The 144179-nt window shown below is 45.9% G+C and overlaps 1 protein-coding gene across 1 annotated transcript; it reads right to left on the reverse strand.

Moving 5' to 3' along the window:
- Positions 1 to 125592: 125592 nt before the first annotated feature.
- On the reverse strand, positions 125593 to 126581 carry LOC147970440 (uncharacterized). Its single transcript, XM_087523437.1, has 2 exons — positions 125975 to 126581; positions 125593 to 125639 (listed from the first exon to the last, which is right to left on the reverse strand). Exons 1-2 carry the CDS (start codon positions 126579 to 126581, stop codon positions 125593 to 125595), a joined length of 654 nt encoding a protein of 217 aa, XP_087379563.1.
- Positions 126582 to 144179: the final 17598 nt, after the last annotated feature.

Here is a 144179-nt window from a genome sequence, read left to right on the forward strand (position 1 = left end):
TGTATTATGTTTCCGGTTAATACAATTCTAGCATGAATAATAAACATTGATCATGATATAAGGAAATAAATAATAACGTTATCATTGCCTCTAGGGCATATTTCCTTCAGTCTCCCACTTGCACTAGAGTCAATAATCTAGTTCACATCACCATGTGATTTAATACCAATAGTTCACATCACCATGTGATTAACACCCATAGTTCACATCGACATGTGACCAACACCCAAAGGGTTTACTAGAGTCAATAATCTAGTTCACATCGCTATGTGATTACCACCCAAAGAGTACTAAGGTGTGATCATGGTTTGCTTGTGAGAGAAGTTTAGTCAACGGGTCTGCCATATTCAGATCCATACGTATTTTGCAAATTTCTATGTCAACAATGCTCTGCGCGGAGCTACTCTAGCTAATTGCTCCCACTTTCAATATGTATCCAGATTGAGACTTAGAGTCATCTAGATTAGTGTCAAAACTTGCATCAACGTAACCCTTTACGATGAACCTTTTGTCACCTCCATAATCGAGAAACATATCCTTATTCCACTAAGGATAATTTTGACCAATGTCCAGTGATCTACTCCTAGATCACTATTGTACTCCCTTGCCAAACTCAGGGCAGGGTATACAATAGGCCTGGTACACAGCATGGCATACTTTATAGAACCTATGGCTGAGGCATAGGTAATGACTTTCATTCTCCCTCTATCTTCTGCCGTGGTCGGGCTTTGAGTCTTACTCAAATTTCACACCTTGTAACATAGGCAAGAACTCTTTCTTTGACTGTTCCATTTTGAACTACTTCAAAAACTTGTCAAGGTATGTACTCATTGAAAACTTATCAAGCGTCTTGATCTATCTCTATAGATCTTGATGCTCAAAATGTAAGCAGCTTCACCGAGGTCTTTCTTTGAAAAACTCCTTTCAAACACTCCTTTATGCTTTGCAGAATAATTCTACATTATTTCCGATCAACAAAATGTCATACACATATACTTATCAAAAATGCTATAGTGCTCCCACTCACTTTCTTGTAAATACAGGCTTCACCGCAAGTCTGTATAAAACTATATGCTTTGATTAACTTATCAAAGCGTATATTCCAACTCCGAGATGCTTGCACCAGTCCATAGATGGATCGCTGGAGCTTGCATATTTTGTTAGTACCTTTAGGATTCACAAAACCTTCTGGTTGCATCATATACAACTCTTCTTTAATAAATCCATTAAGGAATGCAGTTTTGTTTATCCATTTGCCAGATTTCATAAAATGCGGCAATTGCTAACATGATTCGGACAGACTTAAGCATAGATACGAGTGAGAAACTCTCATCGTAGTCAACACCTTGAACTTGTCAAAAACCTTTTGCGACAATTCTAGCTTTGTAGATAGTAACACTACTATCAGCGTCCGTCTTCCTCTTGAAGATCTATTTAATCTCAATGACTTGCTGATCATTGGGAAGTGAATCAAAGTCCATACTTTGTTCTCATACATGGATCTCATCTCAGATTTCATGGCCTTAAACCATTTCGCGGAATCTGGGCTCATCATCGCTTCCTCATAGTTCGCAAGTTCGTCATGGTCTAGTAACATGACTTCCAGAACAGGATTACCATACCACTCTGGTGCAGATCTCACTCTGGTTTACCTACGAGGTTCGGTAGTAACTTGATCTGAAGTTACATGATCATCATCATTAGCTTCATCACTAATTGGTGTAGTAGTCACAGGAACAGATTTCTGTGATGAACTACTTTCCAATAAGGGAGCAGGTACAGTTACCTTATCAAGTTCTACTTTTCTCCCACTCACTTATTTCGAGAGAAACTCCTTCTCTAGAAATAATAACTTTATCAATGCCTCTAGGGCATATTTCCTTCACCCAGCTGTCAGCCTCTCCACGTACAGTCCACTTCCGATGGATGTTGTTCATTGACCATGTGGACCAGGCCGCGCCGAGAGCACTAGGGCGGTGGACGACAGCGAGGCCTAGGAAGCGAACCACACGGAGCCAGGGAAGACTCGGCAGTTGTTTCCCACACGGAGGAGTACGAGGGTTTACTGGTTCGTCTGCCATCCCCGGAGACTAACAACAGGTGTGGGTGAGTAGAGGGATGGCTAGGCCAACGATGGGAGTATGTTGGGGTGGTGGGCCTGCATGGCAGTATAGCCGGTCGCGGGAGGAGGAAGCAGGCAGTCCCGCCGGCGCTTGTTTGAGCGGCTGGAGCAGGAAGAGCAGATATTGAAGAAGCACGACAGCCGTTGGATGGACATCCAACAGTCACTGCTCTCGTGTGCATTATTTCTAATAATGTACAGCCCATTTGCTAATTCTTAAGAATTTTTTGGAGCCCATCTTCTTTTTGTTAGCATTACACCCCATATTGTGGCCACGGTTAAAAAGTATACGAAATTTTGCATATTTCGGTGCGGTCAACTGTTTTTAATCCTGAAATATCGATTCACATTCAAACTATTTTGAGAAGTAATTTATATAAATATAAAATCCAAATAATTGTCCATGCGTAAAAATCAATGGAATTTAAAATCTTGTAATGAAAAAAAATTGAAACTAATTCTTAGTTTGATGTGTTTTAAAAATGTACAGCCCATTTCTGGGCAAACAGAATGAAACTCTCCTCGTCTTGAAAGATTTGCAGCCCGTCAGGGCTGATAAAGCAAGTAGGCCTTGCTTGGGTATTTCTTTTAAAAAATAGAACTGGGCTAGCCATTTTTAGCAAGAAAAAACACAACTGGGCTCATGATGTGGTAAACATAAATAAAACCCTGGCTAGACGGGCCATAGCCCCCGCACAACCCCGTTGTTACCCTGATCCATCGCTAAAGCTAGTATAAATAACAATTGCTTGTTCCTCAAAAAAAATAAACTGTGCGACCTGCTGGGTCCCTGGTGTCAGCCGCTCGTAGTGTAATTCCCTCGTTTATTGACTATGTTGACAATGGCGTGTGCCCCAGATGTCCAACCAATAGGAGGAACCATATTTTTGGGCTTGTAATATAGAGGCACTTGCTTGCGTACTGCCATGATGCTGGTGGGTTCCTACTGTCATCCTCTCCACGTACAATCATCTCCTTGTTCCTCTCGGTTGTTGACGACGTTGACAACGCAAGAGGGCGGCACACCGCGCACGGCAAGCGAACCAAGGCCGCAAGGCGGAGGACGATGGCGAGGCCTCAGACGGAATGAACAGGAGCTGTGGAAGATGTGCAGGTCCAGTCGTAGGCGGAGGGGGTACGAGGGTTGACTGGTTCGGGTGCGGGTGTGTGTTGGGGCTGACATCGCCGGAGAACAACAGGACATCTAGGGGAATAGAGGGAGGGACTGGCCAACATTGGAGGGTACGTACGGTAGGGCGGCGGAGGTGCGGCCAGCCATGGGAGGCGGGAGCAGGTGGAGCCGACGGGGTGGTTTGGTTTGGGTGGCTGGAGGAAGAAGAAGACAAGAGATAGAAGATACATGACGGATGTTGGATGTCAATCCAACGGCTGGTAGGCAGAATCGTTTGTTGACTAGCTAGTAAGTCGACACCACCTTGGATAGGCTATTTCCTCGCGGGTCCCAAATGTCAGAATCCAAATCTGTCATGGTCATGCAGCCTTTCCTATGAAAATTTACAGCCCATTTGATGTGCTAGTTCGAAATAAGTTTTTGGGTGCTGGTGGGGGCTAATCACTTGGCTTCTGTAATGCACAGTGAGCTCAAGCAGCCGGCGAGAGTGATGTTATTTCCCTTGGTTGGGATTTGTTATTTGTTACAATATTTCACTCTAAATTAAACGACTGGCAAGCCATTTGCCTTGCTTCAAAGAAAATATGACAGTCACAGCCGAGTTGAAAAGGGAAAGAACATCTAACTCCAGTTTACAAACTGTACAAAAGCACGAGGGTTAATTGTTCATCAGGTTTACAAAAAAACCAGGTTGAAAAGGGCAACAACATCTAACTCCAGCACTGTTTTCGGCAGTCACAGTCAAATGGATCGGTCAGGTCCATAGAATGAACATCCTGGGTCGTAAAATTTACTGGATTATGACCACAATATGTTGTAAATAGAAGCCTGGCACGTTCAGAAGCTCTTTTGCCCACCTGAAACTCTTTTTTTTGCTCTTCCACATACCCATCCATCAAAACCATGCTGCTGATAAACTTAAGCCTGATGGACAAAAGTAACCTCGCATTCAGCAGGAAGAATGTGACAAATCTAGTGTTTGCACAGTTGGCTACATATCGTTCTATCATTATTGTCTTCAATCGAATCTCATGAGAAGTGAGAAAATCCCGATGCTTAAAAATCCACCGATTGGTTATAACTTTCTTACCCCGTCCTGTTGCCTAAATAGACATGAAGATTGAAAACAGTTAAGGTCTAAAAAAAGAGTGTCGAAAGAGCAACAACTGAACGGTTAATTCTAGTACACTATATGCGGGCTTCCAATGTGCGTGAAATTATCACCTTTATATACAACTTCTCCAGACATGGAAAGCATTGCAACAAGCCAATAATCTTGTTCAGATCAAAACTATTCATTTGGATATATAAGATCTTGACAGAATCCAGCACCATTGATAGGCCATCCATGGAGAAACTCTTCATTGAGCATAGAACATAATATTAGTACAAAATGTGTACTCCAAGATGACATATAACTTATGCGGAGAAATTTAAAATGCATCTTATGGTTACAAGTGTAGATGATAATATAAAGTACCCGAAGAACTGTGGAATCAAACACCATATTGAAATGAGCACAGAGATCATGTATTACACCCAAGGTCTCCAATTTAGGCGCAGAGAGGACGGTTATTTCCAACGGTGAATAACTAGAATCAAGGATCTGCCTTTGAAGTGAAGGGGCATCTTGGATGATGAGCTTTCTTCCGTCAAAATAAATTCCAATTCTTACAAGGTTAGGCGACTTTATTTGGAGAGGACCGATTCTAACTGTGAAAACAAGCACCAAGCACTCCAGGGCAGGGCAACTGGAGTGGATGATGTTGTGCAATGAGGCCTCCGATATACGAACCCGCACAAGTGAAAGTTTCTTGAGAAATGGGAGTCGAAGGTTTAGTACCAGATTGTCTGGTAGGTCGCACAACACAAAGGTGGCGGTGTGGAGAGAGGAGGAAAACCGCGAGATGGACATCGGTGCTGAGGGCACAGGTAGATGGTGTTCGGTATCTGGTAGGTGATTTCCAGGGGAATAGTAGAACTCAAGAAGCTGTAGTTCTGTGAATTCAGAGGATTTTAGCCAGGCATCCACCGTGCAGGGCATGGTATGCTTGCTCAGGTAGCATGACGGGATGCAGAGGCTTTGAACGGAGCCCTGGTGGGAGGAGATGATGGCTCTGGGGATTTCAAAATCATTGAAGAGAGATAGCTGAAGGCGGTCGATATTAAGGGGCACGACGCGCCATAGAGGGCGCCACCGAATTGAGAGGACTTGGGTGCGGCAGCAATCCTTGGTGGGGAGAAGCGAGATGATCTCCCCAAGGACGACGTCTGAGAGATCGTTGATGCGGTCCACCCGAGATTCTACGGGTTCCTGGGATCCGGTGGGGTGGGGTCGCCGCTTCTCCCCGCGCTGCCGGGTGCGAGATCTACAACAGGCGTCGCCGCTGGCGAGAGCCTCATCTTCTTGGTGCTGGGGTCAGCCGACTCCATTTTCCTCGAGGGCGTCGCGTCGTGCTCACGGATTTGAGCAAAGTAACGAATGACGAGCTTAGTTGTAGTGCGAGTGAAGAAAAAGGGGAGCTGGCGTTTTTCTGTAGTAGCGAGGAAGAAGGGGAGCTGGGGTTTTCTGTAGGAGTGAGGTGAGGAATTTGGGGGTACGACTGGAGCGAGCTGACGTGAGGTGGGTGCGAGTGAGGAGGAAGAAGAACACCCAGTTTTTTTGGGGGGGGTGTGCTGGGTGTGGGTAGCGCCTCTCATTCAGTAAATATATGGACATTCGAATTGATTTTACTATTTACTAGGGTGGATGGGCTGTTTTGTCTTGGGCCCAGAGAAACAATTACTACTAGTACAGTGGAGACAGTCTACAGCTACCCAGAAAAACAATTACTACTAGTACAGTGGATACAATACCACTTCTGGCTCCTCCTAGGTCATCGAAACGTCTCCCTCTATGGAATGTCGTTATACTTTCGTTCACCGGCATGCGGGCCATGCAGCGCACGGGCCCAAATGCCATCCACCAAATTAGAAGGCAGTATGCAGGCGGAGAGTCACCCCGGTCGTAGCGCGGCAGTAACGAGCCATCGTATCACAAAACCCCACCTCCCCGCAGTCTAAGTTTGATGGACGAAGCAACCATCATTTCACTCTTCGTTGAATCCCCTTCCCCCTCACCATCTTCAAGAAAGGCAACACTCACATCTTCCACTGTTCTTCTCCCCCAACGAAGGGAAGGTAAGCGGATCCATGATGTTGGTATATTTTCATTCAGAGAAAAAAAGAACTTTTGCAAAGCAGTAACCGATCATCACTCTTTTTTTGTTTCATTGTCATTGCGATTGTGTTTTCCTTTCAGTGGTCTCCTAGTATTCATCAGTTTCATGATGGACCAAGGAGAACCAGGCAAAGATCTGCGATATTGGAGCAGACGCGGGAGGTTGATCCCCACGAGATAGAGAGCTCCAAGAAGATGGAGCCAGCCACCGAGCCGACCCTAGATACGCTCACGGCCACTACTGAGATGGTCAACGCCCCGTTTGAGGTTACAGCCCCCGTGGAACTGTGGGAGCAGTTTTCCCCCTTCGAGGATGTGTGTCCGCCCCCCCCCCCCAGCTGAGCTGCCCAAGGTGATTTTCTTCTTTCCCAATCTCGATTGTGGTTTTTCATCTAAGTACGTGGTGATGAATAATGCAAATTTTTATTAGCTTCAATGTCATGCTATACATAGTGGTTTAAATAACTTGTGTTTCTTATAATGGAAAGTAATTCAGAATTTGTTTCTGTTTCAATTAGAGCCCTGATGCAGACAAGGATTGTGTGGTTGTACATGTCACTCGCTATGAGGGGGATGACCTGAATATACGCACTGGGAAAACAGAGTTTTTAGGCTATTGGATCCTGGAAGCCATTTGCGCTTATACCAATGAAGAGTTGTATTTTAGCCTCACTGTTATCAGGCGTGTTGTCCAGGGTGTACTGAAGCACAAGAATTTCAAAGCTACTCCTTCGTTTGTGAGGCATACTATTCTTGTCAAGCTTACGCAGGAAGATGATGTGGCATGCCTCCACAAACAAGTTTATCAGTGGCAAGGCCACAAGGTTGTCTTCATGAAGGTTCACAGGATTGAGCTACTGCCGGACATCCTCGATGATGTTCATGGCAAGGTCCATCTTGTGTCCAGCCAAAATTAGATCAAGGCATGAAATAGTTGCCCCAGCTAGTGTTTAATAGTAGTTTGGATTGTGTCTAATTATCCAAACCTTGCCCGTTATCGAGCCCTCTAGGGCTAATACTCTGTTTGAATCCGTCTATGGGAACTGCTGCTACTTTTGTGTGCCCCTGAATCATGTGAGAACCATCGTAATTGTTGCCGAAACAGATGCATCCTCACTAGTTTTTTCATGAATATGGCATGGTAGGACATAAGTTATTATGGTTTAGCACACGAGCAGTGTGTGTTTTGATGAAATAGAGTACTTGTTCGAGAACTGTGCGCCGACGTATACATAAATACTTGTAAACACTGTTGATGCTACCCCACTTGTAAGCAGTTGTGCAAAACACGACGCATTGGCTCAGTTCACTTCAACACTAGGCTATCGACCAACTAACAATCAACAATCTGTTGTCTGACATATAGGAAACTATGTATCTTGTTACAGTGGTTCATGCAGTTAACTGAGGCCACAATGTAAATTCCAAACGTTCACACGCTAGTCCAGCGTTCATGTGGAACACTCACATTAAACTCGGCTTCATAAAAAACTTGAAAAGCATAAGTTAAGCAATTTTATACATCTTAATGATTCATAGAACATAACAAACATATACTAATTCACAGCAAAAGACAAAGTTGTGAGAAGGTTTACAAATCAGGAAAAAAACAAGCAAGGCTTCTCTGAGCAAAGGGCCTCCCGGCAGGCTTAAATTTCCTGGAGTTCACTCTGGTTTTTTCTTGTTGCCACCATCCAGGGTTAGGTTCTCTCATTCCAAAATAACCAATTATAATTGTGTTCTCAGCTAGAATGTTGAACTGAACCATGTAGTGTATTGACCAGCTAAAAGTCTTGTGCATTCCACTAAATTTAAGGACCGCTATTTGCAGAAATAAGCAGACCACAATGCCTCTTGTCCGTGCACCTGTCCAAAACCACCATGCAGCCGTGCCAGCTAGTCCTCGGTCCATGGATGAACTAGTAGAAAGTGCATTCCGGACAAGGATGCAGTTGTTTTCGCTCGTCCCTACACTGCAATCAGGAAGTAAAACGTACGAATCAACTTCCTTTATATTGCGTTGGTCATTCTACCTAGTAACTACCAATGTAGGAATACCTGGAAGACGGGTGGTTAGACGACGACAATGAGGGATAGCCATCTCATTTTGCGCAGTTCTACTAAAAGTGAGGTGTGTGCTTTTGATTACGCGGATAGAAACAATACGGAGACAGACATCCCAAAACGATATGGTGACAGACATCCATGTTTGCGCAAATATGAAATACGGTTATTTAAACAGTGACAGATATTTTGCAGTGGTGTATGATTAACAACATCATCTATTGTGTTATAATTGGCACTAGATTGATAGTATGAAAGTGTCCTTAAGTAAGTAGCATCACATCACATCAACACTGCCACTATATTAACATGCAGAACAACATCATTAGTATTACTATCATGAGATTAGCACATGGTCAGTAAATGTGCAATCAAATTTGTGCAATTCCACTGGGATGAAGCAATGTTAGCGGTGTGAGATTTAAGTGTAACTGCAAAAACACAATTCATGGGAAATAAAGCAAGATGGAAGCACTTCATAAAATGGTGGTGGCATTGCTTCAATTTATCGACGTCACTAGACCATTACTTATAGTGACATTAGGTGGCATTGCTTAATGCTTCATGTGATTTTACATTAACGGTAGCGATATGGGCATAGGGACAGCAGGGGCATAAAGTGGTGAGGCAGAAGTGGTTGCCGAGAGCGGCAAACACTCAGGCAGCATGTCTGCATTTGTCCCATTTTTTATCTCCTCGGCGACATTTTCCTATGTGAGCACAGGAAATCTAGACCTGTTCATTCTCATTTGCGTTGTCCCCCAACACCCGTCACTTTCTTTCCTTTTTCAACTAAGAGATAGGTCCACTTCCCCATCCACCGTGCTTTCTTCGTATTTTGAACCAAGAGACCGGTTGGGTAGCCAGTATCTACTACTTTCCCCTGTTTCCTCTTAGAACCAAGTCCTAGATTCATGCTACAACTTCCCACTTTCTTCCCTGTTTGAACCAACTCTTAGAGTCGACTGTATGAACTAGCTTTACCTATAGTAATAGTAAAAGTCTAGGTGGCTTTGGAACAGCGGAAAGAAGTAGAAAAAGATCCACACGAAGCCAAGTGTGGAGCTGGGGCAGTAGAGCAAGGTAGGTTTCGAAGGAATATATACCTAAGGGTCATTGGCATGTGGCAAAGACGGTGTCGGGAGGCCGCATCTTGGCCACAATACCACAGGGAGGAAGAAGGGGTCGGAGGCCCTCCCGAGCCGGCAGTCTCTCGGAGAGAACGACACGGCCGCCGATCGGGACGGGCGGGCAACCGTTGGTCTCCTCCCTCGCCGCCGACGACAGCATGAACAATGCACCTACACCCCTGCCCCGGTCGACATTGTCCGGTCGGATTTGTGACTAGCCATGAGCTGAGAGAGTGTGGCCACCTATTTCTTGCTTAGATCTGGAGAGCATGAGAGAGTGAACGATAGGAACCCTAGTAAAGCAAGCGCTAAGGCTCCAGCTTATATATATATGTATATATATATATAGTGGAGTGATTTTGTTGTACCAGCTTCAAAAAATGCGCTCCTACATGTACCCGCGAGTGGGTGTGAGAGAACTAGTGCGTGCGTGCACTGCTTCTCTTCATGAGAGTACAATATACTATGCCCAAAGAATGTTCGCCACAAGAGTAATAATATAAGTGTGTGATGTGTGAGCTAAAATAAAATGTGTGCGACGTCTTTTGTTTTTTAGAAGTTCTGAGGGTAGGGTGTGAAGAGCACATATGTGTGTGACATCTACCTGCAGATAGACGGTGGGTGCGAGAGGACTCGGGAGAGTCGTGACTCGTGAGGGTGCGTGTGCGTGAGAGAGGGGGCACGTATCAATGCAATGCATGTGTCCATAAATCATTATCCGACAAACGTTCGCCACAAGCCTTTTCCTGACGAACGCCGTACGAACCGTTAGATCGGCATCTGACAGTGTTAGTTTTGCCATGTCATTTAACAGAACAGCCACTCCTCCTACACACAAATCTTCCACCTGAGTGTTAGAAACTGCCGTATGCTCCCTCCGTTCCAAAATGCAGTGCACATAGCTTTATTGAAAATTCGAACCTCACAAACTTTTACTGAGTTTTTGTGTACCAAATTGCACATGTAGAATACCCTGTATATATCATTTCATTCATCTTTGAGAGGTAACTAGAAAGACGGGGGAGGAGTCTACAAAGAAAGACCATCATATCACCTGTAGCAATTTCAACCATCCTTTGGTGTGGAGGGATATCATAGGAACTCTATATGATATGATTTTTATAGGATTTTTTCCTTTAGAGCCAATTGGTTCATAGGAATAGATTCATATACTCCACATTTCAAAGGAAATAAACATGATATCATTTCTATAGCTTTAGAGCCACTTGGTTCATATGAATGGATTCCTATACTCCCATAATTTCAAAGGAAAATAAACATTAGCGTATATTCAAGTAGAAAATTTCCTATGATATGAACCAAATTACATCTCTTTTCTAATCCCTCCTCATAGGAATTGAGATACATGTCATCTCTAGATTCGATAGAAAAGTTCCTATGATGTGAACCAAATGACATCTCTTTTCCAATCCCTACTCATAGGAATTGAGATACTCCATGTCATATCTTTCCCTACAACTTCCATGTATACATCTTCTATTCATAAATAGCTAGTACAACCCACTAGTAGCTTTTTTTCCAAGACATGCAACTATGGCACAAGAACTATAGTGTGCGAATAACTTTGAAAGATGGTCGCTAGATGAAGCTAATCCGACAATGCAGAGATGGAAAATCTGAGCACTACTGGCCTTTGGATAGCATCAACATTCCACCAGATCTACCACATGTACAATTTAGAAGACTCCATGGTTGAACTTAAGCATAATGCACAAACCTCAAAACACAAGCACTTCTCCTTTGTTCTAGAATATTCCGTATCATAATTGAATTTTTTTCTAAATGAATTGCCATTATTTGTTTTTTACTTTATTCTTTACAATGCACAACCCCATGAATCTTAACATTTTTATAAAACTAATTGATTTTGAATGAGATGAACTATAAGAACTAAACGAACATCTACATCATGCATATATGACTCAAAGCTTTACATGCTATAGTGTGTATTTATTCATAATTTGGTTTTGAAATCTCATGCATTCAATGCATGTGTACCTAACTAGTTTTGAGTAGAGTAGCAAATTTCACGCGGCCCTGGGTATATCAAAATGCAGGGCCCATGCATCATTGCCTTTCGGTCGAACCTACGTCCACAATTTTTTGTACGTACTATATCTCCACTGGTCCCCGAACCCAAAATGTTGCCTCATTCCCCTAAAACCAAGCGGCCCACACATATTTAAGGCGACGACTCGAACTCAATCCCTCTCCCGTTTACTACGACATGGCCTCGCATGCCGTAGTAGTACTCCTACAAACCCTATCACCGCACGCATCATCGGTTTTCTTCAAGAGGACGAGGGAGAAGCCAATTTGTAGTGGAGGCGCTTTCAAAAAATGATTTGTAGTGGAGACCCCTACCCTAGGGTGCCCTAGGTAGCTACCGCATGCATCATTGGTTTTCTCTTTTCTTTATGCTCTTGCGCCCTAGAGTGAAATGATGGTTGCTTCGTCCGTCCAGCTTAATGCGGGAAAGGTGGGGCTTTGTGATTTGACCCCTCATCGCTCATTTTCTACTACTGTGGCGCTACGACCGGGGTGCCTCCTATTCCGACCGCTGCTCCAAACTGTAATTTGGTGCGTCGCACGTGGAACAAGACGGTGGATGAGCCACATGTCGGCCAAAGGGGTCCTGTTAAGTGTGTCGCCATTTCGTGTGCGGACTGACCCTGCTTGAGTTGCTACGCCAACACGACAGGTGCAGCCTACCACTTGGTTTTGCTCCTTGGTGAATCCCGACTATATTGATCTAAAAAGATACGTACTAAACTACCCTCTCCGTCTCATTTTTTAGGCGTCTTGGTTTATAGGGCATCCACGTAGTTCTAGGTCATCCATTTGACTAACTAAATATGAGTTACTATGTCACAAAAAGTATATTATTGGATTATTAAGCGGGTGTAGTTTCTAAACATATACTGTTCATCACATATATAGCCAGTTAAATTCTCAACCTAGAACGATGTGCATGCCATGTAAACCGATACGGAGGAAGTATAGTAGTAAAAATGAGGTGATTTTACCGAGCGATCGGCGGGGGAGCATGGCCTGTCATGCGGTCCCACGTGTCATGATGTACTAAGGCGATGCGCATGTCCCTCTTGAGGCAGAAGCAATACTACGTGGTTTGAGATGATGGCGAACCGAAGTGTGAAATAATGGTTGCTTCATCCGTCTGGGAAGGTGCGACATTGTGATTTGACGTCTCATTGCTCATCACTACTACTACTGAGGCGGTACGACTCGGGTGCGTCCCCTGCTGTTCTGCATTGTTATTTGGTGCTTGACACATCGAATCGGTTGCTATATGTCCCACATGTCAGCGACAGGAAGTATAGAATTCATGAAAGCGAGTGTCGACGAAGGAGTACAAGACACGGCTTGGGTTTTTGCTGCTTCACGCGATCCACCGATACAAACCCGAACTAAAAAAAGGTGAGGGTGGGCATTTTCCCGCACGGCAGGCAGGGGAGTTTGGCATAGTCTTCGAGGCAAGGAGGCAGGAAAGGAAACAAGCAAATAAAGGTTGAGCGACTTAGTTTTGGGAAAATCTGATTTTACAGAGTACATACCCACTAGGGTTTATAGGGCTCATCTAAAAAACATTCGTTTTTCCGTTTTATAAGTCTTAATTCTACTACTAGTAGTAGTACCATCACATGTTGGATTTCGAGGTGCGTTAGATCACCCGATGCAAGCAGTGTCAAGAGAAAACTCACCAATGCATGTAGAAGTTCATGGAAATTTAGTGTTCATTCATGCATTCGTTCTACTTAATGCCTCGGTAAACATAACTTCTTGAGAAAAACGAGCGTAATAATTACTTGTGCAAACTAGGAGTATGAAATTAATTCGACCACTCACCATCTACCGTGGTTGGAGTGATTTTGAAATTGAGCCATAAACTGGAAAGGAGGGAGTAGTAACTTTTGTCTCGATTACTATTTATGGCCTTGTATAGATGCAAAATGTATTTTTTATAGTGGCCTTGTATAAGTAAATGGAGGGAGTACTAAAGGACATATATATTCCAAACAATATGATAATCTCTCTAACCAAGGTAGTAGGGACGAGGAGTAAACGGAGGGAGTAGTAAAATTTTCTCCTCGTCCTGCGAGCCACTGCGCGCGTGGGCGAGGGAGCGGTCGTAAGGCGTACAATACTACTACTAGTAAGCAAGCTTCACCTCATCCTGCGAGCCACCGCGCCCGTGGGCGGGGGACACGGCGTACTAAGAAAGCTTCTCCTCGTTCTGCAAGTTGACGGGACACATCAAAAGTACTCCAGTGTATAGAGCCTTGCCTCTAAGGTAGGCCCCATATGGTTTGCCTCTTTTTTAACATAACGCGACAAGTCGCAATTTGTTTGTTCACCCATGGTAGACAATCCTCCCTCCATCTAGTGCACAACCAGTACACGTGTCAAATTACCACGTGGGCTGCCTTTTCGTACAGAAATGAGCTCCACTGTGTACCCGCGCGAGTGTGGTTGGGAAAGAGACGGGAGTACGTGCGTCGTGCATGCACCTCTTCTCTTCGTGCACGTCCCCCACCTATGTGGGTGTGTGTGAGAGATACAAACCTAGACAAATGGCTTGTGCAGAATAACTACTCTTCGTAAGCCATTGTAAGAGTGGACAAAATGGTGAAGGAGGAGATAGGGGAGCGGCGGAGGTGTGCGATTCTTGGCCAGCGTTTGGCCTCATTTAAATAAGAGATTAAATAGACGGCGGACGGGAGGAGCTTGGCCAGTGTTGCGTTTAATGCCGGACGTGTGTCCAGAGTGGGCTTCTCGGCTTCCACACGGGCGGGTTTCATGGAGGTGTTTGAATGCGGCAAGGAGGCGTGTTCAACCGGGCGTGCAGCGAGTGGCGCCCTCGACTCTGACGTAGGACACCGCGTCGTTCTTCCACTGACGTGTGGGCTCTTTGGGTACATGGCCTGCATGTCAGTGACCCAACGCAGGCAGCGCACAGCAGAGGAACCTTTGGTGGGCCAGGGCGGTCAGAAGCGGGCATTTCATAAACCGATGATTGTTCATTGAGTGTGACGTCATCCTTTTCATGTATATAAGCCTACTATGTTGATAGCCCGTTCGATACGTTGTGATTCATAAAGACCGCTGCAAACATCAATGTTCTGCTTATCACAGATAAGATTGATTAATACCCGTAACAATCCATATGTCCTTAAAAAAGGGTGCATGCACGTATAGGTTGAGTGTGTGTCTTGCGTCATGTGATGTGTGCATGTAGGCGTGTGAGTGTTGCGTGCATGGAAGGGTACGTTTCAGTGTTACATGCATGTGTGCGTACGTGCGTGTGTTCATGAGTGCATGTGTACGTGTCAGTGTTGCATGCCTGCATGCATGCGTGTGTTCGTTATCTGTATGTGTCAGTGTTGCACGCCTACATGCGTGCGTGCATGTGTACCTGTGGGGTGAGGCTACACGTCAGTCGACTGACTTTTTCATCTCTCTTCATTAGATTTTCCAGCCATTGGATACGAAATCAAGGGCCTGTAGTTTATCATCAAACTCCACCCCCCCTGAGCCGCCAGCCACCACCGGCCGAACCGCCGGCCCCCGCCGCCCGCGGCCGGCCCCCGCCGCCACGCCGCCCCGAAACCACTCCCCACCGCCGGTCCGCCGCCGCACTGGCCATCCCTCTAGGCCCCCCGTGCCGAGCTTTTTCTCCGGCGATCCCCACCCCACCGCCCAATCAACGCGCCTCCCCCACCGCCAACGACTGCCAACCAGAGGTATCACCACTTCGAGTACCCACCGACCACTAATTTATTACCATTTTTGTCCTTCATATACGCGTTGACGGGTGGGCCCTATGGTAATGTGTGTTGCTGAATGTGGACCGTTTGACTGGTCAATTGATCGTGTCATCAACAAATTACGAAGCTGTATGGTGAGCCAGTGACCGTATGATCACCCTAAAATGTATTTTATTAACACAATACAAACTCAAACTACCATTTCTTTCTTTCATATACGGGCTGACAGGTGGGCCCCACGGTTACACGCTCCGATGGCGCAACACTAGTTGCGCCACGTGGAACGTTTGACTGGTCAATTGATTGTGTCATCAACAAAATACAGAGTTGTACAGGTGAGCCAGTGACCGTATAATCATGACATGTATTTTTTAACATGGTATAGACGCAAGGGCTCATATATACGCGCAAGCACTCACCGCTATAAGTGCGCACACACATACCCTACCCTTATGAGCACCTTCGAGAGAGTGAGCCAGCATATGATCTTGAGATTTTATGAAGTCACCATAGGTGCCTCATAGTCGAGTGGAACATCTCCTCCCACTGAACGCACATCGCCGGAAAATACTGAAATTAACCTAGGATAAATGCGAGCACCGGGACTTTAACCCTGGTGGGCTCGAGAAACCACTGTCCTCCTAACCATCCAACCACATGTTGGTTAGCACGACAAAATGTATGTGGTGACCGTGATGAGCTTATTCTGAAGTCCAGTGACCATATCGTGCTTTAGCTTCAAATACAATGACCGTAACTGTTGTCAACCAAATACGGAGCATGCATCAAATGCAAAGTCCGTCAGTGTCATCAAGAAAATACGGAGACGTATCATGAGCTAGATACCGTATGATCACCACGAGAATGTATACGGTGACCGTAATGAGCATATTCTGAAGTCCAGTGACCATATAGTGCTTTAGCTTGAAATACAGTGATCGTCACGCGTGAATGTGTCGTGGGCATGCATACTTTTAGAGGGCCGATAGATAGTTTGTGTGCGTACATGAAAGTGGTGTAGAAAGAGGGGGTGTCCGGTGGAGACAAGGAGAGATATGCCCTTCATTTCTCTTTCCCGTGACTAATATTTTAGGAGAATATATAAACATTCACGATACAGAACAAATATTTTTGGATGCACCATGCAATTAACTTTCATGTATAACATTGTACTATTGTATATGCTTATTTTCTTAGTGGCCGATTGCGTGTGTGGTGTGGTGGGCACATCATTTCTAGTTGTGGTGGGTCAACATGAGGACTCATGGGTCGGTTCCATCCTGCGCCACATAGGTTGGACCGAGACGCGTTATACAAAGACCCATGTGGAGGACTCGGCGTACAACATGAAGCTAGCTACCAGAGTCGCGGAGGACTTTGTCCCCACTAGTGATAAGCCAACTATATATGATTTGTAACCCTAGGCCCCCAATATGTTATAGAAGCTTGGGGGCTAGTTCATCGATAGTATACACACGCACAATGCCTTGTATTCACGTGTACTTTGTACACACCCCTATCACTAATATAGAGTACCAAGAGTAGGCTTTTTCCTCAACTACAAGGGTTCGAACTAGGGTAAAACTTTGCCTCGTATTACCATCCAGCCTAACAGTCAGGGATATCCTACCGAATGATATGATGGAATCATATCTGCCAACTACTAAGACTATCCACAATGGGTAGTAATATAGACTAGTAACATGCCCATGTTACTAGTCTATGTTACTACCTCTATAGTGGGAAGTAACATATGTGTGGTAACATAGAGCACTTCATTTATTAGATTATAGACACATCTTGCCTTGATATGTGTGATGTTACTCATACTAGTAGTAACTAACTATGTTACCACTTTCATCTCTTTCTTCATTTATTACATGCCACATCATCTATTTAACCTAGATATGTGTGATGATACTACCAATGTTACTCCCACTATGGGTAGTCTAAGAGAGAGGTGTGTCTGGGGGGGCAATGTGTGCGAGAGAGGCCTAAAGGTAATTGCGTGCGGGAGACACGTAGGCACATATATGTGCGTATAGAGGGCTAGTAGAGACCATGCGTGTGTATATATGCATGTGAGAGAAATAGTGTTTTCCAACTGAGATTAGTGAAAAGAGTGGTACATAGTAGTCAGAAAGAGAGAGATACAGAGAGAGCATGTGCGTGAGACTCCCCGACACCCCGAGAGAGATTGTGAGCATGTGTGAAAGAGAAATGCCGATGCATATAAAGTGTGTGCACTTATGCAGTAGATAGAGAGATATATAGCACGTTTGTGACAACGGGCCGAGGCATAGTGCATCTACGTGCGGTTCTACGCATTAAATTAAAATATAAATGACACTATTATTTTTGGATGAGATCATGAATTTTGCAAATTGCGTATGGACGAAAATTGGTCTATCAGACACCCATACTCTATTGAATTCTAGCATGTGCATGTATTTATTTCATATTATCGATCCATAGAGTGAGAGCGGTTTGAAATACAGGCAATGGATGCTTTTGCAATTCATATATAAACATTAATTAGTGCACTCCATGTTGTTAGTGTGAAGCACTTTATAAATTTGTCACTTGCATGGATACATTCCAAATTGCTAGCTACAAAATAGAATACATGTTGAATTCAACATAAAGGGGGTTTCGAAGATTCAAATTCATAGGAAGTGCATTCATCTATTTGAACCCGAGACAATGGCATTTTTAAATCAGATGTAAAAGGGGGCATCAATCTTTGTTGTGCGTTTGAACATGCTATATATATATTCATACGCATGTCTAACTTTTTTTTGCAACCAAGGAGATTATATCTGGAACCATGCATGAACCGAGGTAAGTTGCATATTTTTTTAATATATACTCATGTACAATGTATATTCAAATGTACCCCCTCCATTCCAAAATAATCGTAGCTTTAGGATTTTCAAGAGTAAAGATTTGTGAAGTTTGACAAATCCTGATAGTTCAATTCAAGAGAAACAAAAATGTTAATGCTTCTGCTCCCAAATATTGAACGAAGTGCCAAATAGGCCTCGGGTCACCCGAAACCGCGCGAGACTAATGTTTGATGGTAGGAAATTATTGTCCTGACTCTGTCCCGTGTAGCCTATCGGCCCGATGTCCAAATGTCTAAACCGGGGTAGGTTCATAACTTCACCAAGACGCCAGTCTCAACCGCCTCCGAGAAGCATTCATACGCCGTGGGCACCTAAACACCCATGCGCTCGGCCGAAATCTATCCCGCCCACATTTGGGACACCTGAGATTACTTTCCTACCCCCAACCCGCAATATGTCCGAAATTTTAGATGGGGGCAAAGTTTGTAACTTTCCCCAAATTTCAAACAAGCGTGTCGCAAACAGAAACATTGTTCCCCCTTAGTTCCCCGCCTCCCTCTGTTTCCCCATTCATACTCCGTGGGCGCCAAAACGCCCTCTCCACCAGCCGCGAAACCCCAACCTCCTCCATCCTCCACCCCATAGCGCCCAATCCACCACCGCCCTCCTCCATCACGGCGGAGCCGGTACCCCGACGTCGTCGTCCAACGCAACCGCAACCGCAACACCCTCAAGGACTTAGCAGCTGAAGCCGAGGTAGAGCTGCCTCCACGACGCCGACGCTGATGTGCGCCGTACCAGAACCACTCCGACCACGTCGTCATGCGCCTCACTGCTGCCGCTCCACTATCACAACCGTCCACCGCACCGGAGCTGTTCCCGCTACGCCGTCATTCGCCGCCTCGGATTTGGTTCCCCGCCGCCGACAGACGGCCACCACACCACACTCAACAACTTGGCCATGGGTTCGTCCAAGGCTCCACCGTCCTCCACAACTTCTCGTTTCCAGCGAACCACAAGAAGATCATTGGAAAAACAGAAGGAGGACACAACACTGCCAGCAGAAAGAGGTACTCCTCTTCCCTTATTCGTGCAAACCTTACGTCTCTACTCACACCGTATTCATCCCACGAAAGAAACTAGTTGAGCGCTTCTTACTGCATCTTCTTTGTGATACTAAATGCACAAGGTTTCCTTCCTTTACTATTTCACCGTTGCTAGAGGTCAGTAGCCCGCCTAGATTTCAATTTAGGGTCAGTCGAACCGCAATTAAAAGAACCAGCACCCGCTTAGGCGCGTGGAGCACCTAGTCCGCTTGTTCGTCGGGGAAGCGGTGCATCGGTGTCTATCATAGGGATGTGGGCGCAGGAGCTGCTTGTGCCTGATCTGGAGGTTGGCGGGGCTTGAATGGATGGCCGGGGGGCGGTGCCAAGCATGGCGGTTTGGTGAGGTCGAGGGGAGGGCGCGGGTAGGGGACTGGGGCGGTGGTCGCTGGTGTTTCAAGGAAGATCGTCAACACTGACTGGCTAGAGGTAGACGAAGGCGATCTGCCCGTTCTTTGTACATCGGACGGTGCAGAAAAAATGGACTAGCCTATTTGATTTCAGTCGACTATTATTTTCATAGAATCTTGTAGTAATTTAGTGTGCCATGCATGTTGTAGAGCTATCATATGTATCCCGTCATTTATTTCTCACCGACCTGCTATGTGCTACCTTTACACTGTACTAATTGTGCACACACTTCACCCACACTCACACTATTGTTTTTTTATACATGGGTATTTCAGACTCTGACGCGGTGTTGATGAATGCAAAAAAGAAAAGACAGAAGTCGCTCCAGTGTAATTCGAAGATAAGCACTAAGCGTTTCAGTGCTCTAAAGGGTGCAATGTCAGTAGTTGGAGACAGTAAGCGTAGCTCTGCAGTTGATGATCTCAATTGCCACACAGAACCATCCCAGGTGCTCTCTTTAACTTCGCGCTGTCAAATGTGGTTGCATGTTGCATATGGTGTCTAGCTTGTATTGCTTCCAATTTGGTTAAATTGCATCTGCTTACTTTACACATTATACCTTTGATAATGACATGCCTTCCTGTTTTTGATACATACTACATATGTCTATTAACTATGTTCGTACATCAAACTAATGCTCTTTTGTATCCCCCATCAATCACTTATGATGAGACAGTCACCCCCCTGGGTTACTATGAGATGCCATACTCGTTTAAAGAGTGTAGTGTCATCCTCCCCACATGATTCTCAAGAAACAACAAGGCTAAATGAAGATAGTCAATGTAGCTCTCTAGTTGATGACCGCAATTCCCCCACACCACCATCACAGGTGCTTGCTCTAACTTCACAGTGTGATATGTGGTTGCATGTTGCATACGTTGTCTAGCTTGTAATGCTTCTAATTAGGGTAAATTGCATCTGCTTAGTTTACACATTATACCTGTGAATATGACATGCCTTCCTATTTTTGGTACACACTACATCTATGTGTTAACCTTGTTCTTACATGAAACTACCTCTCTTTTATATCCTTAATCAATCACTTACGATGAGTCACCTTTATTTGTTGCATATTGCATATTATTTCTAGCATGTTGCCATGTATTGCTTCTAATTTGGTCAAATACATTTGTTAGGGCACCCTTTTAATTTGGCAGAGTGATATTGGTTTCATCTTTCATATGGTTTCTAGCTTTCATTGATTCTAACAAGTTCAAGCACCTTGTGCTTAGTTTACACTTTATACATCATACATGTCAATATGTCACGCCGTCCTATTTTTCATACATATTCCATCCTCCTATCATGCGGCTGCCTTACATGAAAGTAGCAGTGTTCGTCAGTATCATGCATCAATGAGTTCTGAAGAGCAAATTTTATTCCTTTTTCTTGTGGGTTTGACTTGACAAGGCAAAATCAAGAAAGAGGAAGGAAAAGAGTAAGAAAGGCGATGATGGTGGTCCTCTGCAACAACGTAAACGGAGCATATGTACCGATTCTCCTTGTACTGATAGTGCATTACAAGGTCCAGGTCTTTGCTCCCCTACTCCACCATCCAAGGTGCTTGCTCTAACTTGGCAGTGTGATATCTGGTTGCATGTTTCATATGGTGTCTTGCTTGTATTGCTCCTAATTAGTGTAAACTGCATCTGCTTAGCTTACACATGATACGTGTGAATATGACACGCTTTCCTGTTTTTGGTACATACTATATCTGTCTATCACACCATGTTCTTACATGAAACTACTCTTCTTGTGTATCCTGCATCGGTCACTTATGATGGGACACCTTTAAGTTGGCAGTGTGATATTGGTTTGCGTCTTGAATATGATTTCTAGCATGTATTGCTTCTAGTTTGATGAACGCCACCTATGACGGGACAGTTTTAACTTGGCAGAGTGATATTGATTGCACCTTTCATATGGTGTCTAGTTTGCAGTGCTTCTAAATTGTTGAAGTGTCTTCTGCTTAGTTACCACATCATAGGTGTGAATATGTCAAGCCGTCCATTTTTTCGTACATATTCCATCCTCGTATCATGGCTTTGCCTTTCATCAGAGTAGTGTTCATCAGTATCATGCATGAATGAGTTCTGAAGAGCGAATTATATTCCTTTTTCTTGTCGGTTTGACCTCACAATGCAAAATCAATAAAGCTGAAGGAAATTGGCAAGGCATTGTATGATGGTGGTCCTTCCGAGCAACTGAAATGGAGGTTCTCTACAGATTATACTCCGCCATCCTCCCAACAAGATTCAGAAGACAACGCAAGGCTAGACAGTCAACGTAGCTGTGTAGATGATGAGCACATCTCCCCTACTCCACCATCATAGGTGCTTGCTCTAACTTCGCACTATTATATGTGGTTGCATGTTGCGTATGATGTCTAGCTTGTACAGTATTGCTTCTAACTCTGTTGAATTACATCTGCTTACTTTACACATAATGCCTGTGAATATGACATATGTTCCTGTTTCTAGAACATACTATATTTGATCACACGATGTTCTTACATCAGACTACTGTTCTTGCATATCCCGCATCAGTCACTTATGATAAGGCACCTTTAAGTCGCCACTGTGATATTGGTTGTGTCTTGCATATGATTTCTAGCATGTACTGCTTCTAATTTGTTGAAATGCCATACAGTTTGAACTTGGAAGTGTGATATTGGTTGCATCTTTCATATGGTGTCTAGCTTGCAGTGCTCTAATTTTATTCCTTTTTCTTATCGGTTTGACTTCACAATGCAAAATCATTATAGCTGAAGGAAATTAGTCCGGCAGTGGATGATGGTGGTCCTTCGGAGCAACTCAAACAGGGGGTCTCTACAGATTCTACTCTGCCATCCTCCCAACAAGATTCGCAAGACAACACAAGGCTGGACAGTCAATGTAGCTGTGTAGATGATGAGCACATCTCCCCTACTCCATCATCATAGGTGCTTGCTCTAACTTGGCACTATTATACGTGGTTGCATGTTGCGTATGATGTCTAGCTTGTATTGCTTCTAACTTTGTTGAATTGCATTTGCTTACTTTACACATAATGCTTGTGAATATGACACATGTTCCTGTTTCTAGAACATACGTGTACATTATGAGCACATCTCCCCTACTCCACCATCACAGGTGCTTGCTCTAACTTGGAACTGTTATATGTGGTTGCGTTTTCCGTATGATCTCCTTTGTATTGCTTCTGATTATGTTGAATTGCATCTGCGTAGCTTACAACTTATACGTGCAACGATTACTTACCCATAAGACACATTTAACTTGGGACTATGATGTAGGTTGCATCTTGCATTGTCTTCTAGCTTGCACTGCTTCTAGTTTCTCGAAATGGCACTTACGACGAGACACTTTTTACCTGATGGAGTGATATTGGTTGCATGTTCATATGGTGCCTAGCTTTCATTTCTTCTAATTTTGTTGAAATGCCTTCCGCTTACTGTTTTTTCATACATATTCCATCCTCCTATCATACGTGTGAATATGAAATGCTGTCTTTTTTTGTATATATTCCATCCTCCTATCATGCGCTTGACTTACATCAAAGTAGTGTTCGTCTATATCATGCATCAACCAGTTATGCAGAGCTAATTTTATTCATCTTCTTGTGGTTTTGACTTCATAAGGCAATATCATAAAATAGGAAGGAAAAGAGTAAGTTAGGGGATGTTGGTGGTCCTCCGCACAGACGCAAACAGAGACTCTCTAGATTTTCCACTTCTACTGCTAATGAAGTTGAAGTCCCAAGTCTACATGATGAGTTCATCTCCCGTACAACACCATCGCAGGTGCTTGCTCTAAGTTGACAGTGTGATAATTGGTTTCATGTTGCATATGTTGTCTAGCCTGTATTTCTTCTATTTTGATTAAATTTCACCTGCTGAGTTTATACGTTATACATGTGCATATGACATGGCGTTTTGTGTCTAGAATACATTGCATCTATCTATCATACCATGTTCTTACATCAAAGTACTGTTGTTGTGTATCCCGCATCAGTCACTCATGATTGGACACTTTTAACATGGCAGTTTGATAGTGGTTGCATCTTGCATTGATTTCTACGTTGTACTGCTTCTAATTTTTCAAATTTCCACCTATGAAAAGACACTTTTAACTTGGTAAAGTAATATTGGTTGCATCTTTCATATGGTGTCTAGCTTGCATTACTTCTATTTTCTTGAAATCCTTCTGCTGAGTTTACACATCGTAGTTGTGAATATGTCATGTCGTCCTGTTTTTCTTACATATTCCATCCTCATACGGTTGTCTTACATCAAAGTATTGCTTGTCTGTATCATGCATCAATGAGTTCTGAAGAGCAATTTTATTCTTTTGTGTTGTGGGTACGGCTTCACATGGCAAAGTCAAAAAAGAGCAAGGAAAATAATATATTAGGGAGTGGTGTTACTCGTGGGGAGAAACGGAAAAGGATCTGCCGTCCAGATTCTGCTAGTACTTATAGTGCAGTAGAAGGTCCACATCCACCGACTAAATCTACAAACACAGTATCACCTGCTCCACCAGCTACAGCATCCGCTTCAACTGTACCAGCATCTCAACGAGTTACTTGTTCGTTTTCTCCGGAACTGGCTAGTTCCCAAGCTGCCTTCACACCTAACACTACTTCCGAAGCACTGCTGATACAATAGGACTTGGCAAGATCAGATGAACCTCATGAGCATCAACACCAAGATGGTACCTGACCGAGTCAAGTTGCAATTGCATGCTCCTTTATATGTACTCTCACAGTTTGATCTACACTAACACTTTCCATATTCGTTGTTGAACTAGCACCACGGCGCAAGCGGAAACAGACATCAGGGATAATGCTTGACAGATTAACAAAATCTAAAGGAGGAAGAATGGAGATCCATTTTGAGGCAGGTTTAAAAAGGCCACGTGATTCTACAGAGTCAGCCAAGTTAGTATCAGAGGCAGCCATTGCCGTTAGGTGTCATGCACATATCCTCCCAACGTGGATCTAGTACAGGAATGAGAAAGACAATACCCAGTTTAACACCTTCCTTGACCATTTATCCGTAAGTAATGTTATTCATCGCAATTAGTAATATTGTCTTGCTCTGTCCCATACTTTCTAGCTTCCTCCTAATAAGACTCGCATTCTTTTTTCAACAGATGAGGTTCAAGTTGGATCCGAAAGATGATGCAACTAAACAAGCATGCACTCATGTTTTTCAGTCTGCTCTGCGACAGTATCGGTACCACCTTAGAAAATCTCACTTTGAAGGCAAGGCTAACAATGAAATCGCCCAAACATCTCCAGTGGAATATATTACAGATGAAGACTGGACAGCCCTCGTTAAACACTAGTTTGATCCAAAGTATCAGGTAGGCTATATGTATTTGATCAGACCACATATTGAACTTGTATTTATGTATGTGCCTTACAAGTGTATCTTCTTCTAGGCTAACTGTTTGGACAACAAAACCAACCATTCTAAACTGAAATTCCAATAGACAACAGGAGCTCGTAGCTATATTGCACACTGCGAGGCTCTTGTAAATAGCTGCTACTTCCTTCTTTTTTCTGTGCCATATTATCGTATCTATATTGACTTGTTCCAAATACAGAGGAAAGCCTGTGCGGACCAAAAAGAACCTGAACTGAATGCAGTGCAAATCTTCAAGGATTGCCACACCAGCAAGATGAAGGGCATGAGCACACCAGTTCAAGCCGCTGTTGTAAGTCCTTACTCCTCCTGCCTTTGAACTGATTGGTACTGTGATGTGTTCATTTAACTACTTGGTTTGCAGCCAATGTCGGTTACTCTGTTCACTTTTATACACAGTTGTCTTAACATATCATTTCACCTTACATGGTTTAAAAGAGATGAAGGATATTCTTTTGGTCTTGATCTGTAATCTAGTTGTTATGTTCACGTGCGCACACAATGATGAAATAGTATGTTTGTTTTATATCTGTTTGCCCATGATATGAATGATGTCATACTATGTTCATCCTACTTTAAGCCATGTCTCTTTATCCTTATATGTCAACGAATGTGAGGAATAGACAATACAATAGGCATGGTACATGGACATATGTTCCGAAAGTGATTTCATTATGTAGTTGGCACTACAATACATGCTAATGTATTACAGTAGTTCACCAAAATAAATTATGTATAAATGTGTAACCTACTTTGTTTGTTTTTGTCTCATTAGTAACTTATCTAGTAAACTAATCTACAAGTACAAACTTTCAGGAAGCTATGGAACAAATGATTGAACAGCCACAACCACCTGAAGGTGACTGCTACGTCTCGAGCTAGCGTTGGTTTTCCCCGAAGAGGAGGGGGTGATGCAGCACAGTAGCGTAAGTATTTCCCTCAGTTTTTGAGAACCAAGGTATCAATCCAGTAGGAGGTCACGCGCAAGTCCCTCGTACCTGCACAAAACGGTAGCAACTCGCAACCAACGCTTAGGGGTTGTCAATCCCTTCACGGTCACTTACGAGAGTGAGATCTGATAGAGATAATATTTTTGGTATTTTTGGTATAAAGATGCAAAGTAAAAAGTAAAAGCAAAAATAAAGTAATGGAGATTGATATGATGAGAATAGACCCGGGGGCCATAGGTTTCACTAGTGGCTTCTCTCAAGAGCATAGATATTCTACGGTGGGTGAACAAATTACTGTTGAGCAATTGATAGAATTGAGCATAGTTATGAGGTTATCTAGGTATGATCATGTATATAGGCATCACGTCCGTGACAAGTAGACCGACTCCTGCCTGCATCTACTACTATTACTCCACTCATCGACCGCTATCCACCATGCATCTAGAGTATTAAGTTAAAAACAGAGTAACGCCTTAAGCAAGATGACATGATGTAGAGGAATAAATTCATGCAATATGATAAATACCCCATCTTGTTATCCTCGATGGCAACAATACAATACGTGCCTTGCAACTCTTTCTGCCACTGAGTAAGGACACCGCAAGATTGAACCCAAAGCTAAGCACTTCTCCCATTGCAAGAACTACCAATCTAGTTGGCCAAACCAAACGGATAATTCGAAGAGACTTGCAAAGATAACTCAATCATACATAAAAGAATTCAGAGAAGATTCAAATATTATTCATAGATAAGTTGGATCATAAACCCACAATTCATCGGTCTCAACAAACACACCGCAAAAAGAAGATTACATCGAATAGATCTCCACGAGAGAGGGGGAGAACATTGTATTGAGATCCAAAAAGAGAGAAGAAGCCATCTAGCTACTAGCTATGGACCCGAAGGTCTAAAGTAAACTACTCACACTTCATCGGAAGGGCTATGGTGTTGATGTAGAAGCCCTCCGTGATGGATGCCCTCTCCGGCGGAGCTCCGGAACAGGCCCCAAGATGGGATCTCGTGGATACAGGAAGTTGCGGTGGTGGAATTAGGTTTTTGGCTCCGTCTTTGGTCTAATGGGGGTACGTAGGTATATATAGGAGGAAGGAGCATGTCGGTGGAGCTCCGAGGGGCCCACGAGGCAGGGGCGCGCCCAGGGGGTGCCCTCCACCCTCGTGACCTCCCCGGAAACTTCTTGGAGTAGGGTCCAAGTCTCCTGGATCACGTTCGGTGCGAAGATCACGTTCCCGAAGGTTTCATTCCGTTTGGACTCCGTTTGATATTCTGTTTCCTCGAAATACTGAAATAGGCAAAAAACAGCAATTCTGGGCTGGGCCTCCGGTTAATAGGTTAGTCCCAAAAATAATATAAAAGTGGAAAATAAAGCCCAATATAGTCCAAAACAGTAGATGAAGTAGCATGGAGCAATCAAAAATTATAGATACGTTGGAGATGTATCAGGCATCCCCAATCTTAATTCCTGCTCGTCCTCGAGTCGGTAAATGATAAAAAGAGAATTTTTGATGCGGAGTGATACTTTGGCATAATTTCAATGTAAATCTTCTTAATCATGGTATGAATATTCAGATATGAAAGGTTCAAGACAAAAGTTCATATTGACATAAAAATGATAATACTTCAAGCATACTAATTAAACAATTATGTCATCTCAAAATAACATTGCCAAAGGAAGTTCATCCCTACAAAATCATATAGTTAGCTTATGCTTCATTTTCGTCACACAAAGATGTTCCCAACTTCTATACCCCCGATGACAAGCCAAGCAATTGTTTCATACTCAAATAATCTCAAACTTTTTCAACCTTCACGCAATACATGAGCGCGAGCCATGGACATAGCACTATGGGTGGTATAGAATATGATGATGGGGATTGTGTGGAGAAGACAAAAAAGGAGAAAGTCTCACATCAACGAGGCTAATCAATGAGCTATGGAGATGCCCATCAATTGATGTTAATGCAAGGAGTAGGGATTGCCATGCAACGGATGCACTAGAGCTAAGAATGCTCAACAAAAGAAAACTAGTGGGTGTGCATCCAACTTGCTTGCTCATGAAGACCTAGGGCATTTTGAGGAAGCCCATCGTTGGAATATACAAGCCAAGTTCTATAATGAAAAATTCCCACTAGTATGAACAAGACAACTTATGAGACTCACTATATGAAATCATGGTGCTACTTTGAAGCACAATATATGAGACTCACTACATGAAGAACAAGGTGCTACTTTGAAGCACAAGTGTGGAAAAAGAGATAGTAGCATTGCCCTTTTTATTTTCTATCTTTTTTTGGGCCTTTCTTTTTTTCTTTTTGGCCTTTCTCTTTTTTTATTGGGCAATGCTCTAATAATGATGATCATCACACTTCTATTGATTACAACATAATGATTACAACTCGATACTCGAACAAGATATGACTCTATATGAATGCCTCCGGTGGTGTACCGGGATGGTGCAATGAATCAAGAGTGACATGTATGAAAAATAATGCATGGTGGCTTTGCCAGAAATACGATGTCAACTACAAGATCATGCAATGGCAATATGACAAAAGTAAAGCATGTCATGATGATGATGGAAGTTGCATGGCAATATATCTCGGAATGGCTATGGAAATGCCATGATAGGTAGGTATGGTGGCTGTTTTGAGGAAGATATAGGGAGGTTTATGTGTGAAAGAGCGTATCATATCACGGGGTTTGGATGCACCGGCGAAGTTTGCACCAACTCTCAATGTGAGAAAGGGCAATGCACGGTACCGAAGAGGCTAGCAAATGGCAGAAAGGTAAAAGTGCGTATAATCCATGGACTCAACATTAGTCAAAAGAACTCATATACTTATTGCATTAGAAGTCATCAAAAATCAAGTACTACGCGCATGCTCCTAGGGGGATAGATTGGTAGGAAAAGACCATCGCTCGTCCCCGACCGCCACTCATAAGGATGCACAAGCCAGGTACACTTCATGCTTCAAATTTGTTACACAACTTTAACCATACGTGCATGCTACGGGACTTGCTAACTTCAACACAAGTATTTCTCAAATTCACAACTACTCAACTAGCACGACTATGATATTATCACCTCCATATCTCAAAACAATTATCAAGCATCAAACTTATCTTAGTATTCAACCCACTAAGAAGAAAGTTTCACATATCTTGAATACCAAGTATATTAACATTAAGAAAATTACCATGCTATTAACGACTCTCAAAATAATCTAAGTGAAGCATGAGAGATCAAGTTTCTTTAAAACAAACCACCACCGTGCTCTAAAAGATCTTAGTGAAGCACTAGAGCAAAAATTATCACACTCAAAAAGATATAAGTGAAGCACATATAGTAAACTATCAAGCTCAAAAGATATAAGTGAAGCACATAGAGTATTCTAACAAATTTCAATTCATACATGGCTCTCTAAAAAGGTGTGTACAGCAAGGATTATTGTGGTAGACTAACAAGCAAAGACACAAATAATACAAGACGCTCCAAGCAAAACACATATCATGTGGTGAATAAAAATATAGCTCCAAGTAAATTACCGATGGAAGTGGACGAAAGAGGGGATGCCTTCCGGGGCATCCCCAAGCTTTGACTTTTTGGTGTCCTTAGATTATCTTGGGGGTGCCATGGGAATCCCCAAGCTTAGGCTCTTGCCACTCCTTGTTCCATAATCCATCAAAAGAATTCACCCAAAACTTGAAAACTTCACAACACAAAACTCAATAGAAATCTCGTGAGCTCCGTTAGAGAAAGAAAACAAAAAGACTACTTTAAGGTACTGTAGTGAAATTGTTATTTATTTGTATTGGTGTTAAACCTACTGTATTCCAACTTCTCTATGGTTTATAGACTATTTTACTAGCCATAGATTCATCAAAATAAGCAAACAACACACGCAAAACAGAATCTGTCAAAAACAGAACAGTCTGTAGTAATCTGTTACTAACGCAAACTTCTGGAACCAAAAAATTCTACAAAAATTAGAAGACCTGGGAAATTTGTTTATTGATCAGAAGCAATTGGAATCACTATTTTATCACGTTCTGGTGATTTTTGAAAATTCGGGCACTGAGCGCAAAGATTCTGGAAATTACAGCAAGATCAAATAACTATCTTCCAAGAAGATCTAATAGGTTTAACTTGGCACAAACACTAATTAAAAGGTAAAACCACATCTAAACAGAATCTAGATGGATTATTTATTCCTAAACAGAACCAAAAACAAAAAACAAAAAATAAAATTGGGTTGCCTCCCAACAAGCGCTATCGTTTAACGCTCCTAGCTAGGCATAAAAGCAAGGATAGATCTAGGTATTGCCATCTTTGGTAGGCAATCCATAAGTGGCTCTCATGATAGATTCATATGGTAATTTTATTTTATTTCTAGGAAAGTTTTCCATGCCCTTCTTTAAGGGAAATTGGAATTTAATATTCCCTTCCTTCATATCAATAATTGCACCAATCGTTCTAAGGAAAGGTCTACCAAGAATAATAGGACATGCAGGATTGCAATCTATATCAAGAACGATAAAATCTATGGGCACATAATTCCTATTTGCAACAATAAGAACATCATTAATTCTTCCCATAGGCTTTTTAATAGTGGAATCCACAAGATGCAAGTTTAGAGAGCAATCATCAAAGTCACGGAAATCTAGCAAATCACACAAAGCTTTGGGGATAATAGAGACACCAGCACCCAAATCACACAAAGCATGAAACTCATAATTTTTAATTTTAATATTAATTGTAGGTTCCCACTTATCATGGAGTTTTCTAGGGATAGAAACTTTCAACTCTAGCTTTTCTTCATAAGATTGCATTAAGGCGTCAACAATGTGTTCGGTAAAGGCCTTATTTCGACTATAAGCATGAGGAGAATTTAACACGGATTGCAACAAGGAAATACACTCAATTAAAGAGCAATTTTCATAGTTAAATTCCTTGATATCCAAAATAGTGGGTTTAGCAATATCTAGATTTTTATTTCTTTCAATCCCTTTTTATCAATTTCATCATCAGGATCTAAAAACTCAGAATTCTTAGAACGCCTTCTAGGCAAGGGAAGATCATAATCAAATTCATCAAGATTCATATTGCAAAACAAAGATTTAATAGGGGACACATCAATAACTTTCAGATCTTCATCTTGATTCTCATAGTTATTCGGTTTAGCGGCCATCTTATTGACTAAGGTGGCTTGCATATCCGAAATTTCAGCGGTCATTTTTTCAAGATGAGCAATTTGGGCTCTTACACCATCAAATTCTTTGGACATATCATCGAGCTCTTTATTCATATAACTCATAAAACTCTTTTGTTCCTTAAGCTCATTTCTAAAGAAATTATTATGCTCAAATTGTAAGACCATAAACTTCCTGACATCGTTTTCGATATCTTCTAGCCTTTTAAGGTGAAGATAACCAAAATTAGGTAAGGCCATCGTGACGAACAAGCAAGCAAAATAACACACGAGCAAACAAAAGCCAAAGGGAAAAAGAGGAGGAGATTGGGAAAGAGAGGGCGAATAAAACGGCAAGGGTGAAGTGGGGGAGAGGAAAACGAGAGGCAAATGGCAAATAATGTAATGCGAGAGATAGAGATTGTGATGGGTACTTGGTATGTTGACTTTTGCGTAGGCTTCCCCGGCAACGGCGCCAGAAATGGCTCGTTGACGAGAGAGTAAATCTTGACTTGACTTGGTGTAGGCCTCCCCGGCAACAGCGCCAGAAATGGCTCATTGACGGGAGAGTAAATCTTGACTTGACTTGGCGTAGGCCTCCCCGGCAATGGCGCCAGAAATCCTTCTTGCTACGTCTCGAGCTAGCGTTGGTTTTCCCCGAAGAGGAGGGGGTGATGCAGCACAGTAGCGTAAGTATTTCCCTCAGTTTTTGAGAACCAAGGTATCAATCCAGTAGGAGGTCACGCGCAAGTCCCTCGTACCTGCACAAAACGGTAGCAACTCACAACCAACGCTTAGGGGTTGTCAATCCCTTCACGGTCACTTACGAGAGTGAGATCTGATAGAGATAATATTTTTGGTATTTTTGGTATAAAGATGCAAAGTAAAAAGTAAAAGCAAAAATAAAGTAATGGAGATTGATATGATGAGAATAGACCCGGGGGCCATAGGTTTCACTAGTGGCTTCTCTCAAGAGCATAGATATTCTACGGTGGGTGAACAAATTACTGTTGAGCAATTGATAGAATTGAGCATAGTTATGAGGTTATCTAGGTATGATCATGTATATAGGCATCACGTTCGTGACAAGTAGACCGACTCCTGCCTGCATCTACTACTATTACTCCACTCATCGACCACTATCCACCATGCATCTAGAGTATTAAGTTAAAAACAGAGTAACGCCTTAAGCAAGATGACATGATGTAGAGGAATAAATTCATGCAATATGATAAATACCCCATCTTTTTATCCTCGATGGCAACAATACAATACGTGCCTTGCAACTCTTTTGTCACTGAGTAAGGACACCGCAAGATTGAACCCAAAGCTAAGCACTTCTCCCATTGCAAGAACTACCAATCTAGTTGGCCAAACCAAACGGATAATTCGAAGAGACTTGCAAAGATAACTCAATCATACATAAAAGAATTCAGAGAAGATTCAAATATTATTCATAGATAAGTTGGATCATAAACCCACAATTCATCGGTCTCAACAAACACACCGCAAAAAGAAGATTACGTCGAATAGATCTCCACGAGAGAGGGGGAGAACATTGTATTGAGATCCAAAAAGAGAGAAGAAGCCATCTAGCTACTAGCTATGGACCCGAAGGTCTGAAGTAAACTACTCACACTTCATCGGAAGGGCTATGGTGTTGATGTAGAAGCCCTCCGTGATGGATGCCCTCTCCGGCGGAGCTCCGGAACAGGCCCCAAGATGGGATCTCGTGGAGACAGGAAGTTGCAGCGGTGGAATTAGGTTTTTGGCTCCGTCTTTGGTCTAATGGGGGTACGTAGGTATATATAGGAGGAAGGAGCACGTCGGTGGAGCTCCGAGGGGCCCACGAGGCAAGGGGGCGCGCCCAGGGGGGCGCCCTCCACCCTCGTGACCTCCCCGGAAACTTCTTGGAGTAGGGTCCAAGTCTCCTGGATCACGTTCGGTGCGAAGATCACGTTCCCGAAGGTTTCATTCCGTTTGGACTCCGTTTGATATTCTGTTTCCTCGAAATACTGAAATAGGCAAAAAACAACAATTCTGGGCTGGGCCTCCGATTAATAGGTTAGTCCCAAAAATAATATAAAAGTGGAAAATAAAGCCCAATATAGTCCAAAACAGTAGATAATGTAGCATGGAGCAATCAAAAATTATAGATACGTTGGAGACGTATCAGTGACGAGGCTACCACAGGCACAATGTCACCTCTTGCTGCAGTGCGTCAATATCTCTCCACTAACAGTGCGAAAAGCACCTTCCTGCGTAATTTTGGGTTGGTTGTCAAGGTAACATCATCCAAATCCCCTACTGAACAAAATCTTCCTGCAAGACAGAGTAATATATTTGTGCTCCAGACACAAGTCCAATCCCTAATGGACGTCGTTTTGGAAACAAGAATAGTGGTTGACAAATGTCGTCAAGATATGAATGGTTTTGAAACCAGACTATCAGACATTCGCTTCGTTGTTCAAGGGCAATGGTGGAAAAAAGGTGAAGATCATGCTGCTCCATCAGATTCTACAGCCTAAAACATTAGCACTCAGGTCAAATGATATATGCTTCTATACATCTGATGGTGCTTTTATCTGCAAGGACTGTAAACTTTATGCCAACAGGCCTTTTGTTGTATGGTTGGAATTTATTTTTGTTGTGATACAGCATTTATGATGCTGCCAAAGGCTGCAGTAATTACGACGCTATTTTTGTATAGTGTAGGTTTATCTTAGTAATGTATTCGGCCGAAAGCTTCATTTTTTGAAAGCTTCATAGGATCCCAACATGCCAACATTCGTTGGGCCCATTCCAATTGGGCTAAAAGTGATTATGGGCCGAAATTTGCATGTAGCCCACTAAAAATATCTGGACCTAAATCAGCATAAGCTTTCATATTTTTCTGGTAGGCATGTGCCCATAGTGGGCCTTTAACAGGCCTAAACATAATTTGGGCCCTCAGTAACAATAGGCCGTTTATAGGTGTAAATATCTCGAGCCCATAAAAAACATGGGCCTTTAATAGACCGAAAGTGAGATTGGGCCCTGATTGCGCCAAATAACCCACTGGTCTGAGTAGGCCGAAATGGTGACCCATTTACAATGCGGATCTTTCACAGGCCGAAATTCGGACGGGCCGTAAATGCGCCGACCTAATACACGGGCCTTTAACAGGCCGGAAGTTCGGTCGGGCTAGATTATCATCATTTTTATATGGGCCGTTAATGGGCCCGATGTGACATTGGGCCACATATGGACCCGATAGCTTAACGAAAACACTTCTATGACGCGTGATTTATCATCATGGAAGTGGAGACTTCCGTGATGATAATTTCGGTAATGTCATGGAACACTTCTACGACAGCACAGGTATGACTATCTTCATTCTGTCATAAATTTGTCATGGATGTATATGCATGACAGAAAACATGACCTACTGTGACAAACACGTATCATCATGGAAGTGTATTTTTTTGTAGTGTTGTCTAAGTGATACATGATCCAAATCAACTAACCCATGTCCGATCATCACGTGAGATGGGGTAGTCATCAATGGTGAACATCTCCATGTTGATCATATCTACTATATGACTCATGTTTGACCTTTCGGTCTCGTGTGTTCCAAGACCATGTCTGTACATGCTAGGCTTGTCAAGTTTAACCCAAGTATTCTTCATGTGTAAAACTGGTTTACACCCGTTGTATGCGAATGTAGAGTCTATCACACCCGATCATCATGAGGTGCTTCAAAATGACAAACTTTTGCAACGGTGCATATTTAGGGAGAACAAATTTTCTTGAAATTAAGTGAAGGGATCATCTTATAATGCTACCATCGTTCTAAGCAAAATAAGATGCATAAAAAGATAAACATCACATGCAATCAATATGTGACATGATATGGCCATTATCATCTCGTGCCTTTAATCTCCATCTCCAAAGCACCGGCATGATCTTCATCGTCACCGGCATAACACCATGATCTCCATCATCATGTCCTCATATGGTCATCTCGCCAACTATTGCTAATGCATAGTGATAAAGTAAATCAATTACATGACAAATAATAAATTAAATACAACCCTATGGCTCCTGTCTGTTGCCGTACTCATCGACATGCAAGTCGTGAACCTATTACAAAACATGATCATCTCATACATCAACATATATCTCATCATGTTTTGGCCATACCACATCACAAGATGCCCTACAAAAATAAGTTAGACATCCTCTACTTTGTTGTTGCAAATTTTACGTGGCTGCTATGGTCAACCATCAAGAATTGATCTTACCTACATAAAGCCACAACGGTGATAATCAAGTCGGCTTTTAACCTTTTACAAGGACCGCCTTCGTCAAATTAGATTCAACTAAAGTAGGAGAGACAGACACCCGCTAGGCACCTTATGCAAAACAAGTTGCATGTCTATCTGTGGAACCAGTCTCTTGTGCGTGGACAAGTAAGGTTGGTTCGGACCGCTTCATCCCACAATACCACTGAATCCCAATAAGACAATAGAGGTAGGCAATTTGAGCATCAACGCCCACAACTCTTTGTGTTCTACTCATGCATATACATCTACGCATAGACCTAACTCTGATACCACTGATGGGGAATGAAGCATGAAAATAAAAAAATCCTACAAACACCCAAGATCTATCTAGGAGAAGCATAGCAACGAGAGGGGAGAGTGTGTCTACATACCCTCATAGACCGAAAATGGAAGTATATAACACGGCTGATGTAGTCATACTCTTCGCGATCCAATCACGTTCCAACTGATCTAGTGCCGAATGGACAGCACCTCCGAGTTTAGTACACATGCGGCTTGATGATGTCTCATCCTCCTTGATCCAGCGAGAGAACATGGAGAAGTATATGGGATCACAACCAGCACGACAGCGTGGTGGTGAAGGAAATATGCCCTAGAGGCAATAATAAAGTTGTTATTTATATTTCCTTATATCATGATAAATGTTTATTATTCATGCTAGAATTGTATTAACCAGAAACTTAGTACATGTCTGAATACATAGACAAAATAGGGTGTCCCTAGTATGCCTCTACTTGAATAGCTCGTTAATCAAAGATGGTTAAGTTTCTTGACCATACACATGTGTTGTCATTTGATGAATGGGATCACATCATTAGAGAATGATGTGATGGACAAGACCCATCCATTAGCTTAGCATAATGATCGTTTAGTTGTATTGCTATTGCTTTCGTCATCACTTATACATATTCCTCTGACTATGAGATTATGCAACTCTCGAATACCATAGGAACACCTTGTGTGCTATCAAACATCACGACGTAACTTTGTGATTATAAATATGCTCTACAGGTGTCTCTGAAGGTAATTGTTGAGTTGGCATAGATCAATTAGGATTTGTCACTCCGTGTATTGGAGAGGTATCTTTGGGCCCTCTCGATAATGCACGTCACTATAAGCCTTGTAAGCAATGCGACTAATGAGTTAGTTGCGGGATGATGCACTACGGAACGGTAAAGAGACTTGCTAGTAACGAGATTGAACTATGTATGATGATACCGATGATCGAATCTTGGGCAAGTAACATACCGATGATAAAGGGAATAACGTATGTTGTTATGCGGTTTGACCGATAAAGATCTACGTAGAATATGTAGGAGCCAATATGAGAATCTAGGTTCCGCTATTGGTTATTGACCAGAGATGTGCTTGGGTCATGTCTACATAGTTCTCGAACCCATAGGGTCCGTATGCTTAACGTTCGATGACGATTTGTATTATGAGTTATGTTGGTGACCGAAGTTTGTTCGGAGTCCCATATGAGATAATGGACATGACAAGGAGTCTCGAAATGGTCGAGAGGTAAAGATTCATATATTGGAAGGTTGTATTCGAACATCGGAATGGTTCCGAGTGATTTGGGGATTTTTCTGGAGTGTCGTGGGGTTACTGGAACCCCTCGGGGGAATATTGGGCCTACATGGGCCATAGGGGAGAGGGGAGGCAGTCCACAAGGGGTGGTTGCGCCCCCTCCCTATAGGGAGTCCGAATTGGAATAGGGTGGGGGCGCTCCCCCCTTTCGTTCTCCTCTTCCTCTCCCTTCCCTCTTTCCCGTCTCGGAAAAAGGAAAGGGAGTCCAACTAGGATTGGGAGTCCTAGTTGGACTCCCCCCTTTGGCGCACCCCCTAAGCTAGCCGCCTCCTCCCCTCCTCCTTTATATACAGGGGTGTGGGGCACCCCAAAGACACAACAGTTGTTTCTTAGCCGTGTGTGGTGCCCCCCTCCATAGTTTACCACCTTGGTCATATTGTCGTAGTGCTTAGGCAAAGCCCATGTGTTGATCACATCACCGACACCATCGCCACGCCGTCGTGCTGACGGAACTCTCCCTCGACCCTCTACTGGATCAAGAGCTCGAGGGACGTCATCGTGCTGAACGTGTGCTGAACACGCGGGTCCCATATGTTCGGTACTTGGACCAGTTGGATCGTGAAGACGTTCGACTACATCAATCGTGTTAACCTAATGCTTCCGCTTTCGGTCTACGAGGGTACGTGGACACACTCTCCCCTCTCGTTGCTATGCATCTCCTAGATAGATCTTGTGTGATCGTAGGAAATTTTTTGAATTACTACGTTCCCCAATGGTCGCATCCGAGCCAGGTCTACATGTAGATGATATATGCACGAGTAGAACACAAAGAGTTGTGGGCGATAATAGTCATACTTCTTACCACCAACGTCTTACTTTGATCCGGCGGTATTGTTTGATGAAGCGGCCTGGACCGACATTACATGACCGCGTTCATGAGACTGGTTCTATCGACGTGCTTCGCACACAGGTGGCTAGCGGGTGTCTGTTTCTCCAACTTTACTTGAATCGAGTTTGACTACGGCCGGTCCTTGTTGGAGGTTAAAACAACACACTTGACAAAAAACCATTGTGGTATTGATGTGTAGGTAAGAACAGTTCTTGCTAGAAGCCCGTAGCAGCAACGTAAAACATGCAACAACAAAGTAGAGGACGTCTAACTTGTTTTTGCAGGGCATGTTGTGATGTGATATGGTCAAGACATGGTGAGATATAAATTGTTTTATGAGATGATCATGTTTTGTAGAAGTTATTAGCAACTGGCAGGGGCCTTATGGTAGTTGCTTTATTGTATGAAATGCAATCGCCATGTAATTGCTTTACTTTATCACTAAGTGGTAGCAATAGTCGTAGAATCAATAGTTGGCGAGACGACAACGGTGCTACGATGGAGATCAAGGTGTCAAGCCGGTGATGATGGAGATCATGATGGTGCTTTGGAGATGGAGATCAAAGGCACAAGATGATGATGGCCATATCATGTCACATATTTTGATTGCATGTGATGATTATCCTTTATGCATCTTATTTTGCTTAGTTCGGTGGTAGCATTATAAGATGATCCCTCACTAAATTTCAAGGTATAAGTGTTCTCCTTGAGTATGCATCATTGCTACAGTTCGTCGTGCCGAGACACCATGTGAAGATCGGGTGTGATAAGCTCTACGTTCACATAGAGTGGGTGCAAGCTAGTTTTGCACGTGCAGAATACTTGGGTTAAACTTGACGAGCCTAGAATATGCAGATATGGCCTCGGAACACTGATACCGAAAGGTCGAACATGAATCATATAGAAGATATGATCAACATAGTAATTTTCACCATTGGAAACTACTCCATCTCACGTGATGATCGGACATGGTTTAGTTGATATGGATCATGTGATCATTTAGATGACTAGAGGGATGTCTATCTAAGTGGGAGTTCTTTAGTAATATGATTAATTGAACTTTAAATTATCATGAACTTAGTACCTGATAGTTTTTGCATATCTATGTTGTTGTAGATCAATGGCCCGTGCTACTGTTCCCTTGAATTTTAATGCGTTCCTAGAGAAAGCTAAATTGAAAGATGATGGTAGCAACTACACGGACTGGGTCCGTAACTTGAGGATTATCCTCATTGTTGCACAAAAGAATTACGTCCTGGAAGCACCACTAGGTGCAAGACCCGTTGCAGGAGCAACTCCTGATGTTATGAACGTCTGGCAGAGCAAAGCTGATGACTACTCGATAGTTCACTGTGCCATGCTTTACGGCTTAGAATCGGGACTTCAAAGACATTTTGAACGTCATGGAGCATATGAGATGTTCCAGGAGTTGAAGTTAATATTTCAAGCAAATGCCCGAGTTGAGAGATATGGAGTCTCCAACAAGTTCTATAGCTGCAAAATGGAGGAGAATAGTTCTGTCAGTGAACACATACTCAGAATGTCCGGGTACCACAACCACATGACTCGGCTGGGAGTTAATCTTCCTGATGATAGTGTCATTAACAGAGTTCTTCAATCACTGCCACTGAGCTATAAAGGCTTCATGATGAACTATAATATGCAAGGGATGGAAAAAAATTCCTGAGCTCTTCGCAATGCTAAAGGATGCAGAGGTAGAAATCAAGAAGGAGCATCAAGTGTTGATGGTTAACAAGACCACTAGTTTCAACAAAAAGTGCAAAGAGGAGAAGGGGAACTTCAAGAAGAACAGTAAGCAAGTTGCTGCTCAAGGGAAGAAACCAAAGTGTCACAGCCCTAGAATTGTTTGCAATAGTTGCATAAGAGAGCATCCATGCATCATGTCTAATTTCTGAAAGTTGAATTGAGGTTTGTTGAAATCCTCAGAAATCAGTTCAAATAACCAACTTTAAAAAAACCTTCTCAAATGAGTCCAATAAAATGTTCCTGTTATTCCATAGAATTATTGGCAAGAGCTAAAATTCAAACCAATATTTTTATGAGCTCAGGAACATTTATTTTGGCCATTTGAATTAATCCAATAATTATTTGCTTTGGATTTATATTTAATATATATTAAATATAACTTCAATAATTCTGGAAGTTTGTGAGTGGCTTTGTATATATTTTAGCAAGCCATATAATAACCTACAGAATTTATGAAAATGATTTAGTGGCTAAAACTAAATCAAAACAGAGAGGAAATAAAATAGAAAATAGTAATTAAAATAGAAAATAGAAAATAGAGAAGGAGGGAGTACCTGGGCCTTACCTGGCAGAAAAGGCCCAGCCCACCAGGGGCTGAGTGGTCTTCTTCCTCCTGCCAGGAGGACAGGCAGGTGCATGGCGAGCGCGCCGACGACGCCTTGCCACCTCCTGCTTCAGCCGCACGACCCCGACCCTCCAGACGTGCCACGGAGACGCCCAACGCTCCCTCTTGCTTCCCCTCCTCTCTCTGGACCTCACTCCCCTCTCTGCTCTCTCTCTCTTTCTCGCGACCGAGCGGAGCTCGTCGCCGCCGACATGCACCACCGTGGCCACCGCCTCCCCCTCGCCTCTCCGACATGCCCAGGAGCTCCGCCACCGACGCCTACGCCTCTCTGACGACTCACGCGACGCCAAACGCTGCCGAACGTCGTCTTCGCCTTCGTCTTCAACCTCGGGCACCCGAGCCCGTCTCCGGTCGATTCGGCGCCGCCAGGACCTCCCTAAGCTCACTGCCCCCTCTACGGCATCCTTGTGAGCTCCGCCGCTTTTCCCCTCTCTCCCCGCCGTCGTTCTCCTCCCTTAGCCCCACTGACCACTACGGCCGAAGCTCGCCGCCGCCGTGCCTCGTCGCCGCCATGGCTAGAGCCATTGTAGCTCGAAGCTGAGCACACCACCGTGCTCAGCACGATCTCATGAGCCTGTAGCCACCCGCAACGCCTCCTCCCGAGCTCTGTAGCGCCACCCCGAAAATGTCGAGCTGCTGCCGCCGCTAAACCTCGTCGCCGGCCACTTTTCCGGCCACCCCAGCTCGCCCCGTTTGCACCGATGGATGCGCGGGATCACCAGCAGCTCGTAGATGCTCTCCGTCGTTGATTTGGGCGCCGGAGGAGCGAACCCGAGCCCATCCGCCGCACCTATCGTCGCCGACGTCGAGCCGCCGGCGCGTTAGCCCCGGTTGACCAGGGGTTTGACCTCCCCTGGCTCAATGACAGGTGGGGCCGCCCTGCTAACTAACCTAGATTAGGATTAACTAAACCTAGCTAATTTAGCCAAGCTACTGACATGCGGGCCCCGCCTGGCTAACTAAGTTAGTTAGGGATAATCCTATTTAGGTTAGTTAGGTTAGTCGCTGACCAGTGGGCCCGGCCCAGTTAGCTAGGGCTAACTAACTTAGTTAGTTGACTGGGTCACTAACCAGTGGGTCCCACTGGTCAGGTTTGACCTGGTCGACGCCTTTGACCTGCTGACGTCACCCCGACGTCATGCTGACGCAGTATATGCTTTTGGGATTTTAAATAAGTCAGAAATGATTTATTTATTTTCAGAAAATACCCAAAACTTCTAAAAATCATATAATTTCAATCGTAAGTCCAAATGAAATAAATTACATATGAAAAATTATCACAAAAATATGAAGAATTTGTTTATGCCATGTTTATGCATGTTTGAGCAAGTTAAGATCACCAACTAGGACAATTCATGTTTCTGGAATATATGGTATGTAGTTTTGGAGTTGGAATTTGCTATATGTTTGAATTACACTTCAATTAATATGACTAACTATTGCATTAGGTGAATTCAGTACCTTAACATGCCATGATCATACATCATGTCTGTTGCATTGCATTGATTGTGTTCCCTCTTGTTTGCTGGTAATTGTCCCCTCTCAGTAGACGATGTTTCGACAATGAGATTGATGACACCGATGAAGAGCTATAATATCTTCAGAAGTGCCAGGCAAGCAAAACCCCCCTTGTTCATTCCAATACAATCCCACTCTCTCGCTCTTGCTCTCTTTTATTGCATTAGGACAACAGCGATTCAACTGTTACATGCTGCGGTAGTTGAACCCCTTTCCTCTGCATGACCTGTCATTGCCACAGTAAATAGATGAAACCCACTAGTATGAGTAGGAGTTGTTTGAGCCCTGATGTGCCTACTCATTCATGCTTGTTTGTCATGCCTGCTACTGCTTAGAGTTGAGTCAGGTCTGATTCATCGGGAATGAATTGGAACGTGGTGAACATGTCTTGTCGTGGAGAGCTAAGTGTGTGAACACGATTTGGTAAAGGTAGCGGTGAGAGGCCATGTAGGAGTACATGGTGGGTTGTCTCATTGCAGCCGTCCTTACGAACTGAGTTCTGTGTTTGTGATCCATGATGAGCTACTACCATGCATTGGGATCCTTAATTGACCCTCTCGGCTTCTTAATCACCCTAGTACTCTGTCCAGGAGTTGCAAATAGTTTCTGGTGTTTGTAGGTTATGTGTTGGCGGCCGTGTGTAGCGCTGACCCTAGGGGTGGGCTATGTTGCGGTAGATACACCGTGGCCGGGTATGCCGGGCGCCCGTTTGGCGTCTCGGGACCCTGTTCACATCGTTCGGGGACGTATGTGGAAACCTCGGCCGGACTCCCTGCGGATGGAACCTGGATAGGCGATAAACCTGGACTAGAGACTTGAGTGTTTAGGTAGGCCGTGGCCGACACCCTCGTTGGGCTTCCGCTTGAAGGTTGCCGAGTACATGTCGTGTAAACGACGGTAAGTGGTGAGAGCGTGTCTGAAGAAGTACACCCCTGTAGGGTTATCATTATCTATTCGAATAGCCGGATTCCTCGGATATGGAAACTTGGACCCCTTGCATAGTTCATAGACAAGTGAAAGTGGATACTCTAAAACTCCAAGATAAGTGTGAGTGCTATGGATGGCCTTCTCGTAGGGAGACGGGAGCGGATCCATAGTGGTGTATTGAAGGGTGAATATGTGGACTCGTGTGCGCCACCTCAAAAGAGTTACTTGCAGTCTTAGTTTAAGATAGCCACCGAGTCAAAGCTGGCTTGCTGCAGTTAAACTCCACCACCCCTCTTTGTTGATACCGATGCATATGTAGCTAGTTCTGATGTATGTCTTGCTGAGTACTTTTGTACTCACGTTTGCTTCATTTATGTTTTGCAGAGAGACTTCAGTCTTGCTAGTAGTTTCTCGTGGACTTCGATGTTTAGCTTGATACCTCAGCTACGATCTTGTGCCCTCGGCAGGATCTGGTAGATGGTCAGGCTTCTTAGCCTTTTTCATTTGTAGATGTCTGTACTTAGACATGTTAAGCTTCCGCATGTGCTTTGATTTGTATGCTATTATTGTTGGGTCATGAGACCCATGTTTCTAATATCTCGCTCCTTGGAGCCTAATGAATAAATACTTGAGTCGTAGAGTTATGTTGTGATGCCATGTTGTAATTACACATATCGAGCATATTGTGTGTATGATTGAAATGCTTGGTATGTGTGGGATCCGACAATCTAGTTGTTTATCCTTGGCAGCCTCTCTTATGGGAAAATGTCGTCTAGTGCTTCCATGAGCCATAGTAGTCCGCTACAGCCCGGTTCACCGGAGTCCTGCTAGCCCAGCACTACTTCTCAGGACACTTGACTGGCTGGCATGTGTTTCACTTCATTCCTGTGTCTGTCCCTTCGGGGAAATGTCACGCGGTGACTTCCGAAGTCCTGCCTAGCCTGCTACAGCCCGGGTTCCAGGAGTCCTGTTAGCCCAGTGCTACAGCCCGGATTCACACGCTGCTGACCGACATGCTCGATGTGATTCATGTATGCATATCCCCATAGGTTGGTGCCGCTTTGGGTTCACGACTAGCCATGTCGGCCCGGGTTCTCTGTCATATGGATGCTAGCGACATTATCATATATGTGTGTATAGAGGGCTAGTACAGACCGTGCGTGTGTATATATGCATGTGATAGAAATAGTGTTTTCCAACTGAGATTAGTGAAAAGAGTGGTACATAGTAGTCAGAAAGAGAGAGAGATACAGAGAGAGCATGTGCGTGAGACTCCCTGACACCCCGAGAGAGATTGTTTGCATGTGTGAAAGAGAAATGCCGATACATATAAAGTGTGTGCACTTATGCGGTAGATAGAGAGATATATAGCACGTTTGTGAGAACGGGCCGAGGCATAGTGCATCTACATGCAGTTCTGCGCATTAAATTAAAATATAAATGACATTATTATTTTTGGATGAGATCATGAATTTTGCAAATTGCGTATGGACGAAAACCGGTCTATCAGACACCCATACTCTATTGAATTCTAGCATGTGCAAGTGTTTATTTCATATTGTCGATCCATAGAGTGAGAGCGGTTTGAAATACAGGCAATGGATGCTTTTGCAATTCATATATAAACATTAATTAGTGTACTCCATGTTGTTAGTGTGAAGCACTTTATACATTTGTCACTTGCATGGATACATTCCAAATTTCTAGCTACGAAATAGAATACATGTTGAATTCAACATAAAGGGGGTTCGAAGATTCGAATTCATAGGAAGTGCATTCATCTATTTGAACCCGAGATAATGGCATTTGTAAATCAGATGTAAAAGGGGGCACCAATCTTTGTTGTGCGTTTGAACATGCTATATGTATATTCATACGCATGTCTAACTTTTTTTTGCAACCAAGGAGATTATATCTGGAACCATGCATGAACTGAGGTAAGTTGCATATTTTTTTAATATATACTCAAGTACAATGTATATTCAAATGTACCTCCTCCATTCCAAAATAATCATAGCTTTAGGATTTTCAAGAGTAAAGATTTGTGAAGTTTGACAAATCCTGAAAGTTCAATTCAAGAGAACCGAAAATGTTAATGCTTCTGCTCCCAAATATTGAACGAAGCGCCAAATAGGCCTCTGGTCACCTGAAACCGCGCAAGACTAATGTTTGGTGGTAGGAAATTATTGTCCTGACTCTGTCCCGTGTAGCCTATCGGCCCGATGTCCAAAGGTCTAAACCGGGGTAGGTTCGTAACTTCACCAAGACGCCAGTCTCAACCGCCTCCGAGAAGCATTCATACGCCGTGGGCGCCTAAACACCCATGCGCTTGGCCGAAATCTATCCTGCCCACATTTGGGACACCTGAGATTACTTTCCTACCCCCAACCCGCAATATGTCCGAAATTTTAGATGGGGGCAAAGTTTGTAACTTTCCGCAAATTTCAAACAAGCGCGTCGCAAACAGAAACATTGTTCCCCCTTAGTTCCCCGCCTCCCTCTGTTTCCCCATTCATACTCCATGGGCGCCAAAACGCCCTCTCCACCAGCCGCGAAACCCCAGCCTCCTCCGTCCTCCACCCCATAGCGCCCAATCCACCACCGCCCTCCTCCATCACGCCGGAGCCGGTATCCCGATGTCGTCGTCCAACGCAACCGCAACCGCAACACCCTTAAGGACTTAGCAGCTGAAGCCGAGGTAGAGCTGCCTCCACGACGCCGACGCTGACGTGCGCCGTACCAGAACCACTCCGACCACGTCGTCATGCGCCTCACTGTTGCCGCTCCACTATCGCAACCGTCCACCGCACCGGAGCTGTTGCCGCTACGCCGTCATTCGCCGCCTCGGATTTGGTTCCCCACCGCCGACAGACGGCCACCACACCACACTCAACAACTTGGCCATGGGTTCGTCCAAGGCTCCACCGTCCTCCACAACTTCTCGTTTCCAGCAAACCACAAGAAGATCATTGGAAAAACAGAAGGAGGACACAGCACCACCAGCAGAAAGAGGTACTCCTCTTCCCTTATTCGTGTAAACCTTACGTCTCTACTCACACCGTATTCATCCCACGAAAGAAACTAGTTGAGCGCTTCTTACTGCATCTTCTTTGTGATACTAAATGCAGAAGGTTTCCTCCCTTTACTATTTCACCTTTTCTAGAGGTCAGTAGCCCGCCTGGATTTCAATTCAGGGTCAGTCGAACCGCAATTAAAAGAAGCAGCACCCGCTTAGGCGCGCGGAGCACCTAGTCCGCTTGTTCGTCGGGGAAGCGGTGCATCGGTGTCTATCATAGGGGTGTGGGCGCAGGAGCTGCTTGTGCCCGATCTGGAGGTTGGCGGGGCTTGAATGGATGGCCGGGGGCGGTGCCAAGCATGGTGGTGCGGTGAGATCGAGGGGAGGGCGCGGGTAGGGGACTGGGGCGGTGGTCGCTGGTGTTTTGAGGAAGATCGTCAACACTGACTGGCTGGAGGTAGACGAAGGTGATCTGCCCGTTCTTTGTACATCGGACGGTGCAGAAAAAATGGACTAGCCTATTTGATTTCAGTCGACTATTATTTTCATAGAATCTTGTAGTAATTTAGTGTGCCATGCATGTTGTAGAGCTATCATATGTATCCCGTCATTTATTTCTCACCGACCTGCTATGTGCTACCTTTACACTGTACTAATTGTGCACACACTTCACCCACACTCACACTATTGTTTTTTTATACATGGGTATTTCAGACTCTGACGCGATGTTGATGAATGCAAAAAAGAAAAGACAGAAGTCGCTCTAGTGTAATTCGAAGATAAGCACTAAGCGTTTCAGTGCTCTAAAGGGTGCAATGTCAGTAGTTGGAGACAGTAAACGTAGCTCTGCAGTTGATGATCTCAATTGCCACACAGAACCATCCCAGGTGCTCTCTTTAACTTCGCGCTGTCAAATGTGGTTGCATGTTGCATATGGTGTCTAGCTTGTATTGCTTCCAATTTGGTTAAATTGCATCTGCTTACTTTACACATTATACCTTTGATAATGACATGCCTTCCTGTTTTTGATACATACTACATATGTCTATTAACTATGTTCGTACATCAAACTAATGCTCTTTTGTATCCCCCATCAATCACTTATGATGAGACAGTCACCCCACTGGGTTACTATGAGATGCCATACTCGTTTAAAGAGTGTAGTGTCATCCTCCCCACATGATTCTCAAGAAACAACAAGGCTAAATGAAGATAGTCAACGTAGCTCTCTAGTTGATGACCGCAATTCCCCCACACCACCATCACAGGTGCTTGCTCTAACTTCGCATTGTGATATGTGGTTGCATGTTGCATACGTTGTCTAGCTTGTAATGCTTCTAATTAGGGTAAATTGCATCTGCTTAGTTTACACATTATACCTGTGAATATGACATGCCTTCCTATTTTTGGTACACACTACATCTATGTGTTAACCTTGTTCTTACATGAAACTACCTCTCTTTTATATCCTTAATCAATCACTTACGATGAGTCACCTTTATTTGTTGCATATTGCATATTATTTCTAGCATGTTGCCATGTATTGCTTCTAATTTGGTCAAATACATTTGTTAGGGCACCCTTTTAATTTGGCAGAGTGATATTGGTTTCATCTTTCATATGGTTTCTAGCTTGCATTGATTCTAACAAGTTCAAGCACCTTGTGCTTAGTTTACACTTTATACATCATACATGTCAATATGTCACGCCGTCCTATTTTTCATACATATTCCATCCTCCTATCATGCGGCTGCCTTACATGAAAGTAGCAGTGTTCGTCAGTATCATGCATCAATGAGTTCTGAAGAGCAAATTTTATTCCTTTTTCTTGTGGGTTTGACTTGACAAGGCAAAATCAAGAAAGAGGAAGGAAAAGAGTAAGAAAGGCGATGATGGTGGTCCTCTGCAACAACGTAAACGGAGCATCTGTACCGATTCTCCTTGTACTGATAGTGCATTACAAGGTCCAGGTCTTTGCTCCCCTACTCCACCATCCAAGGTGCTTGCTCTAACTTGGCAGTGTGATATCTGGTTGCATGTTGCATATGGTGTCTTGCTTGTATTTCTCCTAATTAGTGTAAACTGCATCTTCTTAGCTTACACATGATACGTGTGAATATGACACGCTTTCCTGTTTTTGGTACATACTATATCTGTCTATCACACCATGTTCTTACATGAAACTACTCTTCTTGTGTATCCTGCATCGGTCACTTATGATGGGACACCTTTAAGTTGGCAGTGTGATATTGGTTTGCGTCTTGAATATGATTTCTAGCATGTATTGCTTCTAGTTTGATGAACGCCACCTATGATGGGACAGTTTTAACTTGGCAGAGTGATATTGATTGCACCTTTCATATGGTGTCTAGTTTGCAGTGCTTCTAATTTGTTGAAGTGTCTTCTGCTTAGTTACCACATCATAGGTGTGAATATGTCAAGCCGTCCATTTTTTCGTACATATTCCATCCTCGTATCATGGCTTTGCCTTTCATCAGAGTAGTGTTCGTCAGTATCATGCATGAATGAGTTCTGAAGAGCGAATTATATTCCTTTTTCTTGTCGGTTTGACCTCACAATGCAAAATCAATAAAGCTGAAGGAAATTGGCAAGGCATTGTATGATGGTGGTCCTTCCGAGCAACTGAAATGGAGGTTCTCTACAGATTATACTCCGCCATCCTTCCAACAAGATTCACAAGACAACGCAAGGCTAGACAGTCAACGTAGCTGTGTAGATGATGAGCACATCTCCCCTACTCCACCATCACAGGTGCTTGCTCTAACTTGGCACTATTATATGTGGTTGCATGTTGCGTATGATGTCTAGCTTGTACAGTATTTCTTCTAACTTTGTTGAATTACATCTGCTTACTTTACACATAATGCCTGTCAATATGACATATGTTCCTGTTTCTAGAACATACTATATCTGATCACACGATGTTCTTACATCAGACTACTGTTCTTGCATATCCCGCATCAGTCACTTATGATAAGGCACCTTTAAGTCGCCACTATGATATTGGTTGTGTCTTGCATATGATTTCTAGCATGTACTGCTTCTAATTTGTTGAAATGCCATACAGTTTGAACTTGGAAGAGTGATATTGGTTGCATGTTTCATATGGTGTCTAGCTTGCAGTGCTCTAATTTTATTCCTTTTTCTTATCGGTTTGACTTCACAATGCAAAATCATTATAGCTGAAGGAAATTAGTCTGACAGTGGACGATGGTGGTCCTTCGGAGCAACTCAAACAGGGGGTCTCTATAGATTCTACTCCGCCATCCTCCCAACAAGATTCGCAAGACAACACAAGGCTGGACAGTCAATGTAGCTGTGTAGATGATGAGCACATCTCCCCTACTCCACCATCATAGGTGCTTGCTCTAACTTGGCACTATTATATGTGGTTGCATGTTGCGTATGATGTCTAGCTTGTATTACTTCTAACTTTGTCGAATTGCATCTGCTTACTTTACACATAATGCCTGTGAATATGACACGTGTTCCTGTTTCTAGAACATACGTGTACATTATGAGCACATCTCCCCTACTCCACCATCACAGGTGCTTGCTCTAACTTAGAACTATTATATGTGGTTGCATTTTCCGTATGATCTCTAGTTTGTATTGCTTCTGATTATGTTGAATTGCATCTGCGTAGCTTACAACTTATACGTGCAATGATTACTTACCCATAAGACACATTTAACTTGGGACTGTGATGTAGGTTGCATCTTGCATTGTTTTCTAGCTTGTACTGCTTCTAGTTTCTCGAAATGGCACTTACGACGAGACACTTTTTACCTGATGGAGTGATATTGGTTGCATGTTCATATGGTGCCTAGCTTTCATTTCTTCTAATTTTGTTGAAATGCCTTCCTCTTACTGTTTTTTCATACATATTACATCCTCCTATCATACATGTGAATATGAAACGCTGTCTTTTTTTGTATATATTCCATCCTTCTATCATGCGCTTGCCTTACATCAAAGTAGTGTTCGTCTGTATCATGCATCAACCAGTTATACAAAGCTAATTTTATTCATCTTCTTGTGGTTTTGACTTCATAAGGCAATATCATAAAATAGGAAGGAAAAGAGTAAGTTAGGGGATGTTGGTGGTCCTCCGCACAAATGGAAACAGAGACTCTCTAGATTTTCCACTTCTACTGCTAATGAAGTTGAAGTCCCAAGTCTACATGATGAGTTCATCTCCCGTACTCCACCATCGCAGGTGCTTGCTCTAAGTTGACAGTGTGATAATTGGTTTCATGTTGCATATGTTGTTTAGCCTATATTTCTTCTATTTTTATTAAATTGCACCTGCTGAGTTTATACATTATACATGTGCATATGACATGGAGTTCTGTGTCTAGAATACACTGCATCTATCTATCATACCATGTTCTTACATCAAAGTACTGTTGTTGTGTATCCCGCATCAGTCACTCATGATTGGACGCTTTTAACATGGCAGTTTGATAGTGGTTGCATCTTGCATTGATTTCTATGTTGTACTGCTTCTAATTTTTCAAATTGCCACCTATGACAAGACACTTTTAACTTGGCAGAGTAATATTGGTTGCATCTTTCATATGGTGTCTAGCTTACATTACTTCTATTTTCTTGAAATCCTTCTGCTTAGTTTAGACATCGTAGCTGTGAATATGTCATGTCGTCCTATTTTTCTTACATATTCCATCCTCATACGGTTGTCTTACATCAAAGTATTGCTTGTCTGTATCATGCATCAATGAGTTCTGAAGAGCGATTTTATTCTTTTGTGTTGTGGGTACGGCTTCACATGGCAAAGTCAAAAAAGAGCAAGGAAAATAATATAGTAGGGAGTGGTGTTACTCGTGGGGAGAAATGGAAAAGGATCTGCCGTCCAGATTCTGCTAGTACTTATAGTGCAGTAGAAGGTCCAAGTCCACCGACTAAATCTACAAACACAGTATCACCTGCTCCACCAGCTACAGCATCCGCTTCAACTGTACCAGCATCTCAACGAGTTACTTGTTCGTTTTCTCTGGAACTGGCCAGTTCCCAAGCTACCTTCACACCTAACACTACTTCCGAAGCACTGCTGATACAACATGACTTGGCAAGATCAGATGAACCTCATGAGCATCAACACCAAGACGGTACCTGACCGAGTCAAGTTGCAGTTGCATGCTCCTTTATATGTACTCTCACAGTTTGATGTACACTAACACTTTCCATATTCGTTGTTGAACTAGCACCACGGCGCAAGCGGAAATAGACATCAGGGATAATGCTTGACAGATTAACAAAATCTAAAGGAGGAAGAATGGAGATCCATTTGAGGCAGGTTTAAAAAGGCCACGTGATTCTACAGAGTCAGCCAAGTTAGTATCAGAGGCAGCTGTTGCCGTTAGGTGTCATGCACGTATCCTCCCAACGTGGATCCAGTACAGGAATGAGAAAGACAATACCCAGTTTAACACCTTCCTTGACCATTTATCCGTAAGTAATGTTATTCATCGCAATTAGTAATATTGTCTTGCTCTGTCCCATACTTTGTAGCTTCCTCCTAATAAGACTCACATTCTTTTTTCAACAGATGAGGTTCAAGTTGGATCCGAAAGATGATGCAACTAAACAAGCATGCACTCATGTTTTTCAGTCTGCTCTGCGACAGTATCGGTACCACCTTAGAAAATCTCACTTTGAAGGCAAGGCTAACAATGAAATAACCCAAACATCTCCAGTGGAATATATTACAGATGAAGACTGGACAGCCCTCGTTAAACACTGGTCTGATCCAAAGTATCAGGTAGGCTATATGTATTTGATCAGACCACATATTGAACTTGTATTTATGTATGTGCCTTACAAGTGTATCTTCTTCTAGGATAACTGTTTGGACAACAAAACCAACTGTTCTAAAGTGAAATTCCAACAGACAACAGGAGCTCGTAGCTATATTGCACACTGCGAGGCTCTTGTAAATAGCTGCTACTTCCTTCTTTTTTCTGTGCCATATTATCGTATCTATATTGACTTTTTCCAAATACAGAGGAAAGCCTGTGCGGACCAAAAAGAACCTGAACTGAATGCAGTGCAAATCTTCAAGGATTGCCACACCAGCAAGATGAAGGGCATGAGCACACCAGTTCAAGCCACTGTTGTAAGTCCTTACTCCTCCTGCCTTTGAACTGATTGGTACTGTGATGTATTCATTTAACTACTTGGTTTGCAGCCAATGTCAGTTATTCTGTTCACTTTTATACACAGTTGTCTTAACGTATCATTTCACCTTACATGGTTTAAAAGAGATGAAGGATATTCTTTTGGTCTTGATCTGTAATCTAGTTGTTATGTTCACGTGCGCCCACAATGATAAAATAGTCTGTTTGTTTTATATCTGTTTGCCCATGATATGAATGATGTCATACTATGTTCATCCTACTTTAAGCCATGTCTCTTTATCCTTATACGTCAACGAATGTGAGGAATAGGCAATACAATAGGCATGGTACATGGACATATGTTCTGAAAGTGATTTTATTATGTAGTTGGCACTACAATACATGCTAATGTATTACAGTAGTTCACCAAAATAAGTTATGTATAAACGTGTAACCTACTTTGTTTGTTTTTGTCTCATTAGTAACTTATCTAGTACACTAATCTACAAGTACAAACTTTCAGGAAGCTATGGAACAAATGATTGAACAGCCACAACCACCTGAAGGTAACGAGGCTACCACAGGCACAATGTCACCTCTTGCTGCAGTGTGTCAATATCTCTCCACTAACAGTGCAAAAAGCACCTTCCTGCGTAATTTTGGGTTGGTTGTCAAGGTAACATCGTCCAAATCCCCTACTGAACAAAATCTTCCTGCAAGACAGAGTAATATATTTGTGTTCTAGACACAAGTCCAATCCCTAATGGACGTCGTTTTGGAAACAAGAATAGTGGTTGACAAATGTCGTCAAGATATGAATGGTTTTGAAACCAGACTATTAGACATTCGCTTCGTTGTTCAAGAGCAATGGCGGAAAAAGGTGAAGATCGTGCTGCTCCATCAGATTCTACAGCCTAAAACATTAGCACTCGGGTCAAATGATCTATGCTTCTATACATCTGATGGTGCTTTTATCTGCAAGGACTGTAAACTTTATGCCAACAGGCCTTTTGTTGTATGGTTGGAATTTATTTTTGTTGTGATACAGCATTTATGATGATGCCAAAGGCTGCAGTAATTACGACGCTATTTTTGTATAGTGTAGGTTTATCTTAGTAATGTATTCGGCCGAAAGCTTCATTTTTTTGAAAGCTTCATAGGATCCCAACATGCCAACATTCATTGGGCCCATTCCAATTGGGCTAAAAGTGATTATGGGCCGAAATTTGCATGTAGCCCACTAAAAATATCTGGACCTAAATCAGCATAAGCTATCATATTTTTCTGGTAGGCATGTGCCCATAGTGGGCCTTTAACAGGCCTAAACATAATTTGGGCCCTCAGTAACAATAGGCCGTTTATAGGTGTAAATATCTCGAGCCCATAAAAAACATGGGCCTTTAATAGACCGAAAGTGAGATTGGGCCCTGATTGCGCCAAATAACCCACTGGTGTTAGCAGGCCAAAATGGTGGCCCATTTACGATGCGGATCTTTCACAGGCCAAAATTCGGACGGGCCGTAAATGCGCCGACCTAATACACGGGCCTTTAACAGGCCGGAAGTTCGGTCAGGCAAGATTATCATCATTTTTATATGGGTCGTTAATGGACCCGATGTGACGTTGGGCCACATATGGCCCATGGATTTCGTCCGACATTAACAGGCCGAAAGTGGCCCAAATCTATAGTGGGCCTCTAACAGGCCGAATGTCAAACATGGCCGAATATGACCCAAATCCTTCATGGCCATTTATGGGCCGAAAGTTTCAATTGCCTATAAATGGGCCCAAATGAAGCAGGACCTTTAACAGGCTGGAAATACATCGGGCCGTAATTCGGCACATATACTTAGCATTCTGTTAACGGGCCAGATGTGACCATGGGCCACGATGATGACAAGTTTAGGACAGGCCGTTGACGGGCCGATTTGACACTAGCCGTACGAGCCTTAACTGAGAATGTTGGACCTTTAGTTGGGCCGGCCCATTATGGTCTGCAAAATCTTGTGGGCCTTTAGCTGGGCCGGCCCATTATGGTCCGCTAAATCTTGTGGGCCTTTAGTTGGGCCAGACCATTTAAACTTTATGGGCCACTTTTGGGCCCGTCCACGTGTCAACATATCATAGGCCCATCTTGACCGTTGGATGAGTGACACCTGTGCCAACGCGGAGCTGACGCGTGGTTCCGTCGGCCAATGAGAATTTTACATGTGGAAAATCAGCATTGGTCGTGGCTGTTAGCGGGTTGTCGGATCCAAAACCGGACCCGATAGCTTAACGGCATCCCGTTACGGTGGATGCCATGTGTTGGCCACCCTTGACGAAAGCACTTCTATGATGCGTGATTTATCATCATGGAAGTGGACACTTCCGTGATGATAATTTTGGTAATGTCATGGAACACTTCTATGACAGCACAGGTATGACTATGTTCATTCTGTCATAAATTTGTCATGGATTTACATGCATGACAGAAAACATGACCTACTGTGACAAACACGTATCATCATGGAAGTGTATTTTTTGTAGTGTTGTCTAAGTGATACATGATCCAAATCAACTAACCCATGTCCGATCATCACGTGAGATGGGGTAGTCATCAATGGTGAACATCTCCATGTTGATCATATCTACTATATGACTCATGTTTGACCTTTCGGTCTCCTGTGTTCCAAGGCCATGTCTGTACATGCTAGGCTTGTCAAGTTTAACCCAAGTATTCTTCATATGTAAAACTGGTTTACACCCGTTGTATGCGAATGTAGAGTCTATCACACCCTATCATCATGAGGTGCTTCAAAACGACAAACTTTTGCAACGGTGCATATTTAGGGAGAACAAATTTTCTTGAAATTAAGTGAAGGGATCATCTTATAATGCTACCATCGTTCTAAGCAAAATAAGATGCATAAAAAGATAAACATCACATGCAATCAATATGTGACATGACATGGCCATTATCATCTTGTGCCTTTAATCTCCATCTCCAAAGCACCGGCATGATCTTCATCGTCACCGACATAACACCATCATCTCCATCATCATGTCCTCACATGGTCGTCTCGCCAACTATTGCTAATGCATAGTGATAAAGTAAATCAATTACATGACGAGTAATAAATTAAAGACAACCCTATGGCTCCTATCTGTTGTCGTACTCATCGACATGCAAGGCGTGAACCTATTACAAAACATGATCATCTCATACATCAACATATATCACATCATGTTTTGGCCATACCACATCACAACATGCCCTACAAAAATAAGTTAGACATCCTCTACTTTTTTGTTGCAAATTTTACGTGGCTGCTATGGTCAACTAGCAAGAATCGATCTTACCTACATAAAGCCACAACGGTGATAATCAAGTTGTCTTTTAACCTTTTACAAGGACCGCCTTCGTCAAATTAGATTCAACTAAAGTAGGAGAGACAGACACCCGCTAGGCACCTTATGCAAAACAAGTTGCATGTCTATCTGTGGAACCAGTCTTTTGTGCGTGGACAAGTAAGGTTGGTTCGGACCGCTTCATCCCACAATACCACTGAATCCCAATAAGACAATAGAGGTAGGCAATTTGAGCATCAACGCCCACAACTCTTTGTGTTCTACTCGTGCATATACATCTACGCATAGACCTAACTCTGATACCACTGATGGGGAATGAAGCATGAAAATAAAAAAAATCCTACAAACACCCAAGATCTATCTAGGAGAAGCATAGCAACGAGAGGGGAGAGTGTGTCTACATACCCTCATAGACCGAAAATGGAAGTATATAACACGGCTTATGTAGTAATACTCTTCGCGATCCAATCACGTTCCAACCGATCTAGTGCCGAATGGACAGCACCTCCGAGTTTAGTACACATGCGGCTTGATGATGTCTCCTCCTCCTTGATCCAGCGAGAGAAGATGGAGAAGTAGATGGGATCACAACCAGCACGACAGCGTGGTGGTGATGGTGGTGGTGAAGGAAATATGCCCTAGAGGCAATAATAAAGTTGTTATTTATATTTCCTTATATCATGATAAATGTTTATTATTCATGCTAGAATTGTATTAACCAGAAACTTAGTACATGTCTGAATACATAAACAAAACAGAGTGTCCCTAGTATGCCTCTACTTGAATAGCTCGTTAATTAAAGATGGTTAAGTTTCTTGATCATAGACATGTGTTGTCATTTGATGAATGGGATCACATCATTAGAGAATGATGTGATGGACAAGACCCATCCATTAGCTTAGCATAATAATCGTTTAGTTGTATTGCTATTGCTTTCTTCATCACTTATACATATTCCTCTGACTATGAGATTATGCAACTCTCGAATACCATAGGAACACCTTGTGTGCTATCAAACATCACGACATAACTTTGTGATTATAAATATGCTCTATAGGTGTCTCTGAAGGTGTTTGTTGAGTTGGCATAGATCAAGATTAGGATTTGTCACTCCGTGTATCGGAGAGGTATCTCTGGGCCCTCTCGATAATGCACGTCACTATAAGCCTTGTAAGCAATGCGACTAATGAGTTAGTTGCGGGATGATGCACTACGGAACGAGTAAAGAGACTTGCCAGTAACGAGATTGAACTATTGCATGATGATACCGATGATCGAATCTTGGGCAAGTAACATATCGATGACAAAGGGAATAACATATGTTGTTATGCGGTTTGATCGATAAAGATCTACGTAGAATATGTAGGAGCCAATATGAGCATCTAGGTTCCGCTATTGGTTATTGACTGGAGATGTGTCTGGGTCATGTCTACATACTTCTCGAACCCATAGGGTCCGCACGCCTAACGTTCGATGATGATTTGTATTATGAGTTATGTGTTTTGGTGACCGAAGTTTGTTCGGAGTCCCATATGAGATCATGGACATGACGAGGAGTCTCGAAATGGTCGAGAGGTAAAGATTCATATATTAGAAAGTTGTATTCGAACATCGGAATGGTTCTGAGTGATTTGGGGATTTTTCTGGAGTGTCGTGGGGTTACTGGAACCCCTCGGGGGAATATTGGGCCTACATGGGCCATAGGGGAGAGGGGAGGCAGCCCACATGAAAGTGCGTTATATCGACTAGAGGGGGGTGAATAGGCGATTTTTATGAAATTCTTCACTGAGGAATTTGCCGGTGAGGAAATTCCTTAGCGAAGAACTACTAGCAGTAGAATTAGTACTCAAAGGTAAACATAACAGAATACAAGCATAGTCATCATGATGTAATGAAGACAGGCACAGAGTACAGCAAGCGTAATCATAAGATAACACAGGATGAAGACAAACAGACTGAAGAAATAGAACTGAGGAAATTGAGAAAGTCTTCAGTCAAGGTCTTCTAACACAGATATGAACAAACATACAACACAGTTATGAGGAAATAGAACCAGTAAGCTCGGTGAAGACAATGATTTGGTAGACCAGTTCCAACTGTTGTCTCAGTTGTACGTCTGGTTGGAGCGGCTGAGTATTTAAACTCGAGGACACACAGTCCCGGATACCCAGTGAAGGACACTTAGTCCAAGACACCCAGTCCTCACCGTATTCTCCTTGAACTAAGTTCACACAGACCTCGTCCAATCATTCGTGGTAAGTCTTCAGGCGACTTCCAAACCTTCACAAACTTGGTCACTCGGTGATCCACAATTCCTCTTGGATGCTCTAGACCATGACGCCTAACCGTCTGGAAGAAGCACAATCTTCAAAGGTAACAAGCGTCGGATCCACTCAGGATCAATCTCTTCAGTGATGCTCAATCACTTGGGGTTTGTAGGTGTTTGGGTTTTGGGTTTTTGGTTTTTCCTCACTTGATGATTTTCGTTCAAAGTCCTCGGAGGATGGGTTGCTCTCAAATGACAAGTGTTGGTTTCTCTCGGAGCAGCCTCTCCCGGCTAGTGGTTGTAGGGGGCGGCAATTTGTAGCCTAGGGAGCAGCCCGACATGATAAGACATAAATGCCCTTTAATGATATGACTGTTAGGTGGATAGATATTTTGGGACAGCTGGCGCATAGCACAGCAACGGTCAGAATTTTGAGTAGCAAAATCCTCAGGGCTATCATGTTCCTCACTGTGTAGGCAATCCGCACTGGCGAATTCCTAACTCCTCAGTCAGGAGAAATTCCTCAGAGACCAGAAGAACTTTGTCTCTGTCACTCAAGAAATTGACTGAACTGTATGAGATTTCCAATGGCTTCACTCGAAGGGATTGGTAGGTGTAGGATTTTGAGTTGAGCATCACATGGAAATTTTTCCTTAATATTTCCTCGACCCCCTTTAACAATACGGTGTTTCCTATGACTCAAGAAAGAGAAAAATAAAACTATGAAAACAAAAGTCTTCAAGCTTCATATTCCTCGCATGAATATCAAGTCTTCACGGACACACCAATTTCTTCACTTTCAAAGTCTTCATGAAAGTCTTCAGAAATACCAAAATCTTCAGTCGAAGATATTCATTTTTAGGGGTCGACTTTTCCTGTAAATATCAAACTCCTCATAGACTTATAGACATGTGTACACTCACAAACGCATTAGTCCCTTAACCTATAAGTCTTCAATACACCAAAATCACTAAGGGGCACTAGATGCACTTACAATCTCCCCCTTTTTGGTGATTGATGACAATATAGGTTAAGTTTTCAATGGGGATAAACATATGAAATGTAACTACTGATATTGAGGAATTTGATTGCAAGATATAGAAGAACTCCCCCTGAAGATGTGCATAGTGAGGAATTTGCTTTTGAAGCAATGCACACTTGAAGAGTTGAATCATGGAGATCTCCCCCTATATCTTGTAATTCATACACGCATTTAACATATAATATGAAGAATTTGAAATGCATGATGAAATATGGTGCCTGATGAAATTCACCATGCATGCAATAATATTAACGAGGAATAAGCATGCATCAAGAGTATCAGAGCACAGTGCATCAAAAGTATCAGAGCACCATCGGGTTTAAGATTACAACTCGATCCAATAAAGTTTCAAAAGAATGAGAGTTGTAACTTAGCAAAAAAACGTTGTATATGGGCGATAAAATAGACCCGCTTGAAGACTAACTCAAATTTCTCCCCCTTTGTCATCAAATGACCAAAAGGATCGAAACTGAGGACTAACGCCCCTGAAGATAATCAAGTTGATGAAGGAGCGCCAGCGTTGTTGGGGTCGTTGGTTGATGTAGGGCCTGCCGCAGTGTCATCTAAATCTTCATGTTCATCAGTGTCGCGCGATGAAGAATATGAGCTAGCCACCAGAGAAGGAACCTTGACCTTCTTGAATTTCTTCGGTGGAGGTGCAGACCAGTCAAAATCTTCATTAAGACCCATGTTCTTCAGATCTTCTTCACCATACAGATGTGACAGGATTGCCCAGGTGCGACCGAAGACTTGATGGAGGTAGTAGTGGTTTTTCTTCACTGCATTGTGTGTGGCAGTCATGTTGTGAAGTGAACCAAACTGACGCTTAACCCATTTGTGATTTCGATCCACCTTCTGGTGAAGACTAAGCAGAAATTCACGGTTAGTCATCACGTGCGGAGCAGTGGCTTGAGGAGTGGACTTGGGAGCATTGGCAGAGTCATGTGTGGCAGAGTCATCATTGGTGGAATAAGATGCAGCTTTGCGAAACTGACCATCCAATGGACGAATGCCTTCATTAATTACAGCTGGTGCCTTGCCCTTTCCATCAACTGAGGAATATGTCTGCTTGAGGACTTCAATTGGGGACAAGTAGTTGAGATGATTCTGGAAATCATCTTTGTAGTTGAGTGAAGACCTTGTCCTAAGGAATCTCATGATCCAAGGTGCATAAGGCTTCAGCTCAAATGGAGACAGTGCAACATTGGCCATAGTCCTCATGAAGAAATCGTGATAGTTGACAGAAATGCCATGAACGATGTTGAATACCAGATTCTTCATGATGCCAACAATTTCCTCATCAGATGAGTCGTGGCCTTCGATAGGACTGATTGTCCTTGTAAGAATACGATAGACAGTTCTGGGCATGTACAGCAATTCCTTCACGAGGAATTCTGTTTGTGGTGCCTAACCTGGTTTCAAAGGCTTCATCAGCACTTGCATGTAATGATGTGTGAGCTCAGGTTCACTGTAGATGCAGCGAGCTTCTTCAAGGGGAGGACTGAGTGGTAGAGCATGAAGCAATTCAGAGGCTGGTGCAGTGTAGTGAGTGTCTTCAGACATCCAGTCCAGCACCCATGAATTCACATCTTCAGCATTTCCGGTGATGTGCAGCGTTGCATAGAATTGAAGAATCATTTCTTCATTCCAATCACAGATGTCAGAGCAAAAATTGAGCAGTCCAGCATCGTGAAGAACACTGAGGACTGGTGCGAAGCACGGCAGAGATTCCATATCCACGTGAGGAATATGCTCATGGTAGAAAATCTTCTCCTTGTTGAACAGCACTGAGGAATAGAAATTGGCTTGACTAGCAGTCCAGAAACGCCTCTTCCTAATCCGAGCAGAGTCATATGGGTTGTAATCTTCGAAGAATACGTGCTCGCCGAAGAAATCATCAGCCTTGAACTTTTGCTTGCGTGAGAATGGATCCTTTGGCTTTGGCAGAGGAGTGTCAGTGAGTTGCATCACGACCTCAGGAATCTCAATCGCAGGTTCTTCAGGCTAAGGAATTTCTGGTTCTTCCTCAGTGGCAGTCTATGTAGTTGGTTGTTCAGCAGCAGCAGTTTCTTCAGCGCTAGTGGCTGGAATTTCCTCATGGACAGATGCAGTGGGATGAGTTTCTTCAGAGCCCATGTGAACAGTTTGTGTGGGGGACTGAGGAATTTGCTGTAGAGGGGTGAACATTGGAGAGTTTGGATGCTGACTTTCCCAGAATTCATCACTGATTACGGGTGTGGAGCAGCCAATGTCCACATCTTCATCTTCCATTTCTTCAACGCCAGCCTCTTCAGCTGTGAACTGAGGCATAGGCGAGGAGATGATAGGTGTTGAAGGGATTGCATCCACTTCAATTTCTTCATCCAACGGTTCAGATGAAGCAACAGAAGGAGTTTCTTCATCAGATCCGCTGGGGATCACATATTCTTCATCAAAAGGAACAAGGTCCTTTGATGGCCTAGTTGAGATGGGAACAGCATCAATCAAATGTGCAAATGAACTTGTCATAGGCTTTCCTTTTCTTCACTGCAGCACGCTCTGCAGCCTTGGTCTTCTTCACATCTGATGCAGATGGAAGGATTGGAGTTGAAGTTGGTGCAGGAGCAGCTGAGGAATCTGGTTGATTTTCTTCAGGCACAACTGATGCAGTTGCCCTGAGTTCTTCAGTTTCTTCAGGCGGACCACTAGTGGGTGCCCTAGCAATTTCTTCAGTGGCTGGAATGCAATCATCAGCCCTGGAACTCACATTTTCTTCAGCAGCCTGATTGTCATCAGCGGTGCCGGCATTTTCTTCAATAGGCTGAGCAGATGCCTCAGCCTGAGGAATTTCCTATTGCATTGGGCAGCAACATTTGAAGTGAACTGTTCAGTTATCTTTACAAATCTAACTTTGGCTCTTTGCCAATCAGCATAGTATGCTTTGAAGTCATCACTGAGGGTTTTGATTTTAGATTGGATTTTTACAAGTTCATCAGTTGTCATAGTGACAACGTTGTTCTTCAGATATTTCTCCTTTCTGTACTGGGCCTTCTTGATCTGCCTGGCCTGATCATATTTCCATTTCTCCTCTTGGATGAAATGAGTCAGTATGTGATTTTGACCAGGCGTCAGCTTGAAGTCAGGCATAGGAGTATTTGGGTCCTTGTGCCAGAGATCAATGTAGTCGAGGGTCAGCTTGGGATCCAAAAGCAGTGGCACAGGTGTGCCTTTGGCTCTAGCGGCCCTTACTTGTCTGTCTCTGATGATTTCTGCAAGTTCATCATCATCAGCTTCATCTTCTTCAGGTGGCACTTGGAAAGCGACTTGCTTCTTTTGAGGACTTGGGCGTGGACCTCGTCCAGCAGTGGCCTTGGTCTTCAGCAGAGTGTGGCCAGATGAAGAATTTGGTGCAGCTGAGCAGCTTGCTGAGACACCAGAGGCAATGGAGATGCATGTAGTCCTTTGGCACGAGGCCATATGCGCAGGTGCTGAGGACTTTGTCGGAACAGCTGAAGACTTTGGAAGAGGTGCTGAGGATTTTGAAGGAGCAGCTTGAGGGATTGGTCGTGAGGACCTTGAAGAGTCTGGCCGTGAGGGTGCAGCTAAGGAACTTGGCCATGAGGGCACTGTTGGTGAAGCACTTGGCTTACGAGAAGGCTTCTTAGGCATGGATTTCCTCGGCTTGACAGAGGCCTCAGCAGAGGCAGCAACAGCCACAGCAGAGTCTTCATTGAATTTCCTCACTGCTTCTCTGGCTTGCTTCGCCAGCTTGGCTTGGCGCTTGGCCCATTCATTAGGATAGTCCTCACCGCGCTTGAGGCTGGTGGGATCAGCAATTTGGCCAGGTGCCAGTGGACCTCTTGGGCATGGAGGATTGAGTGCGAATTTCTTCTTGTACTTAGGAGTGACATATCTGTACTCCCTCCATTCTCTTTCCCATCTCCTCTCTATCTTCTGAATGCGCACTTTGCGCTCATTCTTGGTTTCCTCAGTAGGTGTGCAGTACCCAGCATATATGTCATCAGGGATTTCAAATGCTGTATTTACCTCAGGCCTCTTTCCTCCCTTCTATGGCTTCTTACCATCAGCCATTTTCTTCAGTTGAGGAATTTGAACAATTGAATTCTCTGAAGAAGTATGCAACTTTTCTTCGAGGAACGCTGCAAATGAGTTAAGTTGATGAGAACCTAGTGATTCAGCAGCGGACATGTGTACCTGTGAACAGAGTATAGTTGCGAGGAATTTGGAGAGGTCATATGCGTTCTCAGAAGGTTTTTCAAAAAGAACAAGTTTGAGTAATTTGACCAGATGAGTCTTGAAGATTTTCACTAAGCGTTCTTTGTCTTAGGTTCCAAAGTTGTATAGATCGAAGATCCACACAATTGAGGAATCTTGAAGAAAAATGATGCTTAGAGAAATGAATCAAGAACAGATGACATGTGAGGTGTTTAGTGTGTAAAGATTTGAAGAATAAAACACCTTTGATGATTTTGTAGAGAAACTTCGAATCAAAGAGGGCAGTAAAAGTAACTTTTATTTACCCTGAATGAAGAACACGACGAATAGTGAGGTGAAACAGTGGAGTTCGTCGGTGTAGATCTTCCACGCCCTAACTTGGCGGAGGAACACATCTACGGCGGCGGCGGAGGTGAAGATTTCCACGATCGGCGCGAGTACGACGACGACGAGGTCGAGGCAGTGAAGCTCTTCCTCACCGGCGATGATGGCATAGCGGCGGCGCTAGGGTTTGGGAAGCTCGAGTGGGAGAGAGAGATCGAGCGGAGTAAAGGAAGTGAGGAAGGGATGAGGGGGTATTTATAGTAGCAGTGAAAAACTGTTCGCCCGAAGATTTGGGATGAACGTGCCCCTGACCCTTCTCCTTCGCACGACATGTGTCACCCACGTACTATGTAGTGGAGATCGTGTAAGATCGTGGGTGAATTAAAAATTAATCGTGGGATGCCGAATGATTTGAGCGGCAAAACTGAAAATTTGGATAAGATTAGTTTTAAAGTTCTATTCGCAATTTCTTCAGCTGACAAGGACACAGTGAAGATTTTGAACGAGTTTCAAATAGAACGCACATGAAGAATTTGTGAACAGATTGGGTTGAGTATAGCATAGAGGGGAAGGGTCCGATCACATTCACTTAGTAGAAAAACCAACTTGAAGAAATAGCAATAAGTGAATGATGTAGAGGACATAAACTCATATATATATATAGTCAATGAAGAAAAACAACGGAACCAGTGAAGACTATGCAAAGTTGAAGAATATGAATAATTTGAGGAATTTCAACTTTTGGTGGTGGCGTGACCCACCGTATAAGAATGATGATTTCAGTCACTGCGTACAATTATCGTAGGGTTCTGAGAATCAAATTCTTCATTAATTTCTTCACACTAAGAGTGTTATTCTTCATTGATTGAAGTAAAACGTTTCTTCATGTGTTGCACATCGAACTCATCAATTTTGCATAAGTGTTAGGATGAGTGTCCTTTTCACAGAACATTCGAAGATTCTAGGATATTTAGCTCACACCGCAACTTGCTAAATCTCTTCTCATCCAAGGGCTTTGTGAAGATATCGGCTAGCTGTTCTTCAGTCTTCACATGCTCAATAGAAATGTCGCCCTTCAACACATGATCACGAAGAAAATGATGACGAATCTGAATGTGCTTTGTCTTCGAGTGCTGAACTGGGTTGTGAGCAATCTTGATGGCACTCTCATTGTCACAGAAGAGAGGTACATTCTTCATGTTGACGCCGTAGTCCTTGAGAGTTTGCTTCATCCATAGCAATTGGTCACAGCAAGAACCAGCGGCAATGTACTCAGCTTCAGCAGTAGATAGTGATACGCAGTTCTGTTTCTTCGAGGACCAACAGACCAAAGATCGTCCGAGGAAATGACATGTACCAGATGTTGACTTGCGATCCACACGATCACCAGCATAGTCAGAGTCAGAATATCCAACAAGATCAAAAGCCGAGCCCTTGGGGTACCATAATCCAAGTGTTGGTGTGTGAGCTAGATATCGAAGAATATGCTTCACAGCCTTATGGTGTGATTCCTTCGGTGCAGCTTGAAATCGGGCACACATGCAAACATTAAGCATTATATCTGGCCTAGATGCACATAAGAATAATAAGGAACCTATCATGGAGCGGTATACCTTATGATCGAAGTCAATACCATTTTCATCAGTGCACAGATGGCCATTTGTGGGCATAGGAATTTTGACGCCTTTGCAATCTTGCATGCCGAATTTCCTCAGTACATCCTTGAGGTACTTCTCCTGAGATATGAATATGCCATTGTGTTGTTGACGAATTTGAAGACCTAAGAAAAATTTCAACTCTCCCACACTAGACATTTGATATTCTTCACTCATCATATAGGCAAATTCATCACTATAACGTTGGTCAGTACAGCCAAAGATAATAACATCAACATATACTTGGCACACAAACAATTCACCATCATAAGATTTAGTGAAAAGAGTAGGGTCGAGTGAACCGGATTTGAAGCCTTTCTTCATGAAGAGTTCCTTCAAGGTATCATACCAAGCCCGTGGGGCCTGCTTGAGGCCATAGAGGGCCTTGTTGAGTCTGAAGACTTTGTCAGGATTCTTTGGATCTTCAAAACCTGGGGGTTGAACAACATATACTTCTTCCTCGAGCTTACCATTGAGGAATGCACTTTTCACATCCATTTGATATAGAGTGATATCATGATGGTTAGCATAAGAAAGTAATATGCGAATAGCCTCAAGTCTAGCAACAGGTGCAAAAGTTTCATCAAAATCAATTCCTTCAACCTATGTGTAGCCTTGAGCTACAAGCCGTGCCTTATTCCTCACAACAAGGCCATTTTCATATTGCTTGTTGCGGTAGATCCACTTTGTGCCGATGATATTGTGCTTGCGAGGATCTGGACGTTTGACCAGTTCCCAGACATTGTTGAGCTCGAACTGATGTAATTCTTCTTGCATGGCCTGAATCCACTCAGGCTCCAGAAATGCTTCATCTACCTTAGTGGGCGCTGTAATAGAGACAAAAGCATACTGCCCACAAAAGTTAGACAAATGTGAAGCTTTTGAGCGTGTGAGAGGACCTGGGGCTTTGATGTCATTGATGATCTTTTCAACTTGCACTTCTTTTGCAATGCGAGGATGCGCTGGTTGTCATTGAAGAATTTGATCAGCGTTTTCTTCAGCACCATTTTCTTCAGGTGCATTAGCTCGATGTTCTTCATGTTCTGGAATGAATTCTTCAGCAGATTCTTCAGTAGGAATGACATCCTCAGTAGCCTTGAACTTGATAGTTTCCTCAGGTGCTGGTTCATCTATCACAGTAGGTAGGTGCTCTCTTTGCGATCCATTAGTTTCATCGAACCGCACATCTATAGTTTCAACAACTTTGTGAAGAACGTTGTTGAAGAATCTGTAGGTGTGCGAGTCCTTTCCGTAACCAAGCATAAAACCTTCATGTGCTTTCGGTGCAAATTTTGAGTTGTGATGAGGATCTCTAATCCAACATTTAGCACCGAAGACTTTGAAATAACTTACATTGGGTTTCTTATTAGTGAGGAGTTCATAGGCAGTCTTTTTGAAGAATTTGTGAAGATATACTGTGTTGATGATGTGGCACGCAGTATCAATTGCCTCAGTCCAGAAACGATGAGGCATTTTGTATTCATCAAGCATAGTGCGAGCCATCTCAACAAGAGTCCTGTTCTTGCGCTCCACGACGCCATTCTGCTGAGGAGTGTAAGGAGCAGATAAGTCATGAGTAATACCAAGTTCTTCAAGATAGTCATCGAGACCAGAATTCTTGAACTCAGTGCCATTGTCACTTCTGATGTGCTTGATCTTCACACCAAAGTTGGTTGATGCCCTTGAGGAAAATCGTTTGAAGACTTCCTGCACTTCATGTTTGTAAGTAACAAGGTGTACCCATGTGTAACGAGAATAATCATCAACAATAACAAAGCCATATTGAGATGCTTCATTTGAGATAGAAGAATAATGATTAGGACCAAAGAGATCCATGTGAAGCAATTCAAATGGGCGAGTGGTGGTCATGATAGTCTTCGCTGGATGCTTGGCCTTGGTCATCTTCCCAGCTTCACAGGCTCCGCATAGGTGATCCTTGAGGAATTTGACATTTTTGATGCCAATGACATGCCTTTTCTTCGCAAGCATGTGCAAATTCCTCATGCCTGCATGACCAAGTCATCGATGCCAGAGCCAGCCTTCTGAAGCTTTTGCAAGTAAGCACACGGCTGGTTGTGGTCCTGTAGAGAAATCAACAATATATAGGTCTCCTCTCCTAAAGCCTTCGAAGACTTTGGAATTGTCAGCTTCCATAACCACAACACAGCGGTACTTGCCAAAGACAACAACCATATCAAGATCACAAAGCATTGAGACAGACATAAGGTTGTATCCTAAGGACTCAACAAGCATGACTTTGTCCATGTGTCGATCCTTTGTAATTGCAACCTTACCTAGACCCAATACCTGACTTTTGCCTTTGTCAGCAAAGATGATATGCTTCAGATGCGACGGTGATAATGGAGCATCCATCAATAGATTCTTGTCACCAGTCATGTGGTTTGTACATCCACTATCGAGGACCCACTCAGTGGCTTTGGGTTGATCATCTTCATGATTAGCATGCGTCCTATCAGGCATGCTCAGGTCTCCAGCAAATTCTTCAGACAATTATGTGCGTATGGAGACCTGACCCTGCAGAAGATATTAGTTCTTTTTCTTCACCACCCACATCTGAAGGGTGGCAAAGAGTTCATCATTCTGTGAGCTCCATACGAGAAGGATGGCATAGAAGCCAGTCCATTTCGTTTCACATAAGAGGGGTTAGAGTAAGCATAAGAGTAAGCAGAGAAATTCTTCGAGGACTTATGGACATAATGATTTGAAGAATAATGCACATATCCATAATCCTTAGATCTTCCCTACAAAACAGACAGGTTAGCACGATGATGTTCATATGAGGACTTTGATCCATATGAGGAATTTGGTCCGTATGAGGACTTAAATCCATATGAAGAATTTGATCTGGGGTTCCTATTCTTCACAGGTGGCGTCATGATGACATTCACCTGAAGATTTTCAAGGCATCTTTTGGGAACCCAGATTTTCTTCACAGGGGAGCCGTTCCTGCAGTTAGTGCCAACATATCTAGCAAATACTTCACCATTCTGATTTTTGAACAGTTTATAGTTGGAGTCAATTGACTCATCATCAGAATGAGGAGATTCACATGCAAATCCAGATAAGTTAGATGGATCAACTGGAGGTCCCTTTGCAGCAACCCATGTAGTTTTGGGGTACTGCTCAGGCTTCCAATATGTACCATCAGCATTGAGTTTCCTCTTAAAGGCGATACCCTCTTTCCTAGGGTTCCTGTTGAGGATTTGCTTTTTAAGCACATCACAAAGAGCCTGATGCCCTTTGAGGCTTTTGTACATGCCTGTCGTGTACAATTCCTTTAGCCCTGCATCGTTAGTGATACTAGCAATGTCCTCAGATGAGGAATTAGTGATAGCAGAGGCATGTGAAGAATTTGAAACATTAGCAGCATTTGAACATTCAGGTGAAGAATTAGCAGATTCACGTTCAATGCACTTCAAGCATGGAGGAACAAATTCTTCCTGAGAAGCGCTGATTTGTTGAGCAAGTAATGATTTGTGCTCCTTCTGAAGATCTTCATAACTCACTCTTAGCTTCTCAAGGTCTTGCTTTCTTTGAAGAAATTCATAAGAAAGCTTCTCATGATCCGATAAGAGAGTGTTATGATGACTTTGAAGTTTGTCAAGCTTGGACTGAAGTCTCTGAAGATTTTCAGTCAAAGTTTCAGTGCGATCCATTTCTTCACCCAACATATCATCACTTTTATTTAGCATGTTTTGAACCTTTTCCAAGGCCTTTTGTTGTTTAGTGGCAATATAAACAAGCTTTGTATAGCTAGGTTCAAAATCATCATCAGATTCATCATCACTAGACTCGGATGAGGAACATTCGGTTACCTTGGCACCTTTTTCCATGAGGCATGGTGCAGAAGATGATGGTTCAGGTTTGAAAGTCATCGTTTTGAGTGATTCCTTGAAATCCTCAAACCAGGGATCATGACAAGTTTGATGACCTTCATAAACGTCAGAGATTCGGTCCCAGATAAGCTTCGCATTGCAAAGATGCATAATGCGCATGAATTCATCTCTGGATAGGAAGGAACAAATGATATCCTTCACCATGATGTCAAGTCGAGTGTACTTGCGAATATCATCAGTGTCCGCCATCTTGCACAGATCAATAAGACCAATCTCAGTGACGGTCCACAGCTCGCTGTTCATTGCCATGAGGCGCTTCCTCATCATGGCCTTCCACTTGGGATAATCATGACCGTCAAAGATGGGGCATGTCACTTTCTTCATACCTGCGGTCGACATAACTAAAACTCCAGGCGGTTAAACCAAAATCACACAGAACAAGGGAGTACCTTGCTCTGATACCAATTGAAAGTGCGTTATATCGACTAGAGGGGGGTGAATAGGCGATTTTTATGAAATTCTTCACTGGGGAATTTGCTAGGGAGGAAATTCCTTAGCGAAGAACTACTAGCAGCGGAATAAGTACTCAAAGGTAAACATAACAGAATACAAGCATAGTCATGATGATGAAATGAAGACAAGCACAAAGTACAGGAAGCGTAATCACAGGATAACACAGGATGAAGACAAACAGACTGAAGAAATAGAACTGAGGAAATTGAGAAAGTCTTCAGTCAAGGTCTTCTAACACAGATATGAACAAACATACAGCACAGTTATGAGGAAATGAAAGAGTTGAGGAAATAGAACCAGTAAGCTCGGTGAAGACAATGATTTGGTAGACCAGTTCCAACTGCTGTCTCAGTTGTACGTCTGGTTGGAGCGGCTGAGTATTTAAACTCGAGGACACACAGTCCCAGACACCCAGTCAAGGACACTTAGTCCAAGACACCCAGTCCTCACCGTATTCTCCTTGAACTAAGGTCACACAGACCTCGTCCAATCACTCGTGGTAAGTCTTCAGGCGACTTCCAAACCTTCACAAACTTGGTCACCCGGCGATCCACAATTCCTCTTGGATGCTCTAGACCATGACGCCTAACCGTCTGGAAGAAGCACAGTCTTCATAGGTAACAAGCGTCGGATCCACTCAGGATCAATCTCTTCAGTGATGCTCAATCACTTGGGGTTTGTAGGTGTTTGGGTTTTGGGTTTTTGGTTTTTCCTCACTTGATGATTTTCGTTCAAAGTCCTCGGAGGATGGGTTGCTCTCAAATGACAAGTGTCGGTTTCTCTCGGAGCAGCCTCTCCCGGCTAGTGGTTGTAGGGGGCGGCTATTTATAGCCTAGGGAGCAGCCCGACATGATAAGACATAAATGCCCTTCAATGATATGACCATTAGGTGGATAGATATTTTGGGACAGCTGGCGCATAGCACAGCAACGGTCGGAATTTTGAGTAGCAAAATCCTCAGGGCTATCATGTTCCTCACTGTGTAGGCAATCCGCACTGGCGAATTCCTAACTCCTTAGTCAGGACAAATTCCTCAGAGACCAGAAGAACTTCGTCTCTGTCACTGAAGAAATTGACTGAACTGTATGAGATTTCTAATGGCTTCACTCGAAGGGATTGGTAGGTGTAGGATTTTGAGTTGAGCATCACATGGAAATTTTTCCTTAGTATTTCCTCGACCCCCTTTAATAGTATGGTGTTTCCTATGACTCAAGAAAGAGAAAAACAAAACTATGAAAATGAAAGACTTCAAGCTTCATATTGCTCGCATGAATATCAAGTCTTCACGGACACACCAATTTCTTCACTTTCAAAGTCTTCATGAAAGTCTTCAGAAATACTAAAATCTTCAGTCGAAGATATTCATTTTTAGGGGTCGACTTTTCCTATAAATATCAAACTCCTCATAGACTTATAGACATGTGTAAACTCACAAACGCATTAGTCCCTTAACCTATAAGTCTTCAATACACCAAAATCACTAAGGGGCACTAGATGCACTTACACCACAAGGGGTGACCGCGCCCCCTCCCTATAGGGAGCCCGAATTGGAATAGGGAGGGGGCGCCCCCCCCCCCTTTCCTTCTCCTCTTCCTCTCCCTTCCCTCTTTCCCGTCTCGGAAAAAGGAAAGGGAGTCCAACTAGGATTGGGAGTCCTAGTTGGACTCCCCCCTTTGGCGCGCCCCCTAAGCCAGCCGCCTCCTCCCCTCCTCCTTTATATACAGGGGTGTGGGGCACCCCAAAGACACAAAAGTTGTTTCTTAGCTGTATGTGGTGCCCCCCTCCATAGTTTACCACCTTGGTCATATTGTCATAGTGCTTAGGCAAAGCCCTGCGTTGATCACATCACCGACACCATCGCCACACCGTCGTGCTGACGGAACTCTCCCTCGACCCTCTACTGGATCAAGAGCTCGAGGGACATCATCGTGCTGAACGTGTGCTGAACACGCGGGTGCCATATGTTTGGTACTTGGACCGGTTGGATCGTGAAGACGTTCGACTACATCAACCGCGTTAACCTAATGCTTCCGCTTTCGGTCTACGAGGGTACGTGGACACACTCTCCCCTCTCGTTGCTATGCATCTCCTAGATAGATCTTGTGTGATCGTAGGAAATTTTTTGAATTACTACGTTCCCCAATAGTGGCATCCGAGCCAGGTCTACGCGTAGATGATATATGCACGAGTAGAACACAAAGAGTTGTGGGCGATAATAGTCATACTTCTTACCACCAACGTCTTACTTTGAACCGGCGGTATTGTTTGATGAAGCGGCCTGGACCGACATTACATGACCGCGTTCATGAGACTGGTTCTATCGACGTGCTTCGCACACAGGTGGCTAGCGGGTGTCTGTTTCTCCAACTTTAGTTGAATCGAGTTTGACTACGGCCGGTCCTTGTTGGAGGTTAAAACAACACACTTGACAAAAAACCATTGTGGTTTTTATGCGTAGGTAAGAACAGTTCTTGCTAGAAGCCCGTAGCAGCCACGTAAAACTTGCAACAACAAACTAGAGGACGTCTAACTTGTTTTTGCAGGGCATGTTGTGATGTGATATGGTCAAGACATGATGAGATAAAAATTGTTTTATGAGATGATCATGTTTTGTAAAAGTTATTGGCAACTGGCAGGGGCCTTATGGTTGTTGCTTTATTGTATGAACTGCAATCGCCATGTAATTGCTTTACTTTATCACTAAGTGGTAGCAATAGTCGTAGAAGCAATAGTTGGTGAGACGACAACGATGCTACGACGGAGATCAAGGTGTCAAGCCGGTGACGATGGAGATCATGATGGTGCTTTGGAGATGGAGATCAAAGGCACAAGATGATGATGGCCATATCATGTCACATATTTTGATTGCCTGTGATGATTATCCTTTATGCATCTTATTCTGCTTAGTTCGGCGGTAGCATTATAAGATGATCCCTCACTACATTTCAAGGTATAAGTGTTCTCCCTGAGTATGCATCATTGCTACAGTTCGTCGTGCCGAGACACCACATGAAGATCGGGTGTCATAAGCTCTACGTTCACATAGAATGGGTGCAAGCCATTTTTGCACGTGCAGAATACTCGGGTTAAACTTGACGAGCCTAACATATGCAGATATGGCCTCGGAACACTGATACCGAAAGGTCGAACGTGAATCATATAGAAGATATGATCAACATAGTAATTTTCACCATTGGAAACTACTCCATCTCACGTGATGATCAGACATGGTTTAGTTGATATGGATCATGTGATCATTTAGATGACTAGAGGGATGTCTATCTAAGTGGGAGTTCTTTAGTAATATGATTAATTGAACTTTAAATTATCATGAACTTAGTACCTGATAGTTTTTGCATATCTATGTTGTTGTAGATCAATGGCCCGTGCTACCGTTCCCTTGAATTTTAATGCGTTCCTAGAGAAAGCTAAATTGAAAGATGATGGTAGCAACTACACGGACTGGGTCCGTAACTTGAGGATTATCCTCATTGTTGCACAGAAGAATTACGTCCTGGAAGCACCACTAGGTGCAAGACCCATTGCAGGAGCAACTCCGGACGTTATGAACGTCTGGCAGAGCAAAGCTGATGACTACTCGATAGTTCACTGTGCCATGCTTTACGGCTTAGAATCGGGACTTCAAAGACATTTTGAACGTCATGGAGCATATGAGATGTTCCAGGATTTGAAGTTAATATTTCAAGCAAATGCCCGAATTGAGAGATATGGAGTCTCCAACAAGTTCTATAGCTGCAAAATGGAGGAGAATAGTTCTGTCAGTGAACACATACTCAGAATGTCTGGGTACCACAACCACTTGACTCGGGTGGGAGTTAATCTTCCTGATGATAGTGTCATTGATAGAGTTCTTCAATCACTGCCACTAATCTATAAAGGCTTCGTGATCAACTATAATATGCAAGGGATGGAAAAGACAATTCCTGAGCTCTTCGCAATGCTAAAGGCTGCAGAGGTAGAAATCAAGAAGGAGCATCAAGTGTTGATGGTTAACACGACCACTAGTTTCAACAAAAAGTGCAAAGAGGAGAAGGGGAACTTCATGAAGAACAGTAAGCAAGTTGCTGCTCAAGGGAATAAACCCAAGTGTCACAGCCCTAGAATTGTTTGCAATAGTTGCATAAGAGAGCATCCATGCATCATGTCTAATTTCTGAAAGTTGAATTGAGGTTTGTTGAAACCCTCAGAAATCAGTTCAAATAACCAACTTTAAAAAAATCTTCTCGAATGAGTCCAATAAAATGTTCCTGTTATTCCATAGAATTATTGGCAAGAGCTAAAATTCAAACCAATATTTTTATGAGCTCAGAAACATTTATTTTGGCCATTTGAATTAATCCAATAATTATTTGCTTTGGATTTATATTTAATATATATTAAATATAACTTCAATAATTCTGGAAGTTTGTGAGTGGCTTTCTATATATTTTAGCAAGCCATATAATAACCTACAGAATTTATGAAAATGATTTAGTGGCTAAAACTAAATCAAAACAGAGAGGAAATAAAATAGAAAACAGTAACTAAAATAGAAAACAAAGAAGGAGGGAGTACCTGGGCCTTAGCTGGCAGAAGAGGCCCAGCCCACCAGGGGCTGAGTGGTCTTCTTCCTCCTGCCAGGAGGACAGGCAGGTGCGTGGCGAGCGCGCCGACGACGCCTTGCCACCTCCTGCTTCAGCTGCATGACCCCGGCCCTCCAGACGTGCCACGGAGACGCCCAGCGCTCCCTCTCGCTTCCCCTCCTCTCCCTGGACCTCACTCCCCTCTCTGCTCTATCTCTCTCTTTCTCGCGACCGAGCGGAGCTCGTCGCCGCCGACATGCACCACCGCGGCCACCGCCTCCCCCTCGCCTCTCCGACATGCCCAAGAGCTCCGCCACCGATGCCTACGCCTCTCTGACGACTCACGCGATGCCAAACGCCGCCGAACGTCGTCTTCGCCTTCGTCTTCAACCTCGGGCACCCGAGCCCGTCTCCGGTCGATTCGGCGCCGCCAGGACCACCCCGAGCTCGCTGACCCCCTCTACGGCATCCCTGTGAGCTCCGCTGCTTTTCCCCTCTCTCCCCGCTGTCGTTCTCCTCACTTAGCCCCACTAACCACTACGGCCGAAGCTCACCGCCGCCGTGCCTCGTCGCCCCCGTGGCTAGAGCCGTTGTAGCTCGAAGCTGAGCACACCACCGTGCTCAGCACGTTCTCATGAGCCCGTAGCCACCCGCAACGCCTCCTCCCGAGCTCTGTAGCGCCACCCCAAAAATGCCGAGCTGTTGCCGCCGCTAAACCTCGTTGTCGGCCACTTTTTAGGCCACCCCAGCTCGCCCCGTTTGCACCGATGGATGCGCAGGATCACCAGCAGCTCGTAGATGCTCTCCGTCGTCGATTTGGGCACCGGAGGAGCGAACCCGAGCCCATCCGCCGCACCTATCGTCGCTGGCGTCGAGCCGCCGACGTGTTAGCCCCGGTTGACCAGGGGTTTGACATCCCTTGGCTCGATGACAGGTGGGGCCGCCCTGCTAACTAACCTAGATTAGGATTAACTAAACCTAGCTAATTTAGCCTAGCTACTGACATGCGGGCCCCGCCCGGCTAACTAAGTTAGTTAGGGCTAATCCTATTTAGGTTAGTTAGGTTAGCCGCTGACCAGTGGGCCCAGCCCAGTTAGCTAGGGCTAACTAACTTAGTTAGTTGACTGGGTCACTGACCAGTGGGTCCCACTGGTCAGGTTTGACCTGGTCGACGCCTTTGACCTGCTGATGTCACCCCGACGTCATGCTGACGTAGTATATGCTTCTGGGATTTTAAATAAGTCAGAAATGATTTATTTATTTTCAGAAAATACCCAAAACTTCTAAAAATCATAGAATTTCAACCGTAACTCCAAATGAAATAAATTATATATGAAAAATTATCAGAAAAATATGAAGAATCTGTTTATGCCATGTTCATGCATGTTTGAGCAAGTTAAGATCACCAACTAGGACAATTCATGTTTATGGAATATATGGTATGTAGTTTTGGAGTTGGAATTTGCTATATGTTTGAATTCCACTTCAATTAATATGACTAATTGTTGCATTAGGTGAATTCAGTACCTTAACATGCCATGATCATACATCATGTCTGTTGCATTGCATTGATTGTGTTCCCTCTTGTTTGCCGGTAATTGTCCCCTCTCAGTAGACGATGTTCCGACGATGAGATCAATGACACCGATGAAGAGCTATAATATCTTCAGAAGTGCCAGGCAAGCAAAAAACCCCTTGTTCATTCCGATACAATCCCACTCTCTCGCTCTTGCTCTCTTTTACTGCATTAGGACAACAGCGATTCAACTGTTACATGCTGCGGTAGTTGAACCCCTTTCCTCTGCATGACCTGTCATTGCCACAGTAAATAGATGAAACCCACTAGTATGAGTAGGAGTTGTTTGAGCCCTGATGTGCCTACTCATGCATGCTTGTTTGTCTTGCCTGCTACTGCTTAGAGTTGAGTCAGGTCTGATTCATCGAGAATGAATTGGAACGTGGTGAACATGTCTTACCGTGGAGAGCTAAGTGTGTGAACACGATTTGGTAAAGGTAGCGATGAGAGGCCATGTAGGAGTACATGGTGGGTTGTCTCATTCAGACGTCCTTAGGAACTGAGTTCTGTGTTTGTGATCCATGATCAGCTACTACCATGCATTGGGATCCTTAATTGACCCTCACGGCTTCTTAATCACCCTAGTACTCTGTCCAGGAGTTGCAAATAGTTTCTGGTGTTTGTAGGCTATGTGTTGGCGGCCGTGCGTAGCGCTGACCCTAGGGGTGGGCTATGTTGCGGTAGATACACCATGGTTGGGTATGCCGGGCGCCCGTTTGGCGTCTCGGGACCCTGTTCACATCGTCCGGGGCCGTATGTGGAAACCTCAGCCGGACTCCCTGTGGATGGAACCTGGATAGGCGATAAACCTGGACTAGAGACTTGAGTGTTTAGGTAGGCCGTGGCCGACACCCTCGTTGGGCTTCCGCTTGAAGGTTGCCGAGTACATGTCGTGTAAATGGCGGTAAGTGGTGAGAGCGTGTATGAAGAAGTACACCCCTGCAGGGTTATCATTATCTATTCGAATAGCCGGATTCCTCAGATATGGAAACTTGGACCTCTTGCATAGTTCATAGACAAGTAAAAGTGGATACTCTAAAACTCGCAAGATAAGTGTGAGTGCTATGGATGGCCTTCTCGTAGGGAGACAGGAGCGGATCCATAGTGGTTCATTAAATGGTGAATATGTGGACTCGTGTGCGCCACCTCAAATGAGTTACTTGCGGTCGTAGTTTAAGATAGCCACCGAGTCAAAGCTGGCTTGCTACAGTTAAACTCCACCACCCGTCTTTGTTGATACCGATGCATATGTAGCTAGTTCTGATGTAAGTCTTGCTGAGTACTTTTGTACTCATGTTTGCTTCATTTATGTTTTGCAAAGAGACTTTAGTCTCGCTAGTAGTTTCGCGTGGACTTCGACGTTTAGCTTGATACCTCAGCTACGATCTTGTGCCCTCGGCAAGATCTGGTAGATGGTCAGGCTTCTTAGCCTTTTTCATTTGTTGATGTCTATACTCAGACATGTTAAGCTTCCGCATGTGCTTTGATTTGTATGCTATGATTGTTGGGTCATGAGACCCATGTTTGTAATATCTCGCTCCTCGGAGCCTAATGAATAAATACTTGAGTCGTAGAGTTATGTTGTGATGCCATGTTGTATTACACATATCGAGCATATTGTGTGTATGATTGAAATGCTTGGTATGTGTGGGATCCGACAATCTAGTTGTTTATCCTTGGCAGCCTCTCTTATGGGGAAATGTAGTCTAGTGCTTCCATGAGCCATAGTAGTCCGCTACAGCCCGGTTCACCGGAGTCCTGCTAGCCCAGCACTACTGCTCAGGACACTTGACTGGCCGGCATGTGTTTCACTTCGTTCCTGTCTCTGTCCCTTCGGGGAAATGTCACACGGTGGCATCCGGAGTCCTGCCTAGCCTGCTATAGCCCGGGTTCCCGGAGTCCTGTTAGCCCAGTGCTACAGCCCGGATTCACATGCTGCTGACCGACATGCTCGATGTGATTCATGTATGCCTGTCCCCGTAGGTTGGTGCCGCTTTGAGTTCACGACTAGCCATGTCGGCCCGGGTTCTCTATCATATGGATGCTAGCGACATTATCATATACGTGAGCCAAAAGGCGCAAACGGTCCCGGGCCAGGTAAGGTGGCACCCGTGGGAATACTGTGCGTGAGGCCGCAAAGTGATATGAAGTGTTACATGCTAGATCGTGTGACTTAGGATCGGGGTCCTGACAGCTTTGGTATCAGAGCCTGACTGCCTGTAGGATTACCAAGCCAAACTGGTCGAAGTCGAGTCTAGAAATGCTTTAGTTATGTAAGGGAATTGATTGTGGAAGGGAAAGTAAGGCTATTTTTACTCCTTTACCCTATGCCCTTCTGATCTGAGTCAACCTCTTCTTTTCTACGGGGATTAAGAATTAGGCCTTCTCATCTATCTATTAGGATGACGTGCTACTAATCCATGGACTTATAGAATTGATAGTTTCAAGCCTCAGTTTCGTTCCTACTACTTCCGTATGTTGACAGTTGATCTCAGAACCTTGATATTGTATTGTTGAGTGGTTATGCCACCATTTTTACAGGATGTCTCAAATAATTTTGAGCATTTACAGCCGTTATGCTGTCCGAGTCATCGCAGGTCTCTAAATAGTCTGATGCATTTGCAAATCCCTTCTTCCCGTTCCCGATGTCCCTTTGGGCCAGTTCAACCACACTAATCGATGAGTTGAGGTACTCTATTGCCTCGACATATATGTTGGAGCTATTTTGATGGCCCTAGGTGTTTTAGGGAGTCACCTAGTGATCTAGCCATGTTTTGTATCCCAGTGTGTGATTCTGGCCATTATTCTCGAAAGCATCCCGTGATGCCATGTAGTAGTAGGTATTCTATTCATGGGTTCTTGAACCGAGATTCACCATACTTACCTCCTGTTGATAGTGTTTGCTCGTTCCTTTAGGATACTAGTAACCTTGCGACAGTCCTCGAGGTTCGTGTTATTTCTTTCTTCCAAATACCATGAACCATTAAGGCAGAAGTTCTTTGAACCAAAATATCACAATCAGAGTACTCTTGAGGAGCTCTCCATTCATAATTGTGACTCTGCCAGTCCTACCTTTCTGCATGGATTATCTGGAAGAAATATGTTGAACTTGTTTGGCATACTAAATCTATGCATCCGCAACCCAGAAAAGCATATGTTCCTTTGAGTTGTCTCTCTTTAGCTATTTTCTGGCCCTCGTCTATCAATTGATAGTCAGGAATAATTGTGCATCCATGTTACCGATGCTTATTATTCTTGTGGTCCGTTAAGCCATTCTATTTTAGAATGACTAGGAGAAACAAACTCCAGTACCTCATCTATATCCTAGATTGGGTCAAAGCAGTTGTGTTCTGCAGATCAAATGCCCATCCAGCTTTTGCTTTGTTCTACCCTGGAGTATTACCCCCTTTATGTCAGGATTGTCATGAGAATTTCACCATCTCTCATGAATTCTTGACGCAGTGATACTTCTTGCCATCATTTTTCATTCCTCGGTCCCGTGTTGTCGCAACCGGAATGCCGGCAAGTAAACCATGATGTGTGAAATCAATACTCCTAGCAACTGTGTTGCTCGGTAGTTAATGGACATTAATATCATTCTTAGTGTGCTGATTATTGAATCATCACCCTAAGGTTGATCGTGCTACCTAGTCCTTATTTCCTGGTGCACTCTTCGATCAACGGGTTAGGATTTCGCCAAACCCTTGCTCTTTTGATCATATCGTCTTGTCCTGAAGAGCAAGATTGATCTCGAGCTTAGTATCATGCCGGTGGTTCGTGATTTTCTAAATATCTTCTCGGAAGTATTACCAGGTTATCACCTGACCGCTATGTGGAGTTCGTGATCAAGTTTGTTTCTTGCAAACTAGCCATTCTCCAAGAATCTGTGTCGGTTACCCCCTGAGCTAGTTGGTTAAGCTAAACAATAACTTGGAGAGTTGGAAGATAAAAGCTTGCCAGCTTAGTTCATCTCAAGGGATATATTTGCGTGTGTTGAAGATAGATGATATCTTCATCGATTGGTCCCTGTGATCAGTTGTTGGACCTATTGTCATATCAAACTTTGATTTGAGTATGGGCTATCATCAAATCAAATCAGAACCAACGATGTTCATAATGTTGTCTTATTTGTGGTTGATCCCTCGAGCATACACCATTATATCTTTTGGGTCTGACCAATGCTATCATCTTGTTCACATAGTTGTGGGATTCCATATATATGGAAACATGGATGAATTGTTGCTGAGCCCATCGACAACATCCTTATCCTTTCCATGAATTATGTTGAACATTAAGCTAGTGATGGAAACTTTGTAAGCGTTGCCCTCGTGTCCCGTTCATGAGGTATATGTTTGGATGAAAGAAGATACTTCCTCTAATTCACGTGCACTTGATGCAAGTGGCCGTCGTGAATTTGAGAAAGGTTTGTTTTGCTTCCTCTGAAACCATCCCAAGTCAGTAATGCATATGTACGAAGTATTTTGTGGTCTGGAGACTTGCAACCTTCATTCTATATGTATTCCTAACACACCAAGCCACTGATTGAATTGTTCAAGGAGAAGAAGTTCCTTCTTAAGAGCATGCCTTATGCAAGGACTTTGATATCCTCGATGATGGTTCCCCACCTGAACTCGATAGTGTTTTATTATAAGACTACTATGTGGCCATTCTTGTCTTGGACAACGTGTTCACATGTGTGTAGCAGAACCCGCTTATGTTTTGGAGTTTACTATCGTAGTTCAAATCCCGAGAATCTCGCAACATCGTCTCGTCGGTTTGTGTTGCAAACTTTCTTTCCGGACATGTTGTCTGAAATATCCAGTTACCAACCAGATCTGAATCTCAGGCAGATATGATGGTTGGAACTTCTCCAAGATCTATGATGTAGGTCCCGACAAGGTTGATGTTCTGGCCGATGCACCTAGCCGGAGAATCTATCACTATAGTATCTTGATTGGGCAATTTGTCCATCTTCTCTGCGAGGATTTCATGCGGCTTATCCTATAAGTTGTTCCTTAGGGATTCTTGTGCTCTTGGTTTCCTCGATTAAGCTATGACCATTCGAACGGTGGAATCACTCTCGTTGAGTTACTCCTAGTTACCAGAATCATTCCCAGCATTTGCATTTGTTCCCAGCTTGCACCTCAGTAATTACTGTTTAGGATCATCTTCAAAAGTGGTCCTACTATGGGTCCCATCCATTCCCGATGATAAGCAAAATCATCCATTGTGTTGTCTTCAACAAGGTAGTCCACATCATCCATTCTGGTATGGGTATGCCATTCTTTCGAATTCGTTTACATGATCATTTGTGAATGCCTTAGGCTGGTATAAAGAATTTCAATGATCTTGTATCAAAAGTAATTCTTTTTTCCACTTAAGGGAATAGTTCTTCGAGTCACCTTCCCTGAGGTGCCCTGTTTTGGAATCATGGCAATTTCCCTCACTACTTTGAAAACCTTGTCAAATTGTTTCTTCTACCGCTCCTGATGCAAGTTTTGCCTCTCAGCTCCAGAGATGTTTCTATGTCTCATTCCGTGAGTTGATCTTGTGATCATCAAGATGATCCTACGTTGCTCGAACCTCAAGAAGATCGATTCTTCTAAAAATTGTCCCTTTCTACTCGTTGTGATGTTGGACATAGTTCTCAAAGCAAGACGCCAAGATCAATATGATGCAATGGATCAATATATTCGAGAAGAGCAGTTGGGTCATGAGGATTGCATTAGATTTGTGTCCCCTCTGTCTTCTTACCTCACGTCTTGAATCTCGGGGCGAGATTCTTGTTTAGTGGGGGTGAGTTGTCACAGCCCTAGAATTGTTTGCAATAGTTGCATAAGAGAGCATCCATGCATCATGTCTAATTTCTGAAAGTTGAATTGAGGTTTGTTGAAACCCTCAGAAATCAGTTCAAATAACCAACTTTAAAAAATCTTCTCAAATGAGTCCAACAAAATGTTCCTGTTATTCCATAGAATTATTGGCAAGAGCTAAAATTCAAACCAATATTTTTATGAGCTCAGAAACATTTATTTTGGCCATTTGAATTAATCCAATAATTATTTGCTTTGGATTTATATATAATATATATTAAATGTAACTTCAATAATTCTGGAAGTTTGTGAGTGGCTTTGTATATATTTTAGCAAGCCATATAATAACCTATAGAATTTATGAAAATGATTTAGTGGCTAAAACTAAATCAAAACAGAGAGGAAATAAAATAGAAAACAGAGAAGGAGGGAGTATGTCGTGGTTTTGTCACGGCAGATGTCCTAGAGAAAGGACTTAGTCGTGGAGCCATCGCGACAGATTAGCTTGAAGGGGTTAAAGCGGACACAGGGACGCAAGAGAGTTTATACTAGTTCGGCCCCTTCGATGAAGGTAAAAGCCTACGTCTAGTTGTGATGGAATTGATGGGGTTTCGATGACTAGGGAGCAAACAAGCTTCGCCTATGTCTCGAGTTGTTGTCTGTCGTCCCTGAACCGCCGCCGGGTCGTCCCCTTATATACACAGGTGACGCCCGTCGGTTCACAGAGTCCCAACACCGGTCGATATTCGTATCCGGGTTGGTCTCTCCTTATTCCTAACTTACAATACAAGTTTATATACAAATACCGGTTTACAGCTACAAGTCTTGAACCGACTATGGGCCTTAGGCCCTCATCTGCCTTCTTGGGCTTTAACACTCTTGAACTACTGATGAAGTTGACCCAGCCCAGATAGGCCGGTTTACGCCCAGCAGTAATATCCCCAACATTAGGCCCCAGATTGATTTGAATGGGTTCATGTCAATCCTTTAACAAAAGCTTCATCCTCAACATCTTCTCATAAATTGGTAAACCGCCATGATGTCATCTTCTCTGACTGTTGTAAACCGGAGTGACGTCACCTGTCATAACGAAGCTATCCATTATGCTTCTTTGTTTAATAGATCTGCGGAAATCGAGGCGACAGCTCCGTTTCGTGGCCCCTTGATTATCGCGCCTGACACATGTCCTTTTGCCTTATAAATAGGACCGAAGGGTCATTTCCTTTCTCTTTCCCTTCGGCCCCTTCTGCTTCGTCTTCCTCGCATCGCCCAGCTTCAGAGCTCCGCCGCCACCGTCGACCTCTGCCTCAACCTTGGCCGCTGCATCAACCTAGGCGCACCAGAGCATCGCGGCAACCTTCCACATCTTCCTCAGCTCTGGTAAATCTTCTATCCTTTCCCCTGCAGATCTGCTCTAGGGTTTCACAGTTCTTCAGTGTTCATCGTCTGTCTCTTGCTCATACGATAGATCTTTAGATGAATCCGCAAATCTTTATTCTGTGCAATGGTAGTTGTTTAACCTTCGCCTTCACTTACGCATCTCAAAACCATAGATCTATATGTACGTTTTGCTCATTGATTCGGTACTGCTCCTTTTGAACCTCTGAATATTTATCTCTTTTCTGAACTTGCTTCAGATCCAACGCTGTAGAGAAATCTTGTGAAATATGTTTCTGCATACTTATCCATCTGCAATCTCAGCTGTTTCAATGCTTAGATCAGGCGGTTTAACCTTGTAGAAAAAATTGCCAAACCGGTATATACCATTAGTCCCCTTGTTGAACCGCCATATGTTGTTGCTTCATAAAACTCCGGTTCAGATAGATCTGTCTCCGGTTTAACATTGCACATACCAATGTACCTTGATCAATGCATTTTTGAACCGGGATTTTCTACCTTGTAGATTTCATCATGGCCAAGCTAGTACATGAGTGCAATTGGGTTCCTTCTCGCGTTACAGAGGCTCAGCTAGACGATTTAGTCCTGATCGGTGCTTTAGGTAGCAAAGATACCATCCATTGGAGGGCTCCTGGCAAAGAATGCCCTCCCACACCTCAAGAAGGAGAGGTCGTTGTTTTCGTAGATCACTTAGCCCGGGGCTTTAAGCCGCCCGGTTCTAAATTTTACCGGGATGTTTTAGCCGATTTCCAAATCCATCCACAAGACACTGGCCCCAACTCTGTTACAAATATGTGTCACTTCCAAGTGCTCTGTGAGGCGTTCTTTCAAGAGGAGCCCACAGTGGAATTGTTCAGAGACCTTTTCCATCTAAACCGCCATACTGAGTTTACTGACGGCTCCAATACGGAGTTGGGTGGCGTGGCGATCCAGAAAAGGAAAGAGGTCACATACCCTCACGCCAAACTGCACAGCCACCCCAAAGAGTGGAATCAGACATGGTTCTATTGCAAAGACACCTCCCTGTTGGTGAGAATCCCTTGCCTGGCTTTCGTCCGGAGCAGCTCAGCAATACACACCCTTTTCCGCAAAGATTGACTGCCCAGGAGAGAAGCAAATATGCTCCTCAACTGTCGAAGCTCAGAGCCTTTATGGCCAATGGTTTAACAGGGGTTGATCTCGCTCGCTGTTGGATATCATGGAGCATACTGCCCCTTAGTCAGCGCTCCGGTTTGATGTGCGAGTATACCGGCAGTGTTGATGACCCACTGCGACATTCCAAAATCCAGCTCACCGATGAAGAAATCACAGAGGCTGTGAATAAGATGCTGAATGAACCGGAACACATCTGTGCTAAAAATGGCATGCTTCCCTTCTGTGCCACCAACAAACCGCCAGTTGTAAGACTTTGATTTTTCTTTTTGCTGAATCTGTTATTGATATATCTGGTCATTGTTTAATATCAGTGTCTGTGTAATCAGGGCAATGATCTGTTTTGGAGCAAGTAACTGCCGCAGGAGAAACCAGAAAAACCAGACAAACCGGAAAGAGCAACCCGGCAAAAGACTAAAGTTGTGAAGAAGACTGCCTACAGGAAAAGAACCACTGCATCCTCTAATACGGCCCTTGATGATGATGTGGATAATCCGGACCTTGAGGTAGAGCTTGACTCACTTGGCTTATTTTTCATGCGTCTTATTGATGATGATATTTGTCAGGATGATGCCGAAGCCAGCCACGCTGATGCTGCAGAGGTAATTATTCTCTCTTCCGATTCAGAACCTTTAACTTCACTAAAAATCCGTCAGGTAAACCGGAAAGTTAAATTTTCTCATCCTCTTGCTTATTTGGATCCCAAATTTCTTATGAAGACCCAACAGCATGAAGCTCGTCGCACAACCCGGCACAGCGGCCAGGTAGTTACCTCCGCCGGTTTACCGAACAGTCCGGTTCGGAAACGCCGTTCAGAGGTCTCTAATTTGCTTGTCAGTGCTTGTCCTAAAGCGGGCTGCTTTCGTCAACCTCTTAATCCATCTGACTCCGATTACCAGGTTACTTCCCACTCATCTTCTGGCGAGTCATCGGCTACTCAGCTGCCACCGCTCAAAACGGTGCTTGGGTAAGCTATACTTATCATAATATTTGCAGCACATCGCCTTCGAACATATGTTGTATTTGATTTTGTTATTCCTTTCAGGGCCAAACCTAGGCCAAGCAAGAAGCCTCGCCTGGACAAAGCGGCCGAAGAAGATGCCGTCCTTGAACCGGGCAAGACACCAGACCTTGAAGCGGCTATTCCTGAGGATATACCCAATGATCCACCGCAGCAAGACGACGATCTTATTGCTGAAGAGAGACCTGTTGATGCCTCAAGTCCTGTCAATCAGCCCACAAGCTCCATCCGGATTGAGAAATCCACCGGTCCAGCAAAGCCTACTGACAAGCCAACAGCCCCAGTGCAAACTGGCGATACCAAGGACGATGAGGTTGTCATTACTGGCACTGGCCATACTGAGCCAAGCAATCCTGTCGCTTCGTCCAAACATTCTGCCAAGGAAGAATTTGCTGCCTTTGGCAAAGGCAAGTGGAATGCTGATCTGGCGACTTACGCTGCTCTGAATGCCCAAGATATCCATTCCGGCTACCTGAACCGGATGTATACCAGTTGTGACTATGAAGCCGGTCTGGTTAATATGATGAAAGATAAATATGAGGTAACTTCCATATGCTCTTTCCTGCTTGTATGCTTCAATTCTTGCTGACTCTCCTAGCCCCCAAGGGCCGGTTTGTAATCTTTTTTCAAACCGGGACTTACTAATATAAATCTTAATGCTTGAAAATTCGCTGATGTAGCCCCCAAGGGCCGGTTCAACTTAGCGTAGTTAAACCGGTACTTTAAGTAATTGAGATTGCCGCATCAGAATATATACGAGCAAATAGCCATTAGCCCCCAAGTGCCAAGTTAAATACTTGTATTGATCTTGGGACTTTGTAAGCAATTGAAAGATGAAGATCGAATATGCATTAGCCCCCAAGTGCCAAGTGCATAACTTGTTATGTGGTTGGTACTTCAATCCTTGTACCGTTTTGTTGAAGCATATAACTGTCTGCATGCAGGCTGAGCTGAAGACAAAAGAAAGCCAAGTCGCCGATCTCCAAGAAAACCTGAAAACCCAACAAGCTGAAACCTCCAAAGCAAAAGAGGAATTAGCCAGCGCTTTAAGCGCCATGGAACAGCTTAAGGAGAACTCCAAGAAGAAGCGGGCGGATTGGGCCACTGAAAAGTCCGCTTTAATCAAACGGGCAGAGGATGCCGAGGCTGCACTAAAACCGGTGGCGGATGAACTGACCAGCATAAAGCGGCACGTGCATGCCATGACCACTGCTATCTCTGGTAAGCCAGTTTGACTTCTGAATTGACTCGGCCTTCTTACAGAGCTGCCGGTTTAACCCTTTATGATATTTCAGGGACACGCATTGGTCACTTGGGGTCAGATGTGCGGAAGAAATTGAAAGCCGCCTATACGTTGGTCGAACAACTGTACACTGGTGCATAGCGGATCATCTGTACCGCATCCCACAACAAACCGGCGCCCACTTTGATTCAAGACACTCTGATGAAACTGTCGGTGCTTCCTGCCCGGGTTGAAGAGCTGAAGAAATCTGCTGCTCGAACCAGTGCGATCAATGCCTTAATCCGGGCAAAAGCCTGGGTGCCGGATTTTGATCCTATTGAAGCGGCTCAGGGCTGTCCCATCTTGAAGGAAGACGGGTCATAGTTTCATGAAGCGGATCTGCGAGCAATAAACCGGGAGGTGCGTCCGCTAGCTTGTCAATTGGCTGAAGAAGCAGACTTGTCTCATTATCAAGCCCAATATGACAATCAGAACAAGCGAATAGCTGCACCAATTCATGAATCGGAAAATCTTATCCCTCCAATCCGTAAGAATACTTACGCTCCCAATATTGACCTGTCATTGCTGATCCATGATGAAGCTGTTTTTCAAGCATTAATGGGAATCGACTAGACAACTGTTGATTTCCAGCCGCTGGGTACAGAAACTGAAGCTGAAGCGTCGCAGGATGACCCACAACCATCAGGCCAGGCTGGTGACCAAGCTTGAACCAGAAGCCGGTTTAAAACTGCTTCTCCTTTGCAAAAAACAATGATCTTATTGTGGGCACCGTGTTGCCTTGTAATAGGCTAGCTGATACTTTTGATGTTGATATGCCTTCGTGCATAATTTGCTCTTCCTTTGGGTGATGAACTTGCCAAAGTACTTTCTGCAATAAAAAATCTTCAAGTGCCACCGCGGGTGTACCGTCAGGCGGAATATGATGTCTGCATACATGAAATCAAAACATCCGAAATTTTTTAAGTATATGACCAAATTTTTGAGATACATAATACCTGCCATCGTTGAGCGTGAAGTTGGCTCGGCCAATCTTCAAGCGGAGTTTTATAAACCCACACTGTTGGAGGAGATAGCAGCTCCCATATATATATGACGCCGGTTTACCATGTAAACCGTACCGGGTTATAATAAACACCGTGTTACTCCATAAGAGGATGTTAACAAAAAAGATCAAACCGGGCAAATAGTCTCCGGATTGAAGTGAACCGTGTTCCGTCAATTGACAGTATGAACCGGTTAAAAACTTTGTCGGTTTAAAGAACGCAGTAAAAAGAAAGAAGTATCTTGCAAAGAAAAGTGTGAAGCAAATGCAATGACAAAACCGTTTGCAAAAAAGGTTTATTTGAGCTGATCAGATGGCGTTACCATGGCCGAACACGACCAAGCTCCCGTTAGGTGTAACTATGGTTCTAGTCAGCCAGGTCTCCAAATGAAACCGTGGCATTTATGCCGATCAAGTGGCATGGCAATGGTTCGGGTTCGACCAAGCCCCCAAGTGATTCTGTGGCCTTAGGCCGATCAAGAGGCATGACTGGTTCAGACGTGACCAAGTCCCCAAGTGATCTGGTGGCTCTCGCCTATCAAGAGGTATGGTATTGGGTCGGACACGACCAAACCCCCAAGTGATATAACATGATGCTTTTATAAAGCTAACTCAAGGGGTAAACCGGAGGCCGCTTTAGAACAACTCCGTGTAACCACACATGATGTAAAAGAACAAATACCCCGCGTTAGCTGAGGTTCCGGTTTATTATATTTAATCATAATATATACATCGTCATAATATGTACATAAGTAGAGCCAATGGCTCAGGTATAGTAAGGCCGAAGATGAGCTATGTTCCACGGCCTGTTGGTCTCCTCCTCTGATGTACGTGAGTCCTTATGCTCTCGAATATCGATCAGATAGTATGACCCATTGTGCAGATTCTTGCTGACCACGAAAGGCCCCTCCCAAGGTGGGGATAGCTTATGCCTATCAGTCTGATCTTGGATGAGCCGAAGCACCAAATCTCCTTCCTGAAAGGTTCTGGTTTTGACTCGGCGACTGTGATAACGACGAAGATCCTGTTGGTAAATCGCCGATCGGGCGGCTGCTATGTCACGCTCTTCATCCAACCGGTCCAAAGCATCTTGCCGTGCTGTCTCATTGTCCGCTTCAATATAAGCCATCACACGAGGTGAATCATGACGGATATCACTAGGGAGAACCGCCTCCGCTCCATAAACCATGAAGAACGGTGTGTATCCTGTTGATCTGTTGGGTGTTGTATTGATGCTCCATAACACAGATGGTAATTCTTCTACCCAACAACCCGGCATTCTCTGCAAAGGAACCATGAGCCGGGGCTTGATGCCTCTCAAGATCTCTTGATTAGCCCTTTCTGCTTGACCATTGGACTGTGGGTGTGCCACTGATGAAACATCGAGCCGGATATGCTCCCGTTCGCAGAACTCCTTCATGGCACCTTTGGACAAATTGGTACCATTATCTGTGATGATACTGTGTGGAAAGCCAAACCGGAAAATCACTTTTTTGATGAACTGAACCGCCGTGGCCGCATCACACTTACTAACAGGTTCTGCCTCCACCCACTTTGTAAACTTGTCAACCGCCACTAGGAGGTGGGTCTTCTTATCTTTGGACCTTTTGAAAGGCCCAACCATATCCAGCCCCCAAGTCGCAAACGGCCAAGTAATTGGAATCATTCTCAATTCTTGAGCCGGTACATGAGCACGTCTTGAAAACCTTTGGCAACCATCACATCGTCTGACCAGATCCTCCGCATCAGCATGAGCAGTTAACCAATAGAAGCCATGGAGAAACGCTTTAGCCACCAGAGACTTTGAACCGGCATGGTGACCACAATCTCCTTCGTGGATCTCACGCAAAATTTCACGGCCTTCTTCAGGAGACACACAGCGTTGAAATGCTCCTGACACACTGCAATGATGCAACTCGCCGTTGATAATAGTCATGGACTTGGATCGCCGGATTATCTGTCGGGCCAGAGTCTCATCCTCTGGTAACTCGCCCCGGTTCTTGTACGCCAGGTAAGGAAGCGTCCAATCCGAAATAACATGAAGAGCTGCCACCAATTGAGCCTCCGGATCAGGAATAGCCAAATCCGCTTCACCAGGGATCTTGACCGACGGGTTGTGCAGCACATCCAGAAAAACATTGGGCGGGACCGGTTTGCGCTGAGAGCCCAGCCGGCTTAAAGCGTCCGCCGCTTCATTTTTCCGTCGGTCCACGTGGTCCACCTGATAGCCTTTAAAATGACCTGCAACAATATCCACCTCATGACGATATGCTGCCATGAGTGGGTCCTTGGAGTCCCAAGTGCCGGACACTTGCTGAGCCACGAGGTCCGAGTCACCGAAACACTTAACTCGACTTAGATTCATCTCCTTAGCCATCCAGAGACAATGGAGCAAGGCTTCATACTCAGCTGCATTGTTAGTACAAGGGAACATTAAACGGAGAACGTAACAAAACTTATCACCTCGTGGGGAAGTTAATACGACTCCAGCCCCCGAGCCTTCCAATTGCCTGGATCCGTCAAAATGGATGGTCCAATATGTGTGATCCGGCTTCTCTTCAGGTGCTTGCATTTCCGTCCAATCATTGATAAAATCAACAAGTGCTTGAGACTTAATCGCCGTCCGAGGCACATACTTCAAATCGTGCGGCCCAAGCTCTATAGCCCACTTGGCAATCCGGCCAGTTGCTTCCCGGTTCTGGATGATATCCCCCAAAGGAGCAGAACTGACCACCGTAATTGGATGCCATTGGAAGTATTGTTTAAGCTTCCAGCTTGCCATAAAAACTCCATACACCAGCTTCTGCCAATGCGGATACCTTTGCTTGGACTCAATGAGTACCTCACTGATATAATAGACCGGACGTTGAACCGGATGCTCCTTACCTGCCTCCTTTCGCTCCACCACAATAGCCACGCTGACCGCCCGAGCATTAGCAGCAACATATAGCAGTAACGGCTCCTTGTCAATGGGAGCGGCGAGCACAGGCGGATTGGCCAATTGCCGCTTTAAGTCCTCAAATGCTTCATCAGCAGCAGAACTCCAGACAAACTGATCCGTCTTCTTCAACATCTGATACAAAGGGATTGCCTTCTCACCAAGACGACTGATAAACCGGCTTAACGCGGCAATCCGGCCTGCCAGGCGTTGAACATCATTGATACACTTCGGTTTAGCCAGGGAGGTGATGGCTGTGATGTTCTCCGGATTAGCCTCAATTCCCCTATTGGACACCAGAAAGCCCAATAACTTGCCCGCCGGTACACCAAAGACGCACTTGTCCGGATTAAGCATCATCTTGTATGTCCTCGGGTTATCAAAGGTTTCCTTCAAATCACCAATCAGAGTCTCCTTCTCCCTAGATTTAACCACGATATCATCCACGTAAGCATGTACATTACGGCCAATCTGTTTGTGTAGACAATTTTGCACACAACGTTGATAAGTTGCCTGGGCACTCTTGAGCCCAAAGGGCATAGACACATAGCAGAAGGCTCCAAAGGGAGTTATGAATGTCGTCTTCTCCTGGTCCTTAACTGCCATTTTGATATGATGATAGCCAGAATATGCATCCAAAAAACTTAAACGCTCACAACCCGCCGTAGCATCAATAATTTGATCAATACGGGGGAGGGAAAAAGGATCTGCTGGACAAGCTTTATTAAGATCTGTGTAATCCACACACATGCGCCAGGTGCCATTTTTCTTAAGGACTAGCACCGGATTGGCAAGCCACTCAGGGTGAAAAACTTCAACAATAAAACCAGCTGCTAAGAGCCTGGCTACCTCTTCTCCAATTGCCTTGCGTCTTTCTTCGTTAAACTGGCAGAGGAACTGTTTCACCGGTTTGTATTTAGGATCCACATTAAGGGTGTGCTCAGCGAGTTGCCTCGGTACACCTGGCATGTCAGAGGGCTTCCATGCAAAAATGTCCCGATTCTCACGGATGAACTCGATGAGCGCGCTTTCCTATTTCGGATCCAAATTAGCACTGATGCTGAACTGCTTGGACGAATCACCAGGTACAAAGTCAACTAGCTTAGTTTCTGCTGCCGATTTGAACTTTAGGGCCGGATCATGCTCCGTAGTTGGCTTCTTTAATGGAGTCATGTCCGCCGGATCAACATTGTCCTTATAATACTTCAGCTCCTCGGTGACACAAACTGACTCTACATAGGCCGCATCTCCTTCCTCGCACTCCAAAGTGATTTTGCGGCTTCCGTGAACCGTTATTGTCCCCTTGTGACCCGGCATCTTGAGCTGCAAATACACATAACAGGGCCGTGCAATAAACTTGGCGTAGGCCGGTCGCCCAAACAGGGCGTGATATGGACTTTGGATTTTCACCACTTCAAACGTCAATGTCTCCGACCTGGAATCATAATCATCCCCAAAGGCCACTTCCAGAGCTATCTTACCAACAGGATATGCTGATCTGCCAGGTACTACACCGTGGAACACCGTATTAGACGGTTTGAGATTTTTATCTGTTAGTCCCATACGACGGAAGGTCTCATAGTACAAGATATTAATGTTGCTCCCTCCATCCATGAGCACCTTGGTGAACTTGTAACCTCCCACCTGAGGCGCCACCACCAGAGCCAACTGACCCGGATTATCAACCTGGGGAGGGTGATCCTCTCTGCTCCATATGATTGGCTGTTCAGACCAACGTAGATAACGGGGTATGGCCGGTTCAACAGAGTTGACCGCCCGCCTCTGAACCTTCCGGTCTCGCTTGTCCAAGCTAGTGGTGAAGACATGGTACTGCCCACTACTCAACTGCTTTGGGTTACTCTAGTAACCTGACTGTTGCTGCTGTTGGTTGTAACCACCCTGGTTGTTCTGACTATTTTGACCATTATGTCCGCCCGGATTACCATTAAATCCTGAACCGGAATTTCCTCCACCGTAACCCGGCCCGGATCCTGAGCCACCGCCGGAGCCGTGATCATACCGGAAAGCATTAGAATTCTTGAACTCCTGCATAATAAAGCAATCCTTCCAAAGGTTGTTTGCTGGCGCCTCCTTCGTCCCATGTCTTGGACAGGGCTGGCTTAGCAGATAGTTTAGGCGGTCCGGGTTAGGGTTGGGTGCCCCATTGCGATTTTTCGGTTTACCCTTGTGTCGCTGGCCATTGTCCTGCGTGTTGGTATTAGCCACAAAGTCCATGTTACCATCCGCTTTACGCTTGCCTCCACCACCATTGCCTGTCCAGTGATGCTGCTGACCTTTGGACTTGCTGTTCCTCTTTCCCTTCCCTGTCTTGTCATCATCAGATTCGGGATCCTTGGTACTATCAGAATCAGCATATTTCACCAAAGCGGCCATGAGGGTCCCCATGTCAGTGCAATGACGCTTCATCCGTCCCAACTTCAGCTTTAGGGGCCCAAATCGGCAGTTGCCTTCTAGGGTTAATACTGCGGTGTCAGCGTTGATGCGGTCTGATGAGTGCAACACTTGTGAAACCTGGCGCACCCAATGAGTCGTTGATTCTCCTTCCTGCTGGACGCAGGCAGCTAAGTCCACTATCGACATAGGCTGTTTACATGTATCCTTGAAATTGCTGATAAACCGGGCTCGTAATTGGGCCCATGAACTGATAGAATTAGCCGGCAAGCTTTTTAACCAAGTACGGGCTGTTCCTTCAAGCATCATGGTGAAGTATTTCGCACACGCCGCGTCATCCACATCAAGCATCTCCATGGCCATCTCATAGCTCTCCACCCATGTCTCTGGAGGTTGATCCGCCGTGTAATTTGGTACCTTGTGTGGGCCTTTGAAATCCTTGGGCAGGCGCACATTGCGTAAAGCGGGGATAAGGCAAGGCACCCCCAAAGAACTAGAAGTAACACCAGGTTCGATCGAGATAGTTGGACGAACCGGCGTGAGCTGCCGAGCCTGATGCTGTGCAGCTAACTCGGCCTCCCTGCGCGCTCGGGCCCGGTCCACCACTTCCTGAGCGTTATCAGCACCACCTGCCGGGTTGTTGCCATGGGGTGCTCCACGTCGTTCATTACTCGACACTGCTGGTTCATCCATATGTCTGCTATAGCTCCGGCTTGGACGGGGGGTCGAGTGGATCTGGTCGTGGCTGTACGAGTACGCTTCCTGTTGGACCAAAGTTGTCCTCAGAAGCTCCTTGACCCGTCGCGTCTCTACTGCCTGCGGCGAGTCACCTTCAATTGGAATGGCCTCCAGCCGTGCAGCAGCGGCAACGAGATTGTCCATCGGGTTGGAGTAGTGACCCGGAGGTGTTAAAACAGCCTGAGGTATAACGGTGTTTTGACGAGGCGGGTCCATCTGACGAGGATGAACCGGTGCACCGGTCCCAGGAGCTTCCGCCCGGTTTCCCTCCAGCGGATTGATGGTTCTTGCTCCTGGAGTGTTGAAAAGGTCTCTGGCCTCGAAAACCGGAGGCAAACGGGATCGGTGCTTCCTCCTCATGACTTCCTGCGACGTGCTCTGGTCCAACATGAGCCTGTAGGCCTGTGCGTCTAAAGCGGCCCGCTCTGCGGCCATCCTGGTGTCCTCAGCTGCCAGATCCGCCTTGGCCTGGGTGATCTATTCCTTTATCTTTGCAATCTCCGCATTGTGGACGTCCTGATCCGCCGGATTAGCTTCCGCCATAAGCACAGCCAATGCATCAAATAGCTCTGATAGAACTTGAGCCGGCGGGCGCATAGGGCCTCCTGCCCCGGCAGCCGTCGCCGCTGCTGAACCGGAGGTTGTTGCCGCAGCGGTCGAAGAATGAAGCGTTGCTTGTGTGCCGGCCATGAATATTCCAACCCGGTTGGGCAGATCAGAGGGGTCCGGAATACTGTCGCCATCGGAACAGCCCCCAATCCAGCCGTCTTGTAGCTGATAAAGAGATTCGGTTTCTCTAGTCGATGACTCGTCATCAGAACAAACGACGATCTCGCCGCGAGATTCTGATCCATCCTCATAACTTCCTCCATGGATGACTCCCACGAAGGCACGCTTTATGGCCGGTTTAACCCGGGCGGATCGTGCACGCTCAGCCATCTCGACGAGGTCGGTGCAGATGTCCGGCTCAGGGCCCATTTCACCGATCTTGCCAATGAAAACGTGAATGCCACCAAAGGGGACCCGGTACCCGTACTCAACTGAGCCGGCCTCGGGGCCCCAGCCTGCGTCGTCGATGTAGAGCTTGCCGCGACGACTCTTAGTCATCTGGCCTACAGCGTAGCCCTCGAGTCCTTTAAAGCGGCCCTCCAAGAACCTGAAACCATCGTGTGATAGCCCCACGGTGGGCGCCAACGTCGTGGTTTTGTCACGGCAGATGTCCTAGAGAAAGGACTTAGTCATGGAGCCATCGCGACGGGTTAGCTTGAAGGGGTTAAAGCGGACACAGGGACGCAAGAGAGTTTATACTAGTTCGGCCCCTTCGATGAAGGTAAAAGCCTACGTCTAGTTGTGATGGAATTGATGGGGTTTCGATGACTAGGGAGCAAACAAGCTTCGCCTATGTCTCGAGTTGTTGTCTGTCGTCCCTGAACCGCCGCCAGGTCGTCCCCTTATATACACGGGTGACGCCCGTCAGTTCACAGAGTCCCAACACCGGTCGATATTCGTATCCGGGTTGGTCTCTCCTTATTCCTAACTTACAATACAAGTTTATATACAAATACCGGTTTACAGCTACAAGTCTTGAACCGACTACGGGCCTTAGGCCCTCATCTGCCTTCTTGGGCTTTAGCACTCTTGAACTACTGATGAAGTTGACCCGGCCCAGATAGGCCGGTTTACGCCCAGCAGTAATATCCCCAACAGAGTACCTGGGCCTTACCTGGCAGAAGAGGCCAAGCCCACCAGGGGCTGAGTGGTCTTCTTCCTCCTGCCAGGAGGACAGGAAGGTGCGTGGCGAGCGCGCCGACGACGCCTTGCCACCTCCTGCTTCAGCCGCATGACCCCGGCCCTCCAGACGTGCCACAGAGACGCCCAGCGCTCCCTCTCGCTTCCCCTCCTCTCCCTGGACCTCACTCCCCTCTCTGCTCTCTCTCTCTTTCTCGCGACCGAGCGGAGCTCGTTGCCGCCGACGTGCACCACCGCGGCCACTGCCTCTCCCTCGCCTCTCCGACATGCCCAGGAGCTCCGCCACCGACGCCTACGCCTCTCTGACGACATACGCGACGCCAAACGCCGCCGAACATCATCTTCAACCCCAGGCACCCAAGCCCATCTCTGGTCGATTCGGCGCCGCCAGGACCTCCCCGAGCTCGCTGACCCCCTCTACGGCATCACTGTGAGCTCCGCTGCTTTCCCCTCTCTCCCCATCGTCGTTCTCCTCCCTTAGCCCCACTGACCACTACGGCCGAAGCTCGCCGCCGCCGTGCCTCATCACCGCCGTGGCTAGAGCCGTTGTAGCTCGAAGCTGAGCACACCACCGTGCTCAGCACGTTCTCGTGAGCCCGTAGCCACCCGCAACGCCTCCTCCCGAGCTCTGTAGCGCCACCCCGAAAATGATGAGCTGCTGCCGCCGCTAAACCTCGTCGCCGGGCACTTTTCCGGCCACCCCAGCTCGCCCCGTTTGCACCGATGGATGCGCGGGATCACCAGCAGCTCGTAGATGCTCTCCGTCGTCGATTTGGGCGCCGGAGGAGCGAACCCGAGCCCATCCGCCGCACCTATCGTCGCTGGGGTCGAGCCGCCGACGCGTTAGCCCCGGTTGACCAGGGGTTTGACATCCCTTGGCTCGATGATAGGTGGGGCCGCCCTTCTAACTAACCTAGATTAGGATTAACTAAACCTAGCTAATTTAGCCTAGCTACTGACATGCGGGCCCCGCCCGGCTAACTAAGTTAGTTAGGGCTAATCCTATTTAGGTTAGTTAGGTTAGTCGCTGACCAGTGGGCCCAGCCCAGTTAGCTAGGGCTAACTAACTTAGTTAGTTGACTGGGTCACTGACCAGTGGGTCCCACTGGTCAGGTTTGACCTGGTCGACGCCTTTGACCTGCTGATGTCACCCCGATGTCATGCTGACGTAGTATATGCTTCTGGGATTTTAAATAAGTCAGAAATGATTTATTTATTTTCAGAAAATACCCAAAACTTCTAAAAATCATAGAATTTCAACCGTAACTCCAAATGAAATAAATTATATATGAAAAATTATCAGAAAAATATGAAGAATCTGTTTATGCCATGTTCATGCATGTTTGAGCAAGTTAAGATCACCAACTAGGACAATTCATGTTTATGGAATATATGGTATGTAGTTTTGGAGTTGGAATTTGCTATATGTTTGAATTCCACTTCAATTAATATGACTAATTGTTGCATTAGGTGAATTCAGTACCTTAACATGCCATGATCATACATCATGTCTGTTGCATTGCATTGATTGTGTTCCCTCTTGTTTGCCGGTAATTGTCCCCTCTCAGTAGACGATGTTCCGATGATGAGATCAATGACACCGATGAAGAGCTATAATATCTTCAGAAGTGCCAGGCAAGCAAAAAACCCCTTGTTCATTTCGATACAATCCCACTCTCTCGCTCTTGCTCTCTTTTACTGCATTAGGACAACAGCGATTCAACTGTTACATGCTGCGGTAGTTGAACCCCTTTCCTCTGCATGACCTGTCATTGCCACAGTAAATAGATGAAACCCACTAGTATGAGTAGGAGTTGTTTGAGCCCTGATGTGCCTACTCATGCATGCTTGTTTGTCTTGCCTGCTACTGCTTAGAGTTGAGTCAGGTCTGATTCATCGGGAATGAATTGGAACATGGTGAACATGTCTTACCATGGAGAGCTAAGTGTGTGAACACGATTTGGTAAAGGTAGCGATGAGAGGCCATGTAGGGGTACATGGTGGGTTGTCTCATTCAGACATCCTTAGGAACTGAGTTCTGTGTTTGTGATCCATGATCAGCTACTACCATGCATTGGGATCCTTAATTGACCCTCACGGCTTCTTAATCACCCTAGTACTCTGTCCAGGAGTTGCAAATAGTTTCTGGTGTTTGTAGGTTATGTGTTGGCGGCCGTGCGTAGCGCTGACCCTAGGGGTGGGCTATGTTGCGGTAGATACACCATGGTCGGGTATGCCAGGCGCCCGTTTGGCGTCTCGGGACCCTGTTCACATCGTCCGGGGCCATATGTGGAAACCTCAGCCGGACTCCCTGCGGATGGAACCTGGATAGGCGATAAACCTGGACTAGAGACTTGAGTGTTTAGGTAGGCCGTGGCCGACACCCTCGTTGGGCTTCCGCTTGAAGGTTGTCGAGTACATGTCGTGTAAATGGCGGTAAGTGGTGAGAGCGTGTATGATGAAGTACACCCCTGCAGGGTTATCATTATTTATTCGAATAGCCGGATTCCTCGGATATGGAAACTTGGACCTCTTGCATAGTTCATAGACAAGTAAAAGTGGATACTCTAAAACTCGCAAGATAAGTGTGAGTGCTATGGATGGCCTTCTCGTAGGGAGACGGGAGCGGATCCATAGTGGTGTATTGAATGGTGAATATGTGGACTCGTGTGCGCCACCTCAAATGAGTTACTTGCGGTCGTAGTTTAAGATAGCCACCGAGTCAAAGCTGGCTTGCTACAGTTAAACTCCACCACCCGTCTTTGTTGATACCGATGCATATGTAGCTAGTTCTGATGTAAGTCTTGCTGAGTACTTTTGTACTCACGTTTGCTTCATTTATGTTTTGCAGAGAGACTTCAGTCTCGCTAGTAGTTTCGCGTGGACTTCGACGTTTAGCTTGATACCTCAGCTACGATCTTGTGCCCTCGGCAAGATCTGGTAGATGGTCAGGCTTCTTAGCCTTTTTCATTTGTTGATGTCTATACTCAGACATGTTAAGCTTCCGCATGTGCTTTGATTTGTATGCTATGATTGTTGGGTCATGAGACCCATGTTTGTAATATCTCGCTCCTCGGAGCCTAATGAATAAATACTTGAGTCGTAGAGTTATGTTGTGATGCCATGTTGTAATTACACATATCGAGCATATTGTGTGTATGATTGAAATGCTTGGTATGTGTGGGATCCGACAATCTAGTTGTTTATCCTTGGCAGCCTCTCTTATGGGGAAATGTAGTCTAGTGCTTCCATGAGCCATAGTAGTCCGCTACAGCCCGGTTCACCGGAGTCCTGCTAGCCCAGCACTACTGCTCAGGACACTTGACTGGCCGGCATGTGTTTCACTTCGTTCCTGTCTCTGTCCCTTCGGGGAAATGTCACACGGTGGCATCCGGAGTCCTGCCTAGCCTGCTATAGCCCGGGTTCCCGGAGTCCTGTTAGCCCAGTGCTACAGCCCGGATTCACACGCTGCTGACTGACATGCTCGATGTGATTCATGTATGCCTTTCCCCATAGGTTGGTGCCGCTTTGGGTTCACAACTAGCCATGTCGGCCCAGGTTCTCTGTCATATGGATGCTAGCGATATTATCATATAAATGAGCCAAAAGGCGCAAACGGTCCCGGGCCAGGAAAGGTGGCACCCGTGGGAATACCGTGCATGAGGCCGCAAAGTGATATGAAGTGTTACATGCTAGATCGGTGTGACTTAGGATCGGGGTCCTGACACCAAGTCTGGACCTAAGCCTGAGACTGAGTGCTTCTACTACAAAGGGACTGGTCACTGGAAGTGGAACTGCCCCAAGTATTTGGCAGATAAGAAGGATGGCAAAGTGAAAGGTATATTTGATATACATGTTATTGATGTGTAGCTTACTAATGCTCATAGTAGCGCCTGGGTATTTGATACTGGTTCTATTGCTCATATTTGCAACTAGAAACAGGGGCTACGTATTAAACGAAGATTGGCTATGGACGAGGTGATGATGCGCGTGGGAAATGGTTCCAAAGTCTATGTGATCGCCGTCAGCACGCTACCTCTACATCTATCTCGGGATTAGTTTTAGACCTAAATAATTGTTATTTGGTGCCAACGTTGAGCATGAACCTTATATCTGGATCTTGTTTGATGCGAGACGGTTATTCATTTAAATCAGAGAATGATGGTTGTTCTATTTATATGAGTAATATCTTTTATGGTCATGCACCCTTGAGGAGTGGTCTATTTTTGCTGAATCTCGATTGTAGTGATACACATATTCATAATATTCAAGCCAAAATATGCAAACTTAATGATAGTGCAACTTATTTGTGGCACTGCCGTTTAGGTCATATTGGTGTAAAGCGCATGAAGAAACTCCATGATGATGGGCTTTTGGAATCACTTGATTATGAATCACTTGATGCTTACGAACCATGCCTCATGGGCAAGATGACTCAGACTCCGTTCTCTGGAACAATGGAGCGAGCAACTGACTTATTGGAAATAATACATACTGATGTATGCGGTCCGATGAGTGTTGAGGCACGCGGCGGGTATAGTTATTTTCTAACCTTCACACATTATTTGAGAAGATATGGGTATATCTACTTAGTGAAACATAAGTATGAAACATTTGAAAAGTTCAAAGAATTTCAGAGTGAAGTGGAAAATCATCGTAACAAGAAAATAAAGTTTCTACGATCTGATCATGGAGGTGAATATTTGAGTTATGAGTTTGGTCTTCATTTGAAACAATGTGGAATAGCTTCGCAACTCACGCCACCTAGAACACCACAGCGTAATGGTGTGTCCGAACGTCGTAACCGTACTTTATTGGATATGGTGCGATCTATGATGTCTCTTACCGATTTACCGCTATCGTTTTGTGGTTATGCTTTAGAGACGGTTGCATTCACGTTAAATAGGGCACCATATAAATGCGTTGAGACGACACCATATGAACTGTTGTTTAGCAAGAAACCTAAGCTGTCGTTTCTTAAAGTTTGGGGCTGCGATGCTTATGTGAAAAAGCATTCAACCTGATAATCTTAAACCCAAATTGAAGAAATGTGTCTTCATAGGATACCCAAAGGAAACTGTTGGGTACACCTTCTATGATAGATCCGAAGGCAAGATATTCGTTGCTAAGAATGGATCCTTTCTAGAGAAGGAGTTTCTCTTGAAAGAAGTGAGTGGGAGGAAAGTAGAACTTGATGAGGTGATTATACCTTCTCCCGAATTGGAAAGTAGTTCATCACAGAAAACAGTTCCAGTGATTCCTACACCAATTGGTGAGGAAGCTAATGATGATGATCATGAAACTTCAGATCAAGTTACTACCAAACCTCGTAGGTCAACCAGAGTACGATCCGCACCAGAGTGGTACGGTAATCCTGTTCTGGAGGTCATGTTACTTGACCATGACAAACCTACGAACTATGAGGAAGCGATGTTGAGCCCAGATTCCGCAAAATGGCTTGAGGCCATGAAATCTGAGATGGGATCCATGTATGAGAACAAAGTGTGGACTTTGGTTGACTTGCCCGATGATCGGCAAGCAATAGAGAATAAATGGATCTTCAAGAAGAAGACTGACGCTGACGGTAATGTTACTGTCTACAAACCTCAACTTGTCACTGATGACCCACAAGTATAGGGGATCTATCGTAGTCCTTTCGATAAGTAAGAGTGTCAAACCCAACGAGGAACAGAAGGAAATGATAAGCGGTTTCTAGCAAGGTATTCTCTGCAAGTACTGAAATAAGTGGTAACACATAGTTTTGTGATAGGATAATTTGTAACGAGCAACAAGTAACAAAAGTAAATAAAGTGCAGCAAGGTGGCCCAATCCTTTTTGTAGCAAAGGACAATCCTGGACAAACTCTTATATAGATAAAAGCGCTCCCGAGGACACATGGGAATATCATCAAGCTAGTTTTCATCACGTTCGTATGATTCGCGTTCGGTACTTTGATAATTTGGTATGTGGATGGACCGGTGCTTGGGTACTATCCTTACTTGGACAAGCATCCCACTTATGATTAACCTCTATTGCAAGCATCCGCAACTACAACAAAAGTATTAAGGTAAACCTAACCATAGCATGAAACATATGGATCCAAATCAACCCCTTACGAAGCAACGCATAAACAAGGGTTTAAGCTTCTGTCACTCTAGCAACCCATCATCTACATATTACTCCCCAATGCCTTCCTCTAGGCCCAAATCATGGTGAAGTGTCATGTAGTCAATGTTCACATAACACCACTAGAGGAGAGACAACATACATCTCATCAAAATATCGAACGAATACCAAATTCACATGACTACTAATAGCAAGACTTCTCCCATGTCCTCAGGAACAAACATAACTACTCACAAAGCATATTCATGTTCACAATCAGAGGGGTATTAATATGCATATAGGATCTGAACATATGATATTCCACCAAATAAACCAACTAGCATCAACTACAAGGAGTAATTAACACTACTAGCAACCTACTAGCACCAATCCCGGACTTGAAGACAAGAATTGTACACAAGAGATGAACTAGGGTTTTGAGAGGAGATGGTACTGATGAAGATGTTGATGGAGATTGCCCTCTCCCGATGAGAGGAACGTTGGTGATGATGATGGCGATGATTTCCCCCTCCCGGGGGGAAGTTTCCCCGGCAGAACAACTCCGCCAGAGCCCTAGATTGGTTCCGCCAAGGTTCCGCCTCATGGCGGCGGAGTTTCATCCGAGAAGATGGCTTCTGATTTTTTTTCTCATCGAAAGACTTCATATAGCAGAAGATGGCCACCGGAGGGCCACCAGGGGGCCCACGAGGTAGGGGCACGCCCAGGGGGGTAGGGTGCGCCCCCCACCCTCATGACAGGGTGTGGCCCCCTGGTGAACTTCTTCCGCTGAGTATTTTTTATATATTCTGAAAACGTCTTCCCTGAAGTTTCAAGACTTTTGGAGCTGTGCAGAATAGGATATTTGCTCCTTTTCCAGCCCAGAATCCCAGCTGCCGGCATTCTCCCTCTTTATATAAACCTTGTAAAATAAGAGAGAATAGGCATAAGTATTGTGACATAATGTGTAATAACAGCCCATAATGCAATAAATGTCGATATAAAAGCATGATGCAAAATGGACGTATCAACTCCCCCAAGCTTAGACCTCGCTTCTCCTCAGGCGAAACCCGAAATCGAAAAATATGTCCACATGTTTAGAGATAGAGGTGTCGATAAAAATAAAATACGGACATGAGGGCATCATGATCATTCTTAGAACAGAAACTTATATAATTCTTGTCATATGATTTCTTATGCTAGAGTAATAATTCAATCACAATTTCAAGTATGAATCGTAAACTTCATTGAAAACTAACAAACTATAATCTCAGTCATTGGAGAAATTGCAATTTATCAAAACATAGGAAAGAGTCAATGTATAAGAGCTTTTCAGCAAGTCCACATACTCAACTATCATATAGTCTTTCACAATTGCTGACACTCACGCAATACTTATGGGTATGGAATTTTAATCGGACATAGAGAAAGATAGGGGCTTATAGTTTTGCCTCCCAACGTTTTACCTCAAGGGTAATGTCAACAATAATAGTTCATGAAAACTCACATCCAATTAGCCATATATACCAGGATCTTTCCAACATATGTGCTTGCCAAAGGATAAAATGTAAAAAGGAAGGGTGAAGATCACCATGACTCTTATGCAATGTAGGAGATAAAAGTAAAAGATAGGCCCTTCGCAGAGGGAAGCAGAGGTTGTCATGCGCTTTTATAGTTGGATGCACAAAATCTTAATGCGAAAGAACGTCACTTTATATTGCCACTTGTGATATGGACCTTTATTATGCAGTCTGTCGCTTTTATTTCTTCCATATCACACGATCGTATAAAGCTTATTTCTCCCACACTAATAAGTCATACATATTTAGAGAGCAATTTTTATTGCTTGCACCGATGACAACTTACTTGGAGGATCTTACTCAATCCATAGGTAGGTATGGTGGACTCTCATGGCAAGACTGGTTTAAGGGTATTTGGAAGCACAAGTAGTATCTCTACTTGGTGCGATGAATTTGGCTAGCATGAGGGGGAAAGGCAAGCTCAACCATGTTGGATGATCCATGACAATATAATTTATCTCAGATGTAAGAAAACATAACCCATTATGTTGTCTTCCTTGTCCAATGTCAACTCTTTAGCATGTCATATTTTAATGAGTGCTCACAATCATAAAAGATGTCCAAGATAGTATATTTATATGTGAAGACCTCTCTTTCTTATTACTTCCTATTAATTGCAACGATGACCAAAACTATGCTTGTCAACTCTCAACAACTTTTATTCATCATACTTTTTCTATGTGAGCTCATTACTCTCCATAAGATTCACATGATCTCTTTGTTTCTTTTTATTTCTTTCTCTTTTCTCTTATTCCCTTAGGATCATGGCAAAATAATCAAGCCCTTGACTCAGCACTAATCTTTATTATATAGCTCACAGACTCGATTACATAGAGGAATTATAAAGAAAAACTCAAAACTAGATCATGCCATAAACTTTTCTTCTACTAGATCAAGATATTAACAAAAGGATCGAACTAAGAAAAACGGTAAAGATAAAAGTGATGGTGATACGATACCGGGGCACTCCCCCAAGCTTGGCAGTTGCCAAGGGGAGTGCCCATACCCATGTGATTATGTCTCTCTTTTCGGGGATGGTGATGTGATATTCTTGGCGATGATGCCCCTCGGGATACGATTCTCCTCCTCGAGCTTATTGACTTGCTGCTTGAGGTCCATTATTTCCTTTCGGAGTTTTCCTGTAACAGCCAAAGCTCCCTGCACCCAAGGGTGCTGCATAGCTGCGGGAGAACTAGTGACACTCTTTTTCATATTCTCGTAAGAAAGAAATCTAACATTGGAAGGGATAACCGAGTTTGGAATAGCCGAGATCTGCAGTTCTCCCATTGTGAATCCAGCTCGGAAGCGGAAAGTGACTTCTTGATCCTCTTCCATGGCATCTATCCTCTTCAAATCAGCCTCCATCTCTTCCTACGTGGCTGGCCCAAAGAGGTCAACATTGTTGTTTGTCATTGATCTCGGTGCCGGATGAGACACCCGGCTCTCCCTGACTGACTCTTGCGAAGACATCTTGCTCTGATCCGCAGCAGCAACAGCTCGAAACACAAACAGAGGATAATTGCGTGATACGGGAGTCAAAACCCCCGGGAGATTATATAATGAATTTTTACCGACCAAAATACGTGTCGTGTACGAAAACAGAGTCCGGAGAGCGCACGAGGTGCCCACGAGGTAGGGGGCGTGCCCAGGGGGTAGGGCACGCCCTCCACCCTCTTGGAGCCCTCGTGTCCTTCCCGGACTGCTTCTTATTTTTCTATTTTTCTGAATATTCCCAAACGGAGAAATATTGCCTTAAAAACTATTTTGGAGTCGGTTTACTTACCGTAGCACATACCTATTCCTTTTCGGAGTCTAAAACGTTCCGGAAAGTGTCCCTTATGTATTCCTTAGGGGTTATGGTTTCAATAACATTGGTTTCAACATTTATGGGATTACCTGAGATATAATGTTTGATTCTTTGACCGTTCACCACCTTCGGATTTGTGCCTTTGAAGTTGTTGATTTCTATGGTACCAGAACAATAGACCTCCTGGATAACGTAAGGACCTTCCCATTTAGAGAGAATTTTTCCTGCAAAAAATCTTAAACGAGAATTGTATAGCAATACATAATCACCAACATTAAACTCACGCTTTTGTATCCTTTTATCATGCCATCTTTTAACTTTTTCTTTAAACAACTTGGCATTTTCGTAGGCTTGGGTTCTCCATTCATCGAGTGAGCTAATATCAAATAACCTCTTCTCACCGGCAAGTTTAAAATCATAATTGAGATCTTTAATAGCCCAATATGCCTTGTGTTCTAGTTCGAGAGGTAAGTGACATGCTTTTCCATAAACCATTTTATACGGAGACATACCCATAGGATTTTTATATGCAGTTCCATAGGCCCATAATGCATCACCAAGTTTCTTGGACCAATTCTTTCTAGACCTATTAACAGTCTTTTGCAAAATTAATTTGAGCTCTCTATTACTCAATTCTACTTGACCACTAGACTGTGGGTGATAAGGAGATGCAATTCTATGATTAACATCATATTTAGCAAGCATTTTACGGAAAGCACCATGAATAAAATGTGAACCACCATCAGTCATTAAATATCTAGGGACTCCAAATCTTGGAAAAATAACTTCTTTAAGCATTTTAATAGAAGTGTTATGACGAGCACTACTAGTTGGAATAGCTTCTACCCACTTAGTAACATAATCAACAACAACTAAGATATGTGTATATCCATTAGAGGAAGGAAAAGGTCCCATATAGTCAAAGCCCCAAACATCAAATGGTTCAATAATGAGTGAATAGTTCATAGGCATTTCTTGACGTCTACTAATATTACCAATTCTTTGACATTCATCACAAGATAAGACAAACTTGCGGGCATCCTTGAAGAGAGTGGGCCAATAAAAACCAGATTGCAATACCTTATGTGCAGTTCTATCTCCAGCATGGTGTCCTCCATAAGCTTCAGAGTGACACTTGCGTAGGATCTGTTCCTATTCATGCTCAGGTACACAACATCTAATAACACCATCTACTCCTTTATAAAGATGTGGGTCATCCCAAAAGTAATGCCTCAAATCATAGAAGAACTTTTTCTTTTGTTGGTATGTAAAACTAGGTGGTATAAACTTAGCAACAATGTAATTAGCATAATCAGCATACCATGGAGCAGTATGAGAAGCATTTATGACATTTAATTGCTCATCAGGAAAGCTATCATCAATAGGTAGTGGGTCATCAAGCATATTTTCTAACCTAGACAAGTTGTCTGCAACGGGGTTCTCAGCTCCCTTTCTATCAACAATATGTAAGTCAAATTCTTGTAGCAAGAGAATCCATCTAATAAGTCTAGGTTTAGCATCTTTCTTTTCCATGAGATATTTAATAGCAGCATAATCACTGTGAATAGTTACTTTAGAATCAACAATATAAGGTCTGAACTTATCACAAGCAAATACAACTGCTAAGAATTCCTTTTCAGTAGTAGCATAATTTCTTTGAGCATTGTCTAGGGTTTTACTAGCATATTAAATAACATTTAATTTCTTATCAACTCTTTGCCCTAGAATAGCACCTATAGCATAATCACTAACATCACACATAATTTCAAAGGGTAAATTCCAATCAGGTGGCTAAACAATAGGTGCAGAGATCAATGCTTTCTTAAGTATTTCAAATGCTTCTACACAATCATCATCAAAGACAAATGGTATATCTTTTTGTAATAAATTAGTCAGAGGCCGAGAAATTTTTGAGAAGTCCTTAATGAACCTCCTATAAAATCCAGCATGACCAAGGAAACTTCTTATACCTTTGATGTCCTTGGGACATGGCATCTTCTCAATAGCATCAACCTTGGCTTTATCAACCTCAATACCTTTTTCGGAAACTTTATGCCCCAAGACAATGCCTTCATTAACCATAAAGTGGCACTTTTCCCAATTCAAGACAAGATTAGTTTCTTCACATCTCACTTCTTTCATTTTAGGATTGAGCCGTCGTTGATGATCATGAACTGGTTTAGCATCTTCTTCCAAATTTATTTTATGTTGACATAGAGTGGGACTAATGGCCTTAAGATCATCAAGAGTATACCTAATAGCAGCACGGTGCTTCTTCAGAGTTTTCAATAATCTCTCTTCCTCATGCTCTGAAAGGTTAGCACTAATAATAACATGATATATCTTTTTCTCATCAAGATAAGCATATTTAAGAGTGTCAGGCAACGGTTTAAGCTCAAACATGGGATCACCCTTGGGTGGAGGGGGATCCCCTAGGATTTCAACAGGCAAATTGTGTTTCGGAATAGGTTCCTGTTTAAAGAATACTTCATCTATTTCCCTTCTTTGATTCATAAACATATCATTTTCATGGTCTAGCAAATATTGTTCTAAAGGATCACTACGTGGTACAGCAATAGAAGCAAGACCAATAATTTCATCCTTACTAGGTAATTCTTCTTCACGGTGTTGTCTACTAAATTTAGAGAAATTAAATTCATGGGACATATCATCTAAACCGATAGTAACAACATCCCTCTTGCAATCTATGGTAGCATTAACAGTGTTCAAGAAGGGTCTACCAAATATAGTGGGACAAAAGCTATCTTGTGGGGAACCAAGAACAAGAAAATCAGCAGGATATTTAGTTTTCCCACACAAGACTTCAACATCTCTAACAATTCCCATTGGTGAAATAGTATCTCTATTGGCAAGTTTAATTGTGACATCAATATCTTCTAACTCAACAGGTGCAATATCATGCATGATTTCTCTATATAGGCTAATAGGTATTGCACTAGCACTAGCACCCATATCACATAAGCCATGATAACAATGATCTCCTATTTTAACAGAAATAACAGGCATGCCTACCACAGGTCTAGGTTTATCTTTAGCACAAGGTTTAGCAATTCTAGCAGTTTCATCACAGAAATAAATAACATGCCCATCAATTTTATCAGACAAGAGATCTTTAACAATAGCATTATCAGGTTCAACTTTAATTTGCTCAGAATGTGTATAAGTTTTAATATTGCTTTTACGAACCACGGTTGAAGCTTTAGCATGATCATTTATCCTAACAGGGAAAGGTGGTTTCTCAACATAAGCAGTAGGAACAATAGGATCATTATAAGTGACAATCTTTTCTTCAACTTTAATAGGTGCAGCTACTTTTACTTCTATGGGAGGATGATATTTAAACCACTTCTCCTTGGGGAGATCAACATAAGTAGCAAAAGATTCATAGAAAGAAGCTACTATCTCAGAGTCAAGTCCATATTTAGTGCTAAATTTACGGAAAACATCGGTATCCATAAAAGTTTTCACACAATCAAACCTAGGTGTCATACCTGACTCCTTACCTTTGTCGAGATCCCAATCTTCAGAGTTGCGTTTAATTCTTTCCAATAAATCCCATTTGAATTCAATAGTCTTCATCATAAAAGAGCCAGCACAAGAAGTATCAAGCATGGTGCGATTGCTATCAGAAAGCCGAGCATAAAATTTTTAAATAATCATTTCTCTTGAGAGCTCATGATTGGGGCATGAATATAACATTGATGTAAGCCTCCCCCAAGCTTGAGCGACGCTTTCTCCTTCGCGAGGCCAAAAATTATATATATAATTGCGATCACGATGAACAAGGTGCATAGGATAAAACTTTTGATGAAATTCCAATTTCAATCATTTGTAGTTCCATGACCCCATATCATCACATAGCCTATACCATGTCGATGCATCTCCCTTCAAAGATAAAGGGAAGACCTTCTTCTTAACAACATCTCCGGGTACACCTGCAAGCTTAAATAATCCACAAACTTCATCCACATATATTAGATGCTCATCAGGATGCTTTGTTCCATCTCCTACAAAAGGATTAGCTAGCAGTTTTTCTATCATACCCGAAGGAATTTCAAAGCAGGCATTTTCATTTTCAGTAGGTTCAGTAGGTTGAGGAGCAACTCTTTGCTCTACTGGTCGGGGTGAAGATACCCCGAACAAGCCCCTCAGAGGATTACTTTCCATAGTAACAAGTGACAGTAAATTTCAGCACACTATATAAATTTTTCCTTACCAAATTCCACCTACTAGAGGCGCTTCACTCCCCGGCAACGGTGCCAGAAAAGAGTCTTGATGACCCACAAGTATAGGGGATCTATCATAGTCCTTTCGATAAGTAAGAGTGTCGAACGCAACGAGGAGCAGAAGGAAATGATAAGCGATTTCCAGCAAGGTATTCTCTGCAAGTACTGAAATAAGTGGTAACGGGTAGTTTTGTGATGGGATAATTTATAATGAGCAACAAGTAACAAAAGTAAATAAAGTGCAGCAAGTTGGCCCAATCCTTTTTGTAGCAAAGGACAAGCCTAGACAAACTCTTATATAGAGAAAAGCGCTCCCGAGGACACATGGGAATATCATCAAGCTAGTTTTCATCACGTTCGTATGATTCGCGTTCGGTACTTTGATAATTTGGTATGTGGGTGGACCGGTGCTTGGGTACTGTCCTTATTTGGACAAGCATCCCACTTATGATTAACCTCTATTGCAAGCATCCGCAACTACAACAAAAGTATTACGGTAAACCTAACCATAGCATGAAACATATGGATCCAAATCAACCCCTTACGAAGCAACGCATAAACTAGGGTTTAAGCTGCTGTCACTCTAGCAACCCATCATCTACTTATTACTCCCCAATGCCTTCCTCTAGGCCCAAATCATGGTGAAGTGTCATGTAGTCAACGTTCACATAACACCACTAGAGGAGAGACAACATACATCTCATCAAAATATCAAACGAATACCAAATTCACATGCCTACTAATAGCAAGACTTCTCCCATGTCCTCAGGAACAAACGTAACTACTCACAAAGCATATTCATGTTCATAATCAGAGGGGTATTAATATGCATATAGGATCTGAATATATGATCTTCCACCAAATAAACCAACTAGCATCAACTACAAGGAGTAATTAACACTACTAGCAACCTACTAGCACCAATCCCGGACTTGAAGACAAGAATTGGATACAAGAGATGAACTAGGGTTTTGAGAGGAGATGGTGCTGATGAAGATGAAGATGTTGATGGAGATTTCCCTCTCCCAATGAGTGGAGCGTTGGTGATGACGATGGCGATGATTTCCCCCTCCCGGAGGGAAGTTTCCCCGGCAGAACAGCTCCGCCAGAGCCCTAGATTGGTTCCACCAAGGTTCTGCCTCGTGGCGGCGGAGTTTCGTCTGAGAAGATGGCTTCTGATTTTTTTTTCTCATCTAAAGACTTCATATAGCAGAAGATGGCCACCGGAGGGCCACCAGGGGGCCCATGAGGTAGGGGGCGCGCCCAGGGGGTAGGGCGCGCCCCCCACCCTTGTGGGCAGGGTGTGGCCCCCCTAGTGAACTTCTTCCGCTGAGTATTTTTTATATATTCTGAAAACGTCTACCATGAAGTTTCAGGACTTTTGGAGCTATGCAGAATAGGTCTCTAATATTTGCTCCTTTTGCAGCCCAGAATCCCAACTGTCGGCATTCTCCCTCTTTATATAAACCTTGTAAAATAAGAGAGAATAGGCATAAGTATTGTGACATAATGTGTAATAACAGCCCATAATGCAATAAATATCGATATAAAAGCATGATGCAAAATGGACGTATCAGTCACGAAAGGTTTTCAACAAGTTCAAGGAGTTGACTATGATGAGACCTTCTCACCCGTAGCGATGCTTAAGTCTGTCCGAATCATGTTAGCAATTGCCGCATTTTATTATTATGAAATTTGGCAAATGGATGTCAAAACTGCATTCCTTAATGGATATCTTAAAGAAGAGTTGTATATGATGCAACCAGAAGGTTTTTTCGATCTTAAAGGTGCTAATAAAGTGTGCAAGCTCCAGCGATCCATTTATGGATTGGTGCAAGCCTCTCGTAGTTGGAATATATGCTTTGATAGTGTGATCAAAGAATATGGTTTTATACAGACTTTTGGAGAAGCATGTATTTACAAGAAAGTGAGTGGGAGCTCTATCGCATTTCTAATATTATATGTGGATGACATATTGTTGATTAGAAATAATACATAATTTCAGGATAGCATAAAAGGATGCTTGAATAAGAATTTTTCAATGAAAAATACCTCCGTGAAGCTGCTTATATATTGGGCATCAAGATCTATAGAGATAGATCGAGACGCTTAATTGGACTTTCACAAAGCAGATAACTTGATAAAGTTTTGAAGAAGTTCAAAATGGATTAGTCAAAGAAAGGGTTCTTTCCTGTGTTACAAGGTGTGAAGTTGAGTCAGACTCAATGCCCGACCAGTGCAGAAGATAGAGAGAAAATGAAAGTCATTCCCTATGCCTTGGCCATAGGTTCTATCATGTATGCAATGCTGTGTACCAGACCTGATGTGTGCCTTGCTATAAGTGGATCACTGGACAGCAGTCAAGAACATCCTGAAATACCTAAAAAGGACTAGGGATATGTTTCTCGTTTATGGAGGTGACAAAGAGCTTATCATAAATGGTTACGTTGATGCAAGCTTTAACACTGATCCGGATGACTCTAAGTCACAAAACGGATACGTATTTATATTGAATGGTGGAGCTGTCAGTTGGTGCAGTTCCAAGCAGAGTGTCATGGCGGGATCTACATGTGAAGCGGAGTACATAGTTGCTTCAGAAGCAGCAAATGAAGGAGTCTGGATGAAGGAGTTCATATCCGATCTAGGTGTAATACCTAGTGCATCGGGTCCAATGAAAATCTTTTGTGACAATACTGGAGCAATTGCCTTAGCAAAGGAATCCAGATTTCACAAGAGAACCAAACACATCAAGAGACGCTTCAATTCCATCCGCGATCAAGTCAAGGAGGGAGACATAGAGATTTGCAAAATACATACGGATCTGAATGTTGCAGACCCGTTGACTAAGACTCTTCCATGAACAAAACATGATTAGCACCAAGACTCCATGGGTGTTAGAATCATTACTACGTAATCTAGATTATTGACACTAGTGCAAGTGGGATACTGAAGGAAATATGCCCTAGAGGCAATAATAAAGTTGTTATTTATATTTCCTTATATCATGTTAAATGTTTATTATTCATGATAGAATTGTATTAACCAGAAACTTAGTATATGTCTGAATACATAGACAAAACAAAGTGCCCCTAGTATGCCTCTACTTGACTAGCTCGTTAATCAAAGATGGTTAAGTTTCCTAACCATAGACATGTGTTGTCATTTGATGAACGGGATCACATCATTAGAGAATGATGTGATGGACAAGACCCATCCATTAGATTAGCATAATGATCGTTTAGTTTTATTACTATTGCTTTCTTCATGACTTATACATATTCCTCTGACCGTGAGATTATGCAACTCCCGAATATCGGAGGAACACTTTGTGTGCTATCAAATGTCACAATGTAACTGGGTGATTATGAAGATGCTCTACAGGTGTATCCAAAGGTGTTTGTTGAGTTGGCATAGATCAATATTAGGATTTGTCACTACGTGTATCGAAGAGGTATCTCTGGGCCCTCTCGGTAATGCACATCACTATAAACCTTGCAAGCAATGTGACTAATGAGTTAGTTGCGGGATGTTGCATTACGGAATGAGTAAAGAGACTTGCCGGTAAGGAGATTGAAATAAGTATGATGATACCGACGATCGAATCTCGGGCAAGTAACATACCGATGACAAAGGGAATAACATATGTTGTTATGTGGTTTGACTTATAAAGATCTTCGTAGAATATGTAGGAGCCAATATGAGCATCTAGGTTCCACTATTGGTTATTGACCGGAGATGTGTCTCGGTCATGTCTACATAGTTCTCGAACACGTTGGGTCCGCATGCTTAAAGTTCGATGACGATTTGTATTATGAGTTATGTGTTTTGGTGACCGAAGTTTGTTCGGAGTCCCGGATGAGATCAGAGACATGACGAGGAGTCTTGAAATGGTCGATAGGAAAAGATTAATATATTGGAAGGTTGTATTCGGACATCGGAATGGTTCCGAGTGATTCGGGGATTTTTCCGGAGTATCGAGGGGTTACTGGAACCCCCAGGGGGGATATTGGGCCTACATGGGCTATAGGGGAGAGGGGAGGCAGCCCACAGGGGGTGGTCGCGCCCCCTCCCAATAGGGAGTCCGAATTGTACTAGGGAGGGGGCGCCCCCCCCCTTTCCTTCTCCTCTTCCTCTCCCTTCCCTCTTTCCCCTCTCCGAAAAGGAAAGGGAGTCCTAGTTGGACTCCCCCCTTTGGCGCGCCCCTAGGGGGGCGGCCGCCTCCTCCCCTCCTCCTTTATATACGGGGACGGGGCGGCACCCCAAAGACACAACAGTTGTTTCTTAGCCGTGTGCGGTGCCCCCTTCCACAGTTTACCACCTCGGTCATATTGTTGTAGTGCTTAGACGAAGCCCTGCGCAGATCACATCACCAACACCGTCGCCACGCCGTTGTGCTGACGGAAATCTCCCCTTGACCCTCTACTGGATCGAGAGCTCGAGGGGATGTCATCATGTTGAACCTGTGCTAAACACGGAGGTGTCGTGCGTTCGGTACTTTGATTGGTTGGATCGCGAAGACGTTCGACTACATCAACCGCGTTAACCTAACGCTTATGCTTTCGGTCTATGAGGGTACGTTGACACATTCTCCCCTCTTGTTGCTATGCATCTCCTAGATAGATCTTGCGTGATCGTAGGAAATTTTTTGAATTACTACATTCCCCAACAGTGGCATCCGAGCCAGGTCTATGCGTAGATGATATATGCACGAGTAGAACACAAAGAGTTGTGGGCGATAATAGTCATACTGCTTACCACCAATGTCTTACTTTGATTCGACGGTATTGTTGGATGAAGCGTCTCGGACTGACATTACATGACCGCGTCATGAGACTGGTTCTACCGACGTGCTTCGCACACAGGTGGCTGGTGGGTGTCTGTTTCTCCAACTTTAGTTGAATCGAGTTTGAGTATGGCCGGTCCTTATTGAAGGTTAAAACAGCACACTTGAAGAAAAATCATTGTGGTTTTGATGCGTAGGTAAGAACAGTTCTTGCTAGAAGCCCATAACAGCCACGTAAAACTTGCAACAACAAAGTAGAGGATGTCTAACTTATTTTTGCAGGGCATGTTGTGATGTGATATGGTAAAGACGTGATGAGATATAAATTGTTGTATGAGATGATCATGTTTTGTAAAAGTTATCGGCAACTGGCAGGAGCCTTATGGTTGTCGGTTTATTGTATGAAATGCAATCACCATGTAATTGATTTACTTTATCACTAAGCGGTAGTGATAGTCGTAGAAGCAATAGTTGGCGAGACGACAACGATGCTATGATGGAGATCAAGGTGTCAAGCCGGTGACGATGGAGATCATGACGGTGGTTTGGAGATGGAGATCAAAGGCACAAGATGATGATGGCCATATCATGTCACATTTGTTGATTGCATGTGATGTTTATCCTTTATGCATCTTAGTTTGCTTAGTACGGCCGTAGCATTATAAGATGATCCCTCACTAAATTTCAAGGTATAAGTGTTCTCCCTGAGTATGCACCGTTGCTACAGTTCGTCGTATCGAGACACCACGTGATGATCGGGTGTGATAAGCTCTACGTTCACATACAACGGGTGCAAGCCAGTTTTTCACGTGCAGAATACTCGGGTTAAACTTGACGAGCCTAGCATATGCAGATATGGCCTCGGAACACTGAGACCGAAAGGTCGAACGTGAATCATATACAAGATATGATCAACATAGTAATGTTCACCATTGAAAACTACTCCATCTCACGTGATGATCGGACATGGTTTAGTTGATATGGGTCACGTGATCATTTAGATGACTAGAGGGTGGTCTATCTAAGTGGGAGTTCTTTAGTAATATGATTAATTGAACTTTAATTTATCATGAACTTAGTACCTGATAGTTTTTGCATATCTATGTTATTGTAGATCAATGGCTCGTGCTACCATTGTCGGTGTCAAAACCGGCGGATCTCGGGTAGGGGGTCCCGAACTATGCGTCTAAGGTCGATGGTAACAGGAGACAAGGGACACGATGTTTACCCAGGTTCGGGCCCTCTCTATGGAGGTAATACCCTACGTCCTGCTTGATTGATATTGATGAATATGAGTATTACAAGAGTTGATCTACCACAAGATCGTAATGGCTAAACCCTAGAGGCCTAGCTTGTATGTCTATGGTAATGAATATATCTCCCCCTTTGGACTAAGTCCTCCGGTTTATATAGACACCGGGAGGATCTAGGGTTACACAAGGTCAGTTACAAAGAAAGGAATCTACATATTTGGTCGCCAAGCTTGCCTTCCACGCCAAGGAGAGTTCCATCCGGACACGGGTGCAGTCTTCGGTCTTCATGTTCTTCACATCCCATCAGTCCGGCCCATGGCTAACAGGTCGGACACCTGAGGACCCCTTAGTCCAGGACTCCCTCAGTAGCCCCTGAACCTGGCTTCAATGACAAGGTATCCTGCTCGTAGATCTGTCTTCGGCATTGCAAGGCGGGTTCCTCCTCCCGAACTCCAAGATAGTCTTCGGACGTATTGATCGTGTCTGGACCTGTAACACACACACCACATGCAACCGCAGAGAGAATATAATAATCCACGAGTCCAATCTGCTGACAACTTTTTATAACATGACATTACGTCTGCCTGGTCATAATTTCGAACCGTTTTTCGTCTGCCGCTCCACGTTTCGAGATGCGGTTGCCATTGGCACGTCTTGTCGAAGCAGAGATCATGTCCCTTTATTGCGGGATTCTCATCAATACGGGCGTGGGTAAACCAACCGTGCCGTTTACACAGCCCTCGGGAGTAGGCGAATTCTAAGGCTAGTGGGGAGGCATTCAATATTTACTGCCCTTATAAGGAGATAAGAATCCCCTTTCTTCTCCCACGCCTTCTCTCTTCCTCTGCCCTTCCACTCTTGAGCTCCAGTGCCCAGGTTCTCATCTTCTTTCCACTCAAGCTAGCACTCAACCATGTCCGGATCCGGAGGTCAAGGCAAGTGGATGGTCTCCTTAGTCAAGGAGAAGGACATTAGTAAGCTTTGGGCGGCCGGGTACTTGGCGAAGGAAATCGCCCACCGTCTTCCAGCCCAGGGGCAAGTTGTCCCCACACCGAAGCCCAACGAGAGGGTGGTATTCCTCCCTCATTTCCTCCGCGGACTAGGGTTTCCACTCCACCCTTTCGTCCGCGGGCTGATGTTTATTACGGGGTAGACTTCCATGATCTATCCCCGAACTCTTTCCTCAACATCTCGGCGTTCATCCTCGTGTGTGAGGCCTTCCTCCACATCCAACCCCACTTCGGGTTGTGGCTCAAAGTCTTCAACATGAAACCGAAGGTGGTGGACGGCCAGCACGCGGAGTGCGGAGGCGCTATGGTGAGTAAGCTGGCCAATGTCTCCTGACCGAAAGGCACTTTCGTGGAGCCTGTCAAGGAATGGCAAAAATAGTGGTTCTACATCACTGAGCCCCGCGGCGCCAACTGGGCCGCAGCTGCTGAATTCAATTCTGGCGCTCCAATGCGGCTCACCTCCTGGGTCGAGAAGAGCCCGAACTGGTGTTCACCAGATGAGCTGATAGCGCTGCGGACGCGCATTCAAATTATGGTGGACAAGGACATCAAGCTTGTCGATATAATCCAGGTGATGCTAGTTCGCCAGATTCTCCCATGCCAAAGCCGAAGCCACCCTCTATGGGAGTTCAATCCGAAGAAGCACCATACCCTAAAGAGGATCTTCAAAACTACTCACGAAGATGCCTGGAAGTTGCTCTTCAAGGGCAACGAGACATCGCCGGCCACAGATTCGGACCGTGGGCATGACATCAACCACCTCGCCAACGAGGTATGTTATTTTTAACGCATCCCCTACTTGCTTGTTTCAAGGATGATATCTAAGCTATTATTATCATTGCTTCTTCAGGACTGGATGGAGAGGGCGAAGAAGATCCAGTGTCCGGCTCCATTGCCTGAAGAAACAGTCATTCCGCATTTAGCCAAGATACTGGTGCCAGCGCCCTATACGGCGCCGGCGAAGAAGGCCACAGGGAAGGCCAAGGGGGTCCGGAGCGGCCCCCGCCACAAGGGCGCTTCGGACACGACGTCCGAAGACAAGACCCGTTCCTCCGTCACCAAAGACGGCGATGATGAGGAAGAGGAGGAGAGTGATTCTCCCCCTGATGGGGGGAGGAAGAAAAGGGCGGCCTCCACAATTCTGGAGGCGGAGGCGCCCAAGAAGGGGAAAGGCCCGCTCGCGGGCAGCTCCGCATGGGACGTCGACAGCGTCCGGAGCGACGCCCCCACACTAAGCCTCGGGCCGCATCGTAAGTGCTAAGACTCGTATATGCCCATAAATCTAACCTTTCCTATTTGCCGTATTGACATGATTAATTATGCTAGTGCAGTCCGGCCCACGACAGTTCCCAGCGATCCTCATCAAAAGGCTCGTTGGACTCGAAGGAGATGGCCAGCGAGACACCGCTGGCCGCTTACTCTCCCGAGGCCCAGGGAGACGTCGAGGTGCTGTCCCGAAGGACCTTCCCCGGCCAGGGAGAGGTTCAGGAGGCCATCAAGGTGGCACCGGAGGGCGATACCTTGGCCGCCAGACACATGGGGGAACAAGCCCCCATGGAGACTGACGATGGGGGCCGTACTCAATTCGGCCCCCCTCTGAGCACGGATCTGGAGACCCATACGGCCCCGGAGTCCGACAAGCATCCTCCATCGAGAGAAGGAGGCGTGCCCATCCCACCGGCGACCTCTATCCAACCAGAGGCGCCGGATAATCTATTGGAAGCGCTACGAGGAGCTTCCGTTGTGGAAGAACACCGTATCCTTATGAGTACGGTGATTGAGAAGGTTCAGTCCGTCAAGAGCAGACTGACCGAATCCTGCAGCGGCCTACTGACAGGTTTTGAGGTCAGCGACATTTAGCCGAGGAAATATCCACATAGATAGTAGCCCCTAAGACACTGTCAGGTGTTCGGAAAGAAAAACCGGACAGAGGATCAATTAAATTTCGCAGGAAACTAACCAAGTGTGTTTGGTGCGAATAAGCAGGCGTCGCTGCTGACTGTGACTTCTCATACTGCCGAAGTCTCCGGACTAAAGAAGAAACTGGAGCGGGCCAAAGAAGAGCTTGGCCAGGCGAGGAAGCAGCTGGCTCGCTATATATTCGGAAAGAGTAAATGATGTATACTGACTGTAGTGTCATTATATGTGTAGGGGTGACAACCGAGGTCGCGGCCCTGAAAGATGCCCTGGCCGAAGCCGAGGGGAAAGCTGTCAAGGAGCAGGTCGCTCGTAAGAAGCTGAAGGCCCGACTGGACGAGGTCCAGCAAGAGCTCCAGGACGCGGTGAAGAAGTACAAGACCCTGGAGGGCGAAGTTTCGGCTCGAGAGATCGAACTCTCCAAGGCTCGTCAAAGTGCGCAAGCGGCCCGGGTTGAAGCCCAGGGTGCCCTCCAGGAGATCCAAGAGGCCAGGAAGATCGTGGCGGGTAAGGTGTTTAGTATGCAAAGCAAATATATAAATAAGAAGTATTTCTTACTAACCCAGATTCGGAGTTCTCTACGAGCCTTCGCAGATCTACCGCAGTGTGTCCGATGTCGTGGAGTTCTTCCGGGCCGAAGAAGGGAGCTCCATGGAGAAATTGTTCTAGTCGCAGTATCTTGTGCTAGAGCATCCCATGCCCTTCACCGATCAGCTGAAACAGCTGGTGGAGCTGCATACGGTGGCTGAACTGGCCATGAAGTATTTGATAATCCGGCTGTGGCCAGCCGAAGCTATGCCCGGCAGCTACTTCGGACTCGTGAAGCGGCTGGTGGACGCCTGTCCTTGGTTGGACGTCGTCAAGCGATCGGCCTGCATTGAAGGTGCGCGCATGGCCTTCGCCCGCTGCAAAATGTGGTGGGCGAAGATGGACGCCGTCGAGATGACCAAGGGGCCGCCGGAGGGCAAGGAGCACCACACACCCGAGCGCTATTTTGCAAATATCCTAGAGGGGTCTCGCATTGTAGCAACGCAGTGCTCGCGGGATATTATCTTTGAATGAATGTATTCAAGTTCGTGCTACTTTGTATGATAGAACAAAGTGAGTTTGTGATATAATGCTTGTTATGTTTTTAAATTTTACCTCCTGTACGGCCGTGTTGTATGAAATCTGAGGGTTAACCAGTCGTCGGCTTCTGCCCCCACGTAGGTAGTGCGGAGGTGTTCGGGATGAAATCTGAACAATCTTGATCCAATTATATGGTCCTTGAAGGAGTTGTTTAGCGCAACGAATCAGGACCCCAGACTATGCGGCTTTAACGCCCTCACTTAGCCATAGGAGTTCGACAATAAAAACATGGGCGCAGCCCCTAGTATCCGAACTAGAGTGCTATAAGCGTCTGATCGGGAAGTACCGATCCTTCGCGTAATGCGGAAGAAATCTCCAACGATTTACAACCGCCGAACAGCTGACCAGCTCTCGCCGCATCATGATAGTCAGTTTTCGGCTTTCTCTACTGAGGTGCTCCTTTGGATAAACCAAGGCACAATCGCAGTAGTTCTCCCTTTACTACCTTAGCCGATATAACGGAACCGGGCAACCCAACTATTGACCAAAGACATGATTTGGAGACAATGCATATAATGCTAAATTCGGGGTGCCGAACTATACTATAAAAAGTGTTCGGACTTTTGTTGTCATAGTGTGGGGTGCTATGAAGCCCCTAGCAAACATCAAACGTACCAATGTGTACGGGTGCTACCTGACAGGGTTTACCAGAAAATAAAAGACAAAAAAGAAAGAAAAAGAAGAACAAGTGATAAGCTAGGGCCGTAAAATTTGAGCCGCAAACTGTTCTTATTATAATTTCATTGGTGCGTTAAAGCGCGTTTATACAAGTAATGCAATAAGCAGGAGGCTAGTTACTATGCCTTAACCAAGGGAGAGCTGCACGTGGGTCCTGAAAAACAGGTAGAGTGATCGTTAACGAAACCACCTAGAGAAGTCCCCCATATGCATGTGTTTCTTGCCGCCTTGGTGTGTTTGTCCTTCAAGAGTACCGATGATCAGGCCATCAGATGGGGCTTGTCGGATTGAAGCTTGAAAAGGAAAAGAATAAAAGTGAAAGTATGTGTGTATCCGGTGTCGGTTGAGCCGCACTATGGATCACAAGCTAGCTATGCCTCCGTTGATGCCCATGGAATTTTGAGTGCGTAGTTATGTACGCGCGGTGTGAATGCCACTACTTGACCAGGACTGAGACGGAGGCCGAGTTGCTAGTCTAGCTCCTGATGAGCTGAGTTGTCCTGCTGCAGGGTAGTTTGGACCCTTTTGATGGTGTCCGTGGGCTCGGCAGCCGAATTAAGGTTCTGCTTGAGAAGGCCGCTCTGTACTTCTACTGCTAAGGCAGTTGTGTGCTCTTCTGTATGAAGGGAGCGTTCCATATTCCATTGACTGTTATGACGCCACGTGGACCAGGCATCTTGAGTTTGAGATAAGCATAGTGTGGCACTGTGTTGAATCGAGCAAATGTGGTTCGTCCGAGCAAGCATGACAGCCGCTACAAAAGGGGGTGATATCGAAGATTAACTCCTCGCTTCGGAAGTTGTCCGGAGATCCGAAGACAACCTCTAGTGTGATTGAGCCCGTACAGCGGGCCTCTACACCTGGTATGACTCCTTTGAAGGTAGTCTTTGTGGACTTGACCCATGATGGGTGAATGCCCATTTTGCGCACTGTATCCTGATAGAGAAAGTTGAGGTTGTTGTCGCCATCCATCAGGACTCGCGTCAGGTGGAACCCATCAATTATTGGGTCCAGGACCAGTGCGGCTGAGCCGCCGTGACAGATACTGGTCGAATGATCCCGGCGATCAAAAGTGATCGGGCATGACGACCATGGATTAAATTTTGGGGCGACTGGCTCTATCACGTAGACGTCCCTGAGCGCGCTCTTATGCTCCCTATTGGGGATGTGGGTAGCGTATATCATGTTCACTGTTTTGACCTGAGGGGGAAACTTCTTCTGTCCCCCTGTGTTCGGTGGTCGGGGCTCCTCGTCGTCGTCCTCGCTTTGCGATCCCTTATCCTTGTTTTCGGCATTTAACTTGCCGGCAAGTTTAAAAACCCAACAATCTCTATTGGTGTGATTGGGTGGTTTGTCTGGGGTGCCATGAATCTGGCATGGACGATCAAGTATGCGGTCCAAGCTAGATGGGCCTGAATTGTTCTTTTGAAACGGCCTCTTCCGCTGACCGGACTTAGAGCCACTGAATCCGGCGTACCGCCATATCCTCGGTGTTGTCATTGTTATTTCGTCACTTGTATCTATTGCATCGAGACTTGTCTTTGTTATTTTTAAATTCAGGGGTGCCGGCGTCGTTTGCATTGTTTTTGCTACGGGCCAGCCAACTATCCTCACCCACACAAAAGTGGGTCATGAGTGTCGTAAGGGCTACCATAGATTTTGGCTTTTCTTAGCCGAGGTGGCTGGCGAGCCATTCGTCACGGATGCTATGTTTAAAGGCCGCTAGGGCTTTGGCATCCGGACAGTCAATGATCTGGTTCTTTTTGGTTAGGAACCTAGTCCAAAATTTCCTAGCTGACTCTCCGGGTTGTTGAACTATGTGGCTTAAGTCATCGGCGTCTGGTGGCCGAACATATGTACCTTGGAAGTTGTCGAGAAAGGCTTCTTCCAAGTCTTCCCAGCTGCCGATAGAGTTTTCAGGCAGGCTATTTAACCAGTGCCGAGCTGGTCCTTTAAGCTTTAGAGGGAGATATTTGATGGCATGGAGGTCATCTCCGCGGGCCATATGTATATGGAGAATGAAGTCTTCAATCCATACCATGGGGTATGTTGTTCCGTTGTATGATTCTATGTTCACGGGTTTGAACCCTTCTGGGAATTCATGTTCCATGACTTCATCAGTGAAGGAATGAAGGTGTGCGGCGACTCTATATCGGGTTGTATCGCGACGTAGCTCTGATGGAGTCTGTCTACGGCTTTCGGCCCGCGCGTGACTAGGTTTGTCACGTCCGAATAGATGGCCGTCATCGCGTGTCGAAGCACGTCCTCGCGATCCATAGATCAATCTGGTATGTCCTGCTTTATTGTTTAGGTCATGCCGAAGGTCATATGTATGGTCGTGGGCTAATTTATCTCTGCCTTTGTGATGAGGCGGGGCAGGCTGGTGTTCGGCTTGAGTTGCCGCTTTGTCCAGACCATGTGGTGGTCGGTCAACCGCATTGTGCAGTGGTGGTATGTATTCCGACGCCTCATCGTCAAACTGAGGTAGCAATTTGCGCTTCGGGTAGCTTTTGGTTGGGCGCTTGAGGCCGTATTCTTCGGCTGCTAGGACATCGCTCCATTTATCATTGAGCAGATCTTGGTCAGCTTGAAGCTGTTGCTGCTGTCAGGGTTGGGGTCCCGGCAAACCCTTAAGGTTCGAACACTGGGGTGCGTGTGAAGTCTATCCCTCCAACCGATATATGCTCTAGCTTGCTAGGATCTCGCGAACGAACTCGACGAACTCACAACACAGATGGACACAGGGTTTATACTGGTTCGGGCCACCATTGCGGTGTAACACCCTACTCCAGTGTGGTGGTGGTGGATTGCCTCTTGGGCTGATGATGAACAATACAAGGGAAGAATGGCCTCCTGAGATTGAGGCGTTCTTGGGCTCGGTGAGCTTGTGTGTGAGATGGTTTCTCTCCACTGTGGTGGCTAGTCCTATTTATAGAGGCCCTGGTCCTCTTCCCAAATATCGTGCGGGAAGGGAGCCAACAATGGCGGGCTAATTTGAAGGGGGACAGCTAGTACAGGCTATCCTGACAAAAGTAGTCTTCGCCTGCACAAAGTTCTGGTGGGGACGCTGTCCCAGGCTCCACGATGACCTCCGTCTTGCAGTCCTTGGTCTTGGTCTTGTTGCACCGAAACAGCAACCTTTGCCTGATGCCTTGGTACTCCGCGGCTGCGCTTGCCCCTTTGCACCAAAGATGAAACAAGGATGTTGTGTGTGCTGGCGCCCGCCTGGTGTCGATCGTCACGGCTCACATCACGAAAGCCTCATGAGGTTCGCCCCGCCTTGATATCTCCACTCCTCGTGAGCCTGCTCAGCTAGGCCACCCCGGAGGAGGTCTTGCGTCGTCCGCCTCACGAGGCTTGGCCCCTCGCGAGGGTCTTGAGTGCTTTGCTGGTGAAGATGAGCCGTACGGCCTGCTGGCTCAGCCACGCCGAGGGCCACAGGCAGGCAAGTCTAGGGACCCCCATTCCCAGAACACCGATAGTAGCCCCCAGGCCCAAGGTGCGCACGGGCTTGGCTATGCGGCGAAGCCAAGGGTCAAGCTCGAAGCGCCGCGGGCCCCAAAAGCATGCGGCCTCGGTTGACGTGTGGCGGTTGATTGAACATGGGCGTCTCCGCTTCCCCACGCTGCTTTGGCAACTGCGCGACTTGACAAGTCCCTGCAACATGCAAGGGGAACCATCATTACGTGTGATCGTGGGAGGCGCCGGTCGGCCTTCTCTTTTTATAAATGGGGAGGGGGCGAAGCCCCCGTTGCCCATCTCTTCCTTGCTTGCTCCCTCCTTGCTCCAGTGCTTGCAGTGCCTCCGATGGCGCCTCAAAGGAAGTTCTCTGCTGCCGAGAAGGGGAAGGCCCCTCGCAAGGGCCCTGGTTCCCCGGTGCCCAAGCGCGGTCGCGGCCGCCTGCGCAAGCACGCTGCGACCCCCGCTACGGCCCACCGTCGAGGCGGCGCCACGGCACGCGGAGGGTGCCATCCCAACCGTGGCGGTCTAGCTGACGGGGGGAGGTGCGCGATGGCGGCGAGGCCTCCCCGCCCGCGCTTCCATGCAGCGGAGGCGTCGCCGGAGTTTGTTGTTTGGTCAGAAAACCCGGCCGGCAACTGGCTCCAGCTTCCGTGCTTCTTTGTCGATGAGCTGCCGGCCCCTGGGCCAGGGGGCTCTAGTTGCAGGCGGATGGTTGCTGTAGCAAGGCCTCCTGGGTCGCGGTCGAGACTTCTGCCGCGGGCAACATAGCCCTGGCCGCGGCTGGCAGACGTTCGCCCGCGCGCGCGGCCTGGGCAGGCGGTGCACGCTCCACTTCAAGTATGATGGTAGGTCGACCCTCTTCATGAGGGTGTTCAGGGAAGATGGCCGCCGCGCCGGGTGCTGCTCCGAGACAAACGACGGTGAGGGGGTGCTTGGCCTCGGCGATGGCCATGACGAGGGCGAGGGCGAGCCTGCCCTCAGCGGTGACCGCATCTCCTCCAGTTACAGCGGCTCTCCCTCCTGCGACAGCTCCAGCAGCAGTGGCTACGATCAGCCACCGCGCTCGCTTCGAAGGAGGCAGCGGGTCATCTCATCGCCGCGCCTCCGTGAAGCGCGAGGAGGGGTCCGGCTAGGCTTGGGCGTCGCTAAGGGCCTGCCCCCGCAGATTGTTGAAACATCGCTTTGTTTGGTTTTTCCCTTTCCCTGCACCAGAAAATGAAACCAGTATGGGCCCAGAGGGGCGTGTATCGAACTATGGTTCTTGGTTAATGCAACATGCGAGTTATTCCCATGCCATGCGGTTATTTTGCGAAGAGATAACCTAACCTGGCGTGTTTGGGACGCCCCTTCCTTCACGAGATATCTGCGTTTGCTTAGGAACTGCAAAATTTTGTTAGGGGTGCGCTAGGGGATTTTTCCGTTTACCCGAACCTTGACTTAGCGCTTTGCATCGAGGTACCCGAGGGGCACGGATTTAGGAGAGTTGCGCCTGCTTCCAGGCTCAAACGAGGGTGACTCGCGAGAAGGCAGAGAGAAGGGAAAGCTCGTGAGGGCAGCTGCCTGCCTAGCCCCCTCGTGAGGTATGCGAGAGAGAGATCACGAGTAAACCAGAGCCGAAAAAACGCGGTAAAAGGCGAAGGAACCAAATCAGCAAGGAACGCCAAAGGCAAACTCGATTAAGGAAAAGCAAGCCAACTACGGAAAGCAAATGAAAAGCCGCGTCCGGCACCTAATCTAGTCTTCGAGTCTTCTCACCAGCGCGGAGCTAAGTGCTGTCCACTAGGCGTGGGAGGGAGCCCCAGGGCCTGAGGCCGGCGCTCCTGAGACTCCGGGGTGCGTACAGCCCCAACTCATTATTACGTGAGAGTGTCACGGGCGGCGATTCTTCACAGGCACCGGGCCTTGCTTCACAGGCTCTGGGCCTTGCTTCTCAGGCTCTGGGCCTTGCTTCTCAGGCTCTGGGCCTTGCTTCTCATGATCTGGGCCTTGCTTCTCAGGCTCTGGGCCTTGCTTCATGGGTAGAACTTCCGGAGGTGCTGGATGTTCCAAGCATTTTGGATGGGTGTCCCCTCTTGCGTCTCTAAGCACACGGCGCCAGGCCTAGCGATGTGAACGACCCTAAACGGGCCCTCCCACATGGGTGAGAGCTTGTGCAAGCCTTCCCTGGAAAGGACCCGCCTCAGGACCATGTCACCCATCTCGAGCGTCCTGTAGCGAATGTTGTGGCAGTGGTAGCGCCGCAGCACTTGCTGGTACTTTGCCGCCCTTAATGCACCCTCGCGACGTCGTTCCTCCCCCAGCATGAGATCCATCCCCCGCATGGCGTCCTTCTGCATTTCGTCAAACGCCAGGACCCGTGCGGAGCGATGCCTGACCTCGTGAGGGAGGACTGCTTCAGCTCCGTAGATGAGGAAGAATGGAGTCTCGCCCGTTGGCTTGGTGGCGGTGGTGCGGATGGACCACAACACGGACTGGAGCTCATCGTGCCAGCCCCTGCCGCAGGCCTCCAGCTTCTTCTTGAAGGTCCTGGTCTTGAGGCCCCTTAGTACCTCTGCGTTGGCGCGCTCAGCCTGACCATTGCTCCTGGGGTGGGCTACCGAAGCGTATCAGATCTGCGTTCCAAGGTTAGCACAGTAGGTTTTAAAGAGGTTACTAGTGAACCGCGAGACGTTATCTGTGATGATGCGGTTGGGGACCCCGAAGCGGCTCATGAGGCCCTTGATGAACTTGACGGCAGAGCCGGCTGGAATGGTTCGGACGGCTTCCACCTCTGCCCACTTAGTGAACTTATCGATGGCGACGTAGAGATAGCGGTAGCCCCCTGGCGCTCGTGGGAATGGGCCTAGGATGTCCAGCCCCCAGACCATGAACGTCCACATGAGTGGGATGGTTTGGAGGCCCTGAGCAGGCTGATGGATTTGCTTGGCGTGGAATTGGCAAGCTTCACAGGACTTCACCAGCCCGACTGCATAGTTAAGTGCTATAGGCCAATAGAATCCGCTGCGGAAGGCCTTGCCGACGAGGGTCCGTGATGACGAGTGATGTCCACAATCCCCGCCATGTATGTCAGTCAGCAGCTCCCTCCCTTGATCACTGGAGATGCAGCGCAGCGTGACATCGTTCCGTTGTTTCCTGTACAATTCGCCGTCTTGAATGCAGTATGTCATGGCCTGTCGGGACACGCGCTCCGTGTCCTCTTCTTTCTCCGGAAGTGTCCCGTGCATCAGGTACTCCCTGAACTCCTTGGTCCAGCACTCCCCCTGGGGCTCGAGCGCCAAGAGCAGCCGAGCTCCTGAGGTCGGGCCGCAATCTGGGGCTCCCAAGACCGGGGGCTGAGCGAGCTCTTCCCGAGGCTGAGTCGTGCTTGGAAGAGGCGGCGTAGCTGACGTCTTGAAGAGCCGCTCTTCGAAGACGCCGGGCTCCTGCGGTTGCCGCTTGGATGCTCTCTTGGCGATGTCGCCGGCTTCCTTTTTGGTGCCCCGGGGCACGTGCTGCAGCTCCAAGCCTGCGAACTGCTTCTCCATTTTGTGCACCTCAGCAAGGTAGGCCTCCATGTGCTCGTCCTTTGGCTCGTACACTTTGTTGGAGAAGTTGACGAGGAGCTGCGAATCGCCCTTGATGGTAAGGCGTCTCACCCCCATAGCCGGCGCAACCTTTAGGCCGGCTATGAGGCCCTCGTATTCTACGATATTGTTAGAGACCTTCTCGCCGTGCTGAGAGCAGAGCTGCACGTCATAGCAAAGCTTGTCCTGGGTGGGCGAGATGAGCACTACTCCAGCCCCCGCGCCCTGGTGTGCAAAGGCGCCGTCAAAATACATGACCCAGTCTTCTGGCGCCTCGCTTCCTGGGGAAGTGGACCGGTCTTCTCCGTCCTCAAGAGCAGGGGCATTTGTCCATTCTGCCACAAAGTCAGCAAGCGCGGATCCCTTGATGACCCTGGTGGTGCTAAACTCCAGCTGAAATGCTTGCAGCTCGATGTTCCATTCAGCGACCCTTCCGGCTGAGTTTGGGCTCCTGAGTATCCTTTCCAACGGGTAAGACGAGACAATCTTGATGGGGTGCCCCTGGAAGTAGTGTCGCAGCTTGCGCGAGGCTACCAAAAGTGCGAGCAGGAGCTTCTGCGGAATGGGGTAGCGCGCCCTCGCGTCCCGCAGTATAGTGCTGACGAAGTATACTGGGTGCTCAACGAGGGCCGGTACACGGTTGAGTCTCGAGTCCCGCGTAGGTCGCGGCATATCCTGAAGTGATGGGTCTCCTGAGACATGACTGCCCTCGGGAGCCTTCGCGATGTTGCTCTGCTGAGCTAGGTCTTCCGCCACTGATGGCTTCACTGCACCTCTCCGGCCCGGTGCTGTATCAGTTCTACCCTTATCTTGACGCTCTTCCCGAACCGCCACCAACGCCGCGCTGGCAGAGTATGGGGTGGTGGCAAGGTAGAGCAAGAGAGGCTCGAGAGGCCGTGGTGCCACCATCACCGGGGGGCTGGTGAGGTATTTCTTGAGGTCTCGGAAGGCCTGGTCGGCCTCCGGGGTCCACTCGAAGGGGCCTTTCTTCTTCATTAGCTTAAAAAGGGCAAGGCGCGCTCGCCCAGCTTAGAGATGACACACCCTAACACGGTTACCCATCCTGCCAGTTTTTGCATCTCCTTGAGGGTCTGCAGTGGGCTCATGTCTTCGATGGCCTTGATCTTTTCCGGGTTCGCCTCGATCCCTCTGTGGGATAGGAGAAACCCTAGAAACTTGCCGGATGGGACGCCAAACACACACTTTTCCGGGTTAAGCCTCAAGTCACTTGGCGCAAGCTCTCAAAGGTCTCCTCCAAGTCTTGAATCAACATCCTCGCCTCGCGAGATTTAACCACTATGTCATCGACGTAGGCCTTTGTGTTCCTGCCGAACTGCCGCCCCAAGGCGATGTGCATCAGCCGTGAAAGGTTGCGCCCGCATTGCAAAGGCCGAAAGGCATGAAGGTGTAGCAGTACACCCCACACAGTGTCAAGAAGGCCGTCTTCTCCACATCCTCCACCGCCATCTTAATCTGATGGTATCCAGAGAACGCATCCAAGAAACACAGCAGGTCGCACTCGGTAGTGGAGTCGACGATTTGATCGATGCGCGGAAGGGGGAACGGGTCTTGGGGGCAGGCCTTGTTTAGGTTGGTGAAGTCGACGCACATCTGTTCCTTCCCGCTGTCGGTGTCAAAACCGGCAGATCTCGGGTAGGGGGTCCCGAACTGTGCGTCTAGACCGGATGGTAACAGGAGGCAAGGGACACGAAGTTTTACCCAGGTTCGGGCCCTCTCGATGGAGGTAAAACCCTATGTCCTGCTTGATTAATATTGATGATATGGGTAGTACAAGAGTAGATCTACCACGAGATCGGAGAGGCTAAACCCTAGAAGCTAGCCTATGGTATGATTGTTGTTGTGTATGTTGCCCTACGGACTAAAACCCTCCGGTTTATATAGACACCGGAGAGGGTTAGGGTTACACAAAGTCGGTTACAATGGTAGGAGATCTGCATATCTGTATCACCAAGCTTGCCTTCCACGCCAAGGAAAGTCCCTTCGGGACACGGGACGAAGTCTTCAATCTTGTATCTTCATAGTCCAGGAGTCCGGCTGAAGGTATGGTCCGGCCATCCGGACACCCCCTAATCCAGGACTCCCTCAGTAGCCCCTGAACCAGGCTTCAATGACGACGAGTCCGGCGCAGATTGTCTTCGGCATTGCAAGGCGGGTTCCTCCTCCAAGTACTTCATAGAAGATTTTGAACACAAAGATAGTGTCCGTCTCTGCAAAATAAGTTTCCACATATTGCCATAGAGAGAATAATATTTACACAAATCTAATCTGCTGACGTATTCCGTAGTGTGACACACCACGGCCAAGCCTTTATCCGAGTCGTTTCATTATCCCACCTCAGCGCGCCATGTGAGGCAGTTTCCTTGGCACGTCTTGTTAAAGCAGAGATCGTGTCCCCATATTCCGGGATTCTCATCAATACGGGCGTGGGTAACCCAACCACGCCATTGATTACGGCGCTTGGAGATAAGCGAGTTTTACTAGGCTGGTGGGGACACATAGTTGCGTCCACCCATATAAGGGGATAAGGATCCACCTTTTCACCTACGCCTTCTTCCTCCCTTGCTTATCCATTCTCGCACACTCGAGCTCCAGCACCCAAGTCCGCACTCCCCACCTCAACCTTCTCCAGCCATGTCCGGAGCGGGAGGCAAGTGGATGGTCTCCTCCGTCACGGAGGGACACATCAAAAAACTGAGGAAGGCCGGATACTTGTCTAACGACATTGCGTACCGGCTTCCCGAAAAGGGGCAGCTCATCCCCACCCCTAGGCCCCATGAGAGGGTGGTGTTCCTCCCCCATTTCCTCTGCGGACTGGGCTTCCCTCTTCACCCATTTGTCCGGGGGCTCATGTTCTACTATGGCCTGGATTTCCACGATCTGGCCCCGAACTTTGTCCTCAACATCTCGGCATTTATCATCGTGTGCGAGGCTTTCCTCCACATCCTCCCCCATTTCGGCCTATGGCTCAAGACTTTCAATGTCAAGCCGAAGGTGGTGCGCGGCAACCAGGCGGAGTGCGGAGGCGCCATGGTGGGCAAGATGGCCAACGTCTTATGGCTCGAGGGCTCCTTTGTGGAGACCCTGAAGGGGTGGCAATCGGGGTGGTTTTACATCACCGAGCCGCGCGACCCCGAATGGGTCGCAGTCCCCGAGTTTCGATCCGGACCCCCTACGTGGCTCACCTCCTGGAAGGAGACGGGCCTGTCGTGGGGTAAAAAAGGAGAGCTGACCGGACTCCAAACATGCGTCCAAACCCTGGTGGACAAGAAGCTCAAACTTGTCAACGTAGTCCAGGTTATGCTCATCCGCCTGATCCTCCCGTGTCAACAACGGGCTTTCAACCTGTGGGAGTTCGACCCGGCGCGGCACCAAACTCTGAGCAGGCTCTTCGACACGACATACGAAGATGCCTGGAAGGTGCTTTTCAAGGGCACCGAGGCCCCCGCATCTGCTACCGAGGATCGCGGATTCAGTACGCAGCGTCACGCTCATGTGGTAAGCTGTTTTTTCCTTTTACAGGGTATCAGTTTTTCATAGTTTGACTCCATGCGGGATCTAAGCTCCCTTACCTTTGACAGGATTGGCAGGTGACGTCCGAACAGATCAACTGTCTGGCTCCTTTGCCCGAAGGCCCAGCGGACGCTCGCTTGGCGAAGCTGCTGGTTCCGGCACCCTATGTGGTGCCGGAGAAGAAGGCCGCAAAAAAGGCCACGGGGACTCGAAAGAGTGCCCGGCGCCAGGAGGTGTCGGATCCATCATCCGACGGTTCCGAGGCGCATTCCTCCCGTGAAGACGAGTAGGAAGAAGAAGAGACCTCTCCCCCTCTAGTGGGAGGAGAGAAGAAAAGGAAGGCTGCCCTCTCTGGGGAGGCCGGAGGGTCCAAGAAGGGGAAAACCCTTCCTCCGGACTACTCCACCGACGCCGACGACGGCGGAGAGGAGTGGCCGCCCAGGGCCAAGCCCCTGGCAAAATCGTAAGTATCCAGATACCAGAGTAATTCATAGTATTCATTTATTGCACAACTTTCCCTTATGTCGAATATGTTTATGCAGCCCACCCAAAGACCGGCTCGACGCGTCGTCGAGTGGCTCACTGGACTCGACGGATGTGAACTCGCTTCCGACGGCTTCCTCCCCCCGCCCTACGGACGACACCGAAGTGTTGTCCCAACAGGTTCCAAGCCGGGGGGAGGTGGTCCTGGAGGCGCCGCAAGGCGACCTCCCGGACTCCAGGAGTAAAGAGGATGAAACCCCCCAGGGCTCCAAGTTCGGCTCTAGGACGGACACTGCTCCGGAACCTTCAAAGGTTCCAGAGTCCGGCGGGGGACCTCCTTCCAAGAGGAGCAAGCCCACCGTGCCGGTGACCCCCGTCCAGCCGGAGGCGCCGGACAATCTGTTGGAGGCTCTACAAGGCACCTCCATTGACGAGCAGCACCGCACCATTATGAGTGCGGTGGTCCAGAAGGTTCAGTCTGCCAAGAGCGGACTGACTGAAGCTTGTACTAGCCTTTTAACAGGCTTTGAGGTAAGTAAAGAATGTGTAAATAATATCACCGCATAGACAGTAGCCCCTGATGCTCTGTTTGGCGTTCGGGAAGAAAAGCCGAATAGAGGATCAAATAAAATTCGCAGGAGTCTAACAAAAAGGAGTCAATATGCGTATGCAGGCTTCTCTGCTTGTGTCCGCCGCACTGACTGCGGATGTGGACATGCTAAAGCAGAACCTCGAGCGGTCCGAGCAAGAGCTCGGGCATGCCAAGAAGCAGCTCGAGGACAATGAAGGTAAGAAATACCTTGTTTAAATATATATAAAAAGGTGCAATTGCAAAAAATGACAGGATTATCATGGCTATTGTAGGGGCCACGTCTGAGGTGGTGACCCTTAAGCAAGTGCTGGTCGAGGCCGAGAAGAGGGCGCCACGGAGCGCACCGAGCGGGAGAAGTATGAGGCCGAGGTTGGCAAGGTACGGCAAGAGCTCCAGGCTCTCATGGAAAAACATGAGAGTTTGGAGCTTGACTCAAAGACGCGAGCATCCGAGCTCGCGGTGGCTATTGAAAATGCCAAGTCTACCAAGGCCGAATCCCAGAAGACCCTCCAGGAGTTGGATGAGGTGAAGAAGATAGCGGCGGGTAAGGCATTCTTTATGCAAAGCAAACACATAAACGTGAGTTACTTGTTACTTACCCGAATCCGGAGCTCTCCAGGAGCGTTCGCAGATATTCCCCGGAGTGTGTCCAATGCCGCTGCATTCTATCGAGCCGAGGAGGGCAGCTCGACAGAGAAGGTGTTCTGGTCTCAGTATGCTGAGGCCGGACACCTCGTGCCCCTGAGCGACCAACTGAAGCAACTGGTCGAACTCCACAAGGCGGTCGAAGAGGCCATGAAGGGCCTCATAGTTCGGCTGTGGCCTGGAGGGGCTCTTCCTGGGAGCTATTTCGGGCTGGTGCGGCGGCTGGTGGAGGCCTGTCCAAGGCTCAAAGTCATCAAGCGCTCCGTCTGCATTGAAGGTGCCCGTAGGGCCCTTGCCCGTGCTAAGGTGCACTCGGGCAAGCTGGATGCTGAGAAGCTTGTGAAGGACGGGCCACCACCGGGGAAAGAGCATCGCAAGCCCGAGAATTATTATAAGGATGTTCTGAAGGGTGCCTGCCTTGTGGTGGATGAATGTTCTAGGGATGTAATTTTTGAGTGAAACTTGCTCGTTTTGTCCTGTGCGCTGAAAACTTGTTCATATGCGCTAAGCAATGCTGTTGGAATTTAAAATATTACCTTCTGTGCGGCTGTTTATCAATTCTGAGAGATGGCAAGTCATCGGCTTCTGCCCCCGTGCCGCTAGTGCTGGGGTGTTCGGGGATAAACCTGAGCACTCTTTTTCCCATGTTTGGGTCCTTCGAGGGAGGCGCTCAGCCCAACGAACAAGGCAATCGGACTATAATGCGTGAACACTCTCACTTAGCCATAGAATTCTATAATTTTAAATTTCGGTGAAGCCCCTGGTATTCGGAAAACCGAGTTCAGGGCGCTATCCACGCCTTGGCCGGACAAAGCCGGCTCCTCGCTCTAAGCGGCATAAGTCTTTAGGGACTCGAAAAACCTCTCGAACAGCGACCAGCTCTCGCTTCATCATGACAGCCAGTTTTAGCTTTCTCCACTGAGGTGCTCGACCCAGCTCAACTAGGGCACAATCGTAGTGGTTCTCCTAGTGCTACCTTAGCCGATATAGCGGAACGTAAGGCACCAAAACATAGGAGCCGGGCAAACCCAACTATTGACCCAAGACATGATTCGGAGCCGATACATATAATGCTATAAGTTCGGGGTGCCGCACTTGTCAAAGTGTTCGGACTTCTCACACCATATTGAGGGGTACTAAAGCCCCTGGCGTATTTTGGTCGTACCAAAGTGTACGGATGCAACATGTCGTTAAGGAACATATATATATATATATATATAAAAGAGTAATGCAAAAATAGACAAAAGCTATGCACTGTTTATTAAAGAGGGCTGCGATCAAAGCAGAACGATACAAATGATGCGATAAGCAAAAGGTTGGACTATGTGACATGTCCGCTCCAGGGGCAAGCTGCAGAATAGTATGCGAAACATGTATACTACTCATGATAGAGACCACCTGGGAGTTCCGTAATGCGGCGTGGCTTGTCTGCTTCCCTGGTTCTTGCATCGTTTGTGCGGCAATTGAACTGCCGAACAGGCCTTCCGAAGAGTGGGGTCCTGAAAGTAAGAGAAAATTAAAAAATCGGCAGCCCCTGGTGCGGTTTAAGCCGTGTTTCGGGCGTGCCTTGATGGTGCCCCTCCCCCTGTACCCATGGTATTTCTAGAGCATAGTTATGTACGCGAAGTACTGGTGTCGCATTTTTGCGAGGGCTGGGGTTGGGGCCACATTGCTACGCATGCTCGGATCATGCCATGCGGTCTTGTTGTAGGTTACTCCGGGCGCGCTTGACGGTGTACGGTCGTTTAATGGTCGGACTGGAGAACTGCCTGGAGAGGCTGCTTTGTACTTCCGCTGCAAGGGCCGCCGTGTGCTCCTCCGTTCGGAGGGAGCGTTCGGTGTTTCCATTGACCGTAATTACTCCTCGAGGGCCTGGCATCTTGAGCTTAAGGTATGCGTAGTGTGGTACCGCATTGAACTTGGCGAATGTGGTTCGCCCGAGCAGTGCGTGATAGCCACTGCGGAATGGGACTATGTCGAAGATTAACTCCTTGCTTCGGAAATTATCCGGAGATCCGAAGACCACTTCAAGTGTGACTGAGCCTGTACAGTTGGCCTCTACACCTGGTATTACGCCTTTAAAGGTCGTTGTGGTGGGCTTAATCCTCGAGGGATCTATGCCCATTTTCCGCACTGTATCCTGGTAAAGCAGGTTCAGGCTACTGCCGCCGTCCATAAGGACTCTAGTGAGATGAAATCCGTCAATAATTGGGTCTAGAACCAATGCGGCGAATCCTCCATGACGGATGCTAGTGGGATGGTCCCTTCGATCAAAGATGATCGGGCAGGAGGACCATGGGTTGAACTTTGGGGCGACTGGCTCTATCGCGTATACGTCCCTTAATGCACGCTTCCGCTCCCTTTTGGGGACGTGAGTTGCGTATATCATGTTCACCGTACGCACTTGTGGGGGGAAACCCCTCTGTCCACTGTTGTTCGGCAGCCGGGGCTCCTCGTTGTCATCGCTATGCAGCCCCTTGTCTTCATTTTCGGCATTTATCTTGCCTGCCTGCTTGAACACCCAACAATCCCTGTTGGTGTGATTGGCCGGCTTTTCGGGAGTGCCATGTATCTGGCACAAGCGGTCGAGTATACGGTCCAAACTGGACAGGCCCCTAGGATTCCTTTTGAATGGATTTTTTCGCTGACCGGATTTAGAGCCTCTGAATCCGGCATTAACTGCCGTATCCTCAGTATTGTCGCCGTTAATGCAGCGCTTTTGCTTGTTGCGATGCGACCTGCCACTACTGTCCCTGGTATCCGAATTACCAGGGTTCTTGGTCATATTGTTGCTACGAGCAAGCCAGTTGTCTTCTCCCGCGCAAAAGCGGGTCATGAGTGTCGTGAGTGCTGCCATAGACTTCGGCTTTTCCTGTCCAAGGTGCCGAGCAAGCCACTCGTCACGGATATTGTGCTTGAAGGCTGCTAGGGCCTCAGCGTCCGGACAGTCGACTATTTGATTTTTCTTTGTTAGGAACCGTGTCCAGAATTGCCTGGACGATTCCTCTGGCTGCTGAATTACGTGACTTAGGTCATCGGCGTCTGGGGGTCGCACATAAGTGCCCTAGAAATTGTTGAGGAATGCGGCTTCCAGGTCCTCCCAACAACTGATTGACCCTGTTGGCAAGCTGTTAAGCCAATGCCGAGCTGGTCCTTTAAGCTTGAGTGGGAGGTATTTGATGGCATGGAAATCATCGCCACGGGCCATGTGGATATGAAGGAGATAATCCTCGATCCATACCGCAGGATCTGTTGTGCCATCATATGATTTGATATTTATGGGTTTGAAACCCTCGGGGATTTGATGATCCATTATTTCGTCTGTGAAGCATAGTGGGTGTGCGGCGCCTCTGTACTGGGCTATATCACGACGTAGCTCCAATGAGCTTTGTCTACTGTGTTCGGCCCTGCCGAATTTGTGGCCGGCGTGACGGTTACCGTCTCGAGCCGTGGGGCGCCCGCGCGATCCATAGATCGATCTTGTTTGCCTTGCCTTGTCCTCCAACATATCTCATAAGTCTGGCGCATATTCCCGTGCCTTGGTACGGGGTGCAGCTTGAATGGAGGGCCGAGAGGCCTCTCTGTCGCGGCCACGAGGTGGCTGGTCGGCCGCATCAAGTGCTTCCTCCTCTAATCGGGGTAGCAACCTGCGCTTTGGGTAGCTCTTGGAGGGGCGTTCGAGTTTATGCTCTTCGGCCGCAAGGACTTCAGTCCATCTGTCGACTAGCAAATCTTGATCAGCTCTAAGTTGTTGTTGTTTTTTCTTGAGGCTTCTTGCCGTGCCCATAAGCCTGCGTTGAAAACGCTCTTGCTCGACGGGATCCTCTGGCACGATGAATTTGTCGTCGTCGAGGCTTGCCTCGTCTTCGGAGGGAGGCATATAGTTATCGTCCTCGACCTCTCTGTCTACCGCTCTCTCATGAGGGCTGGTTTCTCCATCCTCCTGTGGTAAATCTTGCTGGAGGGGGTTTTCTTTGGCACTTTCCAGAGTATTATTATCTCCCGTGCTGGAATCACCATATTTGTTTTGGCAGGATTTTGAGCGGCGCCGCTGACGCCGGCGCTTAGGCTGTTTCTTGGAGGGGTCATCCTCCGTTGTTTCATCGCCATCTCCTTCTTTTGGGGTGTCCACCATGTATATGTCATATGACGAGGTGGCTTTCCAGGGCCTGATAGGCGCTGGTTCTTCATCGTCTCCTTCATCGGCGTTCATACCGTCGATGTCTTCGGAGTCGAAGTCGAGCATGTCGGTTAAGTCGTCGACAGTGGCTACAAAGTGGGTGGTGGGTGGGCTTTGAATTTCTTCATCGTCCAAATCCCAACCTTGCTAACCGTAGTCCGGCCAGGGCTCTCCTGATAAAGAGAGAGACTTCAGTGTCTTCAGAATATCGCCGAAAGGCGAGTGCTGAAAGATGTTCGCGGTAGTAAACTCCATGATCGGCGCCCAATCGGATTCGATCGGCAGGGGCGCAGAGGGTTCGGAGTCCGGAGAGGAGTCCGGCTCCTTGGAGTCACGAGTCTCGCAGAGTGCGGGGCTGGTGTTCGGCTCGATCGCCGTTGGGATCGCAGCCCCCGAGGCGGCGTCCAACCACCCATCCTCGATCGGCGTAGTTGGCTCCGAATTAAGGGTCGAAGCCGATGCGGGTGCGGCCTCCAGGGCACTGTTCGGCGGCAGAGCTAGATCATGCTCGTCGTGACAATGCGGCGCGCTCGGCAGTGGCTCGAATCCGTCGAAGATCAAGTCCCCGCGGATGTCAGCCGTGTAGTTTAAGCTTCCAAATCTGACCTGACGGCCAGGGGCATAGCTTTCGATCTGCTCCAGATGGCCAAGTGAATTGGCCCGCAGAGCGAAGCCGCCAAAGACGAAGATCTGTCCTGGGAGGAAAGTCTCACCCAGGACTGCATCGCCATTGATGATCGTAGGAGCCATCAAGCCTGACGGCGACGACACAGAGGAACTCTCAATGAAAGCACCAATGTCGGTGTCAAAACCGGCGGATCTCGGGTAGGGGGTCCCGAACTGTGCGTCTAGGCCGGATGGTAACAGGAGGCAAGGGAAACGAAGTTTTACCCAGGTTCGGGCCCTCTCGATGGAGGTAAAACCCTACGTCCTGCTTGATTAATATTGATGATATGGGTAGTACAAGAGTAGATCTACCACGAGACCGGAGAGGCTAAACCCTAGAAGCTAGCCTATGGTATGATTGTTGTTGTGTATGTTGTCCTACGGACTAAAACCCTCCGGTTTATATAGACACCGGAGAGGGTTAGGGTTACACAAAGTCGGTTACAATGGTAGGAGATCTGCATATCCGTATCGCCAAGCTTGCCTTCCATGCCAAGGAAAGTCCCTTCCGGACACGGGACGAAGTCTTCAATCGTGTATCTTCATAGTCCAGGAGTCCGGCTAAAGGTATGGTCCGGCCATCCGGACACCCCCTAATCCAGGACTCCCTCACCCGCCTTTCTTCGGCACTACGACGGGGTTCTCCAACCATTCGGGGTATCGAACTTCTCGAATTGTACCTGCCGCCTCTAGCTTGTGTGTCTCTTGGACGATGAAGGTCTGCTTCTCAGTGGACTGCCGTCTTGCTCGCTGCTTCACAGGACGTACGTTGGGGCACACCTTTAGATGATGCTGGATTACCTCTCTCGGGACCCCTACCAGTTGATCGGGCTCCCACGCGAATATATCCTTGTTCGCGCGCAAGAACCTCACCAACGCTTCTTCTTGCCCCGAGTTAAGGTCGGTTCCTATGGTGAAGGTGGCTCCCGAAGACCCATCCTCGTTGACCGGCACATGCTTGGTCTCTGCCTTGTCTTGGGTGAACAACTGTTTTTTCTTGGTGGCGCGGCCTCCTTGGCCTCCGGCGCACCGGCGCCGGCTGGCTGCGCCGCTGCCGCAGTCTTGAAGGCGAGCCTGAGTGCCATCATGGCCTCCTTAGTGTCCCCTTGGACGGTGAGGACGCCCTTGTTCCCTGGCATCTTCATGAGGTTGTAAGCCAGGTGAGTTGCAGCCATGAACTGAGCGAGGGCCGGGTACCCGAGGATGGCATTGTACGGGAGACCGATGCGGGCGATGTCGAAGTCCACCAGCTCGGTGCGATAGTTATCCCACGTGCCAAAGGTGACAGGGAGGCAGATCTGCCCCAAGGGGTGAGCAGCTCCACCGCCCACCCCTGTGAAGGGCTTGCTGAGGCCGAGCCGTTCGAGCGGCACATGAAGAAGGCTGAAAGCTTCTATGGAGAGCAGGTTGAGACCAGCGCCGCCGTTGATGAGGGTCTTGGTGACGGCCATGTTGCAAATGGTGGGCATGCAGAGCATCGGAAGCATCCCTGAGCCGGCAGTGGAGCCGGGGTGGTCTTCCGAGTCGAAGGTGAGGTCGGCTTCCGGCGCGGCCCAACCCGGCGGAGCCCCCGGGCGCTTGCAGGCGGCCCCAATCTGGCGGAAGAAAGGCTTGACGTGGCGGTCTGAAGGAGGTGCTTGGGAGCCGCCCAGCAGCGCCACGACTACGTGGTGCACCGGTGCCGCGTAGCACGCAGTGAAGAGGTCGCAGAGTTGACCCCCAGGACGTCACCGTGGATCCCGGGAGGCCCAGCAGCCAAGCGCGCGGCTCGCCGGCGAGGGCCAGGGGGAACAAGTTGGCCATGATCTTGTCGTCAACTCCGGCTTCGAGGACGGCCTCCTCATATGCTAGTAGGAAGAGCGCCGAGTCTGCCATGCGGTCGTAACGTGGCGGCATCTCTGGCCTGAACTTGACCGGCCGCTGCACCCGCCGGAGAGCGGGGGCCAGGGCTCGGTACCCAGACTCCCCGCTGCAGGCGCTGGCCGAGGAGGTCGGTGGCGAGGTACCTGTCATGGGAGCGCGGTGCAGCGGTACGGGGCGCTGGTTGGTGGAGAAAAGCTTTGGCGCACCCCTACCTGGCACGCCAAATGTCGGGGTTGGGGTCCCGGCAAACCCTTAAGGTTCGAACACTGGGGTGCGCGCGAAGTCTATCCCTCCAACCGATCTACACTCTAGCTTGCTAGGATCTCGTGGACGAACTCGACGAACTCACAACACAGATGGACACAGGGTTTATACTGGTTTGGGCCACCATTGCGGTGTAACACCCTACTCCAGTGTGGTGGTGGTGGATTGCCTCTTGGGCTGATGATGAACAATACAAGGGAAGAACGGCCTCCTGAGGTTGAGGCGTTCTTGGGCTCGGTGAGCTTGTGTGTGAGATGGTTTCTCTCCACTGTGGTGGCTAGTCCTATTTATAGAGGCCCTGGTCCTCTTCCCAAATATCGAGTGGGAAGGGAGCCAACAGTGGCGGGCTAATTTGAAGGGGGACAGCTAGTACAAGCTATCCTGACAAAAATAGTCTTCACCTGCACAAAGTTCTGGTGGTGACGCTGTTCCGGGCTCCACGATGACCTCCGTCTTGCAGTCCTTGGTCTTGGTCTTGTTGCACCGAAATGGCAACCTTTGCCTGATGCCTCGGTACTCCGCGGCTGCGCTTGCCCCCTTTGCACCAAAGAGGAAACAAGGACGTTGTGCGCGCTAGAGCCCGCCTGGTGTCGATCGTCACGGCTCACATCATGAAAGCCTCGTGAGGTTCGCCCCGCCTTGATATCTCCGCTCCTCATGAGCCTGCCCAGCTAGGCCACCCCGGAGGAGGTCTTGCGTCGTCCACCTCGCGAGGCTTGGCCCCTCGCGAGGGTCTTGAGTGTTTTGCTGGTGAAGATGAGCCATACGGCCTGCTGGCTCAGCCACGCCGAGGGCTGCAGGCAGGCAAGTCTGGAGACCCCCATTCCCAGAACGCCGACAGCTGCTTCTTTTTTAGGCTCCTTGCAGTGGCTATCAGTTGGCGCTTGAAGCACTCCTGCTCAAGAGGTTCCTCAGGCACGATGAAATCCTCGGTGCCGAGGCTCGCCTCATCCTCGGAGAGCGGAAGATAATTGTCGTCCTCTGAGTCTTCGTGTGTGGCCTGTTTTCCAGGGCTGACCTTCCCATCTTCCCGTTCATCTTGCTCAGTAGTTGTGTCAACAGGGTCTTTGTTGTCTTCGGCACCTTCCGGAGTATTATCTTCTCCTATGCTGGTGTTGTTGTCTCTACTGCGGCGTGACTTAGAGCGGCGCCACTAACGCCGGCGCTTTGATTGTATTTCGGAAGGTTTATCCTCTACTGGGTCTTCCTTGTCATCGCCATTGTTCTCCTTTGGTGCATCCACCATGTATACATCATACGAGGAAGTGGCCGTCCAGCGTTCGGTGAACGACGGGTTCTGGGCCTCTTCTTTTCTGGCATCGTCGTCCATACCATCAATGTTGTCGGAGCCGTAATCAAGCATGTCGGTTAAATCCTCAACAGTGGCTATAAAGTGGGTGGCGGGTGGGGAGTGAAATTTTCCGACATCGGCCCCTAGTTCGAACCGGACATAGTTTGACTGTGGGTCCCCCACCAAGGACAGGTTCTTTAATGAGTTTAGCACATCGCCCAAGGGAGAGTGCTGGAAGATGGTTGCGGCGCTGAACTTGAAGATCGATAAACGATCAAGTTCGGCGTCCGCGGGCTCACATGGTTCGGAACTTATGGCCGGAGACGAGTCCGAAGTTCCGGTGACACAGATATCGTGTGAGGTTAAGTCCATGTGCGGCTCCAACACGGGGAAATCTATGGCCTCCGTGGTGGGGTTGAGCCTCCGATCCTTGGATGGCGCAGTATGCTCCGGATCTAAGGCCAGAGCGGTTGCAGGAGCTATCTCCTAAATGCGGTCCGATGACAGATTTAGGTCATGTTCATCGAGGTGACCAGGAGCGGTCGCCGCGGTCTCAAATCCGGCGAAGATCAAATCTCCACGGATGTCCGTGACGTAGTTCAAGCTCCCAAATCTGACCTGATGGCCAGGGACGTAGCTTTCAATCTGCTCCATATGGCCAAGCGAGTTGGCCCGCAGTGGGAAGCCGCCGAACACGAAGATCTATCTGGGAAGGAAGACTCCCCCCTGGACAGCATCGTTGTAGATGATTAAAGGAGCCACCGAACCTCTTGACGACGACACAGTGGAACTCTCAATGAAAGCACCAATGTCGGTGTCAAAACCGGCGGATCTCGGGTAGGGGGTCCCGAACTGTGCGTCTAAGGTCGATGGTAATAGCAGACAAGGGACACGATGTTTGCCCAGGTTCGGGCCCTCTCTATGGAGGTAATACCCTACGTCCTGCTTGATTGATATTGATGAATATGAGTATTACAAGAGTTGATCTACCACGAGATCGTAATGGCTAAACCCTAGAGGCCTACCTTGTATGGCTATGCTAATGAATATATCTCCCCCTCCGTACTAAGTCCTCCGGTTTATATAGACACCGGGAGGATCTAGGGTTACACAAGGTCGGTTACAAAGAAAGGAATCTACATATTTGGTCGCCAAGCTTGTCTTCCACGCCAAGGAGAGTCCCATCCGGACACGGGTGCAGTCTTCGGTCTTCGTGTTCTTCACATCCCATCAGTCCGGCCCATGGCTAACAGGACGGCGCCCGAGGACCCCTTAGTACAGGACTCCCTCAACTGTTTCCTTGAATCTTAATGCGTTCCTAGAGAAAGCTAAGTTGAAAGATGATGGTAGCAACTACACGGACTGGGTCCGTAACTTGAGGATTATCCTCATTGCTGCACAGAAGAATTACGTCATGGAAGCATCGCTAGGTGCAAGACCCGCTGCAGGAGCAACTCTGGATGTTATGAATGTCTGGCAGAGCAAAGCTGATGACTACTCGATAGTTCAGTGTGCCATGCTTTACGGCTTAGAATCGGGACTTCAAAGATGTTTTGAACGTCATGGAGCATATGAGATGTTCCAGGAGTTGAAGTTAATATTTCAAGAAAATGCCCGAGTTGAGAGATATGAAGTCTCCAACAAGTTCTATAGCTGCAAAATGGAGGAGAATAGTTCTGTCAGTGAACACATACTGAAAATGTCTGGGTACCACAACCACTTGACTCAGCTGGGAGTTAATCTTCCTGATGATACTGTCATTGATAGAGTTCTTCAATCACTGCCACCAGGCTATAAAGGCTTCATGATGAACTATAATATGCAAGGGATGGAAAAGACAATTCCCGAGCTCATCGCAATGCTAAAGGCTGTGGAGGTAGAAATCAAGAAAGAGCATCAAGTGTTGATGGTTAACAAGACCACTAGTTTCAAGAAAAAGGGCAAAGGGAAGAAGGGGAACTTCAAGAAGAACAGCAAGCAAGTTGCTGCTCAAGGGAAGAAACCCAAGGCTGGACCTAAGCCTGAGACTGAGTATTTCTACTGCAAAGGGACTGGTCACTGGAAGCGGAACTGCCCCAAGTATTTGGAGGATAAGAAGGATGGCAAAGTGAAAGGTATATTTGATATGCATGTTATTGATGTGTACCTTAATAATGCTCGTAGTAGCACCTGGGTATTTGATACTGGTTATGTTGCTCATATTTGCAACTCGAAATAGAGGCTACAGATTAAACAAAGATTGGCTAAGGACGAGGTGACGATGCGCGTGGGAAATGGTTCCAAAGTCGATGTGATCACCGTCGGCACACTACCTCTACATCTACCGTTAGGATTAGTTTTAGACCTAAATGATTGTTATTTGGTGCCAGCGTTGAGCATGAACATTATATCTAGATCTTGTTTGATGCGAGACGGTTATTCATTTAAATCAGAGAATAATGGTTGTTCTATTTATACGAGTAATATCTTTTATGGTCATGCACCCTTGAGGAGTGGTCTATTTTTGTTGAATCTCGATTGTAGTGATACACATATTCATAATATTGAAGCCAAAAGATGCAAAGTTAATAATGATAGTGCAACTTATTTGTGGCACTGCCTTTAGGTCATATTGGTGTAAAGCGCATGAAGAAACTCCATGCTGATGGGCTTTTGGAATCACTTGATTATAAATCACTTGATGCTTGCGAACCATGCCTCATGGGCAAGATGACTAAGACTCCGTTCTCCAGAACAATGAAGCGAGCAACTGACTTATTGGAAATAATACATACTGATGTATGCGGTACGATGAGTGTTGAGGCTCGCGGCGGGTATCGTTATTTTCTAACCTTCACACATGGTTTGAGCAGATATGGGTATATCTACTTAATGAAACATAAGTATGAAACATTTGAAAAGTTCAAAGAATTTCAGAGTGAAGTGGAAAATCATCGTAACAAGAAAATAAAGTTTCTACGATCTAATCATGGAGGTGAATATTTGAGTTATGAGTTTGGTCTTCATTTGAAACAATGTTGAATAGTTTCGCAACTCACGCCACCTGGAACACCACAGCGTAATGGTGTGTCCAAACGTCGTAACCGTACTTTATTGGATATGGTGCGATCTATGATGTCTCCTACCGATTTACCGCTATCTTTTTGGGGTTATGCTTTAGAGACGGCTGCATTCACGTTAAATAGGGCACCATCTAAATCCGTTGAGACGACACCATATGAACTGTGGTTTAGCAAGAAACCTAAGCTGTCGTTTCTTAAAGTTTGGGGATGCGATGCTTATGTGAAACCATGCGCGGATCACATCACCAACACCGTCGCCACGCCATCGTGCTGATGGAACTCTCCCTCGACCCTCTACTGGATCAAGAGCTCGAGGGATGTCATCATGCTGAACGTGTGCTGAACACGGAGGTGCCGTACATTAGGTACATGGATCGGTTGGATCGTGAAGACGTTCGACTACATCAACCGTGTTAACCTAACGCTTTCTCTTTCGGTCTACGAGAGTACGTGGACACACTCTCCCCTCTCGTTGCTATGCATCTCCTAGATAGATCTTGCGTGATCGTAGGAATTTTTTTGAATTACTACGTTCCCCAACAGGTGGTTGATACGTCTCCAACGTATCTATAATTTTTATTGTTCCATGCTATTATATTGTCTGTTTTGGATGTTTTATATGCATTAATATGTTATTTTATATTATTTTTGGGACTAACTTATTAACCTAGAGCCCAGTGCCAGTTTCTGTTTTTTCCTTATTTTTTAGCTTTGTGGAAAAGGAATATCAAACAGAGTCCAAACGGAATAAAACCTTTGTGATGATTTTTCTTGGACCAAAAGACACCAGGAGACTTGGAGATCAAGTCAGAAGAGCCACGAGGCGGCCACAAGGGGGGAGGGCACACCCAAGGGGGTAGGGCGTGCCCCCTGCCTTGTGGGCCCCTCGTGACTCCTCTGACCTAATTCTGCCTCCTATATATTCACATATATTCCCAAACCACCAGAGGCATCCACGAAAACACTTTTCCACCGTCGCAACCTTCTGTTCCCGTGAGATCCCATCTTGGGG

The sequence above is a fragment of the Triticum urartu genome, chromosome 5A (genome assembly GCF_056163025.1).
Source record: "Triticum urartu cultivar PI428250 chromosome 5A, HENAU_Tu73, whole genome shotgun sequence".
Classification (NCBI taxonomy): Eukaryota; Viridiplantae; Streptophyta; class Magnoliopsida; order Poales; family Poaceae; genus Triticum; species Triticum urartu.

What these genes read in the sequence shown, in the direction of transcription:
- LOC147970440 (XM_087523437.1), bottom strand. Translation starts at nt 126,581, where the DNA reads ATGGAGGCCTACCTTGCTGAGGTGCACAAAATGGAGAAGCAGTTCGCA. An exon ending in AGTCGGGCTGGTGAAGTCCT is followed by an intron (nt 125,640 to 125,974) that starts GTGAAGCTTGCC and finishes CTTGGAACGCAG; the next exon opens with ATCTGATACGCTTCGGTAGC.